Raw genomic sequence first — 143,813 nt, forward strand, 5'->3', positions numbered from 1 at the left:
TTATAAGCTCACCCTAAACTCCTGGACCTTGTGGCATTCATATGCAACAAGCCTCTGGATATTGTGACTGGTAGATCTCAGTTGGTTAGAATTAGCCATAACATTCCTCACAATCTGATGTTCGACCATGGTGCCCCTCAGGTTTGTGTGCTCATTCACTTGCTGTACCCCCTGCATATCTATGATTATGTGTCGAAGTACAAAGCCAACTCGATTTTTAAGATACCACCTGTTGTCGGGCAGATCAACAACAACAATAACACAAAGTACAGATTGAGAACCTCATGTAATGGTGTCAGGACAACAACCTAACCTAATCAGCGAGATGGTAGTCGACCAAAGAAAGCGAGGGGGTGAGCACAATCCTGCCCTCGCCAAGGGAACTGTTGTACAGATGGTCAACAGCTTAAAGCTCCTACATATACATGATCATCCGACCTCGGCTGCCCCGACCACGGATGAACACGGAGGGGAGGCTGGCTGGACTATGGTGCCATCCTCACCAGGGTGCCATTTATGTTATGTTGTATCGTGGACTTTCTCTGTTTGTGCTTTTTTTTAAAAATTCAATTTCAATTTTATTTTTAATATGTCTTATTATTTATTTATTTATTTATTTATTTTGTGTGATTTTTTTAATGATACTGCCTGTAAGGGAAATTCATTTCGTTGTCTCAAATTGAGACAATGACAATAAATTTGAATACAATACAATCCGCAACCTCAGCTGATCCCTTCACACTGATGATGCAGTGATATTTTTAAAAAAGCACATCAGAGTATTTACTTTCTTAGCAGTTTGAGAAGATTTTGTGTGTCCACGAGGATTCTCTCGAACTTCTACCGTCATGCTGTGGAGAGTGTTCTGACGGGATGTACCTCAGCCTCGCGTGGCAACTGCCCTGCTCCTGGCTGCCTGAACCTGCAGAGAGTGTTAAACACAGCCCAGTCCATCACAGGCTCGTCAATCCTTTCCATCCATCCCATCTTCACCATGTGTTGCATCAGGAAGACTAACTATTGCCAAAAACGACCGGCACACTGGCCATTCCAGTTTTTCTCTTCTACCATCTGGAAGAAGATACATTAGCTTCAAAGCCCAGACTTCCAGACTTAAGAACAGCTTTTCCCACAGTGCTATCAGACTCCTGAACATCTTTCACAACTCCTGCCTGAAGGCGAGACCATGTCCTCTTTCCCCTAAGTCTACCTCATTTGCTTATTCCATTATAACAATGTCATCATTTTACACTACTTTCACATTTGCACTATAATCTTGCACTATTCTGCTGTTGTGCACTCATTCTTGTATTTATTGTTCCCTGTATATATACACTGGCTGCTTCATGTGAACATGGAATATTGTTGCACCCTGGTGTTTGTGACAATAAACTGCTCTGAATCTGTTGCAAAGTTGTGCTTCTGCATGTCTGGGTTGAGCCAACCATCGCCAAAACATGTGCTGAAAAAGATTGAAGTTTCAACCAGGCATGCACCCCATGCCATCGAACACCACTGTGTACATCGGAGCACCAGCGGCAAGAATTGAAGACTTCACCATCCATGCAAGAAATCCCCGATTTCCTTTAACATAATTTTTTTATTGGTAGAAATTCAATTGTGTAGCACACAGACACTGTGTCACACAATAGAATTTCTTGCCATTAAGCTCTAAAATAACTCACTGCTGTTCCTTTTCAGATTGATCTTCAGTGCAACATATAATTACTTAAAGTCTCTTGAATCCTCATAGTGTTTTTTGAGCATACGAGCATTATCTCAGATTCGCAGCACAAGACATAACCAAAGAGAGTTCTTCGGTAAGCTCGTCAGGAAGAGAAGATACAATTTTGATGATGCTGCGGGTGAGGCAGAGTATCCTAAAAAGAAAAAAACAAACAAGTTGTAAGCAATGATTAGCTCGGTATTAACAACAGCATGTACGTTCCTTTTTAATCTGAATCTGAATCTTAATATTAGCAATAATTAATCTCTTCAATTACAAGCTCTGCTTTTCCCGCGGATGACATGAACGTCAAAAGATGTCATAAGTACATTCGGAGCAGAATTAGGCCATTCGGCCCATCAAGTCCACTCCACCATTCAATCATGGCTGATCTATCGTTCCCTCTCCAACCCCATTCTCCTGCCTTTGCCCCATCAGCCTTGAGGCCCAGGCCCGTACTAATCAATTTTGAACTTAACTTCAAACTTTATCAGCTGTTTATCAACATTTTAAATTGTTTCATAATTCTCACTGAAGGGCATTTTTAAACAGCATCCTTCCACTATTTACTGAATCCACTGGTTCCCATCAGTACTACTCACCAGTTTACATAATGATACGGTAGCAGAGGCTCCCGCGCAGAACTCTCGTCAACAGCCAATCCAGATTTTAAAGCTTTGAAATTAGCTTCAATGTCTCTTTTAAGTATATCGAATGTAATAAATCCACTGAAATAATTCAGAACTTTCTAGAAGAAGTAAATAAATATACTTTAATACGGAAGGAATAATAAAATCCTATATTATTGCCTAGTGGGCAATGTAATCGCGGAGTGTATTATTAAGGCATAAAGAAAAGATTATAATAACAGTTAAACATAGTCAGAAAAATGATCCTTGATTGTAGTTAGCTATTAAAATCCACAGATTATGTTTAAACCTTCAATCAAAATCACATGTTGTTTTGCATAAATAATGTCCTCTTTAGTGGAATCCATATGGTTACAATAATCTCATTTAGGAAGGATGCGGGGAAAAAGGGAGGAAATAGGAGTAAAATTATTCTAATACATGATAATACATGACATGATATATAGTAAGCACTTGGTCAATTGTTACAGTATGCCCCGAGGCAAATCAAGATGATACTTACATACAAGACTGAAAGCTGATGTGCTATGTACTTATGGCTTCCCAGATGCTGAACATCATCTTCCAGCTGTTGACTTAAAACCAAAAGTTGATTTAGTTTCCCAATGTGGGAAAAATAATCTGCAATGAAAACAAACGGAGAAACTTCAATCACTGGGCTCAACATCCTTAACTGCTGCAACAGCAAAGCAGGGGAAATTACCACATTAAGTAGAACAAGTGGAAACATATGCTGATCATGAACTTAACAATACATATTAATTAGCACATTGTAAAGATAGTGTCGTTTTAACATTGTTAAAACATTGTCGTAAATAATGATTAAGGATCTTCAAGATTATCTTGGGAAGTCAATGACCAAGTCTGGCCAAGTCACTAGATATTTTTAAGGTGGAGATTGACATATTTTTGAGTAGCAAGGGCGTCGGAGTTATGGGGCGAAGGCAGGAGAATGGGGCTAAGAGAGAAAGATAGATCAGCCATGATTGAACAGCGGAGTAGACTTGATGGGCCGAATGGCCTTACTCTGCTCCTAGAACCTTTTAATTTGTATGAAAATGTATGCAAAATGGTTGTAGGAGTAAATGTGTTACAAGCTTGCACATGCAAATATCATGAATCAAATTATCAATTCACGGAATAAAGATATCCTTTCAGTGTGTTCTTTATGTAACTATCAAATTCCACTCATGGATTCAATCTCAGTGAAGATCAAATGCTGCTTTGCCCTGTAGCATCTCAGTATATTATATGCCCAATTTAAACAATGAAGGCAGTCATCCAAATACTTTGATGTATCAATTTCACATTGAGAAACAGATTCCCTTTTTTGCGGTGGGGAGAAAGGAGAATCACAAAAAGCAGTCGGGTTTGCATACCCACAGAAAAATTCTCTTTAACCTTTTTTTGTTCAGGGTCTTGCAGGCTACAAACCCATCCCTGAATAAAAATAATACAATTAAATTTTTTCCCAGGCTTCCACTTATGTTATATACTATGTGATTTTTAAAGGCTCAAATAGTATAACATTATCCTGCCAATGCTACTACCTCATGCCAATAATCTTCCCATGCCAGCTCTCCAAATTGTGACTTGGAGATTCCAGAATTCCAGCTCCATAGATTAAAAAGTTTAGCAATTTCATAACACAAATGGCTCCAGTGCCATTGGATCTCAGAAAGTCAGTTACACTTTGTAAACAACTGATGTTAACTGAGTGAGATCTCAAATGCATTGCCTTCACTTACCCTAGAAGTTAATACTTTAAAATCAGTTGTTCAAAAAGTTTAAGTTCATAAGTTATAGGAGCAGTATTAGGCCACTCAGCCCATCAAGTCTACTCCACCATTCAATCATGGCTGATCAATCTTTGCCTCTCAACCCCATTCTCCTGCCTTCTCTCCATAACCCCTGATATCCGTACTGATCAGCTTCGAACTTAACTTTGAACTTTCTCCGCTGTTTGAAGAGTTCAAAGAGCCTACAATGTCTGTGGACTTCTTCAGTTTCTTGTGCGAGAAATGTGGTCCTGGCAATATAGAGATTGAGTATATAGGATGGGCAAGCATGTGTGCAAACAGATGTCCTGCTCCACTATGCTCAAACAAAGATTCTTCATTTTTTAAGAGAGGTTCAGTTATCAGATGACGATTTGTACAAACTAAATGGGAACAGGAAATTTATCTTACTTATTAACTCACCTGAATTGAAAATCCCCATTATTCTTCACGATCACAACAAAAAGAGCCATCTTTGATGCAAAAGCTATAGAAAACCATGGGGCTGAGTCAACACTAAATAAAAATTAATATAAAAAATGAAATGAAATTAAAAAAAAACACCTTAAACTGCTACTGTGGAATTAAAAACAAAAAATAAAATTTGATACTAATCACTGCTGCAACAATGCATCACATATCATGGTATCCAACCCCAAATATCTAGATAGTTCATGCACTGAACTCATGTTAAACCAACAGCATAGGTTTCATATGTTTTTTTTTATACTACCTGAATATCCTTTTTGATGAAGCAGGTTTAACCAAATTTAGAAAACTATGCATTCTATCATTGAAGACTATTACATCTGCATTGAAGATAGACACAAAATGCTGCAGTAACTCAGCGGAACAGGCAGCATGTTTAGAGAGGAAATGGGCGATGTTTCGGGTCGAGACCTTTCTTCAGGGCGACCCAAAATGTCACCCATTCCTTCCCTCCAGAGATGCTGCCTGCCCCGCTGAATTTTACTCCAGCATTTTGTGTCTATCTTCGGTGTGAACTAGCATCTACAATTCATTTTAAATTTTGTTGTACACATTACATCTGCATTATCTACCTAAGGCAAAAGCTACCTTACATTTGGATCAAGTGCACAATAACCAAAGCTAGGAAAATTAGCTTGTGTGTAAAAGGCAGGCAGTAAATATTACTTGACTTCATTGCTGCAAGTAACACAAACAAGTTTGGCACTTTTCTTAATGCTGCATTCCATGCTGTGGATTATCCATTTCATTCAACATGGAGTAATAATAAAACCTTTATGATAAAGCTTTATAAGAATATAAAAGCCTGCTCTGCTACAATGAAACAAACATCACTGGGTTAGTAAGCCAGTCACTTATGAAGTACCAGTAATAAAATATTTTATAGATTTTGGTATCCAGAACATTATTAATTTGTTAGTTTGATATGGAAAAACTTCAGGTTAACTTGTGGGCTCACTTTACTGAGCCTTCATCCGTTCAAAACCCCTATAATTCCTTGAGCGTAGAGATTGGAAAATTGACTCCGTAAACCCTTCCTTTACAAAAACTGTATTGGTCCTTTCGATCTTTGCGATGCTTTCATGATAAATCTTTAGACTTCACTCTAGATACAAGGAAGAAGAAAGGAAGAGGTGGAGACAGTAGGCTGTGGGAGAGCTGGGAAGGGGAGGGGAAGGAGGGAAAAAGCAAGGACTACCTGAAATTGGAGAAGACAATGTTCATACCGCTGGGGTGTAATCTGCCCAAGCGAAATATGAGGTGCTGCTCCTCCAATTTGCGGTGAGACTCACTCTGGCCATGGAGGGGGCACAGGACAGAAAGGTCGGATTTGGAATGGGAGGGGGAGTTGAAGTGCTGATCAGGTTGACCGGGAGATCAGGTTGGTTAATGCGAACTGAGCGGAGGTGTTGGGCGAAGCGATCGCCAAGCCTGCGCTTGGTCTCACCGATGTAGAGCAATTGACACCTAGAACAGTGGATGCAACAGATGAGGTTGGAGGAGGTGCAAGTGAACCTCTGCCGCACCTGGAAAGACTGCTTGGGTCCTTGGAGGGGGAAGGTAAAGCGACAAGTGTAGCACTTCCTTTGGTTGCCAAGGAAAGTACCAGGGGAAGGGGTGGTTTGGGTGGGAAGGGTCGAATTGACCAGGGAGTTACGGAGGGAGTGGTCTCTGCGGAAAGCCGAAAGAGGAGGAGATAGGAAAATGTGGCCAGTGGTGCGATCGTCACCTATTCCAATGGTGGGAAACGTCACCTATTCCTTCGCACCATAGATGCTGCCTCACCCACCGAGTTTCTCCAGCATTTTTGTCTACCTTCGATTTTTCCAGCATCTGCAGTTCTTTCTTAAACATCTATATGTGTACAGATATCAGTTGTTATTTGACACCATTTGAAAGGATCACTGCATACTGACGCATTCTTACCATCTGTAGTTGGCCGTTCCAGCATATCGACAGGTCTACCATGGATCACATATATTTCAACCCGGGGGAAATAATGTTGACAACCCTTGAGAATCCAGGTAATCCTGTTAAAGGTAGTTTGTAATGTGGAGAGTCAGAGAAAAAGAAGCTGCATGACAATACCACAGCAATTGTGCCATTGAGAAAACATTTTATAATCCATTCATTGTTTTAAAATGGCAAAATTATCATATTCCATTCAATAACAGCATATTTAAAAAGTACCTCTACTGCACAGAAATATCTCAAACCTTACACAATATTTCTGTTATTACAACTAGTGCATCATGAAGTGCTTAATGCAAATACTTCTCAATCAACTTAAATGTCTAGACAGGAACATATTGATTAGTAGGACTGGATGTTATAATTCCTAAGGTTTTTCACTACAATTGACATTTGGTATTCTTGGGGATCACCACTGATTGTGTCTGATTGGTAGCAAAATCACCAAGTGGTCATCCCCAAGAATACCAAATGTCTAGACAGGAACAACATGGCCCACCACTATACAATTATTTAGAGTTTCATTAGATGGGAAAGATGCCATTACCTCCAGCTGCGGAACGGGGTCTGGTAGATGCTCCAGATAATGTTTAATTCTTTCAACATAATCTATGCCTGTAAGAAAATTCAATAACTTGAAAACAAAGTGCTGAAAACTGATTAATACTTTTGGTCATTATTTTTTATTAAAACTTTGTGCGCAGAATTAAATGCTTTCATTTTTGGGACCATGACTGAATTCCAGTCCATGTTAATAAATTGAATGCTTCTTTGGTCACTGTTACGATACAAAATTTATTGGGATGATCGCAATCAATTTCTCAGTGCACATTAGCCACAGTAGAAAACCACTCAGATTAGCACTCTTACAAACGAACTATAAAATAGTAGCATTTGAAGAGACGAAAAAAAATTGCACTGTGCAGTATTACACGGCAACTCAACTGAACCTGGAGCATTATTAGAATACAGGTAAGATGGTATTTTACCTCACTTTCCTTTGTTCTGACGGGCTGTTTTTGAACACAAGTAGACAAAACTAAGGTAGACACAAAATGCTGGAGTAAATCAGCGGTTGAGGCAACATCTCTGGAGAGAAGGAATGGGCGATGTTTCGGGTTGAGACCCTTCTTCAGACTGATGTCAGGGGAATGGGCGGGACAATGATAGAATGTAGGCAGAGACAGTAAGACTAGTAGAACTGGGATGGGGATGGAGAGAGAAAGTAAGGGCTATCTGAAGTTAGAGAAGTCAATGTTCATACCGCTGTGGTGTAAACTACCCAAGCGAAATATGAGGTGCTGTCCCTCCAATTTGCACTGGGCCTCACTCTGACATTGGAGGAGGCCCAGGACAGAAAGGTCAGATTGGGAATGGCAAGAAGAGTTGAAGTGCTGAGCCACCAGGAGATCAGGTAGGTTAAGAATGGGAGATTAAGTAGGTTAAAAACTAAGAATGGTGCAGGGCATGGGCAGAACATTTGTCTTTCAAAGCTTTGTACAGCTTCCCACACTGTACCAATCTACCGGAAAAAAAATAAGGGACTTTTTTGGCATTTGAAAGATTGCACTACCATCCTTTTACAATCAACAATACCCAGATTCCGAAATAATTGAACGTTGAGAAAAAAAAACTAACTCCATAATTTACCAAGGTACTCCTGGCTATAAACCATGCCTGCACTGACATTGCATTTTCTGTAATAATGTTATTCATTTGGAACATTGCCAGGGTAATTAGGTCACAGCATTTGGAGACACCCAGAACACAAAGTTTTTGTTGTATTGACTTATGCAATTTGAAATCTTAGGAATGGGAACTGGACTTGAGTGGTTTCACCTTAGTTATGTTACTTTCCTGCATCCATCCCCACCCAGAGTATTCTATAACTTCTCTAATTTCAGGTAGTCCTTACTTTCTCCTCCCCTTCTCAACTCTCCCTCAGCCCACTGGCTCCTCCTCTTCCTTTCTTCTTCCCGCCACACCTTTCTGAAGAAGGGGTTCGGCCCGAAACCCCCCCCCCCCCCCCCGCTCCATAGATGCTGCCTCACCCGATGAGTTTCTCCAGCATTTTTGTCTACCCTCTATTCTATAACAGAATAACATACCCCGGGTCACAGCCACTGCTGATACAATCCGTGATTCGTAAACATGCACCTATTCCTTAACACCAAACGCCTGTGGTTCATGATGGGGCAGCGGTAGAGTTGTTGCCTTACAGCGCCGAAGACCCGTGTTCGATCCTGACTACGGGTGCTGTCTGTACGGAGTTTGTACATTCCCCCCGTCACCATGACCGTGAATAATGAATGGAATAGATAGAGGGGATGTTTCCACGGGTGGGAAAGTCTAGGACCAGAGGTCATAGCCTCAGAATTAAAGGCCGCTCTTTTAGAAAGGAGGTAAGGAGGAACATCTTTTGTCGGAGGGTAGTTAATCTGTGGAACTCATTGCGACAGAGGGCAGTGGAGGCCAAGTCAGTGGATATTTTTAAGGCAGAAATAGACAAATTCTTGATTAGAACGGTGTCAAGGGTTATGGGAAGATGGCAGAAAAATGGGATTAGGAGGCAGAGATCAGCCATGATTGAATAGACTCGATGGGCCAAATGGCCTAATTCTACTCCTATAACGTGACCTGCATGGATTTTCTCCGGGTGCTCTGGTTTCTTCACGCACTCCAAAGATGTACAGGTTTGTAGGTTAATTGGCTTTCGTAAAATTGTAAATTGGTGTGTGTGTGTGTGTGTGTGTGTGTGTGTGTGTGTGTGTGTGTGTGTGTGTGTGTGTGTGTGTGTGTGTGTGTGTGTGTGTGTGTGTGTGTTCGTGTTAGGATCGCTGGTTGGCAGGGACTCAGTGGGCCAAAGGGCCTGTTTCCGCACAGTATCTCTAAACAATCTATCCAGGCTCCTATTGCATGGAATATTTTCCCTCTGAACCCTGGGCCTAGACCTGATACTTAGCTTGCCTGATCATTTCTATTTTGTGCTCTGCAGCAGTCCAACACACCACAAAAAAAGCACTAAGGGTCTGAACATTTGAGTGTGACTCTATGGTCATATTAGCCGCTGATTCATTGCATATACATAAACACACATATGAATGTTGAAGAATTCAAAGGTCAATTTTTTGCATTTTTACTATTACCCAAGATTATTTCAAATCTACTGTTTCTGTACCCATATCCTAACAATCATACATATTAGCAAATAGCTTTCTTTAGCTTCATATATTTTGATTTAAAAATATAGCTTTTTTAAAAATGAAACGTTCTGACATCTAGCAGAACTTTACCTGTCCTCTATGACAGCTGCCCGTCCACTTAACCTGTAGCTTTTCCAAATTAAGCAAAATGCCTCAATAACAACTTTGCTTCACTTGGGCAATTCAATTCTCCAATATCCAGAAGTGTGTTATCGTTCCAGCAAAGGATTATCTTCTAGTTCTGTCACTTTGCAATCAAATAACTGAACATACTTTGAATACAGAATGAGCCCTATTTTGATAGTTTATCCACTGTTACTTCATATCTCACTCCTTGCCCTGTTTGTCAAATACATCTTTCCCTAGGGTTTCCTGAAATTACCTAGTGATATAGAATCCAATAGAGGCCAAAAATCTGCAGCACATGCAGAGCATTTTTCAACAGCCCCCAAACAGCCCCCATTAACATACTCATCCCCATTTCTGTCTACAACTTATTGCCACAGCAACTCTAGACTGATCCTATCACAGATATTGCTTTGTCTTACCCATCCTTCCACTAATTTATCTGTAACATGAAAAATATCTTGTTTTCTCTCTTTCTTTTGACAACATGTTTGGTCTTACGAAGTGAGCATGCAGTTTACAGGAGGCAGTGAAGAAAGCTGATGGCATCTTGGCCTTCATAACAAGAGTTGAGTATCGGAGCAAAGAGGTCCTTCTACAGTTGTACAGGGCCCTAGTGAGGCCACACCTGGAGTATTGTGTGCAGTTTTGGTCTCCAAATTTGAGGAAGGACATTCCTGCTATTGAGGGAGTGCAGCGTAGGTTCACAAGGTTAATTCACGGGATGGCGGGACTGTCACGTGTTGAAAGAATGGAGCGACTGGGCTTGTATACACTGGAATTTAGGACGAGAGGGAATCTTATTGAAACATATGATTATTAAGGGATTGGACACGCTAGAGACAGGAAACGTGTTCCCAATGTTGGGGGAGTCGAGAACTAGGGTGCCACAGTTTATGAATAAGGGGTAGGCCATTTAGATCAGAGATGAGGAAAATCTTTTTCACCCAAAGAGTTGTGAATCTGTGGAATTCTCTGCTTCAGCAGTGGAGGCCAATTCTCTGGATGCTTTCAAGTGAGAGTTAGATAGAGCTCTTAAAGGTAGCGGAGTCAAGGGATATGGGGAAAAGGCAGGAATGGGGTGCTAATTGTGGATGATCAACCATGATCACAGTGAATGGCGGTGCTGGCTCGAAGGGCTGAATGGCCTACTTCTGCACCTATTGTCTACTGTCTACATTAACTCTGTTGTTCTTGCCAAAGATATTGCAAAAGGTACTACACATTTAGAGCATTTTCTGGTTTATTTCAGATTTCCACCAACTGCAACTTATTTGATTTACTTTCTTTAAGTACAAGTGTACCTACCTCTTGTATGGAAAGATTCTGATTCCATAGGGCTTTTATCTTCTCTAAGCTGTTCCTGTAACTAGATAACAAAAGATTATTTTAGTCAAAGGGAAGTGCAAAACCTCAACAAAAACACAAAATGCTGGAAATACTTTGCAGGTCAGGCCATATCTGTGGGAAGAGAAGCAGAGGAAATGGTTCAAGTCAGAGGGCCTTGGTCAGAAATGGAAAATGGAAAAAAAAAGCCTGGAAAGCTGTGGGAGGAGGAGGTGAATATCTCTGATATGGTGAAACATACAAGGTAAATTTGCAAGTTGATTCAGTAGTAAAGACAGCAAATGTAATGTTATGATTCATTTCAAGAGGACTAGAATATAAAAGCAAGGATGCAATGCTGAGGCTTTATTAAACGCAGGTCAGGCCACACTTGGGTATTGTGAGCAATTATGGGCCCTATATCTGAGGAAGGATGTGCTGGCATTGGGGAGGGCCCAGAGGAGGTTTATTAGAATGATCCCGGGGTGATTGGGATAATGTATGAGGAGTGTTTGAAAGCTCTAGGTTTGTACTCACTGAAGTTTAAAAGGACGAGGGGATGATTCCATTGAAACTTACTAAATAAAGAAAGGCCTAGATGCGGTGGATACTGAAAGGATGTTTCCACAAGTGGGCAAGTCTAGGATCAGAGGACATAGCCTCAGAATAAAAGGACGTATCTTTAGAATGGAGAGAAGGAGGATTTTGTTTAGCCCGAGGATGGTGAATCCATGGAATTCGGCCCCACGGACGGCTGTGGAAGCCAAGTCATTGGGTATTTTTAAAGCAAACATTGATAAATTCTTAATTAGTAAAAGCAGCGAAGGTTACGAGGAGAAAGCAGGAGTATGGAGTTGAAAGGGAAGATGATCAAATGGCAGAGCAGACTCAACGGGCCGAATGGCCTAATTATGCTCATATGTCGTGATCTTATGAAACAGATTATCTCGTCAATGCGTAAATGGGGGCTGTTAGAGATGGAGAACATAAAATGAACATAGACAAAAATACAGGAGATTCCTATTCATGAATTTCCAGCTGAATTTAGTTCTACATTCAGAACTATATTATGGTGATGGCAATGTTCACAGTTTAAGCTGCTGATATATTTCTTGCTAACTTTTGATGAGCAGCAAGATAATATGATTGTAAAGAATAACACGTATTATTATATAGTTCCAATAAACGAACATATCCTACAGATGGCCAAAAAACCAAAAATAGTAAATTTACATTTTTGCTTTCATGTGTTGAATCACACTTCAAACAATGTATTTACTTTGTAGCTTATATATTTATGGTCTGTCATTAATTATCAATCATTTTTCTCACTAAAGTTAACCCATACATTACCTACCTGATGGACTTCTGCCCGGATAAGAAGATCAAGCTGAAAACAGAGTGACCAGATCTCCACAGCTACTTGCTCACTGCTAAGATGGGTAGGTTGAAGGGGCTTCTTAACATTAATATCCACTGCATATGGGACAAACAAAATATACATGTTAATTTACAGTCATGGAGTTGCACAGCAGAAAAACGGGCCCTTCCCCCCACCATATCCGTATTAATATTTTTGCCAAAGATAGACACAAAATGCTGGAGTAACCCAGCGGAACAGGCAGCCTCTCTGGATAGAAGGAATGGGTGAAGTTTCAGGTCGAGACCCTTCTTCAGTCTGAAGAAGTGTCTCGACCCGAAATATCACCCGTTACCTGCTGCGTTACGCCAGCAAGATGTGTCCTTTTCAGACCAATCTATCCAACTGAGATGGCCTCATTTTAAACACTCAGCCTGCATTCATAGATAGTTCCTTCAACAACTCCAGGAGCTTGACAGCATCTTTACTCCTAATAATTGGCACAGAAGGAGAAACTAAGGTAAATTATTAGAAACAGGAGGAATTTTGAGCCGACCTGAATCGTCACCTACTTTTTTCACCAGAGATGCTGCCTGAACCGCCGAGTTACTCCATCTTTTTATTTTTTAGTTCATTTCAGTTTAGTTTATTGTCGCATGTAAAGCTTTCGTTGCATACTAACTAGTCAGCGGACTAATCAAGCCATTCATAGTGTAGATACATGATAAGGGAATAATGTCAAGGGTCAAGAATATTTTATTGTCATATGACCTAGATAGAACAATGAAATTCTTACTTGCAGCAGCACAACAGAATATGTAAACATAGTACTCTGTAAACAATATAATAAACAAGGAAAAATTTCAGTGTCTGTGTGTATGTATACATACACACTGAACCTTTTTTTCTCGTTTATTATATGTATAATATTCCGTGCTGTAATTGTTATATGGTTATATAGGCAGGTGGGACCAAGGGAAAAAAGTTGTTCGGCACGGACTTGTAGGGCCGAGATGGCCTGTTTCCGTGCTGTAATTGTTATATGGTTATATTATATGGTATATACACACATATACATACAAATATACATACATACTGCACTCAAATTCACTTAGACTATCGACTGACATCTATTATAAACCTACTGACGAACACAGCTATCTAGATTACACTTCTTCCTACCCTGCCTCCTGTAAAAACTCCATCCCCTACTTCCAATTCCTCCGTCTACACCGCATGAGGCGTTCCATACTGTGACTTCAAGTAACCCTTTATCTCCACCCCTCCCCATCCTCATTCTCTGACCAGTCTGATTAAATTTTATCTTTGTTTGTTTCATAGTCACCTTCCCCAAGCTAACAATTATCTATTCTTTATTTTCCTTGATCTTCGTCCCCTTTGACCTCTCGTTTTCATACCTTACCCATCCATATCTCAGTGGCTCCCTCTCCCCTGACTCAGTCTGAAGAAGGGTCTCAACTCGAAACATCACTAGAGGTTCTATCCAGCTGCTTGTCCCGCTGAGTTACTTCAGCATTTTGTGTCTATCTTCGGTGTAAACCAGCATCTATTGTTCTTTCCTATATGTACACACATATAAATATAAATATGGATATAAATATCCATTATGTTTCGGAAACGTTACCTATCTCCCTCGCTCCATAGATGCTGCTGCACCCGCTGAGTTTCCCCAGCGTTTTTGTGTACCTACTGATTTTAGATGATCAGACATGATCATATTGAATGGCGGTGCTGGCCGAATGGTCCTGCACCTATTTGCTATGTTTCTATCTCTGTCTCTGCCTTAAAAAATATCCACTGAATTGGCCTCCACATCGTTCTGTGGCAAGGAATTGCACAGATTCACTACCCTACAGATTTCTACAGTATTTTAGAATGAAGTTGCCTGGGTGGGTTACCTACACCAAACCCAAACCAATTAGGAGCAGACGAGGGCATTCGATCCAATTTGTGATCCCAGCTACCAAGACAGATGTATACAGCAATTCGTTCTTCCCACGCACAATTAAAGCATGAAATAATCTCCACCCAACTATAGTAACCCAATCAGACGCAACTAAATTTAAAGTAGCACTTTCTTCCCAATAACCCTTTCTGGCTTAATCCCTCCCTTCACCACCTCCAGTTTAAATTCCATTTGGAAGTTCAAGTTCAAGAGAGTTTATTGTCATGTGTCCCTGTATAGGGCAATTAAATTCTTGCTTTGCTTCAGCACACAGAACACAGTAGGCATTTACTACAAAACAGATAAGTGTGTCCATATGCCATAATATAAATATGTACACCCATGAATAAATAAACTGATAAAGTGCAAATAACAGAAAATGGGTTCATAATAATCAGAGTTTTGTCCTGAATATTTTGGAGGACCAAGAAACCAAGAACCGAGAATGGGAGGCAAGGGGAGGGTGCAACAGGCGTGTGTATTGTATTGTATTGTGTGGCGATGGTGATGGTGATGGTGATCTCCCCCCGACCCCCCCCCAACCCCCGACCCCCCTCAACCCTCAAACACCAACCCCGACCCCTCAAACCCTCAAACCCCGACCCCCCCCCCACCAACCACGACCCCACCAACCACGACCCCTCAAACCCGACCCCCCCCAACCCCAACCGACACGACCCCCCAAACACTCAAACCCCGACCCCAACCCCGACCCCCCAAACCCCGACCCCCCAAACCCTCAACAAAACCCCGACCCCCCACCAACCACGACCCCCCCAAACCCCGACCCCCCCCCCAAACCCCGACCCCCCCAAACCCTCAAACCCCGACCCCACCAACCACGACCCCCCCAAACCCTCAAACCCCGACCCCTCAAACCCCGGGCCTACCTCGGAAGCGGCGCAGTGAGCAGCGAGGCTCCCGCAGCGGCTCCGTCCGCCCCACGGCTGCCATCGTTACCAGGACAACGGGGCCTAGCTGCCCGGCTGGCAAACCCGGACCGCAATCCGTGCAGCACCGGCCCAAGGGGAGGGAGGGAGGGTCACACTGCAGCCCATTCACATTTACCACCTGAAATAAATAATGTTACCATCCACAACATGAAACTCTTGCTAATACCCAAACTCTCCGAGGATGCTTTTTTTTCCTTTAAATTGAAAACATGATGCCAAATAGGGGGCGTTTGGGTGTCGCGGTTTAATAGTTCCGGCGGGGGAACCGAAACACAAAGGCGCCAAAGCAACTTGGTTTCCTGGTCCTCCAGAATATTCCACATGGGATTTAAACTGTGGAGGTGGTGAAGGGAGGGATTAAGCCAGGAAAGAAGTGTTGTTGGGAAGACAGAGCTACTTTAAATGCCCTTGAACTAAAGATTATAGAGCTCCTCTAGAATCTTTGACGTGAACGGCTGAGGCTTTTCTCGTGTCAAGAGACACAAGAGTCTCTTTTATTGTCACACGGCCCAGAGAGAACGATTAAAGACTGCAGCATTTTTGTGTACCTTCGATCTTCCAGCATCTGCAGTTCCTTCTTGAACACGATTAAAGTCTTCCTTGCAGCAGCAGCAGCAGCAGCAGCAGCAGCGCAACAGAATATGTAAACATATTCCCTCCACCCAGAGATGCGGCCTGTCCAGCATTTTGTGTCTATATCTTCGATGTAAACATAGGAAGGAGTGAGTCTCTGCAATGTTTGGAGGTAAATTGTGTCCCTGTTAGACGGCTGAAGCTTGTTTTTTTGTGCATGATCAAAGGATGAAGGTTGTAGCACAGAATTCTGAATTGAGATTATTTCTCTGAAGATCCAAGCATCAATGTCTGGGTGTCAAGATTGGAGATTATTTCTATGAAGACTTAAACTTAGGCATCAATTTCAGGTTGTCAAGAACCTGCAACATTTCCTGGCATTTAATCAGTCTGAAGAAGGGTCCCTACCCGAGAAGTCGTGCGTTTATTTCTCTCCCAGATGCTGCCTGGCCCGCTGAGTTCCTCCAGCAAGTTGGGTTTTGCTCAATATTCCACCTTCTGCAGATCCTTGTGTGGCTTCTCAGCATTTAAATTTGGTTCCAGTGTTTTCCTTTTAATACTATACTCAACATGGCCGGAGCTGGTTATATGGAATTGAGGATCAGTTAGCTAACATGAAGATGCCGTCAGCATGTGGGCTTAAAAACTTAAGTATTTTAACTTTGGTGTCAAATGCTGTTTGCAGCAATGGGATTGCTAAGGAATGTCTCTAAAATTCCTTTACTGTATCCTTTGAACAGACTACACTCTTGGAAAATATGTTTAATTCCATTACGTAGAAGGATACCCGACTTATTGTTTCTCCGGTCAAAACTGTCTCTGATGAATGGAAATGCCTCTCATATTCTAAGAGAAAATCAATGTCCCCAAAATTTATCACGCCACTTTGTCCGGTGTTTTGCCACAAGCGAATGTTTTTTTAAAAGCAACAAAGGTACCTGCAGTACAAAATCAAAAAGTGGAAAGCAAAGTGATGAGGATGATGAGGTGACAACAGAACATAACAGTGAAATCGAAGGCAGTGAATATGAAGAGCTGCTTCAGGAACAATTATCTGCTTTTTCTGAAGATGGACATAGAGTATTTATTGTCCATCCAAATGTCAAGTGGGGAGAGAAGAAACAATATCTCACCACAGGTAAAATTGTAATTAACTAATATAAAATGCATTTCAATGTTATATACAAAAATGAGCTGCTTCAAAGATGTTTGTGGAAAATATGGTGTAGGAGGTAACATATTAACATATATTGAAGGTTGCTGGCTAATGGGGGATAGAGAATAGAAACATAGAAAATAGGTGCAGGAGTAGGGCATTTGGCCCTTCGAGCCTGCACTGCCATTTAATATGATCATGGCTGATCATCCAACCCAGTATCCTGTACCTGCCTTCTCTCCATACCCCCTGATACCTTTAGCCACAAGGGCCACATCTAACTCCCTCTTAAATATAGCCAAATGAACTGGCCTCCAGCAAGAATAGGGATAAATGGGGCAAGATGTAATGAGTAGTGTACCACCAACTCTGAAGAAGGGTCTTGACCCGAAAAGTCACCCATTCCTTCTCTCCAGAGATGCTGTCTGTCCTGCTGAGTTACTCTATCATTTTGTGTATATTTCGGTGTATAACTAGAACTGCAGTTCCTTCCTACACATTTCATCTGCATTACCAGAGGACATAGGTTTAAGGTGAGGGGGGAAAAATTTAATAGGAACCTGAGAGACAACTTTTTCACAGAGTGGTGAGTGTGCCAGAGGAGATAGTTGAGGTAGGTACAATCATAGCATTTAAGAAACAGTTAGAAAAGGTACATGGATCAAACAGGATTAGAGGGATATGGGCCAAATACAGTCATTTAGGACTAGTAAGATGGACCATCTTGGCCAGAGTGGGCAAGATGGGCCAAAAGGGCCTGTTCCATGCTGGAAAAATGAGCCTATCAGTGCTAGGACCAAAACATTTTACAATTTATATCAATGACAGGGATGAATGGACTGACGGCATGATGGCAAACTTTGATGGAGACGGGTATAATATGATTTGATCTGATTTGATTTGATTCAACTTTATTGTCATTGCACAAATACGAGTACAGGTACAACTAAATGCAGTTTAGCATCTAATCAGAGTACAAGGTAGTAAAAATACTGGTTAAAACAATATGTGCAATGTGGATGAATTAAAGTAGTACATAGGCAATAAATATATACAGATAAAAGAGTATAAAGATAGCTAGCGTCGGGCCTGTGAGTTCAGCAGGGTGATGGGCCTGGGATTTGTCTTTTGGGATGTGAGTGGGAACTACAGCACCAGAGACCCGGGTTCAGTCTTGGCCCCAGGGAGAACGTGTAAACGCCACAAAGACAGCACCAGGGGCCAAGACTGAACCCAGGTCTCTGGTGCTGTAAGGCAGCAGCTGCACCACTGTGCCATCCTGTGCAGGTGGAAGGAGATAGAATCACAGTCATACAGAATGGAGCAGGCCTTTAGGCCACCAACTCCACATAATTTATGTGGAGAATTAAATGTCCTTTCAAACACTGACCATTGTTGGAGACAAATGTAGAAACGTTATTTTAAAAGGAAATGTGATAGGCCCTTTGATAAACGAAATAACAAAGCAAGGATTGGGCAGAAGAATAAGCATGTGAGGAAAACCATGGCAGACTCTTACACCAAATAATCTGGAACTTGAGGGGAATGCACAGTCTATAAGAGCAACCTGAGCAGCAACTTTTTCACACACAGGGTGGTGGGTATATGGAAGCTGCCAGAGGAAGTTGTTAAGGCAGGTACTAGAAAAACATTTAAAAGACATTTGGACAGGTACATGGATAGAAAAGGTGTAGACGAATATGGGCCAAACATGGGCAGGTAGGATTGTAAAATTGCTGATGTTAACCGCTGTACAGGAAGGGAGCAAAGCAGTATAGTGGGAACTATAAACCGGTTAGTCTAACCGGTTAGTCAATGGTAGGTAAGAGTCCATTATAAAGGATGAGGTTACGGAGTACAGAAGTTCATGATAAAATAGGCCAAAGCCATCATGGTTTTGTGGTTATGGGGAGAAGGCAGGAGGGGGAGATAGATAAGTCATGATTGAATGGCGAAGTAAACTTGATGGGCCGAATGGCCTAATTCTGCTCCTGTTACTTATAACCAGCATAGATGGGGCATCTTGCTCTGCATGGGCAGGTAGACACAAAGGGCCTGTTCCCATGTCTGTGTGCCTCTATGACTATTCAATAATTGTGCTCTTGTCATTTGTGTCTGAATGTGACTGTAGACTGCATTAACATTGAAATTTAGTCTTGTCACGCAATCTCCTGCTGCAATTCATTTCGTCTGTATTTTAAAACTTAAAATATTCTTAATTTGCACTTTTCTCTTGTTAATTGTTTGCATATGTATTGGTTTTATAATTGTTTTCTCTTGTACATTAGCAGGGTATTTATTTGCCCTCACCAGAGTTGGAGCTGGATTACTCTGACCTGATGCTGTTGCACGTTGTACAGTTCAATTCATATTATTCTTTCTTTCTTCCTTCACAAGGTGAACTTCAGATGGCTGAAGCAGTTGCACTTGTGAATACCCTGCCCAACTGGCAAGTTGTTGATAAACTTATCCTTTCCACAAAAAGTCCAGATAACAAACTAATTTTTGGCAAAGGCAATTTTGAGACTCTTACAGGTAACAATTTCGTACAGGTCTTACAGACTCTTACTGGTAACAAAGAGTCTGGATTATATATTTTGAAAATGGTACTGATATCTAGATATATCTGTAGACTGCATTTTCCATTCACCAAACAAATAATTTGTAAATGTCTTACTGAACTTTATGAAAGTGCATTAAAAGTAACTTAATGTTATGAAGTTGCTGTAGCCTGCCATACAAGCTCACTTCAGTGAAACACTGGCTTCTTAGTACAGTAATGCACAATAGTATTGTTATTGGACCAAACTACTTTGGCAAAGCTTTGTTGCAGCAAAAGTCTTCTATTGTTATAAGATTTTCTTATACTCAAGACTACTAAGAAAAATTTGAAAACAATGAAGTGATTTTGAATAGTAGCTGCTCTTGTAATGTAATTATGGTTTAAACAATTAAATTCAAATACAACTGTTTTACAGAAATAATAAAAGGGATGCCACAGATTACTGCCGTGTTTATGAACGTTGAGAGACTGTCTGCATTATCGGAGGTAAAGATGCATTTATCGTTAAGCAGAGCGCACTAAGTAAAAATAGTTCATGATGTATTACATTATATGTTGAATGATTAATGAAGAATTAGGAAAATTAAGCAGAGGAATAAAATTCAAGGTTTTTAGATTTTATTTTTGAGGATATTCCTTCCTCTGGCTTCACAATTCGCAACTCTTCAATCCTTTTGTCTCACACCTTCCGTTTTAATTTCTGTCCTTTATCCCTTTGTCCAATCCTCTGCCTAACAAATCCCCTCTCGCCTGTGTTCAACTATTACCTGCCACACTTTGTCCTGACATTCTCCCCCCAGAATCGGACTGAAGAAGGCTTCCTATCCGAAACGTTGCCTATCCATGTTCTCCAGAGATGCTGCCTGAACTGCTGAGTTACTCCAACATGTTGTGTCTTTAAAAGTATAGATAATTATGTTTTAACTGAAAGTTTATAAAAACTTTACACAATACTTATTTGCCATTTTATTCCATGGCTCATTTTGTGCAGAATAGTTCTTAAAATATTTGTTTCTGTGTATTTCAGAAAGAGTTAAAATCTGCCTGGGGCGTTAAAGTTTTTGATAGGTATTCCGTTGTCCTTCATATCTTCCGTTGCAATGCTCGTACCAAAGAGGCCAAAATGCAGATAGCACTCGCCGAGATCCCATACCTGAGGTAAGGCTGTACGTCCTTTTCATCATCAACACTGTTGCATAAATTGCTCACATTGTTAGACAGTACAATTTGTCACAAAACGCTGTACTTTGATCTTTAATACTTGACACTGAATTCAGATTGAAAGAAAGTGTCAGCTTTCATAAGTCATAGGAGCAGAATTAGACCATTGGGCCCATCGCCATTCATTCATGACCGGTCTATATTTCCTTCACAATCTCCTACCTCCTCCCCATAACCCTTGACACCCTAACAAATCAAGAATATTAAACTCTGCCTTTTTATTTTTCAATAAGAAATGAAGATTAAATTCAGCTTTCTTTGGTTCTCAACATTGTTTGTATAATTGGAATCTAATTTAATTTAGAGATTATAGCATGGAAACATGTCCTTCAGCCCACTGAAATCACGCTGACCATTGATCACCCATTCACACTAAGGCAGGCAAGGCCATTGTAGTGGGAGACTCCATCGTGAGAGGTACGGACAGGGGTTTCTGCGGCAACAGACGGGATGCGAGGATGGTGTGCTGCCTTCCCGGTGCCAGGATCCAGGATGTCACGGACAGAGTGCAGAAAATCCTCAAGGGCGAAGGTGAACATCCGGAAGTGGTAGTGCATGTCGGCACAAACGATGTCGGAAAGAAGGGGATGAATATTCTGCAGCGTGACTTTAGAGAGCTCGGAAAAATGTTGAAAAGCAGGACCTCCAGGGTTGTTATCTCCGGTTTGCTTCCAGTTCCCCGTGCTGGCGAGAGCAGGAACAGGGAGATACGGGACCTGAACGTGTGGCTGAGGAACTGGTGCACGGGGCAGGGATTTAGATTCTTAGATCACTGGGATCTGTTTTGGGGTAAGGGGGAACTGTACAAAAGGGACGGATTGCATCTTAACAGGTGTGGGACCAGCATTCTGGCAGGCAGGTTTGCCACTGCTACACGGGTAGCTTTAAACTGAATAAGGGGGGTGGGGTGTTGAATGGGACAGTGGAGGATGGAGTTAAAGGGAAAGGGTTTCTTAAATGTGTGAGCGTAGAGACCGAAGGGTGTAAAATGAGGGTAGAAGAAATAGGTAGCAAGGTGAAAAGTAAAAGTGGCAGGCAGACAAAACCAGGGCAAAAATCAAAAAGGGCCACTTTTCAACATAATTGTATAAGGGGTAAGAGTGTTGTAAAAACAAGCCTGAAGGCTTTGTGTCTCAATGCAAGGAGCATTCGGAATAAGGTGGATGAGTTGAATGTGCAGATAGCTATTAATGACTATGATATAGTTGGGATCACGGAGACATGGCTCCAGGGTGACCAAGGCTGGGAGCTGAACATCCAGGGATATTCAATATTCAGGAGGGATAGACAGAAAGGAAAAGGAGGTGGGGTAGTGTTACTGATTAGAGAGGGGATTAATGCAATGGAAAGGAAGGACATTAGTTTGGAGGATGTGGAATCGGTATGGGTAGAGCTGCGAAACACTAAGGGGCAGAAAACGCTGGTGGGTGTTGTGTACAGGCCACCTAACAGTAGTAGTGAAGTTGGAGATGGTATCAAACAGGAAATTAGAAATGCGTGCGACAAAGGCAAAACGGTTATAATGGGTGACTTCAATCTACATATAGATTGGGTGAATCAAATTGGCAGGGGTGCTGAGGAAGAGGATTTCTTGGAATGTATGCGGGATAGTTATCTAAATCAACATGTAGAGGAACCAACGAGAGAGCAGGCTATTTTAGACTGGGTATTGAGTAATGAGGAAGGGTTAGTTAGCAATCTTCTTGTACGTGCCCCCTTGGGCAAGAGTGACCATAATATGGTTGAGTTCTTCATTAGGATGGAGAGTGACATTGTTAATTCAGAAACAATGGTTCTGAACTTAAAGAAAGGTAACTTTGAGGGTATGAGACATGAATTGGCCAAGATTGACTGGCAATTAATTCTAAAAGGGTTGACGGTGGATATGCAATGGAAGACATTTAAAGACTGCATGGATGAACTACAAAAATTGTTCATCCCAGTTTGGCAAAAGAATAAATCAGGGAAGGTAGTACATCCGTGGATAACAAGGGAAATCAGGGATAGTATCAAAGCGAAGGATGATGCGTACAAATTAGCCAGAAAAAGCAGCATACCGGAGGACTGGGAGAAATTCAAAGACCAGCAGAGGAGGACAAAGGGCTTAATTAGGAAAGGAAAAATAGATTATGAAAGAAAACTGGCAGGGAACATAAAAACTGACTGCAAAAGTTTTTATAGATACGTGAAAAGAAAGAGATTAGTTAAAACAAATGTAGGTCCCTTGCAGTCAGAAACAGGCGAGTTGATCATGGGGAACAAGGATATGGCGGACCAATTGAATAACTACTTTGGTTCCGTCTTCACTAAGGAAGACATACATAATTTGCCGGAAATAGTAGGGGACCGCGGGTCAAAGGAGTTGGAGGAATTGAGTGAAATCCAGGTTAGCCGGGAAGTGGTGTTGGGTAAACTGAATGGATTAAAGGCCGATAAATCCCCAGGGCCAGATAGGCTGCATCCCAGAGTACTTAAGGAAGTAGCTCCAGAAATAGTGGATGCATTAGTAATAATCTTTCAAAACTCTTTAGATTCCGGAGTAGTTCCTGAAGATTGGCGGGTGGCAAACGTAACCCCACTTTTTAAGAAGGGAGGGTGAGAGAAAATGGGGAATTACAGACCAGTTAGTCTAACATCGGTAGTGGGGAAACTGCTAGAGTCAGTTATTAAAGATGGGATAGCAGCACATTTGGAAAGTGGTGAAATCATTGGACAAAGTCAGCATGGATTTACGAAAGGTAAATCATGTCTGACGAATCTTATAGAATTTTTTGAGGATGTAACTAGTAGCGTTGATAGGGGAGAACCAGTGGATGTGGTGTATCTGGACTTCCAGAAGGCTTTCGACAAGGTCCCACATAAGAGATTAGTATACAAACTTAAAGCACAAGGCATTGGGGGTTCAGTATTGATGTGGATAGAGAACTGGCTGGCAAACAGGAAGCAAAGAGTAGGAGTAAACGGGTCCTTTTCACAATGGCAGGCAGTGACTAGTGGGGTACCCCAAGGCTCAGTACTGGGACCCCAGCTATTTACAATATATATTAATGATCTGGATGAGGGAATTGAAGGCAATATCTCCAAGTTTGCGGATGACACTAAGCTGGGGGGCAGTGTTAGCTGTGAGGAGGATGCTAGGAGACTGCAGGGTGACTTGGATAGGCTGGGTGAGTGGGCAAATGTTTGGCAGATGCAGTATAATGTGGATAAATGTGAGGTTATCCATTTTGGTGGCAAGAACAGGAAAGCAGACTATTATCTAAATGGTGGCCGATTGGGAAAGGGGGAGATGCAGCGAGACCTGGGTGTCATGGTACACCAGTCATTGAAGGTAGGCATGCAGGTGCAGCAGGCAGTAAAGAAAGCGAATGGTATGTTAGCTTTCATTGCAAAAGGATTTGAGTATAGGAGCAGAGAGGTTCTACTGCAGTTGTACAGGGTCTTGGTGAGACCACACCTGGAGTATTGCGTACAGTTTTGGTCTCCAAATCTGAGGAAGGACATTATTGCCATAGAGGGAGTGCAGAGACGGTTCACCAGACTGATTCCTGGGATGTCAGGACTGTTTTATGAAGAAAGACTGGATAGACTTGGTTTATACTCTCTAGAATTTAGAAGATTGAGAGGGGATCTTATAGAAACTTACAAAATTCTTAAGGGGTTGGACAGGCTGGATGCAGGAAGATTGTTCCCGATGTTAGGGAAGTCCAGGACAAGGGGTCACAGCTTAAGGATAAAGGGGAAATCCTTTAAAACCGAGATGAGAAGAACTTTTTTCACACAGAGAGTGGTGAATCTCTGGAACTCTCTGCCACAGAGGGTAGTTGAGGCCAGTTCATTGGCTATATTTAAGAGAGATGTGGCCCTTGTGGCTAAGGGGATCAGGGGGTATGGAGAGAAGGCAGGTACGGGATACTGAGTTGGATGATCAGCCATGATCATATTGAATGGCGGTGCAGGCTCGAAGGGCCGAATGGCCTACTCCTGCACCTAATTTCTATGTTTCTATGTTATCCCACTTTTGCATGCACTCCCTATAGGTTGGAGGCCATCTTATAGAGGTCAATTAACATACAACCCCGCACATCTTCGGGACACGGTCTGCAGAGCTCCAGCTAGCGCGGGGTCTGCAGCCTGGGATCCCTCGTGGGGGACCCGGGGGAAGAAGAAGCTCCAAATGCCGGACCGCGGCAACTTCTACCGCGGATGCGGCGTGGACTTGCCATCAGGAGCGCGGTCCCTCGCTGGGGACCTCTGGAAGGGAGCTTCGACTGCTGGCCCTGCCGTCTGCGGTGCTTCTGGCTGCGGCGTGAACTTTAAATCTCCGACTGCTGGCCTGCGGCCTACACCAAATTGAAGCAGCGGTCTCCGGTGGGGAGGCACCGTTTCAGGACTTACCTGGACTTTTTACCTTGTCTGCACATTTGGACGCCTGCAGCGACGGCTGCGGAGGGTTAAGGTCCCGACAGCATAACCGGGTGGGGCCAGCAATGGCTGCCTCGCCAACAGTTCCTTTCTTCTTCGTTGTATTTTTAGTATGTGTTAAATGTATGTTTTTAGTGTCCTTCAGTTTGTTTTATGTGGGGGGTTGGGGGAAACCTTTTCTAATCTCTTACCTTTAATGCGATTTTTTTTTCCGTACCGTATCTCCGTCCGCCCTGCGGCCTAACATCGAGGAGTTGGCGGCCTTTGTTGCAGACTGAATTTGAGAGCTCCACCGTGGAAACCTGTGGGACTTCAACATCGCGGAGCTCGCGATCCCTGTGCCAGCGATCGACCTCTGAGCTCTACCGCGCATGCCTGCAGACTTTAACATCGTGGAGCTCGCGGTCTCTGGTCAGAGACTGACATCGGGATCTCCAAGCTGCAGGAGCTTCGACTGCCCCAACACGGGTGCTTCCATTGCCCCGACGTGGGGGCTTCGACCGCCGACTTCGGGTGCTTTGATCGTACCAACGGATGGTTCGACTGCTCCGACCACGGAGGAAGAAGATTAGATTTTATTGTCTTCCATCACAGTGAGGAATGTGGGGAATCGGCTGTGGTGGATGTTTATGTTGACTTTTATGTAGCTGCGTGTCTTGTTGCTTTTTTTCAGTATAGCTGTATGGTAATTCACATATCACTGTACCTTAATTGGTACACGTGACAATAGAAGACCTTTGAAACGTAGTAAGGATCAAACCCAGATCCCTGGAACTGTAAGGCAGCAACTCTACTGCTGCACCACTGGGCAGCCTTATTATAATAACATTTAAAATACATTATCCAAGTACATCGATAGGAAACTTTCACAGGAATAAGAGCCAAGCACGCAGGCCAGTGAGACTAATGCAGATGGGGCATCTTGGCTGGCATCGGCTAATGGGACTGAAGTGCCTGTTTCTGTGCTGTATGACTCTATGACACAACCAAAGTGGAAGCAAGCCATCCTCCATCCTAATACAAAGAAGCACTTGCTCACATCGAAAAGATGTTAAACATTCAAATTCTGGGGTTACATGAGCTTTAATTTATTTTTTACTTTTAAAATATAATTTGTATTTTGTAAAATTATACTACAGTAGGCACTGGTTCTAAACAGGATTTACTGAAATGCAGCCTCTTCTTATGGGAGTCTTCTGCCGATTTGAATTAAATATTGTTTTGCCTTTATTTGGCAGGTCCCAGCTGAAAAATGAATTGGCCCACTTAGACCAACAAGGCGGTGGATCCAGATATATTATGGGGTCAGGTAATATTTCAACTCTTTCATGCCTTTCATCAGCTAAGTTTCTTACCAATATCATTGGTTCATATGTTGGCCTTCCTTGCAAGAGAATTTGAATACGTGGGGAGATCATGTTCCAACTGAATGGTATCCTAGAGAGACCACGTCTTTAATGCATACAGCTCTAGTTTCCTACCTAAGAAAGAATATGCCTATAAAATACGAAGTGCAGCAAAGGTTAACTCGATTGATTCCTGGGATGGCAGATTTGCCATTATAGGGTGTTTAAGCAAACTGATTTCTGTACATTTTGGAGTTTAGAAGATGAGAAAAAATGTCTTCAATGAGATGGTAATGAATCAATGGAACTTTGACCCCAGAGACCTGGAGATCTGAAATTCTGCATATAATTGAGGCAGAAATCAATTGTTTTGGGATTTTAAGATATTAGATATGGGGCCCTTGTATTTTTATCTTTTTATAATGTAAGAGGCAGATCTAGTCTATACATTCCCATCTGTCCCATTCACCCGTTTATTTCACATGCCTATCAATTCCGCTGATTCTCCTATCACTCACGTTATACTAGGACTAATTTGAAGTGACCATTTAGTCTGCCAGTCAGCACTTATCTGGAATGTGGGAGGAAACTGGAGCACCCAGGGAAACCATTTCTTTGGGAGATGTTACACACAAATGGGATCAAACTCAGGTTGATGGAACTGAGAGGCAATAGCATTACTCACAGGGGACACAAGAGACGGCAGATGCTGGAACCTGGAGCAACAAACTATCTGCTGAAGAAACTCAGCGTGCCAGGCAGCACTTGTGGAGGGAAATGGACACTCAATGTTTCCGATTGGGACACTTCATCTGGACTGAAAAAAATAGAGGGGAGCTAGCAAGTATAAAGAGGTGAGGGGGAGGGATGAGGCAAGAGCTGGCAAGCGGTAGGTGGATCCAGGTGATGGAGGAGTTGTGTGCTACTCACTGTGCCGCCCACCAGTATTTGTAGACGGGTGCAGCTGATGTAAGATTTCTTCTGGAATGAATGGTAGAAATGGCCTGTGGGGCTGAGTGGCCTACTCCTGCTCATACTTGGCGCAGTGGCAGAGCGGTAGAGCTTCTGACTTACAGCGCCGGAGACCCGGGTTCTATCCTGACTACGGGTGCTTGTCTGTACGGAGTTTGCACGTTCTACCTCTGACCTGCTTGGGTTTTTTCCAAGATCTTTGATTTCCTCCCATGCTCCAAAGACGTACAGGTTTGTAGGTTAATCCGATTGGTATGAATGTAAAATTGTCCCTAGTGTATGTAGGGTAGTGCTAATATGCGGGGATCGCTGGTCGGTATGGACTCGGTGGGCCGAGCTGTATCTCTAAACTAAACTACTTTGTGCATTCTTATGGTTCAGTCAATTTCATACAATCACCATTTTCCAGGTGAGACCTTCATGGAGGTTCAGCAACGCCTCCTCAAGGAGAGGGAACTAAAGATTAGAGGAGCCTTGGAGAAGTTAAGAAGAAAACGACAGTTGCTGAGAACTCAACGCAAACGCAGAGAGTTCCCAATTATTTCTGTCATGGGCTACACTAACTGCGGTGAGTTCAACATTCGGTAAAAATCTGATACAATTAAAATTCAGTATAATGCTCAAGTGATATATTTTCCCCTGTTCTTTCCCCATTCAAAAATAGCTATAATTTAAGTAAACATCCCCTATGTTAATTAAGTAGTTCATTTACTTTATTATTATCATGTGTACCAAAGTACAGTGAAAATCTTTTTGTTGTGTGCTATCCAGTCAGCGAAAAGACCATACATTATTATGATCAAGCAGTTCACAGTGTACAGATACAGGTGCACAACCTTTTATCCGAAGATCCAAATAACGAAAACCTCCGAATAGTGGACATTTTTTCAGTCCTTGAAGAAAGGTCCTTGAAAACGTTCACCGAGGGCGGCCCGCAGAGGTGACAGCGGAACCTCCGGTCGGTCCTCGAAGAAAGGGGAACTAAATCCCCATTCATAAAAGAGAAGGTGAGGGTATATTGCGTGGGAGGGTTAATAATTGACAATCTGCTGCTGCCTGCCCGCTGAGTTAAAAAGTTCCCACGGTAGACTCACGATACACAGTGTATCGTGAGTCTTGCGTGGGAACTTTTTAACTCAGCGGGCAGGCAGCAGCAAATTGTCGCTCCCTTCAGTTTCACTCCACCTACACCCCTCTGCTTCCCGGCCATGTGTGTGACCCCTTCCCTCCCCTCTCCAGCTCCCCGCGCATTGCACCGGCGCGGGGGCTTTGCACTGTCTTCACGTTGGAGCCAGTGCCAGTCACCGGAGACGTCAGGACCAACGGGACACCGACCCCCAGGCCCACTGCAAGCACGGAGAACCCAGAGACCCACAGCCAGCAGCAGCCCAGCCCCGTTCCAATTTCAGAGGAACACGCTCTCCGCTGTCCCCGTAGGGACAGAAGCTGATGGCTCGGGCTGTGACGTCTCCGGCCACCCCCCTGTACAGGAGCTGAGACTGGGAACTGTGGGGTTGTTTGCAGTTGCAGAGGGAGGGGGCAAGGGCGGTACAGTTCCCAGTCTCAGCTCCATTCCAGGGGGTGACCGGAGACGTCAGGACCAACGGGACACCGACTGCAAGCACGGAGATCCCAGAGACTCACAGCCAGCAGCAACTCTAGCCCAGCCCCGCTCCAACTCCAGAGGAACCCGGGTTGCGGATGAGGGGGCGCAGCTCGGGCTGTGGGCGAACTGCCACTTGTCGCTGTAGCGGCCCATCAGGGAGCGGGTTCCTGTTGGTCCTGACGTCTCCGGCCGTCCCCCTGGACAGGAGCTGAGAGACGTCAGGACCACCAGAAGTCGCTCCCCGATGCGCCGCTACAGCGACAAGTGGCAGTTCGCCCACAGCCCGAGCTGAGCCCCCACATCGGGACACCGACCCCCAGGCCCACTGCAAGCACGGAGATCCCAGAGACTCACAGCCAGCAACAACTCTAGCCCAGCCCCACTCCAACTCCAGAGGAACCCGGGTTGCGGATGAGGGGGCTCAGCTCGGGCTGTGGGCGAACTGCCACTTGTTGCCGTAGCGGCGCATCGGGGAGCGGATTCCTCTGGAGTTGGAGGGACAGGGAGACACAGCGGCTTTTGAGAATGGTGGGCAATCACTTCCAAAGTTCTGCCCACACAGTCAGTACACCTCTCCTACACTTGTCTCCCGCACTAAGATCATCTCGCAGAGAATGATCCCAGCCTAACCCTCCCTATTCTCTCCTATTCTGCAAGAAAAATCTACATTGAAGACTCAAACTCGCGATCGAGTAACTGCCGGGATCAAGTCGCAAACTCGCGACCTTACGGATACGAGCCGAGCACTCTACCACTGAGCCAGCCGTTAAAATCTACGCTAAAAATCTTCCATTCCGAAAGCCGAAAAATTCTGAATTACGAAAAGTGTCTGGTCCCAAGGCTTTCGGATAAAAGGTTGTGCACCTGTATGTGATAAAGGGATTGATGTTGAGATAAGAGTCCAGTAAAGTTTGATTAAAGATAGTTCGAGCATCTCCAATGAGATAGATGATAGCTCAGGAGCACACCCTAGTTGGTGATAGGATGGTTCAGTTGTCTGAGAACAGCTGGGAAGAAACTGTCCCTGAATCTGGAGATATGCGTTTTCATACTTTTGTACCTCTTGCCTGATGGAAGAGATCCGAAGAGGGAGAGACCAGGGTGAGATCCATCCTTGCTTATGTTGGTAGCCTTGCTGAGGCAGCGTGAAGTGTTTGTCAATAGAAGGGAGGTTGGTTTGCGTGATGGTCTGGGCTATGTCCACAACTCTCTACAATTCCTTGCAGTCTTGGATGGAGCTGTTCCCAAACCATACTAGGATGCATTTCGATAAAATGCTTTCTACAGTGCATCTGTAGATGTCGGTGGGAGTTGTTGGGGACATGTCGAACTTCCTAAGCCTTCTAAGAAAATAGAGGCATTGGTGCACTCTTTCCTGGCCATTGCTTCGATGTGGCTAGTCCAGGACAAATTGCTGGTGATATTTACTCCTAAGAACTTCAACCATCTCTACTTTGGCGTCATGAATGGAGGAAAGTACATCCTTATAGCCTGGGAAATCGCATGATTCAGTGACCTAATTAGTCATCTTCTATGTTCTTACTGTAAATAATAAATAACTAAAGTAATAGTAAAGAATATTTCCATCTATGCTTACATTAATGAAATTCGGTGTACGTGATTCTTGGTTTCTTGGTCCTCCAAAATATTCCAAATGGAATTTAAACTGGAGGTGGTGAAGGGAGGGCTTAAGCCAGAAAGGGTTATTGGGAACATGCAAGGTACATGCAAAGGAATATTTTGGTTCTACTCCAGAAAACAGAAAATGAAGAACAATTGGGTGATTTTTATATGCTACAAATGCTGCATCACAGTCCATTATTGTTAATGCCTTTGGGGAATTTTTAACACAGCGCCAAAGGTTGTTGCTGGGTCATCAGCACCTGGATCTTTTTATGGGTTATTTTCTAAAGCATTAGAAGGTTTTCTAAAACACGTCAAACTTTTCTTCCCAATGGAATATGTTTTAATCCCGGTGCCTTTCATATTTTCAACTCAGGCAAAACCACTCTGATCAAAAGCCTGACTGGAGACTCGGGTCTTCACCCTAGAGATCAGCTGTTCGCTACACTCGATGTTACCACTCATGCTGGCTTGACTCCGAGTCGCATGACAGTCCTTTATGTTGACACCATTGGATTTCTCTCTCAACTTCCCCACAAATTAGTTGAATCCTTCTCGGCCACACTGGAGGATGTGGCGTATTCAGTAAGTTTTGTTTTCTAAATGTAATATTTATTATCAAGTGCATAGGCTTGTTATTTTTAAAAGCCATGGAATGTATCTTGTTTCAGCTACAGGGTTCTGCCGGGGTTACTTGAAGTTAGAGAAATCAATATTCATACCACTGGGTTGTAAGTTGCCCAAGCAAAATATGAGGTGCTGTTCCTCCAGTCACACCAGCTTCTCGTTTTACCCAATAAACATCTAACAATGGCCTGTTTCCTTTATCATTGTGAATTTTTTGCATATCTTTTGTTTATTGCTCCATATCTCTTTATATCGCTCCATATCTCTCTGTCGTCATCTATATCTCTCGCTCCCCTTTCCCGTGACTTTCAGTCTGAAGAAGGGTCTCGACCCGAAACGTCACCCATTCCTTCTCTCCAGAGATGCTGCCTGTCCCGCTGAGTTACTCCATCTTATTGTGTTTATGAAAGGTTAATTCATAGTTGTTTGCATTTATAATATTCGGGTGACATGGCTGGTAGAGTTGCTGCCTCACAGCGCCAGAGACCCGGATTTGATCCTGATCTCAAGCGCTGTCTGTGTGGAGTTTGCACGTTCTCCCTGTGACCGCTTGGGTTTCATCCACACGCTCCTGTTTCCTACCACATACCAAAGACCCGTGAGTTTGTAGGTTAATCGGCCTCTGTAAATTGCCCCTAGCGTGTAGGAAGTGGGATAAGATAGAACTAGTGTGAATGGGTGATCAGTGGTTGGCGTGGACTCAGTGGCCCGAAGTGCTTGTTTCCATGCTGTATCTTTTACATAGAACAGTACAGCACAGGGACAGGCCCTTCTGCCCACATGAGACCGAATTATGCCATGACCAACTCCTATCTGCCTGCACATTATCCATATCCTTCCTTTCCCTCTATATCCATCTGCTCATCCAAATGTCCCTTAAATGCGAAATCATAATTGCCACAATCACCATCCGCAGTAGTGCATTCCAGGCACTCACCACCCTCTGTATGTAAAGAAAATGTCCCTCGCATCTCCTTTAAACGTTGCTCCTTCACTTTAAAGCTATGCCCAAGACATAAATATATTTTTATTGCATTATATTAGACGGGGTGTTATTCATGTTAATTTGTATGAACTGGTCATTTGCTGTGAGTGTCATTTATCCTTTTTTCGGAGCAATGCTCAATCTGGCCCAGAGCACTCTCAGTACTCTCAGCATTGAGAAGTAAAGGGCATTCATAGTAACCAGAACTATCATTAGATGATCTGCCACATCAAAATATAATGTCTAATTTTGGGTACCTACATCAGGAGGAATATCAAAGACAGAGGATGCCACAGAAGAGGCTTCATGATGATAGAAAACGTACACAAGAGAGGATAGAGAAACTGGAGCTCTTCAAAAGAACAAAGAAGGATTAGTGTGAATCTAATAAACTCATTCAGAACCATGAAAAGAAAATTAGAAACTGCAAAAATGTATTCCCATTCTTCCAGTGTTGCATGAGCTCGGCTCCGGGAGCCCGCGGGTCCCTGGAGGGAGACCGCTTTTCAGGGCTCCCGCAACGGCGACTTCTCCCGCCCGAGTAGCGGGGTTGAAGAGCTCCTGGAGCGGGGCCTTACAGCACCGCCCCGCGCGGCTTGCAATGGCCGCGGGACTCTGCGAGCGCACGCCGGGGCTCTAATACCAAGACCCGGTGTGCGACCTCGCACCACCCGGCGTGGCTTTAATGGCTGCGGGACAATCGCCATCGCCAGCCGGGGGCTTTGACTTTGACTCTGACATCGGGGGGGGGGGGGGGGGGGGGGGGGGGGGGGGGGGGGGAGTGCAGTGGAGAGATAAGTTTTTAAGTTTTTTTGGCCTTCCATCACAGCGATGTGATGGATGTTTATGTAAATTATGTTGTGTCTTAGGTCTATTTGTTTGTAATGTATGGCTGCAGAAACGTCATTTCGTTTGGACCTCAAGGGGTCCAAATGACAAATAAATTGAATCTTGAATCTCCCATAAACATTTAGTTTCTTAATTATTTTCCCTTCTTTCTTTATATATTTCCAGGATGTTATAGTTCACGTCAGAGACATAAGTCACCCTGAAACTGTCAACCAGAAAGTAAATGTGTTAAATATTCTCAAGAATCTCCAACTGCCAAATGAACTATTAAATTCTATTATTGAAGTCCATAATAAAATTGATCTGGTGAACAGGTAAGAACATTGTCATTGTTGGGCATACTACAAAACATATATAATGGCCAAAGGCATATTTCACATTAATATTATATTTCCTCGCTTTTTTTATGACATGGATTGATGTAATTTGGTGTATCGAATCATAGACCCAAATGAACTCCTGCATCCTAATCAATATTTATTCATCCTGAGTTTGGCCTGCATGCAGGTAGAGCATAGAACAGTATAGAACAGAACATGGGTTAGGGGGAATATGGGCAAACAGGACTAGCTTACATGGGGCATACAAGGAACTGCAGATGCTAGTTAACAAAAAAAAGACACAAAGTGCTGGAGTAACTCAGTGGCCAGGTAGCATCTCCAGAGATGCCGCCTGACTCGTTAAGTTACTCCAGCACTTTGTATCTTTTTTAGATGGGACATATTGGCCAGCAGGGCCCGTTTCAGGTCTGTTTGACTTTGATTCATCCCAGACACTGGAGGGTAATTTTTCCACCTTACAGTTATCAACCCGCAGATCCGAACACCATTGCAGTTTCAGCCCTTCATGGACTTGGAATGGATGACCTAAAAAAGAAAATTGAGGAGGCAGTTTTGCAAGCAACAGGAAAACTAATCCTCACCATCAAAGTAAAATTGGCTGGGCCTCAATTAAGGTAAGAATTAAAATTGCATATCTTCTGAACAAAGTTCTTTTGTTTACATAGTGAAAATGAGCACAGTGCAGATTCAATCTCGATCACTTGTGTTAAATGCAGAATATCGTGTCAGAATTCAAAGGAACAAACTGTTCAGATTAGTAAACATAGTCACTATTGTAGTGTGTACTTAATACAAGCAACAGAGGATGAAGTTCTACATCAGTTAGTGTTCAAGATCATTTTTAAAGGATTAACTTGTATTGCTCAAAGAAAGCGCGTTTGTTCAGTACAAGTTTCTCGTGGATCACTGAACAGAAATGGTCACTTAACGACGCAGACCTGTAACACTGTGCCTTTCATCTCTCCAGCTGGTTGTACAAGGAAGCCACTGTGCAGGAAGTGGACGTCTTGCCAGAAGACGGTCTGGCCAACGTGCACGTGATCATCAGTCGCTCTGCATACGGGAAATACAGGAAGCTGTTGCAGCCTTGACGTAAAGCGTTTTTCTATATTCCTGAAGATTCCTTATCGTTTTTCTGCTGCCCTGCTATAGGCGAAGGCTTGTACAAAAAAACACCAACATCTGGAGAATTATAATGAAGTGCAACAATCATCGTTCCGTGGGGAAACATGGCCAGTTTGCACACTGCAAGATCCCACAAAAAACAGTGAGGCGAGTCGGCACAGTCAACTAGATTACTGGGAGTGTTCCTGGCTCTTTCTATGCAGTCTTTCATTGCTTCAAGAGGCAGACAGAACTGTACTTTATCTCATACAAAGAATGAATGCTTAAACAAATAGAATTCCATTCAATAAATAAGTTATAAAAAGCACGTGTCCCGAATACGGGTGCTGTCTGTAGTTATTTACATTCTCCACGTGACCGCGTGGGGTTTCTTCAAGATCGTCAGTTTCCTCCCACGCTCCAAAGACGTACAGGTTTGTAGGTTAATTGGCTTGGTGTAAAAATATTTTAAAATGTCCGTAGTGTGTGTAGGATAGTGTTAATGGGCAGAGATCACTGGTCGTTGCAGATTCAGTGGGCCCAAGGGCCTGTTTCCGCATTGTATCTCTGAACTAAAAATAATAAGCGAGTTCGGTATTCCGAAAAACGCAAGGAATCATGGGATTTGACAAAGGTCGAAACCTTTAAATAAAAATTGAACAAAGCGCTGTTGATTCAGTGAGTATAGTTTGGGTCCCATATTTTCCCTTTTTTCGGTGGGAGACAGAGGGGGGGGGGGGGGGGAGACCCGCAAAGCGCTGCTGAACCCCCACTGGACCGTCCCCCGTCCCCATCCCCCAATTGAGATATCCGGACCAACAGGACACCGAACCCCAGGCAGCGTGGATAAGCGCCAACCCCAGCTCGCCTCCGCCTCTCCAGCCGGGCCAACTGACAGCCCGGATCGCTAACACCAGCGGCCCCAGACCCACAGACAGCTCCAACTTCAGCCAAACCCTGCTCCAACTCCAGAGGAACCCGTTCCCCGATGTGCCGCTACAGCGACGTGCCAATTCGCCCACGGCATCAGCCGCTACCCCAAGTACAAGCCTTACCTTGCACACCACCAGTTTCTGCCCCTACGGTACCTGCTGCCACTTCATCCACAACCCCGAGGAGGAGCGATGGCCCCAGCCTCGCCTGCGTCAGAGCATCAGCCTGGGCTCAGCCTCCTGGCCACGTCTGGCACTAGACTGGAGGTGTGAGAATGAGAAGTGCTTTCAACTAACGATGGTGTGTACCACGGGGCAAGAAATAATATCATGCTCTGACAGTAAAGTTCCCACAGCTAATTAATCTTCCAGCAATATTTATCTATACTTTAATGAAGTAGTAAGAGCTAGCCAGTAAAACCCCTTGGTACACACCATCTTTAGTTAAAAGCACTTCTCATTCTCTCACCTCATCGGAGCCCATTTGGCCCATCAATGCCAGCTCTTGGGTCAATTCGGATAATCTCATACCGCCATTCCTTGTAACCTATTCTTCATCACATGTCCTTAAACTTTCCCAATTCATAAGTTCATAAGAGCAGAATTAGGCCATTCGGCCCATCAAGTCTACTCTGCCATTCAATCGTGGCTGATCGACCTCTCCCTCTTAACCCCATTCTGCATTCACCACCTTCAAAATAATCATAGAGAGGACAGGAATTTAGGCAACAGATAAAATTCTGGACTAACATAAGTAAATATGCTCTCAATTTTATTTTTTAATATATATATATATATATATTGTTTGCATCAATGCAATTTGTAACAGTTACAAGTACAATATCAGCTTGCATTGCAAACCTTCAAAAAGTGCTAAATATGTATTCCTGAGGCTACAAAGTTAAGAGTAGACTGGCTGTTGAATACTCTAAATAATCCTTGCATTCTTCATGATCATCATATTATTTGTTACTAATAATGGAGAGATTGTGGTTCTAGTTGGCATTATGAAAAGTTAATCGGCCAAATACCTGGAAGGAAATCACATCTATTGGGAGTGCAGCTTGGGATTGGATCCATCATATAGTTTAGTTTAAAGATATATAGCACGCATTCAGGCCTTTCAGCCCATCAAGTTCACCCTAACCATCGATCAACCGCTCATACTAGTTCTATGTTATTCCACTTTCTCGGCCACTCTCTACATATTGGGGGAAAGTTTACAGGCCCATTAACCTACAAACCCACACGTCTTTGGGACGTGGAGGAAACTGGAGAGTTTGGAGGAAACCCATGCAGTCACAGAGAAAACATGCAAACTCCACACAAACAGCACCTGAGGTCAGGATCAAACCTGGGTCCCTGGTGCTGTGAGGCAGCTGTGCTGCCAGCTGTGGCAATATCCCACCCGTATAATATAGTGGAACTGTGCCATTGTTTCATTAAATTAGGACAACTATTGGTGAAAATAATACAACCAATTTCAGCAATACCCACCTTGTTACATTTTCACCAGTGGGACATGAGGGGGAGTTTTAGTTTTAAACCTCGTCCAAAAATCTCCCTCCAACGTTTGCACAGTGAGGTGAAAGGGCAGCAAGCAAATCAATGCTCGCTTAATCTGCATGAGGAGATGGTAATTTATTGCAATCCAGGAAAAGAACAAGGGAGCATGTTTCTTTCAAATGGTCCATTATCCTGGTGGTAACGTACACATGAAAGCATGCTACACTCTGTTAAGTTCAATGGAAGTAAAACAATATGGAACGAACTACCACAGGAACATGTGGAGGTGGGTACGATTATGTTTAAAATACATTTAGATGTGCATGGATAGACTATTTGACCTAATGGAGACAAGTTGGGCCAAATAATCTCTTTCTATGCCGTCTGATTTTGAACATCTGAAACATAGAAATTAGGTGCACGAGTAGGCCATTCGGCCCTTCGAGCCTGCACCGCCATTTAATATGATCATGGCTGATCATCCAACTCAGTATCCCGTACCTGCCTTCTCTCCATACCCTCTGATCCCCTTGGCCACAAGGGCCACACCTAACTCCCTCTTAAATATAGCCAATGAACTGGCCTCAACTACCCTCTGTGGCAGAGGAGTTCCAGAGATTCACCACTCTCTGTGTGAAAAAAGTTCTCCTCATCTCGGTTTTAAAGGATTCCCCCTTATCCTTAAGCTGTGACCCCTTGTCCTGGACTTCCCCAACATCGGGAACAATCTTCCTGCATCTAGCCTGTCCAACCCCTTAAGAATTTTGTAAGCTTCTATAAGATCCCCTCTCAATCTCCTAAATTCTAGAGAGTATAAACCAAGTCTATCCAGTCTTTCTTCATAAGACAGTCCTGACATCCCAGGAATCAGTCTGGTGAACCTTCTCTGCACTCCCTCTATGGCAAATATGAAGATGTTTCCCGACCCGAAACATTACCCATCTTTTACTGAGCTGCTCCAGCACTTTGTGTCTAACACTCATTCGGTACCGGATTATCAACAGGTCTCAAAATGGGAGTTTAAACCCATGAACTGTAGACTTGAGGGTGACAACGCTACATTTAAACCAAGCCAAAGATGAATCTTGGATAAGACACGAAAAGCTGGAGTAACCCAGCGAGTCAGACAGCATCTCTGGAGAAAAGTAATAGGTAATGTTTCAGGTCGAGACCCTTCTTCAGACTGAGAGTCGAGGGAAAGGGAAACGAGAGATTTTGATTTTGATATGGAACAAATGAATGAAAGGTGTGCAAAAAGGTTAGCAAGTCTGTGTTAAAACGCGGTGGTAGTCGGAGAGCAGGAGGAATCACAGAGGTGGAGCAACGAGAGAGGATGTTGTAGAACACTTGTCGGAGAGAGGAGGAGAACTTCTTCTAAGTAGGCATACCTTGAGGAGATTCCACAGTGGAGCAGACAAAATGGGACAGCAACCTCGAATTGCGATTTTTAAAAAAATATATAAATACATCATTTCATTTTAAATCAGTTTTCTATTGAGATCAAGTACAACAGGAACCAGGTAGCCAGCTCCGATAAAATCCCCTGCAATGATATTAAAACAGGGCTTTCCTGGCCCCACACATTGCTTCTTAATCCAGTCACACAAATATGGATAATTAGGAAAGGTTAGTTTCTTCAAAGAACTGTTAAGGTGAGTTGCAATGTACCACCAATCTTCGGTAAGGTTCATGCCAGCAACAAAGAAGCCATCTAAATGGGGAAAAATAAAAAAATAACAGGTTAAAAAAAGATAATTATGTGAGATTACTGCCTAAAAAAATCATCCTCTGCTGGTAAAGCTAAACACGTCATGTACTCCTGAAAGTGTCATGAAACTCCATGGAATGGGTTAAAGGCAATGGAATGAACATAAGCAACAAAGTACCACAATGTGGGCATATGGAATGATCTGCCACAGGAACCTGTGGAGGCAGGTATGATTGTTTCAAAGACATTTAGGCTGGTACATGGATAGGAAAGGTTTAGTGGGATACAAGCCAAATACAGGCAAACAGGACCAGCACAGATAGAAATCTTAGTCAGTTAGAAACATAGAAATTAGGTGCAGGAGTAGGCCATTCGGCCCTTCGAGCCTGCACTGCCATTCAATATGATCATGGCTGATCATCCAACTCAGTATCCTGTACCTGCCTTCTCTCCATACCCTCTGATCCCCTTAGCCACAAGGGCCACATCTAACTCCCTCTTAAAAATAGCCAATGAACTGGCCTCAACTACCCTCTGTGGCAGAGAGTTCCAGAGATTCACCACTCTCTGTGTGAAAAAAGTTCTCCTCATCTCGGTTTTAAAGGATTTCCCCCTTATCCTTAAGCTGTGACCACTTGACCTGGACTTCCCCAACATCGGAAACAATCTTCCTGCATCTAACCTGTCCAACCCCTTATGAATTTTGTAAGTTTCTATAAGATCCCCTCTCAATCTCCTAAATTCTAGAGAGTATAAACAAGTCTATCCAGTCTTTCTTCATAAGACAGTCCTGACATCCCAGGAATCAGTCTGGTGAACCTTCTCTGCACTCCCTCTATGGCAATAATGTCCTTCCTCAGATTTGGAGACCAAAACTGTACGCAATACTCCAGGTGTGGTCTCACCAAGACCCTGTACAAACTGCAGTAGAACCTCCCTGCTCCTATACTCAAACCCTCTTGCTATGAAAGCCAACATACCATTTGCTTTCTTTACTGCCTGCTGCACCTGCATGCCTACCTTCAATGACTGGTGTACCATGACAACCAGGTCTCGCTGCATCTCCCCCTTTCCCAATCGGCCACCATTTAGATAATGTTGGGCCAAAGGGCCCGTTTCCACATTGAATTAAGTGCCGCCTGTCCCACTATACGAGTTTACCCAAGAGCTCTCCCGAGTTTTAAAAAATAAATCAAACTTGTGGTAAGTACGTGGAATGTACGTAGAGGGTACGTCGGAGCTCGGGACGTTTCTTAGCGGCTCGTAACGCTAACGGCAGGTACTCGGGAAACGCGGTAAGCTCGTGTTTTTTTTTCAGCACCGTGGAAAATGTCCACGAGAGCCCCGAGTACCTACGAACGGCTATGACCGTAATTCTCTGAGTTCGAATCAGGGGAAACTCGGGAGAACTCTTGAATTACCTCGTACAGTGGGACCCTTGGTGCTGCCCCCCTGTGGTGGGTTTGTTTTATGGAAGAGTTGTCTATGCTCAGTAATATTTGGCCTGACCACATTAGTCCAGGGCAAAGTTGAGTTTAGAGATACAGCTCGGAAACAGGCCCTTCGGCCCACCGGGTCCGCGCCGACCAACGATCGCACTAACATTAACACTATCCTACACACACACACACAACACACTGGGGACAATTTTTACATTTACCAAGCCAATTAACCTACAAACCTGCACGTCTTTGGAGTGTGGGAGGAAACCGAAGATCTCAGAGAAAACCCACGCAGGTCACGGGGAGAATGTACAAACTCCGTACAGACAGCACCCGTAGACCGGATCGAACCCAGGTCTCCAGTGAGGCATTCTCTGTAAGGCAGCAACTCTACCGCTGAGCCACCGTGCCACCAATGTGTTGCACATGGAGGAGATCAAACCAAGTTGGTGCTGTTCTGTATAGCTCAGTATTGGATAGAGTGGATGTGGAGAGGATGTTTCCACTAGTGGGAGATTCTAGGACTAGAGCTCAGAGCCGCAGAATTAAAGGACGTTCTTTTAGGAACAAGATGATGAGGGATTTCTTTAGTCAGGGGGTGGTAAATAGACAATAGACAATAGGTGCAGGAGTAGGCCATTCGCCCCTTCGAGCCAGCACTGCCATTCAATGTGATCATGGCTGATCATCCCCAATCAGTACCCCGTTCCTGCCTTCTCCCCATATCCCCCGACTCCGCTACCTTTAAGCGCCCTATCTGGCTCATCTGTGGAATCTAGCTGAATCTGTGGAATTCTTTGCCACAGAAGGCTGTGGAGGTAAATCAGTGGATATATTTAATGCAGAGATAGATAGATTCTTGATTAGTACAGGTTTCAGAGGTTATGGGTAGAAGGCAGGAGAATGGGGTTAGGAGGGAGAGATAGATCAGCCATGATTGAATGGTGGTGTAGACTTGATGGGCCGAATATCCAAATTCTACTCGTATCACTTAGTATAACCATTTACCAAAATAAACATAAAAGTATATATAATATAGATTACTTGTCATAGGAGCAGAGGAGCCATATGGCCCATCATGTCTATCCTCCATTCCATCGTGGCTGATCTATCATTCACCCCCCACCCCACACCCCAACCCCATTCTTCTGGGTTTTGTCAAAATAGCAGAATTATACACTTCACACCAACACATTACAAACTCTTTGAGATTGTCATTCACTCCAAGCATTGCCTCATTACCAGGTTCTGACCAAACGACGGACTTGAAACTCTAAAACCTTTGTTGCACTTTACACAAATGCTGCCTGACCTACTGAGTTAATCTCTTTGGTTTTCAGAGAAATGGCAGACTTTTGGTCAATAGACAATAGGTGCAGGAGCCCCTTCGAGCCAGCACCGCCATTCAATGTGATCATGGCTGATCATCCCCAATCAATACCCCGTTCCTGCCTTCTCCCCATATCCCCCTGCTATTTTTAAGAGCCCTATCTAGCTCTGTCTTGAAAGTATCCAGAGAACCGGCCTCCACCGCCCTCTGAGGCAGAGAATTCCACAGACTCAAAACTCTGTGAGGAAAAAGTGTTTCCTCGTCTCCTTTCTAAATGGCTTATCCCTTAGTCTTAAACTGTGGCTTAAACTAGTTGGGATGTGAGGCTGGAAAAGCAGTCTCTCCTGCTCTTTCCTAGTCCATTAAATGTAGTAGCAGCATTAGGCCATTTGGGCCATTGAATCTGCTCCCCCATTCCATCTTAACCAACCTATCTGTCCCACCTCAACCCCAGTCTCCTGCATTCTCCCCGTAACCTTTGGCAAGAATTGGTTTTTGGGGTTTAGTGGGCATGGTGCATTGTACTTCTCTCACCCCCTGCAACTAATCACCCACTATGGAGTTGCCTCAAGAGTAAAATATCTCAGCCAGCACATCTGCCATTTCCAGTTACGTGCAGATGAGAATCTAGACAGTGCCTTTTGGAATGTTGCAGCAATCAATGCTGGTCGCTGCCTTCCAGTTTCTCCATACCCATCCATAAGGGAGATAGTGCCGCACCAAACCTCCTGCATGTGTTCCCCACTCAGTTCGTCTAGAACTATCCGATCCCCCAGTTGCGAAATAATTTAACTCCCCCTCCCATTCCAACCCCGACCTTTCTGTCCTGGGCCTCCTCCACTGTCAGAGTGAGGCCCAAAGCAAATTGGAGGAACAGCAACTCATATTTCGCTTGGGCAGCTTACAAACCAGCGGTGTGAATAATAATGTTTATGTGATGTGAATAATAATGTAATAATAACTTTAAGTAAACCTTGCTTTCCCTCTCTTTTTATTCCCGTCCCTCCCCCATCCTAGTTCTCCATCTGTCCTGATTAAATATTAGAAACATAGAAAATAGGTGCAGGAGGATGCTGTCCCTCTGTGTTTTCACACCTTACCCTTCCATATCTCTATTTCTCCCTCTCTCTTGACTCAGTCTGAAGAAGGGTCTCGACCCAAAACGTCACCCATTCCTTCTCCCCAGAGATGCTGCCTGTCCTGCTGAGTTACTCCAGTATTTTGTGTCTATCTTCCGAAACCTATTCCTTGGCCATAGCCCATCGTGGCCCACCAGACTGCCATGCTTTTCAATAGTAAAAGGCTCATGCTCTCAGTACCTGGTCGTCCAACCTGTTTCTGGGTTTCCAGATAGTGAACGAGCGACTTAGCATGGTATGTATCTGCCCACCAATACGGGATTCCAGGCCAAAGTTCGGGATAATCTTTTGCAATAAAGCAATCGTAGGATATGATGACTTGACAACCCAACTTCCACAGTTTCCTTAATGTTACTTGTTCCTGCAAAGCAAAGGAGGATGGCAGAAAGTTATCCATGAATTCAACATTGAATTAAACATAGAAACATAGAAAATAGGTGCAGGAGTAGGCCATTCGGCCCTTCGAGCCTGCACCGTCATTCGATGTGATCATGGCTGATCATCCAACTCAGTACCCCATCCCTGCCTTCTCTCCATATCCCCTGATCCCTTTAGCCACAAGGGCCACATCTAACTCCCTCTTAAACATAGCCAATGAACTGGCCTCAACTCCCTTCTGTGGCAGAGAATTCCACAGATTCACCACTCTCTGTATAAAAAATGATTTTCTCATCTCTTATCCTTATACTGTGACCCCCTAGTTCTGGACTTCCCCAACATCGGGAACAATCTTCCCTGCATCTAGCCTGTCCAACCCCTTAAGAATTTTGTAAGTTTCTATAAGATCCCCCCTCAATCTTCTAAATTCTAGCTTGTACAAGCCGAGTCTATCCAGTCTTTCTTCATATGAAAGTCCTGCCATCCCAGGAATCAGTCTGGTGAACCATCTCTGTACTCCCTCTATGGCAAGAATGTCTTTCCTCAGATTAGGAGATCAAAACTGTACACAATACTCCAGGTGTGGTCTCACCAAGACCCTGTACAACTGCAGTAGAACCTCCCTGCTCTGGGTGGAACGGTGGCGCAGCAGTAAAGTTATTGCCTTACAGCGCCAGAGACCCGGGTTCGATCCTGGCTACGGATGCTGTGGGGTCTGTACGGAGTTTGTACGTTCTCCCCGTGTCCTGCGTGGGTTTCCACCGAGAACTTTGGTTTCCTCCCACACTCCAAAGACGTGCAGGTTTGTAGGTTAATTGGCTTGGTGTAAATGTAAATTGTCCCATGTGTAGGATAGTGTTAGTGTGCAGGGATCGTTGTGGCCCTGTCCCACGGTACGAGTTCATTCCAAGAGCTCTCCCGAGTTTGCCCTGATTCGAACTCTGAGATTTACGGTAATGGCCGCTCGTCGGTACTCGGGGCTCTCATGGACATTTATCAACATGTTGAAAAATCTTCACGAGTCTACCCGTGCTTACCTGCCGTTAGCGAGCCTTCCCGACTACCTGCCGTTAGTGTTACGAGCCGCTAAGAGACGTCCCCGTGCTCCGACGTACCCGCTACGTCATTCTCCGTGCTTACCACGAATTTGACTTTTTTTTTAAAACTCGGGAGAGCTCTTGGAATGAACTCGTACCGTGGGACAGGGCTATTAGTCGATGCACACGGCGGGCCTGTTTCCACGCTGTATCTCTAAACTAAACATCACGACATGATGCAAGGAATGAAGCGATATGGATCACGAGCAGGCAGAGGACATTAGTTTAATTGGGCATCGTGTGTTCAGCGCAGACATGATGGGCCGAAGGACCTGTTCCTCTTCTACATTTGATGATCCACAATGTGTAGAGATGTGAAGTAGAGTTTACCCGTCTCAAGTGACAGAACACCTTTCCCTTTCCCCTACACAGAGACATACAGCACGTAAACGTTGGGTCCAACTTGCCCATGCTGACCAAGATGCCCATCTACGCTTGTCCCATCAGCCCACGTTTGACCCATATAGCTCTAAACCTTTCCTAGCCCCATGTACCTGTCAGGTAATGTTGCCATTGTACCTGCCTCAACTAGCTCCTCTTACAACTCGCTCCATAAACCCCGGGATGGCGGGACTGTCATCTGAGGAAAGATTGGAGAGGGTGAGCTTGTAATCGACTGGAATTTAGAAGGATGAGAGGGTATCTTATAGCAACTTATAAAATTATAAAAGGACTGGACAAGCTAGATGCAGGAAAAATATTCCCAATGATGGGAGAGTCCAGAACCAGTCTAAGAATAAAGGGGAGGCCATTTCAGACTGAGGTGCGAAAAAACCTTTTGCACACAGAGAGTAGTGAAATTCTCTGCCACAAAAAGCAGTGGAGGCCAATTCACTGGATGGATTTAAAAGAGAGTTAGATAGAGCTCTAGGGGCTAGTGGAGTCAAGGGATACGGGGGCAAAGGCAGGCACGGGTTACTGGTTGTGGATGATCAGCCATGATCACAATGAATGGCGGTGCAGGCTCGAAGGGCCAAATGGCCTCCTCCTGCACCTATTTTCTATGTTTCTATACCCACCACCCTGTGTATGAAAAAAGTTGCCCCCCAGGTTCCTACTAAATCTTTCCCCTCTCTTGCCGTTTCTTGGTTCCCCTCCTTGGAATTCATGGCTTTTATAATTAATTAATTAATTGATTCTAACTCGCTCAAATACTCCAATCACTCATCACTCCAAGAGCATTACTTACAATGGAGGTTTTCGGGCAAAGCTTGGCCCCAAATGTGGTTGTTATTTTCTGAATTAACTGGCGATGCAGATGTTCAGCCATCCCTTCCACAAATCTGCAGGCCAATATGACCACTTCCTTGGGATGGGATCCCAACCACTCGCCAAACTCCTTAAAAGCATCCTTTAAAATATAATGAAGATACAGACACAAAACGCTGGGGCAACTCAACGGGCCAGGCAGCATTCAGGCAGAACATGAATCGGCAACATGTCGGGTCAGGGCCATCTTCAGATCAATGGTTCTGGGTGCAGGAAAGAAACCGAGAGAGGAGGGGGCAGAACAAGGCACGACCTGTAATAGGCGAACACAGGCCAGGGGGTTGTCTGATCAGCAGATTGTTGGGAAATAGGCCAGAGATGAAGAGAGGTGGCAACCCAAAGGGATAAACAGAGTTACAAATTGTTAATCTTGGGGATAGAAAAGTTGTGAATTATATATCCATTGTAAATGGTATACGTGGAAGTGTGGGGGGACGGGGGGTGGGGTGGGGGGGGGGGGGGGGGGGAGGAGAAACCGGTGGCAGGGTCGGACAGATTTAAGGGGATGGAGGGTTCTTGGGGGAGAAAGGAGAGGAGGTTTTAAAGAACCTAACTTATTGCAGACCATTTAAGGGGTCATAGTTTAAGCATAAGGGGGAAATCTTTTAGGACCGAGATGAGGAAAACCTTTTTCACACAGAGAGTGGTGAAACTCTGGAATTCTCTGCCGCAGAAGGTAGTTGAGGCCAGTTCATTGGCTATATTTAAGAGGGAGTTAGATGTGGCCCTTGTGGCTAAAGGGGTCAGGGGGTATGGAGAGAAGGCAGGAACAGGATACTGAGTTGGATGATCAGCCATGATCATATTGAATGGCGGTGCAGGCTCGAAGTGCCGAATGGCCTACTCCTGCAACTATTTTCTATGTTTCTATGTTTCTAAGAAGGAACTGCAGATGCTGGAAAATCGAAGGTACACAAAAATGCTGGAGAAACTCAGCGGGTGCAGCAGCATCTATGGAGCGAAGGAAATAGGCAACGTTTCGGGCTGAAACCCTTATTGCAGTGCATGCTACTTTCTACAAAATAACTTCACATGGCAGAGCATAAAATGAGTGGTATTGGATTGCATGCCCATTACACTCATAATGTCTCGTATACAAGACAGACACAAAATGCTGGAGTAACTCAGCAGGACAGGCTATATAGCCTTGTATACAATTCCATTGCAACCAATCCGATACTAACCATTTCACATTACAGCCTTAAACAAACCTCCAGCCCTTCTCAAAATAATTTAATTTTAATAGTTAAGTTTTCCACTGCAAATATTGATATTATTATTCCAGAATGCTTTATCATAAATATGGAGCATTTATACAGTAATATAACCATATAACAATTACAGCACGGAAACAGGCCATCTCGACCCTTCTAGTCCGTGCCGAACACGTATTCTCCCCTAGTCCCATACACCTGCCCTCAGACCATAACCCTCCATTCCCTTCCCATCCATATAACTATCCAATTTATTTTTAAATTATAAAAACGAACCTGCCTCCACCACCTTCACTGGAAGCTCATTCCACACAGCCACCACTCTCTGAGTAAAGTAATATACATTATGAATTTATATTTGTTGATGATAGTTCAGGCTTACCTGAACAGTTACGGTTGTGTAGACCCCATGAATAAAGTACAAATGTTCCGTTGCATCATTTGGTTTATGAGCAATCCTTAGATCAAAGAAGCGAACTCCCTCCTCCAGCTGCTGAGTTACGCCAGATTCCTACAGTATTAGAAATGATTCTAGTTTTAATCTTCCCCCTACTGTGCAACTTAAAAGTAAAGTCCTCACTTTGCCACAGTGACTCCACTTTATTGGCCCAGAAAGTGCACTCACACATTGTAAAGGAAAATGTTATGAAAATATTGTTTTTAATTCTATATACGAACGGTTCGCACACATCTTGCAGGCAGGATACATAAAACATTCTACATCTCACTCAGAGTGCTGAAGACTCGTTGGTCGGTGGTTGCCATAGAGGGAGTGCAGAGAAGGTTCACCAGACTGATTCCTGGGATGTCAGGACTGTCTTATGAAGAAAGACTGGATAGACTTGGTTTATACTCTCTAGAATTTAGAAGATTGAGAGGGGATCTTATAGAAACTTACAAAATTCTTAAGGGGGTTGGACAGGCTAGATGCAGGAAGATTGTTCCCGATGTTGGGGAAGTCCAGGACAAGGGGTCACAGCTTAAGGATAAGGGGGAAATCTTTTAAAACCGAGATGAGGAGAACTTTTTTCACACAGAGAGTGGTGAATCTCTGGAACTCTCTGCCACAGTGGGTAGTTGAGGCCAGTTCATTGGCTATATTTAAGAGGGAGTTAGATGTGGCCCTTGTGGCTAAGGGGATCAGGGGGTATGGAGAGAAGGCAGGTACGGGATACTGAGTTGGATGATCAGCCATGATCATATTGAATGGCGGTGCAGGCTTGAAGGGCCGAATGGCCTACTCCTGCACCTAATTTCTATGTTTCTATGTTTCGGTGGGACCGGGAACCCGCCCGAAGACTCGTCCGATGGTGCAACGGGGAGTGAGCTGGAGACGTGGGTGTAAAAGAGTGATCCGGGGTAACACCTCCGGTTCCTTCAAGGCCAGGAGGCATTACCACAGGAGTCGCCCCCAGGACACAAAGCCGGGCAAGGAGAGGAGTCATAGAGTGACACAGTGTGGAAACAGGCCCTCTGCCCAACTTGCCCACACCGGCCGACATGTCCCAGCTACAGTGGTCCCACCTGCCTGCGTTTGGTCCATATCCCTCCAAACCAGTCCTATCCATGTACATGTCTAACTGTTTCCTAAACGTTGGGATAGTTCCAGCCTCAACTACCTCCTCTGGCAGATTGTTCCATACACCCACCACCCTTTGTGTAAAATAGTTACCCCACAGATTAGAAATTAAATCTTTTCCCCTTCACCTTGAACCTATATCCTCTAGTCCTCGATTCCTCTACTCCAGGCAAGAGACTCTGTGCATCCACCCGATCTATTCCTCTCATGATTTTATACACCTCTATAAGATCATCCCTCATCCTGCAGCGCTCCAAGGAATAGAGACCCATCCAACTCAACCTCTCCTATAGCTCAGACCCTCTAGTCCTGGCAACATCCTTGTAAAGGGAGAGGGACATCTAGTGTGCGGGCCGACCAGACTTTGATTAATGGCGCCAAAGACGGCTGCATCTGCATGTGTAATATATGCAAAAATATTTTTGCTGAGTTGTTGCATAGGTGACAAATAAAGCACTGTTGAACTATTGAATACAAGATTTTGTAGGACCATGCCCATCCTCTGCCTAACCATGGCACAGCCGAGATTGGAGTTCTTAATACTCCAAATGCCATGCAAGGTGGGCTTCAAAAGGCAGAGCTTACCTGGGTCTTACACCATTTGTGTATCTCCGGACGCGTGATGCAGGGCAGGATATGATCCAGATACTTTAAAATCTTCTCTGAAGGTTTGACAGGAGAACTCAAGTCTAAGCAGTAACTCATCGAGTCATGGCTTCCTACAAAGAAACAAGAACAGTTCTACTGACCATACTTTGAAGGACAAATTCACGCCGATCTATCGGGGGGGTGGCACAGCGGCACAGGTGGTAGAGTTGCTGCCTCACAGCGCCAGAGACGCAGGTTCGATCCTGACCTCGGGCACTGTCCGTGTCAAATTTGCCCGTTGTCCCGATGACCGTGTGGGGTTTACTCCCGATGTTCCGGTTTCCTCCCACATCCTTGGGTTTGTAGATTAATTGGACTGCAAATTTCCCCTAGTGCATAGGGAGTGGATGGAAAAGTGGGAATGATACAGAACTAATGTGGACAGGTGATCGAGGGTTGGTGTGAACTCGGCGAGCCAAAGGGCTGAGTTACTCCATCCTTTTGTGTCAATCTTCGCTCCCTTCCTATACAGGCAGGTTTCCATGCTGTATATTATAACGAATTACAACTAATCACAATTCTACCAATGTTTGGCACACATCAACACAAAGAATAGCTTCTTAGAAACTGGATTCCCCACATATTGGTGCACTAAATGCAACACAAAATGCCAAATCATAAACCATTTTGGTGAGAGCAACTTGGGCCAAATAGTCTGGTTCCATGCTGTATGATTCTACATGACTAAAGGGCCTGTCCCACTTGGCAATTGTTTAGGCAACTGCCGGCGACTGTCATAGTCGCAGCAGGTCGGCGAAAAACCGGCCACAACCAACGACAGCACCTACATCAGGAGAAGACAAGCTACGCTCAGGGGCATCAAACCCACTGTTGCCGAAACTTTTTCAACATGTTAAAAATTTAGTGGCGACCAGAAAGATGCTACGACTTTTCGCGTGAGTGAGGAGACTGAGGCGATCACCGGCGAACATGTGGTGACAAACTAGCCGCCTGTACAGGTAAAAAAAAAAAAAAAAAAAAAAAAAAAAAAAAAAAAAAAAAAAAAAAAAAAAAAAAAAAAAAAAAAAAAAAAATCGCCTAACTAGGACAGGCCCATAATTCTCTGCCTCAAAGGGCGGTGGAGGCCGGTTCTCTGGATGCTTTCAAGAGAGAGCTAGATAGGGCTCTTAAAAATAGCAGAGTCAGGGGATATGGGAAGAAGGCAGGAACGGGGTACTGATTGGGGATGATCAGCCATGGTCACATTGAATGGCGGTGCTGGCTCGAAGGGCCGAATGGCCTACTCCTGCACCTATTGTCTAAGCCCAACATCATGTATAATGCTGGTGGAACTCAGCGGGACAGTCAGCATCCCTGGAGAGAAGGAATGGGTGACATTTCGGGTCGAGCTCCTTCTTCAGATGCTGAAGAGGGGTCTCGACCCGAAACGTCACCCATTCCTTCTCTCCAGGGATGCTGACTGTCCCGCTGAGTTATTCCTGCATTTTGTGTCTAGCTTCGGTGTAAACCTGCAGTTCCTTCATACACCTCATGTTTAATGCACTATCTATCTATATTACTAAAACTCTGTTCTTGACCGGTTTTGGCGATCTGTGCTGCGATTTCCGAGAGAACGCCGCCACCTACGGACGTCATTTTTGGCCACCTCGCTCAGAGCCCCCCTCCGGCGTATGTGTGCCGAGGATTTTTCCCGTCAATGAATTATGACAAAGATATTAATGTTTTTACAAAATTCCCCATTCTCTCTGCTGCCCCCGCTGGAGGCAGGGGAGAGGGACTATAAAACCAGGAAGTGGTGTGCCTCAATCAGTCTCTGCAAGCTGGAGCTCTGTCAATTACTCTCTGTCACTCTGAGCTCTGAATGACACTGAACAAATGTTTACAGCACTGTGAGTACCCTTAATTTGGTTTGAAAATGAAATTATAGTTAGTTTGAAGTAAAAAAAAGCACTGCCTGCAAATGGTTGTTTGGGTTGAATTAAAAAGGCACCCTCCCCTCTCTCTCTCTCCCTATCCCGCTCTCTTTCTCTCCCCCCCCCCTCCTCTCCCCCTTCTCTCCTCTCCCCCCCTCTCCTCTCCCCCCTCTTTTTCCTCCTATCCATCCCCTCCCCCACCGTCCCTCCCCTAAACCCCCCTCCCCTCCACACACCCCCTACCCCCTTCCCTCCCCCTCCCCTCATCTCACCCCCCCTCTCAGCACACACCCTCTCTCCCTTTCTCTCTCCGTCTCCCACCCATCCTCCCTCCCCTAAACCCCCTCCCCTCCACACCCCCTACACTCTTCCTCCACCCTCCCTCACCCCCCCCCTCTCAGCACCCCCTCTCTCTCTCCCTCACTCTCACCCTCTCTCTCTCCTCCCCCCCTCCCCCACCTTTCCCCCCTCACCCACCCTCCCTCTTACCCTCCTCTCCACCCCCCTATCCCTCTTGCCCCTCTCTCTGTGTCTCTGTCTCTCTCTCTGTCTCTGCCCCTTCTCTCTCTGCCCTCACTCTCTACCACCCCCCCCCCCCCCCCCTCTAGATGTGACTCCAAGTTGGGGGCTATGCGTCAGTAGATAGGGTGGTTATGGGGTAAAAGGAGCAAATTAATAATATTAATATAATATCAAGGGGGTAATTAGCGTGAGTGCGGGGGGGGGGGGCGGATGGGGGGGATAGTTTGTGTGTGACGCTGCATCCCATCGCCCCCCCCCCCCCCCCCCACACAACCGCATGTTGGGGGAACAGACCCAACGGGTCTGCACTTGGTCTAGTTTACATATAAAAATGGGTATGTGTTTTTTTAAATCCAATTACTAGGGTAAATTCCTCCAAGTTCACATCTAAAGTGGTCTGAATGACTTCCACAAACCACATGCGTTTACTTTCTCCTCAGTATCTATATACGACACAAACTGAAAATTATGTCACATCTCCCCACTTCCTCCTTAAAAGCAGATATTGTACAACTTGATCCATTATCGCAACTGTAAAACCTGCTGTCTTTTCTTGCAATGTGATCAGTTATATCTATTTTGGCAGGCAGGACTGGTGTTCATCTAAAATATATGTTCGCACTTGCAGTTTTGACACCTCCAAGAACGAGAGACTTCAGCTGCAAGATTAATATGCAGAAGCTGGGTTGTCCTCCATGAAGCAAAGAATATGGATTTGAAACCAGAGCGAAGTGTACAAGATCATGATAGGTTCTATGTACCATATCTAAACCTGTGTCGCCCTTCATCAAAGGCAAATTATCTGTTTCTCATCTGTTTCTGAACCAGATAACTTGAGGTTCAAGGGGTTTCCCATATTCCCATATTACAAAATGGCGGTGGCGCGGGCACACCGCGACGCCCTGTGTCTCCCTAGAATGGGAAAAGTAGCGACGATCCCCTTACCTGCTTCAAGGCTGCTCACTCGGAGCAGTCTTGTATCCATCTCGTACAGCTGACAGGAACTTCTGGACTTCAGTTCCTGTGGCTGCAACAACTTTCTGGACGATCTCCGTCTTCCGTCTGAGCTCATCAGAGCAACAGAGCACCCGACTGGAGACCGCCAGGTGAGTCGCGGGGTTGGAGACCGCCATCCGACCCGCGGAGCCCAACCGACCCTCGGTCCTCACCGGATCCCCGGTCCTCGCCCGACTCCCGGTCCTCACCGGATCCCCGACCCTCACCGGATCCCCGACCCTCACCGGATCCCCGGTCCTGACCCGACTCCCGGTCCTCACCCGACCCCCGGAGCCCAACCGTCCCGCGGAGCTGGAGACCGCCAGGCGAGTCCCGGAGCTGGAGAACACCCCGGAGCTGGAGAACGCCACCTGACCCGTGGAGCTGGAGAACACCACCCGACCCGCTGGGCTGGAGAACGCCAGGTAAGCTCCGGGGCTGGAGACCATCAGCAGAGCCGCGGGGCTGAAGACCGCCTGCGGAGTAACGCAGATGCGGAGCAACGGAGCGGCAGAACACCAGCGCGCACCAAGCCAGCTCGGCCCACCAGAAGCACCAACAGACGGCGACGCGTACGAAAACACCGCCGGGGACGCAGAGGTGGGTTAAAGGCCAGGTTAGAGCTAGCCCCACACAGGGCAGCGATTCCTAGCCTTTTCCTCGCCAACGTGCGCTCACTGGCAAACAAAATGGATGAACTCCGGCTAAGAATCACCTCCCACAACCGGATCAAGGACTGCAACATCCTGATCTTCACTGAAACTTGGCTCAACACTGATGTTCCTGACAGCGCCATCCAGCTATCGGGGCGTCATTTACTCCGAGCGGACAGGACATCAGACTCTGGTAAGACCAGAGGGGGGGGTCTGTGCATTTATGTAAACAAAGCATGGTGCACGGACTCCACCATCATCGAGAGTCACTGCTCAGCTAACCTTGAGTTCCTCTTGGTTAGATGCAGACCGTTCTATCTGCCCAGAGAGTTCACCTCCACTGTTGTGACTGCAGCCTATATCCCTCCTGATGCTAATGCCAAGCTTGCAATGAACGAGCTGCATACTGCCATTAGCAAACAACAGACGCACAACCCCGAGGCAGCCTTCATTGTTGCGGGTGACTTCAATCACTCCAACCTGAAGATTGTACTCCCCAAATTCCACCAACATGTATCCTTCCCCACTAGAGTAGACAAGACACTGGACAAAGTCTACACCAACATGGCTGAAGCTTACAAAGCCATCCCCCTCCCCCACCTTGGTCAGTCTGATCACGTCTCATTGTTCCTGCTCCCTAAGTACTCCCCACTCATCAGACGGGTTTAAACCAACTGTAAGGACAGTTAAAGTCTGGTCAGAGGAAGCGGACTTCACACTTCAGCAGTGTTTTGGAAACACTGACTGGAAGGCGTTTGCAGCCCAGGCCACCCTTGACTCTCACACGGACATTGATTCCTATACATCCTCTGTTCTGGACTTTATAAACTCCACCATCAATAGTGTCACCTCCCTCAAACAGGTGACCATATACCCGAATCAGAAGCCATGGATGAACAGCGAGGTCAGGCTACTGCTGAAAGCACGGGACACCGCTTTCAGGTCAGGCGATGCTCGAGCCTACAGTTCATCCAGGGCTAACCTGAAGAGGGGCATCAGGAAGGCCATGCACTGCCATAAGCTCAGGATTGAGGAGCACTTCAACAACAACTCCGACCCCCGACGCATGTGGCAAGGCATCCAGGCCATCACGGACTATAGACCCTCTAACATCACCCCCACATCCAGCGACGCCTCCTTGCTTGAGGAGCTTAATCACTTCTATGGCCGCTTCGACAGGGACAATCTAGAGACAGCCATCAAGGCTGTGCTACCTGCCGATCACCAACCCCTCACAGTCACCCCCTACGACGTGTACGTGGCACTGAGTAGGACTAATGCACGTAAAGCTGCTGGCCCTGACGGCATCCCCGGGCGCGTGCTCAGTGCCTGTGCTGCGCAGCTGACAGACGTCTGGACGTCAAGATGGGAGGGAATACATCGAAGTCCCTCACCCTGAGCACAGGATCGCCCCAGGGTTGCGTCCTCAGCCCCCTATTGTACTCCCTGTACACACATGACTGTGTGGCTAGGTTCAGCTCCAATTCAATAATTAAGTTTGCTGATGACACTGTGGTGGTGGGCCTGATCTCAGACAACGATGAGAAGGCCTACCGGGAGGAGGTGGCTGATCTAGCACTCTGGTGCCAGGAGAACAGCCTCCTCTTGAACATCAAAAAAACGAAGGAGCTGATCATGGACTTTAGGAGGGCACATCATCCGAGGACGTACACTCCATTGAGTATAAATGGGGATCCTGTGGATAGGGTGAACTGTTTTAAATATCTGGGAGTCCACATCTCTGAGGATATGACATGGTCATCACACGCCTCAGCACTGGTGAGTAAGGCAAGGCAGCGCCTTTACCACCTCAGGCAATTGAGGAAATTCAGAGTGTCTCCGAGGATCCTCCAGTGCTTCTACGCAGCGGCGGTGGAAAGCATCTTGTCCGGGAACATTACCATCTGGTTCGGGAATTGCTCTGCCAAGGACAAGAAGGCTCTGCAGAGAGTAGTGCGTTCGGCCGAACGCACTATGGGAACTTCACTCACCCCCCTGCAGGAACTATACAACAGGAGGTGCAACTCCAGAGCAAACAAAATCATGAGAGACCTCTTCCACCCCTGCAACGGACTGTTCCAGCCGCTACGGTCAGGCAAACGCCTCCGTTGCCATGCGGTGAGAACGGAGAGGTTGAGAAGGAGTTTCTTCCCAGAGGCAATTCGGACTGTAAACGCCTTTCTCACCAGGGACTAACTGTACAGAACGTTTTTCCTTCTATTATTTATTATGTAAAATAATATGTGTGTTATGATTGTGTTTATAATTTGTTTGGATGTTTTGTTGTTCCGCGAGCATTGCCACTTTCATTTCACTGCACATCTCGTATGTGTATGTGACAAATAAACTTGACTTGACTTGACTTGACATCTTCAACCTGTCACTTGCCCAAGCAGTTGTCCCCACGTGCCTTAAAACCACCTCCATTGTGCCAGTGCCAAAACACTCCACTGCGGCAAGCCTCAACGACTTCCGCCCATTGCACTTACCCCCATCATCACCAAGTGCTTCGAGAGGCTGGTCTTGGCACACCTCAAAAGCTGCCTACCCCCCACACTGGATCCCTATCAGTTTGCCTACCGCAAGAACAGGAGTACGGAGGATGCCATCTCAACGGCACTTCATTCCGCCCTCTCCCACCTCGACAACAGAGACACTTACGTAAGAATGCTGTTCATCGATTACAGCTCAGCATTCAACACCATTATACCATCAAAACTGATCACCAAACTCGGTAACCTGGGCATCGACCCCTCCCTCTGCAACTGGATACTGGACTTTCTAACCAACAGACCCCAGTCTGTGAGGTTAGACAAGCACACCTCTTCAACCCTCACCCTAAACACCGGCGTTCCACAGGGCTGTGTGCTGAGCCCCCTCCTCTACTCCCTCTTCACCTATGACTGCACACCTGTACATGGTACTAACACCATCATCAAGTATGCAGATGATACAACGGTGATTGGCCTCATCAGCAACAACGATGAGCTGGCCTACAGGGAGGAGGTCCAGCACTTAGCAGCATGGTGCGCTGACAACAACCTGGCCCTTAACTCCAAGAAGACCAAGGAGCTCATTGTAGACTTAAGGAAGTCCAGAGGCGGCACACACACCCCCATCCACATTAACGGGACGGAGGTGGAACATGTTTCTAGCTTCAGGTTCCTGGGAGTCAACATCTCCGATGACCTCTCTTGGACCCACAATACCTCTACTCTGATCAAGAAGGCTCATCAGCGTCTCTTCTTCCTGAGGAGACTGAAGAAGGTCCATCTGTCTCCTCAGATCCTGGTGAACTTCTACCGCTGCACCATCGAGAGCATCCTTACCAACTGCATCACAGTATGGTATGGCAACTGCTCTGTCTCCGACCGGAAGGCATTGCAGAGGGTGGTGAAAATTGCCCAACGCATCACCGGTTCCACGCTCCCCTCCATTGAGTCTGTCCAAAGCAAGCGCTGTCTGCGGAGGGCGCTCAGCATCGCCAAGGACTGCTCTCACCCCAACCATGGACTGTTTACCCTCCTACCATCCGGGAGGCGCTACAGGTCTCTCCGTTGCCGAACCAGCAGGTTGAGGAACAGCTTCTTTCCGGCGGCTGTCACTCTACTCAACAACGTACCTCGGTGACTGCCAATCACCCCCCCCCCCCCCCCCCCCCCCTGGACACTTATTATTATTTATTCAAATCGTTTGCTATGTCGCTTTTCCAGGGAGATGCTAAATGCATTTCGTTGTCTCTGTACTGTACACTAACAATGACAATTAAAATTGAATCTGAATCTGAATCGGGTTTCAAAGTGATGGGCAAAAGACGCAAGGAGGCTGTGAAGATTTTTTTTAATGCAGAGACTGTGGACAACTCTCATTCCGGAGGAGTCTTGGAAGCAGAATCAATTAGTGCTCTCAACTGGGAATTAGAAAGAATCACGAGGGAGAATAATTTGTTGAGCTAGGGAGAACAAGCAGGGGAATGGAACTGATGGAAGTGCTTTACAAAGAACTGCATGGGCTCAGTGTTTTGAAAGGCTTCCTTTAATGCTGCGAAGGTCCAATGATCTAGATCTCTTGGAAGATAGACTCAAAATGCTGGAGTAACTCAGCGGATCATTTTGTGCAGGGAATATTCTTGACTTGCTACTGGTGACAAACCCCGGCTGTTTTCCTCCTGTAGTAACTGAAGCTGGCATATCTGATCATCTCAGAATGACTGTCGATGCTTCCCTACGACCAAATGTTCAGAAGACCGAACGGCGTAGGATCTATCTTTGGCACAAAGCTAATGTTCCTGTCCTCCAGAAGGAGATGGATAACTTCTGCAAATCCTTCCTCGCTGCGCATAGTAACAGATCTGCTGAAGAAAACTGGTGCTGTTTCAAAGAGGTCATCAACTCAGCCCAGGAGTCTAATGTTCCATCAAAATACAAACACTCTCCCTACAATCTACCCTGGATGAACAAGACCTTAACGCGGCTCATCAGGAAGAAGAACAGAACTTTCGATACTGCCAAACCTGAGAGTTCTTCTCATCAGTGGCCTCGCTATAAACAACTTCGTAAACAGGTTCAGAAAGAACCTCGCAAAGCTGAACAACTCCACTTGTCGACCACCGTCTTTGACTCCATTAAAACCAATGCTAAGAAGTTTTGGTCTTTCATCAAGCAAACAAGATGTGATTCGAGTGGAATTGCTGCCCTAGAGGCAAATTAGAGGCAAATTAGTCAGCATCCACAAGAAAAAAGCAGAGGCACTTAGTAAACTCCAAAGAATACATCACTAACATCACCTCATCAGGACCTAGACAGGCACCAAGGATTTCTGATCTGCCCACCACTACAGAGGGTATAATGAAACTTCTTAAGAATCTTGATGCAAACAACGCCCCGTGTCCAGATGGCCTCTCTCCAAGAATACTTCAATTGTGTGCTGAACAAGTGGCACTCATTTTGCAAATCATCTTCTCCCAGAGCGTTCAGACAGGTGAACGACCTCGTGATTGGAGGCAAGACAACATCACTGCTTTGTTTAAGAAAGGGAGGTGAACTGACTCTGCAAATTACTGTTCTTTTTACAATCCATGTTCTCGGGATATCTAAATCCAAATTTTATTAGTTATTTATGTTATGACATCGGTTGGAAGCTGCATACCAAATCTTGTTGCGCTTATGTGCAATGACAATAAAATATATTTTTATTATATTATTATTATTATTATTATTATTATAATAATTATAAGATCAACTTGCCCCATTGTGCTCCCGTTTTTCCCCAACATCTCTCCACCTGCCATCAACCTTCACCCCCCACCCGTTCAGTAATTCAGAAGAAAGGAGACTTAGATGCCTTGAGCAAATTAAATTGTTATGGTCTTTATTTTTATTCTCTATTTTTACGGAGAGGAGAACAATCTGCGCATGCGCGGTTTAAGATTTTTTTAAAAGCTGCCTACCCTGAGTAATTAGTCACGGCACATGCCTGCTCCGGACATCAGTTGGAGGCAGTTTCTAGTCATAATTACTTTGAGTTGCTTTGTCTGAAAACATGAAATGGAACAAGCATGTGGAGTGGGCAACAGCCAAAGCCAGCAGTGTCATCGGCTTTCTAGGTCGCAATCTGCAAAATGCACCCAAAGACGTTAAGATCCAAACATATAAAAGCCTTGTATGTCCACATGTTGCATATTGCTGCTCCATGTGGGATCCTTTCACTCAAGGGAACATCAATAAGATCCAGGCGGTGCAAAACAGAGCAGCAAGGTTCATATCTAACAACTACACGTGGCAGAGCTTCATCAGACTGACAACAGTCCACAAGATCAAGAATACCACTATTGATATAAAGATGGAGGACCACATCCAGTGAACTCAAACACCCATTGGCATGTCAACCAGAAGCGACCAACCTGGAAATTATTTCATTACGCACGGCGCTTCATTAGCACTCACTAATTCATTTTTCTTCGAGACAGCAAGGGATTGGAATACCCAACCAGCCAGCATCAGAGATCTCCAAAACATCAACACATACAAAGATGCAACTCCAAAATCATCTCCATCTCGACTAGCAGGTCCACCATCATCATAGCGCTGAGAGATGCTCTACCGAGAGCTTTTCAGCGTACTACATCCAGATCCAGAGGCAGCATCTTTGGAGAAAAGGAATAGGTGATATTTCGGGTTGGAACCCTTCTTCAGACACGTGTCAGTCTGAAGAAGGGTCTTGAGCTGAAACGTCATCTATTACTTTTCTCCAAAGATGCCGCCTGACCCGTTGAGTTACTCCAGGATACAGTATAAGCCAGTAGTTCCTCCCTACACATTTATATTATGAGCTCAAGCAATTAATTAACACACGAAAACAGGAATCAATTCAGAATTGGTTTCTTATAATTCTCAGTTATTGCAAGAAACAAAAAATAATTCATATTACTTTGACCTGAGCTGCGAGAGAAAATATTGAACCAATGTTTACCAGAATCCTGCCTGGATTAGAACATAGAAGAGTAGAGCACAGGAACAGGCCCTTCAGCCCACTGTGTCCGTGCCAACCATGATACCAAACTAATCTAAGGATTTGGAAGGTATTAGCTCCAAGGAGAGATTGGACATACGTGGATTGTTTTCTCGGGAACAAGTTGAGGGGAGACCTGATAGAAGTATACAACATTATGAGGGGTGTAGTTAGGGCAGATAGTCCGAACCTTTCTCCCAGAATAGAAATGTTAAATACTAGAGGGCAGAGTTTGAAGTTGAGAGAGGCAAAGTTAAACAAGATGAGCAGGGCAAGTTTTTTTTTCCATTTAGAGGGTGGTTGGTGCCTGGAATGTGCGGCCAGGGGTGGTGGTGCAGGCAGAAATGATAGTGGCATTTAAGAAGCTTTTGGATGGGCAGATGGATGTGCAGGGAAGGGAGGAATATGGATCCGTGAAGACAAGCCCCTGTAATCAGGATCGAACCTGGATCTCTGGTGCTGTAATGCAGCAACTTTGCCGCTGAGCCACCGTGACGCCCTTCATCGGCTTAAACGGCCGCGGGATTTACCATCGCCCGCCGGGGGCTTTAACATCGTGAGCCCCAGTCACCTCAACGCTGCAGTTGGACTGCTGGACCGCGGGAGAAGAACAAAGAGAAGAGAGAAGACTTTTGCCTTCCATCACAGTGAGGAGGTGTTGGAGACTCACTATGATGGGTGTTTGTGTAAATTGTGTTAAGTGTGTGTCTTGTTTTTTTTTTAAATTTGGAATGTCATGACTGTAGGAATGAAATTTCGTTCAAACCTTGTCTGTTTGAATGACAATAAAAGGCATTCTATTCTTCGATCAATCACTCACTTTTTCTTTCTACAAATTTACAAAAGGCCTAAATGTATAACTTTGTATAAGGACAAGAGGAATTAGGGGCAGGAGAAGGCCACTCAGCCCCTCAAACCTGCCCCACCATTCCACATGATGGTGGTCAACCTGGTCCAGGTCACATCTCCTGCACCACAGCTTTGATTCCCTGATCTTTCCATATATTTTGCTAATTCGTATTTAAATGCGTACAACATTCTAGCCTCCACAGCCCTGTAGTGTGTAGAAGTCTAGAGATAATGTATTTAATACCTCGGTTGAGAAACCATATAACCATATAACCATATAACAATTACAGCACGGAAACAGGCCATCTCGACCCTTCTAGTCCGTGCTGAACACATAATCTCCCCTAGTCCCATATACCTGCGCTCAGACCATAACCCTCCATTCCCTTCCCATCCATATAACTATCCAATTTATTTTTAAATGATAAAAACGAACCTGCCTCCACCACCTTCACTGGAAGCTCATTCCACACAGCTACCACTCCAAAGAACCTCCAAAGACGTACAGATTTGTAGGTTAATCAGCTTTGGTATCATTGTAAATTGTCTCTAATGTGTAAGATAGGGTTAGTGTGCGGGGATCGCTGGGCAGCGCAGACTCGGTGGGCCGAAGGGCCTGTTTCCGCGCTGTATTTCTAAACTAACCCAAACCTCTTCCCACACGCTTCCCACAAACTACAAAACACAAGGAGCGGCAGTATCCACAGTTACCTGGGATAGCCAGGTTGCACAGAGACGCGTCCCAGAGCTTCTCCGGCAGGTCCGACATCCAGTTGGCAAACCGATTCTGGAGAAGACTCGGAAATGCTATCTGCTCCTTCCTCCTTGAATCTGCCATTTTCTGCAACAAACAAAAAAAAAAAATCTTTGTGAACAAAGAGTTTTATTTGGAGACACAAGGAACTGCAGGTGCTAGAATCTTGAGTTGAAAACCAAAGTGTTTGAGGAATTCAGCAGGTCAATTTCCCACCGTGGAGGCGGCACAGGGGCGCAGTGGTAGAGTCGTGGCTAAAATATTCACAGCATGTCAGCATCCATCACTCCCATGGCAGCACATCCCAGGCATTCCCCTAGTTTAAAAATATGCCTCGTAAATCTCCTTTAAACTTTCCCCCGTCCCAATTTAATGTTCTGCCCTCCAGAATTTGACATTTTCCATTCTGGGAAAATGTTTCTGACTCTCTACCCTCTCTATGCCTCTCATAATGTTATATATTTCTATAGGACGACATGGTGGCGCAGTGGTAAAGTTGCTGTTTTACAGCGCCAGAGAACCGGCTTCGATTCGGACTGCGGGCGCTGTCTGTACGTTCATAAGTTCGTTCTCCCTGTGACCGCGTGGGTTTACTCCGGGTGCTCCGGTTTCCTCCCACACTCCATAGATGTTCAGGTGTGCAGGTTAATTCTGGGGATGCGACTTTTTCTTCAGTCGTATTCCCCATCCCCGTCTCCGTCTGCGCCGAGGCCTAATGGCGGACCTGGCGGCAATGGAGCTGTGGCGGCGGAGACCTGACTCGGTCCTGGAGCTGTAGCGGAGACCTGACTCGGCCCTGGAGCTGTGGCGGCAGCAGCAGCAGCGGAGACCCGACTCGGTCCTGGAGCTGTGGCGGAGGCAGCGACCACCCGCGGAGTTTGAACCGTCGCCTCGGCGCAGAGGGAGAACAAAGAGGGAAGAGCCAGAGACTTTAAGACTTTGCCTTCCACCACAGTGAGGAGGTGTTTGGTGAACTCACTGTGGTGGATGTTAAATTTGTGTTGACTATGTGTTTTGTCATTTTTTTTAAATTGTATGTATGACTGCAGGGAAACAGAATTTCGTTCAGACCGAAAGGTCTGAATGACAATAAACGAATCTAATCTAATCTAATTGGCTTCTGTAAACTGGACCTAGTGTGTAGGATAGTACTAGTCTACGGGGTGTTTGTTGGTCAGTGCAGACTCGGTGGGCCGAAGGGCCTGATTCTATGCTGTATCTCTAAACTAAATGATGCAGTGTCCTCCTGCACAGTGTTTTTTAGCTGGTTGGTTCCCCCCAACCCCCCCCCCCCCCCCCCCCCCCCCCCCCCCCCCCCCCCCCAGCTTTAAAAGGACCATTCTCAAGTAAACAGGGGTCTGTCGAACTAGGGTTGGTTTCTCAAAACTCCTCAGATAGAAACTGATACTTAGATGCCAGCTGCCAATTCCTCCCCAATGAAACCACTTGAGCCCATCATGAACATTGCTGGCAAATGGTGCAGCTAATGACAGTGGGTTCAGTTTACACTCTACGTTTCCCAATAACATGTTTTCACATCCAGCAAGCCCATTATGTTTGAAACAGTGCTAACCTTCTCTGATCTCTCGTGTGGAAATGAGAGATGTCAGCCTAAAGGGTGGTGCCGACTAGGTCGAAGGTGGACCCAGCTGGGGAGGAGGGTGGTGCCAAAAACTAAGGGGGCCCCGGCTTGGTGTGACGGCAGGCAGTAGATAGGACTGTTCGGTCAGCTTTTGTAACGTTGTCGACGCCAAAACTGTGACGAGGGCACATCATCCGAGGACGTACACTCCATTGAGGATAAATGGGGATCCTGTGGATAGGGTGAACTGTTTTAAATATCTGGGAGTCCACATCTCCGAGGATATGACATGGACATCACACGCCGCAGCACTCGTGAGTAAGGCAAGGCAGCGCCTTTACCACCTCAGGCAATTGAGGAAATTCAGAGTGTCTCCGAGGTTCCTCCAGTGCTTCTACGCAGTGGCGGTGGAAAGCATCTTGGCCAGGAACATTACCATCTGGTTTGCGAATTGCTCTGTCAAGGACAAGAAGGCTCTGCAGAGAGTAGTGCGTTCGGCCGAACGCACTATGGGAACTTCACTCGCCCCCTTGCAGGAACTATACATCAGGAGGTGCAACTCCAGAGCAAACAAAATCATGAGAGACCCCTTCCACCCCTGCAACGGACTGTTCCAGCTGCTACGGTCAGGCAAACGCCTCCGTTGCCATGCGGTGAGAACGGAGAGGTTGAGAAGGAGTTTCTTCCCAGAGGCCATTTAGACTGTAAACGCCCATCTCACCAGGGACTAACTCTACTGAACGTTTTTCCTTCCATTATTTATTATGTAAAAGAATATGTGTGTTATGATTTTGTTTATAGTTTGGTTGTTTGTCTTTTTGCACAAAAGTCCGCGAGCATTGCCACTTTCATTTCACTGCACATCTCGTATGTGTATGTGACAAATAAACTCGACTTGACTTGAACTCAGCGACACTGGTCTACTGCCTTAGTGAATGAAGCCCGCTGTATGATTTTACCAGCATGAATACAAAACAACGCACTACACTTGTACCTTGCTGTATGTGGCAATAAAGTGTCGTTGAATCATTGAAGTAGCAATCACTTTGTGTCCACTGGCCGGCCACAAACTCCAAAGAGCATCAAGCTCCCCCTACCCGCTAAAGAATGTGCCTCAATCAATCAGATACGCAATAAAGTGCAGTGAAATTAATTTTGCCAGCAGCGGTGCAATCAAAAAAAAGAACACACAACACACAAAAAAAAATTGAACACAAACATCCACCACAGCATTCTTCACTGTGGTGGAAGGCACAAAGTACAGCGAGTCCTCCTCCATTGTGCACCCGTGGTTGAGGCCATAAACACACACAACATACAGTGTACAAGGTCAGTGGCCGGAGATACAGCATGGAAAAATAGAAACATAGAAAATAGGTGCAGGAGTAGGCCATTCGGCCCTTCGAGCCTGCATCGCCATTCAATATGATCATGGCTGATCATCCAACTCAGTATCCTGTACCTGCCTTCTCTCCATACCCCCTGATCCCTTTAGCCACAAGTCCCACATCTAACTGCCTCTTAATTATAGCCAATGAACTGGCCTCATCTACCTTCTGTGGCAGAGAATTCCACAGATTCACAACTCTATGTGTAAAAAATGTTTTTCTCATCTCAGTCCTAAAAGATTTCCCCTTCATCCTTAAACTGTGACCCCCTTGTTCTGGACTTCCCCAACATCGGGAACAATCTTCCTGCATCTAGCCTGTCCAATCCCTTAAGAATTTTGTAAGTTTCCATTAGATCCCCCCTCAATCTTCACAAGCCATCACCCATTCACACTTGTTCTCTGTTATCCCACTTCCTCATCAACACCCGACACGGCAGGGAATCCCGCACAAACCCGCACGCCTTTGGAATGTGGGAGGAATGCAGAGCACCAGGAGGAAAATGAGGATAGGGAGAATGTGCAAACTCCACACAGACAGCATCCAAGGTCAGGATAGAACCTGGGTCTCTGGCGCTGTGAGGCAGCAGCTCTACCAGCTAACCCACTGTATATGTTCTCTGTGGCGTCTCGGTATGAAATCAACATCAAAGCGGGATGTATAGGAAGGAACTGCAGATGCTGGTTTACACCGAAGAAAGACACAAAATACTGGGAGTAACTCAGCGGGACAGGCAGCATCTCTGGATAAAAGGAATGGGTGAGGATTTGGGTCAAGACCAGTTTTCAGACTGAACGTTCATCGGATAGAGTCGGGGAACTTCTTCAAAGTAGGCATACCTTGAGGAGATTTCGCATTGCAGCAGTCCAAATGTGCAGCAAAGATCTACAAGGTCTACAAGAACTACAAGAACTATCAGCTCCACAGATGCTGCTGCATCCGCTGAGTTTCTCCAGCATTTTTGTGTACCTTCGATTTTCCAGCATCTGCAGTTCCTTCTTGAACAAAGAACTACAGCTGCTGGTTTGCACTGAAGACAGACATCACTGATTTGTCAAGCTCACATCCACAGAATGATTTGTGGTCAAATTTAGCATTAACAGGAACGTACATTCAGGAAGTTGGACTGAAGTTGGATGAGGAAACACTTTTGACTTGAACAAACAGTTGATGAGTCTCACCCCTGTCAAGGTTAGATACACTTTGCAAGAGTTTCTATATCTAATATATAAGATATCGTCAAGGACTGCTCTCACTCCAGCCACAGACTGTTTATCCTCCTCCCATCCGGGAGGCGCTACAGGTCTCTCCGTTGCCGGACCAGCAGGTCCAGGAACAGTTTCTTCCCTGCAGCTGTTACACAACTTAACTCTGCACCTTGGTGATTTGACAGTAACCTCCCCCCTTCCCCTAGAAAAATTGCACCACGGCTACTGTATGTACATATATATCTTTTACTGTTCCATTATTCTATGTTCGCTCTTCTGGGTGAGATGCTAACTGCATTTCAATGTCTCTGTACTGTACACTGCACAATGACTAAAAAGATTGAATCTGAATCTGAGAATATTTACGAATAAGGGGTCGGCCATTTAGGACTGAGATGAGGAGAAACTTTTTCATCCAAAGAGTTGTGAATCTGTGGAATTCTCTGCCACAGAAGACAGTGGAGGCCAATTCACTGGATGTATTCAAAAGAGAGTTAGACCTGTTTCCACACAGAGAGTTGTGTGAGTCTGTGGAATCCTCTGCCACAGAGGGCGGTGGAGGCCGGTTCTCTGGATACTTTCAAGAGAGAGCTAGATAGGGCTCTCAAAGATAGCGGAGTCAGGGGATATGGGGAGAAGGCAGGAACGGGGTATGATCAGCCATGATCACGTTGAATGGCGGTGCTGGCTTGAAGGGACGAATGGCCGACTCTTGCACCTATTGCCTATTGGACAAACTGTATTTGAAGAAGAGTCTCTACCTGAAAAGTCACCCATTCCTTCTCTCCAGAGTTTCCGCCTGTCCCGCTGAGTTACTCCAGCTTTGTGTGTCTATGAACTGTATTTGAACCCAGATGCCAGAATCATACACTCTGCGTGACATATCTATGCATATTTCTGCATTCAGCCCCCCTCAAACGCGCAATGTCACCAAATGCTAAAAAGCAAAAACTACTGATGATGGTTAATGGTGTCAAATACCTGGGAACAACATATCCATTTGTTCACCATGATGCATTATATGTCAGGTTTTCTGTACGATTCATCCCACTGCATTTAGTTGCACATTAACTGCAGGCATAAGATGTAATGTAACGAGGTCATAATGATTTTTAAAACTTAAAACAAGAATTATGCAAATTAATTAATTTGCTGAGAGGAGAGATAATTTTTACCCCAAGAAACGGGAAGTTTAGATCTTAAACCCAAATCCGACCAAGTTCAAACCCATCCATGTATGATTTGTGACAGGCATTTTACAGAGGTTCGTCCAAGAAATAAATAAATAAGTTGTACAATTTAGTTTAAAGATACAGCACGGAAACAGACCCTGCGGCTCACCAAGTCCACGCCGACCAACGATCCCCGCACACTAACACTATTCCACATACACTAGGGACATAGAAACTTAGAAAATAAGTGCAGGAGTAGGCCATTCGGCCCTTCGAGCCTGCACCGCCATTCCATATGATCATGGCTAATCATCCAACTCAGTATCCTGTACCTGCCTTCTCTCCATACCCCCTGATCCCTTTAGCCACAAGGGCCACATCTAACTCCCTCTTAAATATAGCCAATGAACTGGCCTCAACTACCTTCTGTGGCAGAGAATTCCACAGATTCACCACTCTCTGTGTGAAAAATGTTTTCCTCATCTCGGTCCTAAAAGATTTCCCCCTTATCCTTAAACTGTGACCCCTTGTTCTGGACTTCCCCAACATCGGGAATAATCTTCCTGTCCAACCCCTTAAGAATTTTGTAAGTTTCTATAAGATCCCCTCTCAATCTTCTAAATTCCAGCGAGTACAAACCGAGTCTATCCAGTCTTTCTTCATATGAAAGTCCTGACATCCCAGGAATCAGTCTGGTGAACCTTCTCTGTACTCCCTCTATGGCAAGAATGTCTTTCCTCAGATCAGGAGACCAAAACTGTACGCAATACTCCAGGTGTGGTCTCACCAAGACCCTGTACAACTGCAGTAGAACCTCCCTGCTCCTATACGCAAATCCTTTTGCTATGAAACTCAATTTACAATTGTACCAAGACAATTAGCTTGCAAACCTGTACGTCTTTGGAGCGTGGGAGGAAACCGGAGCACTCGGAGAAAACTCACGCTAGTCACGGGAAGAACGTACAAACTCCGTACAGACAGCAGTCATAGTCAGGAATCAAACCCGGGTCTCTGGCGCTGTCAGGCAGCAACTCTACCGCTGCGCCACCATGCCACCCCTACAGCACCCGTAGTCAGGATCGAACTCGGGTCTAAGGTGTTGTAAGGCAGCAACTCTACCATTGAGCCACTGCACCGCCCCACTTACACATAAAGTTGTTTCTTCACATTAAAGCACAAAAGACAAGTATAAAGTAACTAGCGAATGCTGAAATACAATACTTAACAAGTTCTGTACAGTCTTGGAATGAGTCTTCCACTGAACCAAATTATGTTTAATTCAGCTCATCAATCAAACTTACCCAACTGAATCATCCTACCACAACTAGAGAGCAGTCCTGAACTACTTTCTAGCTCATTGGTGACCCTCGGACTATCTTTGATCTGACTTTACCTTGCACTAAATGTTATTTATTCCCTTATCATGTATCTATACACTGCGAACAGCTCGATTGTAATCATGGATTGTCTTTCCGCTGACTGGTTAGCACGCAACAAAAGCTTTTCACTGTACCTCTTACCCCTGCCTCCACACGGTCTCTCGGCGCTGATACTAACCTGGTATGGTTGCAATGATTCCATTGCCCTACGCTGCCCAATGTCAGAGACAGGCAACAAGGTAACAAGGCAGGGGAGTTGTTGCAGCTGATATACTGTGGTGACCCCACCCTCAGTGACACCCCAGCTGCCTCTGATAGGAGGCAAGGAAGGAGGTGGAGCATCGCCCCGTCACCCCCTGTCAAGGTTAGATAAACTTTGCAAGAGTTTCTATATCTGATATATAAGAATATTTAAGAATAAGGGGTAGGCCATTTGGGACTGAGATGAGGAAAAACTTTTTCACCCAAAGAGTTGTGAATTTGTGGAATTCTCTACCACAGAGGACAGTGGAGGCCAATTCACTGGATGTATTCAAGAGAGAGTTAGATTTAGCTCTTATGGCTAACGGAATGAAGGGATATGGGGAGAAAGCAGGAACGGGGTACTGATTCTGGATGATCAGCCATGATCATATTGAATGGCAGTGCAGGCTGGAAGGGCCGAATCTATTTTCTTAGTCGGGATGGGAGGTCGGAAAAGTGGCCTCTCCCACTCTTCCTTAGTCCATGAGATATAGGCGCAGAATTAGGCCATTCGGCCCATCGAGCCTCTTCCACCTATTCCACCATTCGATCATGGCTGATCTATTTCCCCCCTTCAATCCCATTCTCCTGCCTGCTCCCCATAACCCTTGACGCCCAAGCTAATCAAGATCTACTTGCAACCTTATTACCAATCGCCTTTGTAAGTCGCCCCCGAAACTATCCTTCATTTCGCCTTACAGCGCTCATACAAATATATTTCATGTTGATTTCACTGGCAGTAATTAATCAGCAAAATCAGACCACGGGGCCGCATTAAGAAACCCCTCTACAGTGTCCGTATTCATGCACGCAGAGAATACTCAGGGGTACATCAGGCTGGTCGACTCTAAAAGGAGTAAAACTGGGCAGCATAGCAACTAGCTGCAAACAGGATTCCTGGCATCAGCGGCCCACAGACACAACATGACAACCGGAACCATTTTCTATGCGATGGATTTGTAAATAAACAAAGGTTGACGACGTGGAGAGGAAGCGCTACCGTGTCTCCGGCACCCGTGGTTGCGGCATCTCACAGCTCCCCGGCACCAAGTCTATTTGTATCTCTCTCCCTCTCGCTGTCCACACTCGGCTTTCTCTGTCTGTGCGCAAGTCCAGATGGGCGGGTGCTTCGTGTTAGTACTTTCCGGACCCGCCTGGCTGGCCGGCTGGCAGTTTAGCAGCAAAGATTATAAAGTGGCAGTTCATTTAGTTCAGCCCAACACAGCAAAGTTGCTGATCTCATCTCGCCCTCGGCGGTAGAGGCGTTGTGTGTCGTATCATTGACTCGGTCTCTGCAGAAATAACATGATTTCTGCGCGGGTTGGCAACCCACACAGTCTTATTGGTGAAAATTAGGAATTATTTGCCACAGAAGGCTGTGGAGGCCAAGTCAGTGGATATATTTAAGGCAGAGATTGATAGATTACATAGAAATATTGAAACATAGCAAATAGGTGCAAGAGGAGGCCATTCGGCCCTTTGAGCCAGCACTGCCATTCATTGTGATCATCCCCAATCAATGACCCGTGTCTCCCTTCTCCCCATATCTCTTGACTCCAATAGCCCCTAGAGCTCTATCTAACTCTCTCTTAAATCCATCCAGTGACTTGGCCTCCACTGCCCTCTGTGGCAGGGAATTCCACAAATTCACAACTCTCTGGGTGAAAAAGTTTTTTCTCACCTCAGTCTTAAATGACCTCCCCTTTATTCTAAGACTGTGGCCCCTGGTTCTGGACTCACCCAACATTGGGACCATTTTTCCTGCATCTAGCTTGTCCAGTCCTTTTATAATTTTATATGTTTCTATAAGATCTCCCCTCATCCTTCTAAACTCCAGTGAATACAAGCCTGGATTCTTGGTTAGTACTGGTGTCAGAGGTTATGGGGAGAAGGCAGGAGAATGGGGTTAGGGGGAAGAGATAGATCATCCATGATTGAATGGTGGAGTAGACTTGATGGGCCAAATGGACTAATTCTACTCCTATCTCTCATGAAAAGTCGGGGATGTTTTGCAAACCGATATGATCATGTTCCCGTTCATGAGTCAAGATCAGATTTTGTTAAAATAACAAATAGAACATCTTTACAACAGCACATTATAATCATAGTCACAGTGCAGTGAACCAGGCCTTTAGGCCACAGTCCATGCCACCTGGAAGAAGGTATAGGAGTCTAAAAATAGTAACATCAAGGTTCAGGAAAAGCTTCTTGCTAACAACATCAGGCTATTAAATACAACAAACTCCAGCTAAACTACTAACTGCAGAAACAAGGGTGGCACGGATGCGCAGCGGTTGAGTTGCTGCCTTGCAGCGCCAGAGACCCGGGTTCGATCCTGACTACGGGTGCTTGTCTGTACGTTCTCCCGTGACCTGCGTGGGTTTTCTCCGAGATCTATGGTTTCCTCCCACACTCCAAAGACATGCATGTTTGGAGGCTAACTGGCTTGGTATAAATGTAAAATTGTCCCTTGTGTGTGTGTGTGTTTGTGTAGGACGTTGTTAATGTGCGGGGATCGCTGGTCGGTGCGGACCCGGTGGGCCTGTTTCCACACTGTATCTCTAAACTAAGCTAATATGCTGGTTTACAAACAAGGAGAGGAAGTGCTGGAGTAACTCAGCAGGTGGAGAATAGAATAGAATGCCTTTTATTGTCATTCAAACAGCTTGGTTTGAACGAAATTGCATTTCTACAGTCTTAACACTACAAAAAAAAACCAAGACGCACACTTAACACAATTTACACAAACATCCATCACAGTGAATCTCCAACACCTCCTCACTGTGATGGAAGGCAAAAGTCTTATCTCTTCCCTTTGTTCTTCTCCTGCGGTCCAGCAGTCCAACTGCTGTGTCAAGGCGACTGGGGCTCCCGATGTTAAAGCCCCCGGCGGGTGATGGTAAGTCCTGTGGCCGTTTAAGCCGTGCCGGGCGATGTTAGGCCCCGGCTCCGAGTCATTTAAACCCCGCTATTCCAGCGGGAGAAGTTGTTGTTGCGGGAAATCCGAAAAGCGGTCTCCCACCAGGGACATGCTAGCTCCCGATGTTCCTGTCCACCGAAGCTCCGAAGTCGGGTCGCAGGCACGTGCCACCACAGCTCTCCCCGCTCCGAAGTCGGCCAGTCCGCAGGCTCCGCGACTGGAGCCCTCAGGTTGGATCCGGTTGGAGGCCGCTGCCAGCTCCACGATATTAGGCTCAACGGTATCGGAGACCCGACAGGGAAAAAGTCGGGTCCCAGTTTCCCCCCCCCCCCCCCCCCCCCCACCCCCCACGTATACACAGCTAAAAAATAATTAAAACTAGAATCAAAAACATACATTTAACGAGATACAAATTAAAACAAAACAGACGGACTGCAGTTAGGCCCTGCCGTTAGGCCCCGTCACACTCCAGGTGTGGGGGGGGGAAGCAGAGCACCTGGAGCAAACCCACCCACATAGGGAGAACGTACAAACTTCATACTGAGAGCACCTGTAGTCAGGGTCTAATCCCGGGTCTCTGGCTGGCACTGTAAGGCAGCAGCTCTACCGCTGCACCACTGTGCCATCGCAAAAAGCCGGAAATAAAACAGGAACAAGAACACAGCACCTAGTGGGAGTGGCAGCACCTCACTTCTTGATTAGTACGGGTGTCAGAAGTTATGGGGTTAGGAGGGAGAGATAGATCTGCCATGATTGAATGGTGTAGACTTGATGGGCCGAATGGCCGAATTCTACTCCTATTCCTTATGACCTTATCCTTGGTACTTTAAGTAGCAGCTCTACCGCTGTGCCACACTAACTCACTCACTGGCTGAAATTGTAATTTGGGAATAATGCTGAGAATCAAACACAGTTCCCTCGGGGGTAGACCTCTCCACAGGAGATATGGAGATCTACAGCATCAGTTTCAGTCTGGATCCCATAAAGGCTCACAAGCTCGTATCAGTGACAGACAAACTAAAAAGCTACAAGTCCGACATAAAACAGCAAGGGGTGGGAGTGGCAGCGCCTTCAGACGAGATGCATTTGCTTTTCACACCCCCCTGAATGGAGCTGTTTCAGGTCACCAGCCATTTGAACTTTGTATCTCATATTCCCGGAATTCACTATCTCTGGTGATGTCAGTTTTCATTTGACATCTCCTATTTACACCTCCCCAGGCTAAGCTTTTTGTTGTTGCCCCAGTCTTCACCAGCCTCAATCAGCCACCCACACCACCACAGGTCCCATTCAATCCCTCCTGCCCTTCACTGCATAACACATCCTCCCCAACGTTACCTCTCAACCGCCCCGCGTTTACTGTTTCACTTTTACGTAACTGAAAACATTCGCTGTGGAACTGCTTATCGTTTATTATCACCACCCCAGGGTTACACTGGCACAGAATACGAGTCAGCTGAGGATGGCGTCGGCTGTGTCAATGTCCTTGACTGGCCTCACTGATCATGACACGTCTCCTCTCCTTCATGTAATTGCAGGGGCATAAAGTCGTTCACCACGGAACCAGGCTCTTCTGGCCAACACGTCCAAGTTTTATAAGTGAACTGATTACAGTAGCGGACTGGGCCTAAAAATATTGGTTTCCAGGAGACAAAGGGGGCCCACTTGATATAGGGGGCCCACTTCATCAGGGGCCCATTTGCCATCGGGCAAGCTGACCGCCACTGACTGATCCCATTTGGCCCATGTATCGTCTTTCTGCTGACTGGATAGGATGAAACAAAAGCTCTTCACTGTACCTCGGTACACGTGACAATAAACTAAGCTGAACTGGTCCATATCCCTCCAAACATTTCCTAACATAGCAAAGAAGGTTCACCAGACTGATTCCTGGGATGTCAGGACTGTCTTGTGAAGAAAGACTGGATAGACTTGGTTTATACTCTCTAGAATTTAGGAGATTGAGAGGGGATCTTATAGAAACTTACAAAATTCTTAAGGGGTTGGACAGGCCAGATGCAGGAAGATTGCTCCCGATGTTGGGGAAGTCCAGGACAAGGGGTCACAGCTTAAGGATAAGGGGGAAATCCTTTAAAAAACCGAGATGAGAAGAACTTTTTTTCACACAGAGAGTGGTGAATCTCTGGAACTCTCTGCCGCAGAGGGTAGTCGAGGCCAGTTCATTGGCTATATGTAAGATGGAGTTAGATGTGGCCCTTGTGGCTAAGGGGATCAGAGGGTATGGAGAGAAGGCAGGTACGGGATACTGAGTTGGATGATCAGCCATGATCATTTTGAATGGCGGTGCAGGCTCGAAGGGCCGAATGGCCTACTCCTGCACCTAATTTCTATGTTTCTATGTTTCTATCATTTAGATCAACTCAGCAACTTTAGATGCAGACCGTATTGTCATAATTTTCTATTTTTATTTTAGATTTCTAATAACATTGTACTAAACATGATATAAGAGTTGTAAATATAACTTGAAACTATTTTCTCTGAATTCTGAGTTCTTTTAACAATGCTTATCTAAAGCAAAATAATGAAAGCAAGTTATTTTAAGATCAATCAAAAAATCTATCATTTCCATAATTTCTTTTTTTTTTTTAATTTTTTTTTCAGCAGATCAAAGTTGAATTGAAAGGAAAAGTAAATGTGACTCAGACAGGAAATGCCAGAGCAAAGCATGTGAACATACAGGTCTGGGAAGAAGAAAAATATTAGATTAAAACATTTACTGTGATACAAACATAGAAAATAGGTGCAGGAGTAGGCCATTCGGCCCTTCGAGCCTGCACCGCCATTCAATATGATCATGGCTGATCATCCAACTCCTGTACCTGCCTTATCTCCATACCCCCTGATCCCCTTAGCCACACCTAACCCCCTCTTAAATATAGCCAATGAACTGGCCTCAACTACCTTCTGTGGCAGAGAATTCCACAGATTCAACACTCTCTGTGTGAAAAATGTTTTTCTCATCTCGGTCCTAAAAGATTTCCCCCTTATCGTTAAACTGTGACCCCTTGTTCTGGACTTCCCCAACATCGGGAACAATCTTCCTGCATCTAGCCTGTCCAACCCCTTAAGAATTTTGTAAGTTTCTATAAGATCCCCCCTCAATCTTCTAAATTCTAGCGAGCACAAGCCGAGTCTATATCCAGTCTTTCTTCATATGAAAGTCCTGACATCCCAGGAATCAGTCTGGTGAACCTTCTCTGTACTCCCTCTATGGCAAGAATGTCCTTCCTCAGATTAGGAGACCAAAACTGTACGCAATACTCCAGGTGTGGTCTTTTAAAAAAAGATGATCACGTGTAAAGACAAGGACGGAAGGGTCTAAAGAGGGTCGGTTTGAAGAAGGGTCACATCCCAAAATGTCAACAATCCATGCTTTAAATTTTAGGGTACTGTGTAAAATGGAGGATTATGTATGATCTTTCACATGTTCAATACCTATTGAATTTAACCAGAATAAATCTTAGAAGAGCTCTATAATAGAAGGCCAACAGCTCCATCCAAGACCACAAGAGATTGCAGAGATTTGTGGACACAGCCCAGACCATCACACAAACCAATCTCCCTTCCAATCTACACACCACGCTGCCTCGGCAAGGCCACCAGCATTATCCAGAACGAGTCTCACCTCGGTTGCTCCCTCTACTCCTCTCCCATCAGGCAAGAGTTATGCCCCTGTCCCACTTAGGAAGCCTGAACGGAAACCTCTGGAGACTTTGCGCCCCACCCAAGGTTTCCGTGCGGTTCCCGGAGGTTGCAGGTGGTTGCCGGAGGTTGCAGGTAGTGGAAGCAGGTAGGGAGACTGACAAAAACCTCCGGGAACCTCCGGAAACCGCATGGAAACCTTGGGTGGGGCGCAACGTCTCCAGAGGTTTCCGTTCAGGTTTCCTAAGTGGGACAGGGGCATTACAGAATTGTAAAAATGCACAAACGTGAAAATGGACGGCTTGATAGTAATCATGTATAGTCTTTCCGCTGACTGGATAGCACGCAACAAAAAAGCTTTTGACTGTACCTCGGTACACGTGACAATAAACTAAACTAAAGTAAGTTTATGAGATTCAAAGCTGCATATGCACTTCTAAATATGGTTGTCCTCTAAGTACAATCTCAATATTGTATCAACACATCACAAGAGACGAGGAGGAAACTGCTGGCAATGACGGAGGTGAAGAGCGGGCCAGTAAGAGAGGGACCGGGTTACTGCTTCCAGCCTCCAAGATGGGCTGCAGGAGGTGCCCCCAGGCCATAAAGGCAGTCGGGCAAGGAGAGGGACTTTGGTGTAGGAGGGAACTACAGATGCTGGTTTAAACCAAAGACAGACGCGAAATGTTGCAGTAACTCAGAGGGACAGGCAGCATCTCTGGGGAGAAGGAACGGGTGACGTATCTGGTTGTGCCTGAAGAACGAACTCTTCTTCAGACTGAGAGCCAGGGGAGGGGGAGGGGGATACACAGAGATAAGGAAGTGTGGGGTGTGAGAACAAAACATCAAAGTGGATGGAGATCAAGGAAAATGTAGAATAGATTACTGTTAGCGGGGAGACGGCAATAACAAAGCAAAGCAGGAATAAAATGTAATTTGGAGCAGTCAGAATGGTCGGAGAACTGGGAAGGGGGAGGGATGGAGAGAGATGGAAAGCAAGGGCTACTTAAAGTTAGAGAAGTCAATGTCCATACCGCCCGGGTGTAAGCTGCCCAAGCGAAATATGAGGTGCTGTTCCTCCAATTTGCGCTGGGCTTCACTCTGACAATGGAGGAGGCCCAGGACAGAAAGATCAGTGTGAGAATGGGAGGGAGAGTTAAGGTGTTTAGCAACCGGGAGATCAGGTAGATTTAGGCGGTCTGAGCGGAGGCGAGCGACGAAACGATCGCCGAGCCTGCGCTTGGTCTCGCTGATATAAAGGAGTCCACATCTGGAACAGGGGATACAGTAGATGAAGTTGGAGGAGGTGCAAGTGACAGAGACAGCCTGCCGTTGCCTGCCAAGCCAAGCCAAGTCAAGTCACATTTATTTATATAGCACATTTAAAAAACAACTCTCGTTGGCCAAAGTGCTTTACATTTGTTATAAGAATAGTATAAACAAACAAACTACATACATATATACATATAGCCCTCGCTCAGTGGACATCAGGAAAGGCTTGGGAGTGTAGATAATATTTTAGTCTTGACTTAAAGGAGTCGATGGAGGGGGAAGTTCTGATGGGAAGGGGGATGCTGCTGTTCCACAGTCTAGGAGCTGCAACCGCAATATTCAGCAGCCCCAAGTCGGCCGATCTGAGGGACCTGGAGGTCATTGAGGGCTTTGTAGACATAGAGGAGGGTCTTGAAATGTATACGGAACCGCACAGGGAGCCAGTGGCGAGAGGCCAGGATCGGGGTGATGTGGTCCCTTTTTCGGGTGCCCGTCAGGAGTCTCGTTGTGGCGTTTTGGACCAGTTGCAGGCGGGACAGGGAAGACTGGCAGTTGCCAGTGTAAAGAGAGTTGCAGTAATCTAGGCGGGAGGAGCCTGGGAATTACCTGGATTGGGAGCCCTCCAGCACTTCCAACATGTGGACTTTGCACTTTGTACTTTTTCTTTGCAAACAGCGCCAAAATATGGCGACTGTGCGTTTGTGGATTGTGCGAAATAATTTCATTGTTCTGTGCGTACGTGACAATAAAGAGTAGGCCCCTCTCGGTCATGACTGACCATGGGTGATGTATCCTGGTCGGATGCAAGCCTGGGCGATCGATGTCATATGGAGGACAGGCTGTTGCCCATGCAGCACGTCCCCCCCCTCCACGTCGCTGATCGATCCAAAGGAACAGCAGGGCCGTTACAGTTTGGCACCAGCACCATCGCAGGAGCTGCCAGAGCGAGGTTGTAGACAACGACGAACTGCCTTAGGGGCCCCGACTCCGGATTTTCTTGAGGTTTACTCCAGGAGCCTTTTCCATGACTGGATATGGCCACAAGGCAGTGGAGGTTTTAAATCAGAGTTTTCTCCCTCCTAGATGGACTGCCTTCCCAGGCTGACAAGCCCCATCTGCCCGAGACTCGTGGGAGGCGGGAACGTCTACCTTCCCGTGCAGGTCTATAGCACCCACCCACTGAACTATTGAATAAACCTGAATTATTCTATAAAATAATGAATCAGGTCCCCTTTAAGACGAAACCAAAAGCTGCAGATAGTGGAAATCTAAAACCAAAACAGGGGAAAGACTCAGATGATCAGGCAGATGATCAGGTGTTGGGGAAAGACTCAGATGATCAGGTGTTGGGGAAAGACTCAGATGATCAGGCAGCAACTGTGATGGGAAAACAGATGATATTTACCCACGGGACCAGCAGGAAACTTAGGGAGTTTTTACCCTAGTCAGCTGCATAACACTACATCAGTAGTGAAACTGAATCATCATTTTCACATACTACACAATCACAATCAAGAGTCAGAGCACTTAAGTTTAAGGAGATGGGGGAAGGAATGATTTAATAGGAACCTGAGGAGTAACGTTTTAACACAAAGGGTGGAATGCTCTGCCACAGAGGAGGTAGTTGAGGCAGGTAATGTCACAATGATTAAGACGCATTTGGACAGGTACATGGATAGGAAAGGTTTGGAGGGCCATATCAAGGAAGGTGGGACTAGTATAGGTCAGGGTGGGCAAGTTGGGCCGAAGGGCCAGTTTCCGTGCTGTATGACCATGTTCATTTAGATGGCGGCTTTATCACGTCCTCGATCAAAATGATGCATAAAACTCCCAGAAGATGGAAACTAGGCTAAAGAGAGTTTGTATCTCATTTGTTTCCACTAGTGAGAGCGCCTGGGACTAAAAACCTGAGAATTAAAGAACGTTCATTTAGGAAGGAGATGAGGACAAATGTCTTTAGTCAGAGGGTGGTGAATCTGTAGAATTCTCTGCCACAGAAGGCTGTGGAGGCAGTCAGTGGATATATTTAACGCAGAGATAGGTAGATTCTTGATTAGTACGGGTGTCAGAGGTTATGGGGAGAAGGCAGGAGAATGGGGTTAGGAGGGAGAGATAGATCAGCCATGATTGAATGGCGGAGTAGACTTGATGGGCCGAATGGCCTAATTCTGCTCCTCTCACTTATGACCTTATGATATGATATCAACAGGAAATGTTAGCTCAAATGTTTTCTCTTCTGAAGTTGTCTGAACACAGACACCCCCCTCCTCCCTACCCCCATTCCCGACATCGATCCTCCCAAAGTCCAATGGAGAAGACCTCTCATGCGTTAGGAGTAACACACCCAAGCAAAGAGTCTCCGGGTGGGAAAGCTATATCTTAAGGTACAAAAGCAGCGAATGTTGAGTTTCATCTTTTGGGAGGTTTAACTTTTTTTCTTCAAGCCGGCAGAGTGAACATTTCTGCTTAACACAGCTCTTGCACAGATCAACCAAGATAGCAACTGCAAAAGGTCAAAACAGGGACACCGGCCCTCCAAAACACTGTTACCCCTGCTGGCTTGGAAAAGTATAACATCCAACTAGCTTCATAGCAAAAGGATTTGAGTATAGGTTCATAGCAAAAGGATTTGAGTATAGGAGCAGGGAGGTTCTACTGCAGTTGTACAGGGTCTTGGTGAGACCACACCTGGAGTATTGCGTACAGTTTTGGTCTCCAAATCTGAGGAAGGACATTATTGCCATAGAGGGAGTACAGAGAAGGTTCACCAGACTGATTCCTGGGATGTCAGGACTTTCTTATGAAGAAAGACTGGATAGATTTGGTTTATACTCTCTAGAATTTAGGAGATTGAGAGGGGATCTTATAGAAACTTACAACATTCTTAAGGGGTTGGACAGGCTAGATGCAGGAAGATTGTTCCCGATGTTGGGGAAGTCCAGGACAAAGGGTCACAGCTTAAGGATAAGGGGGAAATCCTTTAAAACCGAGATGAGAAGAACATTTTTCACACAGAGAGTGGTGAATCTCTGGAACTCTCTGCCGCAGAGGGTAGTCGAGGCCCGTTCATTGGCTATATTTAAGAGGGAGTTAGATGTGGGCCCTTGTGGCTAAGGGGATCAGAGGGTATGGAGAGAAGGCAGGTACGGGATACTGAGTTGGATGATCAGCCATGATCATATTGAATGGCGGTGCAGGCTCAAAGGGCCTAATGGCCTACTCCTGCACCTAATTTCTATGTTTCTATGTAACTAAACATATAAAATGTTAGATATTTTAACATATCAAATCTATATGTTACCGCATTCACATCCCTCCTAAGATGACTCAGAGGGTGGTGAGTATATGGAACAAGCTGCCGAAGGAGGTAATGGGCAGGAAAGAACTGAAGAAGGGTCTCGACCCGAAACGTCACCCATTCCTTCTCTCCAGAGATGCTGCCTGTCCCGCTGAGTTACTCCAGCATTTTGTGTCTACCTGCCAAAGGAGGTAGTTTGGACCTCACATGAGGTTCAAACAAAATTTGGTTTCTGCAGCCATACAAGAAAAGAACCAAGACACACACCAACATAATTCACACAAACATCCATCACAGTGAGTCTCCTCCTCACTGTGATGGAAGGCAAAGTCTGGTCTCTCCCCTGCTCTCCATTCCTCTCCCGAAGTCGAGGTCAAAGGCCCCGGCAGGCGCTAGCAAGTCCACGGCCACTCAAAGCCACGCCGGGCGATGTAAGGCCCTGCCCCAGGTCTTGATGTATGACTCTACACTCTCAGGAACAGTATCTGCCTTTGGAAGAGGCTTGAGAGAAAAAAAAATATATATATTTTTTTTTTTCTTTTTTAAAGAATAGAGAAGAGAAAAATAAGAAAAATTAAAAATGATATACCTGCTTCATATCTTTACACACCCCTCACCCGGCTCTGAAATTTCTAAGGTTGTGTTGCTCCATATGCTTGTAATAAGTCGATAAAGGGAGACCAAATCTTTAAGAATTGGTATGATTTGCCTGATAGGACGAATCTCATATCTTCGAGATGTGACATTTCAGACATGAGAGAAAATAATTGTACGTACATATATTCTAAGAGCAGAATTAGGGCATTTGGCCCATCAAGTCTGTACAATTATGGCCGATCTATATTTCCCCCTCACAACCACATTCTCCTGCCTTCTCCCCTTATCCCCAGACACCCTTACTAATCAAGAATTAGTAGTTGTACAGGGTCTTGGTGAGACCACACCTGGAGTATTGCGTACAGTTTTGGTCTCCTAATCTGAGGAAGGACATTCTTGCCATAGAGGGAGTACAGAGAAGGTTCACCAGACTGATTCCTGGGATGTCAGGACTTTCATATGAAGAAAGACTGGATAGACTCGGCTTGTACGCACTAGAATTTAGAAGATTGAGGGGGGATCTTATAGAAACTTACAAAATTCTTAAGGGGTTGGACAGGCTAGATGCAGGAAGATTGTTCCCGATGTTGGGGAAGTCCAGAACAAGGGGTCACAGTTTAAGGATAAGGGGGAAATTTTTTAGGACCGAGATGAGGAAAACATTTTTCACACAGAGAGTGATGAATCTGTGGAATTCTCTGCCACAGAAGGTAGTTGAGGCCAGTTCATTGGCTATATTTAAGAGGGTGTCAGATGTGGCCCTTGTGGCTAAAGGGATCGGGGGTATGGAGAGAAGGCAGGTACGGGATACTGAGTTGGATGATCAGCCATGATCATATTGAATGGCGGTGCAGGCTCGAAGGGCCGAATGGCCTACTCCTGCGCCTATTTTCTATGTTTCTATGAATGAAAGCTCACATGGACTCTCCTTAGGCAGAAATAACTTTGTTAGGAGCATTTTCACACAGTGAATCGGCACGACTGTTACAGTTTACATTTGCACACATTGCAGAGAAAATGGTTAGATGTGTCTCCAGGCAGTGGGTCTGATTGTTGTTCTGTTTATTCATACAGCGACGTTATTGTGTCTCTTCTCCATTGGCAGCGAAGTGGTTAGAAAAGATTCTATCCCATGAATGAATGTGGCGGCAGACCCTTCACACCCAGTCCTGCAACCTAGGAGACGAAAATAAAATGCTGCTCATTCACTTTGTAACTTCTTGTTTACATCCACAAAATATCTGCCAGTAAACAGTTAACCTGCTGCTCGTAAATCTTCGAAATCCACGCAGACTTTAGTTAGATTGATCTCACATCACAATGGTGGAAATAGAACATAGAAACATAGAAAACAGGTGCAGGAGTAGGCCATTCGGCCCTTCGATCCTGCACCGCCATTCAATATGATCATGGCTGATCATCCAACTCAGTATCCTGTACCTGCCTTCTCTCCATACCCCCTGATCCCTTTAGCCACAAGGGCCACATCTAACTCCCTCTTAAATATAGCCAATGAACTGTGGCCTCAACTACCTTCTGCGGCAGAGAATTCCAGAGATTCTCCACTCTCTGTGTGAAAAAGGTTTTCCTCAGCTCGGTCCTAAAAGATTTCCCCCTTATCCTTAAACTATGACCCCTTGTTCTGGACTTCCCCAACATCGGGAACAATCTTCCTGCATCTAGACTGTCCAACCCCTTAAGAATTTTGTAAGTTTCTATAAGATCCCCCCCTCAATCTTCTAAACATGGGGCGGCACGGTGGAACAGCGGTACAGTTATGCCCCTGTCCCACTTAGGAAACCTGAACAGAAACCTCTGGAGACTTTGTGCCCCACCCAAGGTTTCCGTGCGGTTCCCGGAGGTTTTTGTCAGTCTCCCTACCTGCTTCCACTACCCGCAACCTCCGGCAACCACCTGCAACCTCCGGGAACCGCACGGAAACCTTGGGTGGGGCGCAAAGTCTCCAGAGGTTTCCGTTCAAGTGGGACAGGGGCATTACTGCCATACAGTGCCGGAGACTTGCGTTCAAACCTGACCATGGGCCCGGTCTGCACGGAGTTTGTGCGTTCTCCTCGTGACATGCATGGGTCACCCCCCCCCCCCCCCGTGCTCCGGTTTCCTCCCAGACTCCGAAGGTTTGTATGTTAATTGGCTTGGTATAATTGTAAATTGGGCCTAGTGTGTGTAGGATAGTGCAGGGATCGCTGGTTGATGTGGACTCGGTGGGCTGAAGGGCCTATTTCTGCACTGTATCTCTAAACTAAACTAAAAAAAACTAAACCTAGATGAGTAGAGCACTGGAATATTGCGTTGGACCCACATTGTCCGTGCAGAATATGATGCCAAGTTCAACTTCTCTCCTCTGCCCACACACGATCCGTTTCCCACCATTCCCTTTCCATCCATGTGCCCATCTGAAAACCTCTTAAATGCCCCTTTCATATGTGTTGCCAATACATACAAACATAGCAAATAGGTGCAGGAGTAGGTCATTCGGCCCTTCGAGCCTGCACCGCCATTCAATATGATCATGGCTGATCCTAATACCACCCCTGCCAGCGCGTACCGGGCACCCACCGGTCTCTTCACCTGATAGAGATGTTTTTCCAGTGGTAACAAGAGGGCATAGGTTTAAGATGAAGACGTTTTAAAGGGGATCTGAAAGGAAAGGGTTTTTTTTTAAACTCTTGGAGGTTAGATGGTCAGATGATTTAAAGATACATTTTTTGAAAGATCGCGGACACTCCGCAGAGAAAACAAGGAGGTACCTGGCGTCGGGGAGAGGGGGGTGGGGGGGGGGGGCACAAAGAGAACAAAGAGGGACTATTGGGGCCCACTCTGGAACTTAGTTGGCACCTTATACGTGGCGACTCTTTGCATACTTTGTGTATAGTGAGCAAAACAAAGAATGTCACTGCGGCATGTCACATGTGATAATGAAGTATCAATTCATCAATCAATTGAATTGAGGGCCCTGGGGAACTGGCACAGGGGAGGAGTTGATCAGCCATGATCACACTGAAAGATGATGCAGGATTCAGGGGGGCATGCAGCTTAGTCCTGCCCCTATCCCCTTGTGTTCTTGAGCTATTGACTGTGCCATTTGTGCAGCCAAATGGACTATTGAATGTTCTGCCCAGCCCAGGTTTGTGGTTACAAACCAGTTATTGCTGCTGTAAGTAAGAATTTCATTGTTCCCATTTCCTTGCATGACATGTCTCTCTCTCGACTACATATGTAACAGGCACCCTCTGCAATTATCCCAGGATACGTTAGAGATTTGTAGAAGGAGGGAGAACGTGGAGAGACACCTCATTAAAACACACCCCCATTGCTAACGGCAGACAGAAAGACAATTCAACGCACCTTAAAAATCCCACCCGCCAGTGGCTCCCTCTGCAGCGACTCTTGATCCATCCGTTTGCTGGCCGACGTCACATAAAGGTCAGAGTAATCCTTTCCTCCGAAACAGCAAGAAGTTGTTTTACTGACAGGCAGCTTCACTGTCTGGAGTCTTTTTCCTGAAATAAACACCTTCCTCGGTTACAGGTACGAGTTATGCAGTGGACGAAACTTCGAAATTGATTCATGATGTGGTCCGAACAAAATGAAAGGCTGGCGGGAGCAGTGAAAAATAAACCTCGACAATGTAAGGGAGAAATGATCAACGGTGAAAGGAAAATAATATCTTGCAGTGTAAGTTAGCGATACAAATATCAGTGGTGAAGAGAAGGGGAAAGCAATGGCAACGGAGAGTTTAGTTTAGAGATACATCGTGGGCAGAGGCTCTTTAGCCCACTGAGTCCACACCGACCAGCAATGACCCAGTGACTGGTTCTACCTTACACACTAGGGATAATTTCCAGAACCCAATTGACCTACAAACCTGTTTAGCATCTTCATAGCCCTGTCCCACGGTACGAGTTCATTCCAAGAGCTCTCCCGAGTTTAAAAAAAATCAAACTCATGGTAAGCACGGAGAATTAATGTAGCGGGTACGTCGGAGCTCGGGGACGTCTCTTAGCGGCTCGTAACGCTAACGGCAGGTACTCGGGAAGACTCGCTAACGGCAGGTAAGCACGGGAAGACTCGTGAAGATTTTTCAACGTGTTGGAAAATGTCCACGAGAGCCCCGAGTACCGACGAGCGGCCATTACCGTAAATCTCCGAGTTCGAATCAGGGCAAACTCGGGAGAACTCTTGGAATGAACTCGTACCGTGGGACAGGGGTTTTAGAATGTGGGAGGAAACCGGAGTACCCGGAGGAAACCCACGTGGTCACAGGGAGAAGGTACAAACTCTGCACCAACAGCACCCTTCGTCAGGTTCGAACCGGGTCCCTGGCGCCGTAAGGCGGCAACACTATCGCTGCGCCACTGTGCCGCAGTCGAGGATGAACAGGTCATTGTGGGAATGGGAAGGGGAATTGAAATGACATGCAATTGGGAACTTGCTGATAGAGTGGCTATTGCTGATAAGAGTGTAGGTGATCTGCAAATCAGTCGGCAGGTTGGTGTTTGGTGTCACCAACATAGAGAAGGCCACATCGGGAGCACGAAATTGATCAAGAGAGAACTGATGCCCGCAACAAGGAAGTTAGGTTTAATTAATCATCTATATTATATTAGCAGTGTTGGATATACCTGGTAAAAGGAACTAGATTCAAATGAAGGATAAATTGGACAGGTTCTTCCAGTGCGTTAGGTACTTAGCAATCTCTGTTGAAAACCCATCCTGTGAATCATGACTGACTGGCGAATGTCTGGAGTTGACTGGAGAGGCAGAGTATCGGGATGAGCCAGGTTGTGGGAGTAATAACGGGATTGAATGGGCTGAGCAGTGGCAGGAAGAACTGAAGGAACAAGGGAAGCAGACTCAAAATGCTGGAATAACTCTTCAGGTCAGGCAGCATCTCTGGAGATTAGGAAAAGGTTTGTAGGTTAATTAGCTTCTGTAAATTGTACCTAATGTGCAGGCAGTGGATACGGAAGTGGAATAACATAGAACGTGTGTGAATGGGTGATCGATGGTCGGCATGGACTCGGTGGGCCGAAGGGCCAGTTTCCATGCTGTATCCCGAAACTAGACTCTGAACTAATCTGTCAACATCTGGACCACACCTGGAGTATTGCGTACAGTTTTGGTCTCCTAATCTGAGGAAAGACATTCTTGCCGTAGAGGGAGTACAGAGAAGGTTCACCAGACTGATTCCTGGGATGTCAGGACTTTCATACGAAGAAAGACTGGATAGACTCGGCTTGTACTCGCTAGAATTTAGAAGATTGAGGGGGGATCTTATAGAAACGTACAAAATTCTTAAGGGGTTGGACAGGCTAGATGCAGGAAGATTGTTCCCGATGTTGGGGAAGTCCAGAACAAGGGGTCACAGTTTAAGGATAAGGGGGAAATCTTTTAGGACAGAGATGTGAAAAACATTTTTCACACAGAGAGTGGTGAATCTGTGGAATTCTCTGCCACAGAAGGTAGTTGAGGCCAGTTCATTGGCTATATTTAAGAGGGAGTTAGATGTGGCCCTTGTGGCTAAAGGGATCAGGGGGTATGGAGAGAAGGCAGGTCCAGGATACTGAGTTGGATGATCAGTCATGATCATATTGAATGGCGGTGCAGGCTCGAAGGCGGTACAGTTTCTATGTAACATCAGTTGGTGCGCAAATCAGAAGATGCTCAAAATCCAAATTTCTAGTTTGAGCTTACTTGCCCCTGATTCTTTCTCCCATCAATAGACAATAGCCAATAGGTGCAGGAGTAGGCCATTTGACCCATCGAGCCAGCACCGCAACTCACTGTGATCATGGCTGATCATCCACATTCAGTACCCCGTTCCTGCCTTCTCACCTTATCACCTGACTATGCTATCTTTAAGAGCTCTATCCAACTCTCTCTTGAAAGCATCCAGAGGATTCCAGAGAATTGGCCTCCTGAGACAATGAATTCCACAGATTCACAACTCACTGGGTATAAAAGCCCTTCCTCATCTCTGTTCTAAATGCCCCCCCCCCTTATTCTTAAACTGTGGCCCCCGGTTCTGGACTCCCCAACGTCGGGAACATGTTTCCTGACTCTAGCGTGTCCGATCCCTTAATAATCCCATATGCTTCAATAAGATATCCCCTCATCCTTCCAAATTCCAGAGTATACAGACCCAGCCGCTCCACTCTATCAACATATGACAGTCCCGCCATTCCGGGAATTAACCTGGTGAACCCACGCTGTAATCCCTCCCAGGCACTTGTTCAGGATGAACTAAATGCAAATACACCATCATATATAACAATTACAGCACGGAAACAGGCCATCTCGGCCCTACAAGTCCGTGCCGAACAAATTTTTTTTTCCCCTTAGTCCCACCTGCCTGCACTCATACCATAACCCTCCATTCCCTTCTCATCCATATGCCTATCCAATTTATTTTTAAATGATACCAATGAACCTGCCTCCACCACTTCCACTGGAAGCTCATTCCACACCGGTACCACTATCCGAGTAAAGAGGTTCCCCCTCATATTACCCCTAAACCTCTGTCCCTTAATTCTGAAGTCATGTCCTCTTGTTTGAATCTTCCCTATTCTCAAAGGGAAAAGCTTGTCCACATCAACTCTGTCTATCCCTCTCATCATTTTAAAGACCTCTATCAGGTCCCCCCTTAACCTTCTGCGCTCCAGAGAATAAAGACCTAACTTATTCAACCTATCTCTCTAACTTAGTTGTTGAAACCCAGGCAACATTCTAGTAAATCTCCTCTGTACTCTCTCTATTTTGTTGACATCCTTCCTATAATTGGGCGACCAAAATTGTACACCATACTCCAGATTTGGTCTCACCAATGCCTTTTACAATTTTAACATTACATCCCAGCTTCTATACTCAATCATGACTTCCTCACCTGTCTCCGGGTCAATACGAAGGACTCTGCCACCGTTGTAACAGGCAACCCAGAGCTTCCCCTCACTGTCGATGCACTGCCCATCCGGTATAGACTCATCTTGTTCGAGCCGGTAGACGACCCTTCGATTTGCTGTTCAAAATACACCGATACTTTACAAATGATTACATCACCTGCCACTTGGAAGAGCGAGCTTAGATTCTGTGCAAGCTCTGTCGCAGGAACGTTCGTGCTATTTCATTACCAATTGATTTGCTGATGATGAAGGAATGAAATTATCGACAAACCAACCCGCCCTGATCTCATGGTGGAGGGGTGATCATTGAAGCTCTTGAAGCTGATTGGGCTCCAGATGTAATCCTGGTGAACTCCTGGAACCTCCGACTTCAGACAAAACTTAATTCATCCACTTTGTGTAGGAAGGAACTGCAGATTACACCAAGGATAGACACAAAATGCTGGAGTAACACAGCGGGACAGGCAGCATCTCTGGATGGAATGAATGGGTGACATTTCGGGTTGAGACTCTACCATTTTCAAGAAAGAATTAGATTTTACTCTTAGGGCTAAAGGAATCAAGGGATATGGGGGAAAAAATCAGGAATGGGGTACTGATTTTGGATGATCAGCCATGTCATATTGAATATGATCATGGCTAATCGAAGGACTGAATGGCCTACTCCTGCACCTATTTTCTATGTTTCTATGTTTCGGTCTGAGAATCGGGGGAGAGGAAAACGAGAGAAATAGGGTGTGATAACGAGAGATCAAATCCGACTAGTTTGAGTGTCCTGCTTATTCAATTTTATTTTGTATGCCTCTATGTCACCTTCCCCTTGCTAACAATGATCTATTCTCCATTTTCCTTGGGCTTCATCCCCTTTGATCTCTCATTTTCACACCTAACCCTTCCATATCTCTCGTTTCCCTCACCCCTGACTTTCAGTCTGAAGAAGGGTCTCGACCTGAAACATCACCCATTCCTTCTCTCCAGAGATGCTGCCTGGCCCGCTGAGTTACAATAGACAATAGATACAGGAGTAGGCCATTCGGCCCTTCGAGCCAGCACCGCCATTCAACGTGATCATAGAAACATAGAAACATAGAAATTAGGTGCAGGAGTAGGCCATTCGGCCCTTCGAGCCAGCACCGCCATTCAATGTGATCATGGCTGATGATCCACAATCAGTATCCCGTTCTTGCCTTCTCTCCATATCCCTTAACTCCGCTATCCCTAAGAGCACTATCCAACTCTCTCTTGAAAGCATCCAGAGAACCAGCCTCCACCGCTCTCTGAGGCAGAGAATTCCACAGATTCACAACTCTCTATGCAGATTGGATGCACTACTAAATGCATCTGCATTACTCCAGCATTTTGCGTCTATCCACTGGAAAATGCTTATTTTTCTCCCAACCATCCTCAGTTTTTTGTGTGGACACAAGGAACTGCAGACGCTGGGTTACAAAAAGAGACACAGAGTGTTGGAGGAATAGTGCGTCAGGCAGCATCTCTGGAGATCATGGATGTGACATTTCCAGAGAGAGCTAGATGGGGCTCTTAAAAATAGCGGAGTCAGGGGATATGGGGAGAAGGCAAGAACGGGATACTGATTGGGGATGATCAGCCATGATCACATTGAATGGCGGTGCTGGCTCGAAGGGCCGAATGGCCTACTCCTGCACCTATTGTCTATTGAATTTCGGGTGGGACCCCGTCCAAGAGCTACCGCCGGACCCGTTGAGTTACTCCAACACTTTGTGTCTTTCTCAGTTTTTCTGGATCCTCTTGGTGATAAATTGGTTGCCTTCAAGCCATCGCCCAATGCTTTCTGGAACTCTTCAAAGCCACTAAGCATGGTGAAAATCTATCTATGGCTGCTCACCTCCTGTTCTATACGTTTGCTATCCGTCTGCAAGATGGAATTTAAAAAAAAATTAAGATCGATTTTTGCACTTGTCACACCAGTTCATAGCCTAATTCTAAAGCAGGGGAATCCCAGCTCCACCCTGATCTCAGGGCAACTAATGGCAGCCAACATTTGTGACTCTGATGCATCCTAAACAAATTAAATTGATTAAGCACGGGAATGAATAAACTTGCGATACTTACAGATCTCTCCTGACTGCAGGTTGTAGTCAAATGCATCAACGGTAAACGATAAGCTGTCTATATAATAGAAGATGCTATAATCCAACGACCATGCTAAACCATTGGAAACATCCACCTGGTCAAAGTGTTTCACCACAGAATGATCTGTCCATAGGGAATAAAGTGATCCCTGGTGCCTTTCAAATTGTCCCGGGAGAACCTCCGTTGCCATTGTGCCTGAAATAAGAAGGTTGTGTTAAAATAGTTTCAACAACCTAATGTCAGCACAGAGGCGCAACGGTAAGAGTTGCTGCCTTACAGCACCAGAAACCCGCATTCAATTCCGATTATTTAAGAAGGAACTGCAGATGCTGGAAAATCGAAGGTACACAAAAAAGCTGGAGAAACTCAGCGGGTGCAGCAGCATCTATGGAGCGAAGGAAATAGGCAACGTTTCGGGACGAAACGTTGCCTATTTCCTTCGCTCCATAGATGCTGCTGCACCCGCTGAGTTTCTCCAGCTTTTTTGTGTACCTTCAATTCTGATTATGTTCTGTCTGTACGGAGTTTGCACGCTCGCCCTGTGAAGGCGTGGGTTGGCCCCGGGTGCTAACGCTTCCTCCCACATTCCAAAGATGTGCCGGTTTGCAGATTAATTGGCTTCTGTAAACATAGAAAAATAGCAAATAGGTGCAGGAGTGGGCCATTCGGATCCTTCGAGCCAGCACCACTATTCAACATGAGACGGCAGATTCAAACGCCACTATTCAACATGGGACGGCAGATGGCGCAATGGGCTAAGTGTTCGGCTGGCGACCGGAAGGTAGCCAGTTCGAATCCCGCTTGGAGTGCATACTGTCGTTGTGTCCTTGGGGCAAGACACTTCACCCACCTTTGCCTGTGTGTAAATGTAATGTAATTATGTGAAGCACTTTGGGGTCAATGCAAGTTGACTAAAAATGTGCTATATAAATAAGATTATTATAGAAACATAGAAACATAGAAATTAGGTGCGGGAGTAGGCCATTCGGCCCTTCGAGCCTGCACCGCCATTTAATATGATCATGGCTGATCATCCAACTCAGTATCCCGTACCTGCCTTCTCTCCATACCCTCTGATCCCCTTGGCCACAAGGGCCACATCTAACTCCCTCTTAAATATAGCCAATGAACTGGCCTCAACTACCCTCTGTGGCAGAGAGTTCCAGAGATTCACCACTCTCTGTGTGAAAAAAGTTCTCCTCATCTCGGTTTTAAAGGATTTCCCCCTTATCCTTAAGCTGTGACCCCTTGTCCTGGACTTCACCAACATCGGGAACAATCTTCCTGCATCTAGCCTGTCCAACCCCTTAAGAATTTTGTAAGTTTCTATAAGATCCCCTCTCAATCTCCTAAATTCTAGAGAGTATAAACCAAGTCTATCCAGTCTTTCTTCATAAGACAGTCCTGACATCCCAGGAATCATTATTATATATGATCATCCAAAATCACTACTTTTTCCCCATTTCCTTTGATTTTGTTAGCCCTAAGAGCTAAATCTAATTATTTCTTGAAAACATCCAGTGAATTGGCCTCCACTGCCTTCTGTGGCAGGGAATTCCACAGATTCACAACTCTCAGGGTGAAAAGGGTTTTCCTCATCTCAATCCAAAATGGCCTACCCCTTATTCTTAAACTGTGACCCCTGGTTCCGGACTCCTCCAACAATGGGAACATTTTTCCTGCATTGAGCCTGTCCAATCCCTTAAGAATTTTACATGTAAATTGTCTCAGGTGTGCAGGTACGAAAGTGGGATAACATAGAACTGGTATTCGGGTGATCGATGGTCGGCATGGACTCGGTCGGCTAAAGAACCTGTTTCCATGTTGTATCTCTAAACTAAACTAAATTTTAAGACGGTCACAGGTGAGAACCCACTTATGAGAGAATTGGAATAATCTAGTCCAGAGGTAACGGAGGCATGGATGAAAGTTACAGGAGCTGATCAGCTGAGCATAGCAGAGTAAGTCGGAGTTGCCGTGACATTTCTGAAACTCAAACCTGCAAAGAACCGCCCAGCTGGGTCCACCTTGCCATCATTGAATCTGATGTTGGATTTTTCGCAGTCGATCTTGGAGATGTCAGTAACCACCTCATCTTCCCAGTCCAAAAAGGCAAACCTTTTTCCAAGGGCAAGGACATAGCCCCCGGAACTTCGAGGGACCACCGAACCAACAGGTGCATCTGGAGTAATCCACCGTGAACAAGGAACAAACAGGTTTCAGGCAAACAAGGTTTGAGGTTCACAGGCTACAGTTTTCACTCAAGTCCAGTGGGAGGGAAAGCAACACCAATCTCATCACAAGCCCGCAGTGGTTAGATAAACAAGGAGGAGTAATATATGTGAAAAGTATGGTCATTTGGGGTGACTGTAGAAGTTGGGAGATCATGTTGCAGTTGCACAAGACGATGGTGAGGCCGCAATTAGAGTATTGTGTTCCATTCTGAGCACCATGTTATAGGACAGGTGTTGTCAAGCTGGAAAGGGTACAGAGATGATTTCCGAGGATGTTGCCAGGACTAGAGGGTCTGAGCTATAGGGAGAGGTTGAGTAGGCTGGGACTCTATTCCCTGGAGCACAGGAGGATGAGGGATGATCTAATAGAGGTGTATAAAATCATGAGAGGAAAGGATCGGGTAGATGCACAGTCTCTTGCCCAGAGTAGGTGAATCAAGGACCAGAGGACATAGGTTTAAGATGGAGGGGAAAATATTTAATAGGATCTGAGATAAACAAAAATGCTGGAGGTAAAAAACATTTACACACTGAAGGTGGCGGGTGTATGGAACAAGCTGCCACGGGAGGTAATTGGGGCAGGGACTATCCCAACGTTTAAGAGACAGTTAGACAGGTACATGGATAGGACAGGTTTGGAGGGATATGGGCCAAACGCAGGCGGGTGGGACTAGTGCAGCTAGGACATGTTGGCCGCTGTGGGCAAGTTGGGCCGAAGGTCCTGTTTCCATGATGTATCACTCTATGACTCGATGAAAAGTATGGCCTTTGGTGTGTCCACACAGAATGGGGGTCAAGATAAGGTCCTTTCTTAGGTTAGGTAGCACAGGCAGTGTGATGGCTGGCAACTCTTCAATTCAGAAGTAGACTGACATATAGTTGTCTTACCAAGATGGACCTTTTTCACTTGGTTAGTATCAGGATTCCACCTGTACACATTCTGTTCACTGACATCGGCGTAGAGAAGCGTGCCTTCTTTCTCTTCCCAAACAGGGCTTTCCGAAACCGAATATTTCTCTTTCACAACACATTCAATTTTGACAGATGCCATGATCTGAAAAATAAAGTTTGCCATGTGACAGAACATGCATTGGCTTGATCTTTGTGCCACACTAAATAGGTATGTTACAAAACCTACCTGAATCGTGGCTGAGCATCTGCCCCACCCCTTGTACGCGATTTTGGCGCTGTTTAGAGGGGGCGGGTTTAAAACGTGATTTTTACTAGGCTGTTCCAATCAAAAATGTTCAGCCTAGTAAATCATTAACGGAAAATCGCTGAAAGACCCCGTCGCAAAAGGTATTATTAGTTTTTATGGCCTTGTATAATATTTATAGTAGTTTAAAAATCACTCTCTCACTTCGCAACCTCTCGCAGCCCCAGGGTTTTATAAAGCAAACCATTAAAGGTATGTACCTTATTTTTACATTAAATGGGGCTTGTGTATAACCCTGTAATATAAAGTTTTCTATAGCGAGTAGTTCATTTTGGGCTCTTTATATCCCGCAGTATTTTTCTGGGCACTTGAGGGCACAAATCCAGCGCAATGTGAACGTTCTAAACCAGCGCGTTCACAGGAACCCACTAGAAAGCCGATTTAAATTGACTTTAATTTACAGCAAATGAACACTAAATTCCTTCCATTTGGCCTATAAATTGATGTAAATGAGATTTAAAAATCATGTTTTATTGTGAATTATTTGTGAATATTATTTGGACACTTGGGCTATTTAAAAATGTTAATCATTTATTAAGAAATGGATAGATGTTTACATCTAGTAATTGAAGTTTGAAATTAGCTACAATTGGGTAACTAACTAATTATATGCTTTAATTTCAGGTCATCCAAGTAAGATTATTTTATATTTGTTTCAGAATGCTTCAATCTATGATAACTGAAAATTTCATTCAGTTCTCTTCATTTTTAAGAAGGTTATGGGCTTTTGACTGTCCACGATCACAGCTTTTTTGTTATGTCCATAGAAAATCAATAGGGAACAAGATGCTAATTTCCGAGTATGAAAATGGCCATAACCTTTTTATTACTTGAGATATGAAAGTGAATTAGGTGTCAAATTAAACTTATTGTTATGCTTTATCTGATGGGATAAATTGCAGACTTGATTTTTTAAATCTCAAAATTTTGTAACATTGCTACACTAAAACTAACTGCGAGGGGCAAATGAACTTGGCATCATGTTTGGCACAGACATCGTGGGCCAAAGGGCAGGTTCCTGTCCTGCCATGTTCCAAGTTTCATACAGTTTAGAATCTTTATTATCTTTGCTCCTTTCAGCAAAAATCTTTACAAAAAATGTAAATGCTTTAATCAATGTTTTTCTTGGTCTCAGACCTGAATGTTCACACTCTTTGCTTTGACATTTCCCATACTTTTCCTTTTCTCTCATCTTTGTTCTGCTTTTTTCTTAATATTTCTTAAAATATTCAAATAGTGAAATGGTGGAAATGATCGACTTTGGAAATGATCTTAAAATATTCTAATGGCTTGGTTTCATTCGTTGGCTTGAGAAAAGCATCCCTAATACAAAGAAAAATATTTCAAATGTAACTATAATGGTATTTCTATAACTCTTAAATTAGGTCATAAGGAATAGGAATAGAATTAGGCCATTTGGCCCATCAAGTCTATCTGTCATTCAATCATGGCTGGTCTATCTCTCCCTCCTAATCCCATTCTCCTGCTTTCTTCCCATAATGTCTGATGCCTGTACTAATCAAGAATCTATGTCTGAAGAAGAAATGGCTGAAGAAGGGTTTCGGCCCGAAACGTTGCTTATTTCCTTCGCTCCATAGATGCTGCTGCACCCGCTGAGTTTCTCCAGCATTTTTGTGTATCAAGAATCTATCTTGCTGTTTTATGTCAGACTTGTAGCTTTTTAGTTTCTCCGTCACTGATACATCAGCATTATTCCCAAATTACAATTTCAGCCTATTTTTTTCCAGTGAGTTAGTGTGGCACAGCGGTCGAGCTGCTGCTTAAAGTGCCAAAGACCCGGGTTCCAGAACCAGGGGTCACAGTTTAAGAATAAGGAGTAAGCCATTTAGAACGGAGACGAGGAAACACTTTTTCTCACAGAGAGTGGTGAGTGAGGAATTCTCTGCCTCAGAGGGGCAGTGGAGGCAGGTTATCTGGATGCTTTCAAGAGAGAGCTGGATAGGGCTCTTAAAAATAGCGGAGTCAGGGGATATGGGAAGCAGGCAGGAACGGGGTACTGATTGGGGATGATCAGCCATGAGCATATTGAATGGCGGTGCTGGCTCGATGGGACGAAAGGCCTACTCCTGCACCTATTGTCTATTGTCAATGCTGATTACAAGTGCTGCCTGTATGTAGTTTGCATGTTCTCCCTGTGACTGTGTGGGTTTCCTCCAGGTCTTCCGGTTTTCTAAAGGTTTCTAAAGGATGAGAAGAACATTTTTCACACAGAGAGTGGTGTCTCTCTGGAACTCTCTGCCACAGAGGGTAGTCGAGGCCAGTTCATTGGCTATGTTTAAGAGGGAGTTAGATGTGGCCCTTGTGGCTAAGGGGATCAGAGGTTATGGAGAGAAGGCAGGTACGGGATACTGAGTTGGATGATCAGCCATGATCATATTGAATGGCGGTGCAGGCTCGAAGGGCCGAATGCCTACTCTTGCACCTAATTTCTATGTTTCTATGTTTCTATGTAGGTCATTTGGCTTCTGTAAATGGCCCCTAGTGTGTACAATAGAATTAGTGTACGCATGGACTCGATGGGCTGGTATATATGGAAACTATATCTAGGTTGCTTCACTGAATTGTGCTGCGGTGATCTTTTCTGGTGGGCTCACCTGTGGGGAAGCAGTGGTCAGTGAACCCACACTGGAAATCTGTGGGCGTTGCGGGAAATGTAACCCACAATGGGAACTTTCAGCATTGAAATAGTGAAGGCAAACCAGACCATTTCCAAAAGATTTGGTCTCCATTTATCGACTTATTACAAGTATAGGGTGCAACATAACTTTGAAAATAAATGGTTTCAGGACCTGGTGAGGGGTGAGTAAAAATACCAAGTAGGTATATCCCTTTTATCTTTTTTTACTTTTATATATCTTCTGTTCTGGTTTTCTCTCTTTCTTTTTCATTGGCTTTCTTCTTAACTCTGTTCCGAGTTTTATGTTTCTAAGGGCCACTCTTTCACGCACGTACTATCCTATCTAACTCTCTTTACTTTTCTTCTTTTTAAAGTTTAAAATATGAAGTGGTGCAGGAAATGAATTATGTTATTTTTGGCTTATAGCACTGTAATGTACACGACTTCTAATAAATCGCAAGACCTGGGTGTCATGGTACACCAGTCATTGAAGGTAGGCATGCAGGTGCAGCAGGCAGTAAAGAAAGCGAATGGTATGTTAGCTTTCATTGCAAAAGGATTTGAGTATAGGAGCAGGGAGGTTCTACTGCAGTTGTACAGGGTCTTGGTGAGACCACACCTGGAGTATTGCGTACAGTTTTGGTCTCCAAATCTGAGGAAGGACATTATTGCCATAGAGGGAGTGCAGAGAAGGTTCACCAGACTGATTCCTGGGATGTCGGGACTGTCTTATGAAGAAAGACTGGATAGACTTGGTTTATACTCTCTAGAATTTAGGAGATTGAGAGGGGATCTTATAGAAACTTACAAAACATTCTTAAGGGGTTGGACAGGCTAGATGCAGGAAGATTGTTGGGGAAGTCCAGGACAAGGGGTCACAACTTAAGGATAAGGGGGAAATCCTTTAAAACCGAGATGAGAAGAACTTTTTTCACACAGAGAGTGGTGAATCTGTGGAGTTCACTGCCACAGAGGGTAGTTGAGGCCAGTTCATTGGCTATATTTAAGAGGGAGTTAGATGTGGCCCTTGTGGCTAAAGGGGATCAGGGGGTATGGAGAGAAGGCAGGTACGGGATACTGAGTTGGATGATCAGCCATGATCATATTGAATGGCGGTGCAGGCTCGAAGGGCCGAATGGCCTACTCCTGCACCTAATTTCTATGTTTCTAAATAAAAAAAATAAAAAATAAAAAATAAAAAAAGCATTGAAAGAGTGAGTGGATATCGTGCCATAGAACAGGGAGATGTGAACATTGCGGCCTCATTGGGAATTACATGGAGTTCATAGCGTTAGATTCAGTCCAACTGGTCTCTGCGGCTCTTCCTGCTCCGAGTGAGGTTCCAACCGTCTGATTTCATCCCCCCCCCCCCCCCCCCCATCTGCGTGTCCTTCTTTCTCATCGACTTCTCCCACTCGCTTGTCAACCTGTATCGGCGTTTGTCATTGTGCAAGACCTTGAAGAAACCTGAACAACAATGGGAAGTGAAACATTCCCCATGAAACATTGTGAAACTGGAAGTATTGACTTCACTCGAAATGATCTATGTTTGGTCTTGAACCTTGAACCTTGGCCCTTCTTTTGATGTTGTGGAAATTCTTTGCTGATTGTGCAGCATTACTTTTAATTGAGACTGCGCTGAAAGTAATGACTCACAATTGCCCCCTTCACAAGGGCGGGAATACCAAAGTCACAGGAACACACTTTCCTAAGGAGATACTAGACCATAAATGTCTGGATTGTGCCTGGAACATCCACATCTTGCAATTAATAAATACAATTTCCCACGCCCTAGAGATCAAAATGTCGGCAGATATCTCCTGATATTTGGGGGCAAGATAGAGTTTTCATAGAATATAGTACATCGGCAGGCACGGTGGCGCAGCGGTAGAGTTACTGCCGTACAGCGCCAGAGATCCTAACCACTGGTGCTGTCTGTACGGAGTTTGTACGTTCTCCCTGTGATCTGCGTGGGTTTTCTCCGGGATCTCCACACTCCAAAGACGTACAGGTTTGTAGGTTAATTGGCTTGGTATAATTGTAATTTGTCCCAGGTGTGTGTAGTATAGAGTTAGTGCGCGGGGATCGCTGGTCGATGTGGACTCTGTGTGCCGAAGGGCCTGTTTCCGCACTGCATCTCGAAACTAAACTAAAAAGTGCCGTGCAAGAACAGGCTCTTCAGCCCCCAATGCCTGTGCTTGATATGATACCAAGATCATCTCTTATTTACCAATATATAATCCTTATCCCTCGATTCCCAGCATGTGCATATGCTTATCCAAAAATCTCTTATAATAATAATAATAATAATAATGCATTTTATTTGCTGGCGCCTTTCTGGACACCCAAGGACACCTTACAGGACATAAAATCACAATACATTTATCAATATTAAAATCGTTGATTAAAAACAAAAAACAAAAAAAAAGTTACAGAGTTGACGTGGAAAAGCTTTTCCCACTGAGAGTAGGGAAGATTCAAACAAGGGGACATGACTTGAGAATTAAGGGACTGAAGTTTAGGGGTAACATGAGGGGAAACTTCTTTACTCAGAGAGTGGTGGCTGTGTGGAATGAGCTTCCAGTGAAGGTGGTGGAGGCAGGTTCGTTTTTATCATTTAAAAATAAATTGGATAGTTATATGGACGGGAAGGGAATAGAGGGTTATGGTCTGAGCGCAGGTATATGGGACATGGGGAGATTATGTGTGCGGCACGGACTAGAAGGGTCGAGATGGCCTGTTTCCGTGCTGTAATTGTTATATGGTTATTATATGGTTGTCATTAAAATCAGGGTGAACATGGTGGATATGCTAATCTAAACAGATGTGTTTTGAGTTGTGATTTGAATTGATCGATAGTGTCCAGGTGACGGATGGGAGGTGGGAGAGTGTTCCAGAGGCGTGGGGCAGAGCAGCTGAAGGCTCTGACACCCATGGTGCTGAGTCTAAATGTGGGGACAGTTAAAATTGCAGCTGAGGAGGAACGAAGTGACCGAGAAGGAGTGTATGGTAGCAGCAGGTCAGAGAGGTATTGGGGAGCAAGGTGGTGTAGGGCTTTGAAGGTCAAGATTGTAAAATCTTGTAGTTAATCCGGTGGTGCACAGGGAGCCAGTGGAGCTGAGTGAGGATGGGTGTGATGTGGTCCGATGATCTGGTGCGGGTGATGATCCGGGCTGCAGAGTTCTGAATGCATTGGAGGCGATGAAGACGTTTATTGGAGGTGCAAGTGAGGAGGGCATTGCAGCAATCGATGCGGGATGTGCCCAGAGCGTGGATGAGGACTTTTGTATTGTCTTTGGAGAGGGAGGGGCAGAGTCTGGAGATGTTGCGGAGATGAAAGTATGCAGAGCGTGTGATATTGCTGATGTGGGGGCCAAAGGAAAGTGTACTGTCCAGAATGACGCCGAGACTTTTGACATGGGACGAGGTGGGTATGGGTGAGCCATCAACTGAAATGAGATACCACTGTTGTATCTGCCACAACCACTCCTCCCCAGCGATGCCTTCACGACCCTCAACAAACTCTGTGTAAATAAAAAAGTTGCCCCGCACATCTTCCTTAAACTTTGTCCCTCTCTCCTCAAAGCTCTGCCCTCCTAGTATTTGATATCTCCCACATGGGAAAGAAGGTTCTGACTGTCTACCCTATCTAGGCCTCTCATAATTGCATATGCCTCTATCAGGTCTCCCCCTCAACCTCCGGCGTTCCGGAGAAAATAATTCAATTCTGAACAACCTCGCCCTGTAATATCTACTTAAGAAAAAATTGACACAATCACATCTATTTAACAAATAATCACCATGCAACCTTTACCCAGAAGGTTTCACAGTATTGCCACAGAGGTCAATCACCACAAACACAAGAGATATTCTTGTTAGTCATTAACGTCATCGTTTCGCTGAACACCCCCACTCAGTCTGCCTGGGCCAACGTGATTTCCCGGTTGCAAAACACTTTACCTCCTCCTCCCCCTCCCATTCCCACACTGACCTTCTTGTCCTGGGCCTCCTCCACTGCCAGAGTGAGGCCAAACGCATATTGGAGTAACAGCGCCTCGTATTTCGATTGGGAAACTTCCAACCTAGTGGCATGATTTCTCCAACTTCAAGCAAGCCTTGCTTTCCCTCTCTCTCCCCGTCCCGCCCCAACCTTAGTTCTCCAACTAGTTACACTGTCTTCCAGATTAATTTTACTGTTTGTGTGCCTTGTGGTCACCTTCCCCTCAGCTGACAAAGAACCATTCCTTGACCATTGTCTGCTTTGATCTGGTGTTTTCACACCTTATACTTCTATGTGTCTAGTCGACCTCTCCCCCGACTCTCAGTCTGAAGAAGGGTCTCGACCCGAAACGTCACACATTCCTTCTCTCCAGAGATGCTGCCTGTCCCGCTGAGTTACTCCAGCATTTTGTGTCTATCTTCCATGAACATTTGACCTTCTCTCGAATGTCTGAACTTTTGGTTGTTGCAGAATACGGAGTGGTTGTATCCAGTGTCCCATTTTCATCATAGATTCAGTCCCAGATCCGTCGTTGGATTTTACACTTGCAGTTGGTTAAAATATTTTTTCTTGATCTCATATTTCAAATTACAGGATGACGACTGGGAGATGTGACAAGGTGATGGTTTTAGAGGGCTGCCGAGTGGCAGAAATAGGCAGCAAATTAGATGATATAACCATATAAACCAGCTGCTCTGCCCCACGTCTCTGGAACACTCTCCCACCTCCCATCCGTCACCTGGACACTATCGATCAATTCAAATTACAACTCAAAACACCCTGTTTAGATTAGCATACCCGACATAACTTCCACCATCTTCACCCTGATTTTAATTACTATACCTTATAATAACCATATAACAATTACAGCACGGAAACAGGCCATCTCGACCCTTCTAGTCCGTGCTGAACACATATTCTCCCCTAGTCCCATATACCTGCGCTCAGACCATAACCTTCCATTCCCTTCCCTTCCATATAACTATCCAATTTATTTTTAAATGATAAAAACGAACCTGCCTCCACCACCTTCACTGGAAGCTCATTCCACACAGCCACCACTCTCTGAGTAAAGAGGTTCCCCCTCATGTTACCCCTAAACTTCAGTCCCTTAATTCTCAAGTCATGTCCCCTTGTTTGAATCTTCCCTACTCTCAGTGGGAAAAGCTTTTCCACGTCAACTCTGTCTATCCCTCTCATCATTTTAAAAACCTCTATCAAGTCCCCCCTTAACCTTCTGCGCTCCAAAGAATAAAGCCCTAACTTGTTCAACCTTTCTCTGTAACTTAGTTGCTGAAACCCAGGCAACATTCTAGTAAATCTCCTCTGTACTCTCTCTATTTTGTTGACATCCTTCCTATAATTAGGCGACCAAAATTGTACACCACACTCCAGAATTGGCCTCACCAATGCCTTGTACAATTTTAACATTACATCCCAACTTCTATACTCAATGCTCTGATTTATAAAGACCAGCACACCAAAAGCTTTCTTTATCGTGGTGTACAGCTGAAATGTGTGATGTTCGCACAGAAGCCTGTGTTTCTCGATTGATGGTGACTTCTAGTGTAGCAGCCACTTGATTTTCAAGGGAGACCATAAGACACAGGAGTAGAATTAGGCCATTCAGCCCATCGAGTCTACTCTGCCATTCAACCATGGCTGAACTTTCTCTCTCAACCCCATTCTCCTGCCTTCTCCCCGTAACTTTTAACACCCTAAATAGTGCCCCTGTCCCACTGCGGTTCCCGAAGGTTCCCAGAGGTTTTGGTCAGTCTCCCTACCTGCTTCCACTACCTGCAACCTCCGGCAACCACCTGCAACCTCCGGGAACCGTACGGAAACCTTGGGTGTGGCACAAAGTCTCCAGAGGTTTCCGTTCAGGTTTCCTAAGTGGGACAGGGGCATTACTATTCAAGAATGTATCCATCTCTGCTTTGAAAAAATACCCTTTGAAAAAGACTTGGCCTCCACCAGCGTCTGAGGCAATGAACTCCATAGGTTTATCACAGTCTGGCTAAAGAGATTCCTCCTCACCTCCATTCTTGAAATCTTCTCAGATATATTTAAGGTGGCGATAGATAAATATTTGAAAGATCAAGGAATTGAGGGTTATGTTGGGAACTGGCATCGAGGTGGAGTCAGCAGCTTAGATCAGCCATGGCCAGGTTGTTTTCAAGAGAGAGTTAGATTAAGCTCTTAGGGTTAAAGGAATCAAGGGATCTGGGAAAAAGGCAGGAACGGGGTACTGATTGGGGATGATCAGCCATGATCATATTGAATGGCGGTGCTGGCTCAAAGGGCCAAAAGGCCTACTCCTGCACCTATTTTTTATGTTTCTATGTTTGCAGGACAGGCTTGAGAGTTGTGCTGGTTAGTCTTGTTCTTATTTTTTTGTGGTCTTGAGGTGTTGGGCCTTGAGAATGGAAAACATAGAAACATAGAAAATAGGTGCAGGAGAAGGCCATTCGGCCCTTTGAGCCAGCACCGCCATTCATGGCTGATCGTCCCCTATCAATAACCCATGCCTGCCTTCTCCCCATATCCCTTGACTCCACTTGCCCCTAGAGCTCTATCTAACTCTCTCTTAAATCCATCCAGTGACTTGGCCTCCACTGCCCTCTGTGGCAGGGAATTCCATAAATTCACAACTCTCTGGGTGAAAAAGGTTTTTTCTCACCTCAGTCTTAAATGACCTCCCCTTTATTCTAAGACTGTGGCCCCTGGTTCTGGAAACTGCTTCTGCACAAATTGTTCCGAGACGAGGCGGACAATGCTCACCAGATTGCACATGGAATTGGCGGAGCTAGATCTTGGTGCGATGGCAAGAAGGTCCAAAACGAACGGAGACCAGGCTGCGCTGCACAGAGACAGAGCATACACATCAATGAACACGGACACACGCATGTCCATTCACACACTAACTACACCCAGACCACACATGCTCAGACACATACTCTCACCCACATCCTCTTCCAATATCTCCCTCATCCAACCCATCATTCTAATGCCCACCTTCTTCTGGGTCATGCTTACCTTCCCTAGGTGTGTAGAAAGGAACTACAGATGCTGGTTTAAACTGAAGATAAACACAAAAAGCTGGAGTTACTCAGCGGGCCAGGCAGCATCTCTGGAGACAAGGAATAGGTGATGTTTCGGGGGTAGAGAACCCAAAACATCACCTATTCCTGTCTCCAGAGAGTTATGTGCTGAGTTACTCCAGCTTTTAGCGTCTATCTTCCCTTCCCTGGGTGATCCCAGACCCCAGCAGACTGCTTCAGAGACAGAATACAGGCATGTTAGGGTTGTTGATGCATTGCCATCTCCTACATAGGTTAAACAGCACCAAGGTCACTCAGCAGCTTCATGGTCGGGTTCCAATATCTTCATCAAAAAGGGAGCAAAGATAAATGCAATGACACACACACGCACACACACGCACTCACTCACGACAACCCTGCCTGCCTTGCACACACAAACACCCTCACTTACAGAGATGCACCTGACTTGCACACACATACACACTCACTCATGGTAACCCCAAATGCCTTACACACATATTCATGATAAACCCGCCTGCCTTGCACACTCGCTCAGTGATCCTGCATACATAGCACACAAATACACACTCGCTCATGATAACCAAACTGACTTGCACACACACACTTACTGATTAACAGCAGCACACCTGCCTTACACACTCACACCACCTGAATTGCACATGCACACTCACTCATTCACAGCAATCCTGTCTGACTTGCACGCACATACACACTCGCTCACCATAACCCCACCTGCCGAGCCCACACAAACACCCTCACTCACAGGGACACACCTGACTTGCGCACACACACACAGACACACTCACTCACAGGGACACACCTGACTTGCACACACACACAGACACACTCACACACATACCACACCTGACTTGCACGCACACTCACAGCGGCCCTGTATGACTTACACACACTCAGTATAACCCTATTTAACTTGCACACACACACTCACGATAACCCCACCTGATTTACACCCATCGAACTTGTGCACACATACACACAATAAACCCTGCCTGACTTGCACACGCACTCACGGGATCATTGACTTAGTTTAGAGATACAGCACGGGAGCAGGCCTACATTAGCACTATCCTACACCCCCACTAGGGACATTTATTTTTTTACATTTACCGAGACAATTAACCTGCAAACCTTTAGAAGGGAGAAAAATGACGGGGATCCGGATCTCCGACTAAGGCAGCAACTCTACCGCTGCGCCAACTTGACTTACACGCACAGACACACTCACAACAGCCCCACAATACACCAACAAATATCCACAACAAATATCTGTCGGGCAAACTCATTCATGAATGCACGCACACCGATATACACACACACACACGCACACCCATACACGGACAAAGACACATAACCCCATAGCTCAAAGACTCGAGCACAGACACATTCGCGTTCAGATATCTTCACACACACTCACGAACACACAGCCACGTTAACCGGCGCTCACAAACTCCCTCCTCTCCAGCTCTCCTCCCATTCACTCAGCAAGGAGCATTCACCATCGGCGTTCTGCACACAGAGAGACAGAGAGATCTCCCGTCCCCTCCCCACCCCACCCCACTCCCCCAGCGCCGCAGGAGAGAGAAGCTCGTACACTTATCCCGACCGCTACTCCCCTCCCCTGATATGTTAACCTTACCTCGCCCACGGGGAGAATGAAGGGATGGATGGATGGATGGATGGATGCGCCTTCTCTCCGCTGGCCCAGGTGGATGACAACTCATGTCATTTCAAGAGGTGAACCCAAGCAACAAGCAAGGGTCGTTCAATCATTAACGGGATTACCTCGGTGTCTGTGACCCGGGGGACGTGATTCTGTTGAAAGGAATACTCGCCTCTACGTGTAGGAAGGAACGGCAGATGCTGGTTTAAACTGAAGCTGGGGTAACTCAGCGGGACAGGCAGCATCTCTGGATAGAAGGAACGATATGCTGCCTGTCCCGCTGAGTTACTACAACGTTTTGAGTCTACACGAGTTTATGTAGACAAAAGTGCTGGAGAAACTCAGTGGGTGCAGCAGCATCTATGGAGCGAATGGCCCGAAACGTTGCCTATTTCCTTAGCTCCATAGATTCAGATTCAGATTCAATTTTAATTGTCATTGTCATTGTTAGTGTACAGTACAGAGACAACGAAATGCATTGTCTGCTGCACCTGCTGAGTTTCTCCAGCACTTTTGTCTACCTTCGATTTTCCAGCATCTGCCGTTCCTTCTTAAACTCGAGTTTATGTGTTGTCTAACTTGGCCTATTGTGCCGGTACTTTAGTGCAGGCAATGAACAGCAATCTCTCACAAGACAACACCACCTTGATTGAGGAATGTTCATGTCAAAGGATCAGAATTAGGCCATTCGGTCCATCGAGTCTACTCCGCCATTCAATCATGGCTGATCTATCTTTCCCTCTCCATATAACCATATAACAATTACAGCACGGAAAATTGCCATCTCGGCCCTTCTAGTCCGTGCCGAACACTTATTTTCCCCTAGTCCCATCTACCTGCACTCAGACCATAACCCTCCATTCCTTTCCCATCCATATACCTATCCAATTCATTTTTAAATGATAAAATCGAACCTGCCTCCACCACTTCCACTGGAAGCTCATTCCACACCGCTACCACTCTCTGAGTAAAGAAGTTCCCCTTCATGTTACCCCTAAACTTCTGTCCCTTAATTCTGAAGTCATGTCCTCTTGTTTGAATCTTCCCTATTCTCAAAGGGAAAAGCTTGTCCACATTAACTCTGTCTATCCCTCTCATCATTTTAAAGACCTCTATCAAGTCCCCCCCCCCCCCCCCCTTAGTTGCTGAAACCCAGGCAACATTCTAGTAAATCTCCTCTGTACTCTCTCTATTTTGTTGACATCCTTTCTGGCGACCAAAATTGTACACCATACTCCAGAATTGGTCTCACAAATGCCTTGTACAATTTTAACATTACATCCCAACTTCTATACTCAATGCTCTGATTTATAAAGGCCAGCACACCAAAAGGTTTCTTTACCACCCTATCTATATGAGATTCCACCTCTCAACCCCATTCTCCTGCCTTCTCCCCATGACCCCCTGCAACCTTACTAATCACAAATCTGTCCATTTTCAACTTCAAAAAAGTCTTGGCCTCCACAGCCGTCTGTGGCAATGAATTCCACAGATTCACTGCATCTCCCATTAGAAAGATCTCCGCTCAACTTCCGGTATTCCAGAGAAAACAATCCAAATTTGAAATCCCCTCCCTGCATGAGAGTTCCCTTTGAATCCAGTACTGACGTAAAAAAAGACAAATTTGACCAGATGGGTTATAAGTGCAGAAAATCAACCATGCATTTTATAAGCATAGAAACATAGAAAATAGGTGCAGAAGTAGCATTCAATATGATCATAGGTGATCATCCAACTCAGTATCCTGTACCTGCCTTCTCGCCATACCCCCTGATCCCTTTAGCCACAAGGGCCACATCTAACTCCCTCTTAAATATAGCCAATGAACTGGCCTCAACTACCTTCTGTGGCAGAGAATTCCAGAGAGTCACCACTCTCTGTGTGAAAAATGTTCTTCTCATCTCGGTCCTAAAAGATTTCCCCTTTATCCTTAAACTGTGAGCCCTTGTCCTGGACTTCCCCAACATCGGGAACAATCTTCCTGCATCTAGCCTGTCCAACCCCTGTTGTTTCCAAATACTTCCCAGCAGTTTTCTGGTGTTTTTCCAATATTTACTTTGGAGTTATATTTCATCATTTGGATCACAGCGTGACAAGGGTCAATAATCTGGTAAGGATTCAGGATCTTCAGCTGAGGGGAAAAGTAAGAAGCAGCTATAAGAAGCAGCTATTGTTATATGGTTATATGGTTAATCCTTGAGCTGCAAGGAGAGGAAAACTTGGCTTAGTTTAGTTTAGTTTTGTTTAGAGATACAGTGCAGAAACAGGCCCTTTGGCCCACAAAGTCCGCTCCAACCAGCGATCCCCACACACTAACATTATCCTACACACATCCTAGGGACGATTTAGAATTACACCAAGCCTACAAACCTTTGTACGTTTTTGGAGTGTGGGAGGAAGCTGGAGCACCAGGAGAAAACCCACACAGGTCACGGGGAGAGTGCACAAACTCCGTACAGATAACGCCCATGGTCAGGATCGAACCCAGGTCTCTGGCGCTGTAAGGCAGCATCTACTGCTATGCCACCTTGCCAGCTGAACACCTTATCTGGTGTTTTATAATGGTGTTTTATCATTAATGTTTTATTAGGGGTTGGACAGGCTAGATGCAGGAAGATTGTTCCCGATGTTGGGGGAGTCCAGGACAAGGGGTCACAGTTTAAGGATAAGGAGGAAATCTTTTAGGAACGAGATTAGAAAAATATTTTTCACACAGAGAGTGGTGAATCTGTGGAATTCTCTGCCACAGAAGGTAGTTGAGGCCAGTTCAATGGCTATATTTAAGAGGGAGTTAGATGTGGCCCTTGTGGCTAAAGGGATCAGGGGGTATGGAGAGAAGGCAGGTACAGGATACTGAGTTGGATGATCAGCCATGATCATATTGAATGGCGGTGCAGGCTCGAAGGGCCGAATGGCCTACTCCTGCACCTATTTTCTATGTTTCTATTATTATTAATGTTTAATGTTTTCTAAGTCATTCGTAACTGTCACTGTATGTCATGTTATTACGTGGGCGGAGCACCAAGGCAAATTCCTTGTATGTGAATACTTGGCCAATAAACTCACTTACTCCACAATATAACACCTGGTTACCATCCTCTATCTTGAGGGTGCAAGCTCTCGGAGAGATTCCCATTCCAAACTAAATTCCAACATCCCAGCCACATACTCAACCGTTTAAAAAAAAATGAAACACCGCATAGAATTGAAGAAATCATTTTATTGCTTGACAGTAACATATATTGATCCGACGATCATCAACATTTAAGGACAATTAAAATTAGTATTAAACATTGATTGCAATTTGAGTAAAATGAAAAATACGGTAATTCAAAAATCTAACAATATATCCGCCCATCCACTGTATAAAACACCATTTTCCAATTTTGATAGAGCTTACTGATATTATTTCTAAAATAGCGTATGGAGTGGACATCTTAACCATCTCCAGCAGGGTTGTAATGGGTGATATGGTGTCTTATCCTGCATATGGATTTGATGGAATACCCTTCACTCCAAGCCCAGTAACCTGGAAAAGAAAAGAACACAGACTCAGTTTAGATTCCTCTCCAGCTCCATTACGGTGACACAGCTGGTAGAGCTCCTGCTCACAGTACCAGAGACACGGGTTCGATCCTGGCCACGGGTGTTGGCAGTGGGGAGATTGCATGTTCTTCCTGTGACCACGCCGGGTGCTCCCATATTCCAAAGACGTGCGTGTTTGTAGGTTAATTGGCCTCTGTGAATGGCCGCAAGCATGTAGGGAGTGGATGCAAAGCAGCAGAATATAGATGGTCTGCATGGAGTCTGTGGGCTGACAAGCCTATTCCGTCAGCCCAGCTGTGGGGTAACTTTTTTATACAAAGGATGGTGGGTGTATGGAATGAGCTGCCGGAGCAGGCAGTTGAGGCAGGTTTTATCTCAAAGTTTAAGATGTTACTTTCAATCAAAACTGGGTCCAACTTTTGAGCGATGCAGTTGTTGGCCATCACTGCCCTCCATTACACGACTGTCATTTATGTCCCTTAGGCAATGACCTTCCCACCACTGCTGCTGCTCCAGGCCGACACATGCAAGTAAAACATCAGCTGCTGAGCAGTTGGAATGAAGAAGGATCTAGACCCGAAACGTCACCCATTCCTTCTCTCCAGAGATGCTGCCTGCCCTGCTGAGCTACTCCAGCTTTTTGCGTCTATCTTCTGTTTTAACCAGCATCTGCAGTTCCTTCCTACACATTACTTTCATTGAGCAGTGCTGAACACAGCAATAGTTTTATGGCCAGGATATTAACTATGCTTGCATTTACAAGGAGCTCATTGTAGACTTCAGGAAGTCCAGAAGCGGCACGCACACCCCCATCCACATTAACGGGACGGAGGTGGAACGTGTTTCTAGCTTCAGGTTCCTGGGAGTCAACATCTCTGATGACCTGTCTTGGACACACAATACCTCTACTCTGATCAAGAAGGCTCATCAGCGTCTCTTCTTCCTGAGGAGACTGAAGAAGGTCCATCTGTCTCCTCAGATTCTGGTGAACTTCTACCGCTGCACCATCGAGAGCATCCTTACCAACTGCATCATAGTATGGTATGGCAACTGCTCTGTCTCCGACCGGAAGGCATTGCAGAGGGTGGTGAAAATTGCCCAACGCATCACCGGTTCCTCGCTCCCCTCCATTGAGTCTGTCCAAAGCAAGCGCTGTCTGCGGAGGGCGCTCAGCATCGCCAAGGACTGCTCTCACCCCAACCATGGACTGCTTACCCTCCTACCATCTGGGAGGCGCTACAGGTCTCTCCGTTGCCGAACCAGCAGGTCGAGGAACAGCTTCTTTCCGGCGGCTGTCACTCTACTCAACAACGTACCTCGGTGACTGCCAATCACCACCCCCCCCCCCCCCCCCCCCCCCCGGACACTTATTATTATTTATTCAAATCGTTTGCTATGTCGCTCTTCCAGGGAGATGCTAAATGCATTTCGTTGTCTCTGTACTGTACACTGACAATGACAATTAAAATTGAATCTGAATCTGAATCTGAATCTGACGCGTTAGGATCATATCCTTCTGTGTCTTTCCTATCCAAGAATCTGCCCAGGCACCCTTAAAGCATTGTAATTTCATCACCACCACCACCACCTCCTTTGGCAGCTCATTCAAGATAGTCATCATCTTTAATAGGATTAAATATTTGTAATTAATTAATTTTTAATAATTTTGAATGTTTATATCAAAATTTGGTAGAGCTTTGAATCCCACTGTGGTAACTGGAGAAATGATAAAAGTAAGTTAAATCTGGGGGGGGGGGAAATAAATCCAGTGCCAATATTGGTGACGGCTAATGTGAGATGGTCATAAAACGCATCTGGTTCACTGATGCCCTCAGTCAGTTTGGCCTATCTAGGGCACCATACCCATCAATATGGTTGTCCCTCAATGGTCCTCTGGAATGGTCTGGCAAGCCTCTCCATTCAGGGAGTTGTTGAAAATGATCAGAAACAGTTTTGATTTTTTGACAGCCAACTAAAGCTGGGAACAGACAAGCCAGCCAGGTGTGAAAACGGGTTCCTCAGTCTTTGAGTGGCCGGGAATTATTCTGGTACTTCCAAAATGGTGGGATTTATATATGTAAAACCAGGCCGTCAAGGTAGAGGAACTCGTTGAACGTTGGGTTGGCACGAATGACTTCTCCAGATGGATTGGGCCTAATGGACAAGTCATTAGTTTGTTCACCAAGTAGTTATAGGGTCTAAGAGTCATACAACGCAGAAACAGGCCCTTCAGCCCAACCTGCACGTGATGACCGAGATGCCCCATCTAGGCCAGTCCCACCAGCCCACGTTTGATCCATAACTCTCTAAACCTTTCCTATCCATGTACCAGTCCAATTGTGGGTTGGCAGATTCAGATTCAGATTCAGATTCAGATTCAATTTTAATTGTCATTGTCAGTGTACAGTACAGAGACAACGAAATGCATTAAAGAAAGTTTCAATTCCCACACCGGGAGTCGAACCCGGGCCACCTGGGTGAAAACCAGGAATCCTAACCGCTAGACCATATGGGATATACCATTGAGGTGGGGAAGAGATGGCGTGTTGTCAGGGAGGTCTACAGGCAAGGAATTCTGCTGTTCATGTCTCGAGGAGAATTCATTCCTTTAAAAAAAAGATTAAATAATTTGACTTTGGAGAGTCAAATAACCATTAGTCTGGAGGGTGTCTCCCACATTATTCAGGGAATTCTACCCAGTAGATCCTCAATGAGGCTTCTGCAGAATTAATATCAGAGTGACTTGGTTGTAACCCTGCCACAGAGAGAGCGTGGAGATATTCCGGTCCGGACTGCTATCCTACCCTCCTACCTTGAAAATTCTGCCTCCATCTGGTTGTCTCTGATGCCATGCCTCATCCATCCCCTCCGCAGCAGAAGTCACATAGAGTTCGGAGTAATCCTTCCCTCCAAAGCAGCACGAGGTTGTCTTGTCCACAGGCATTTTGACCGTCTGGATCCTTTTACCTGAAAGAGAGATGATCTGTGATTTGTTCTACTTGTTCTCGTGTAAAATATAAAGTGTTTCTTTAGTAAAGTTGCCCTTTGTTGGGTTTTCAAAATAATGCTTAGAGTTCATTTGTTCATATCTTCTATATTACTAAATCTCTGTTCTTGACCGCTTTTGGCCTTCTGTGCTGCGATTTCCGAGAGAACGCCGCCACCTACGGCCGTTATTTTTGGCCACCTCGCTCAGAGCACCCCTCCGCCACATGTGTGCCGAGGATTTTTCCCGTCGATGAAAAATGACGGAGATATTAATGTTTTTACTAAATTCCCCATTCTCTCTGCTGCCCCTGCTGGAGGGAGGGGGAGGGACTATAAAACCAGGCAGTGGGTGTGCCTCAATCAGTCTCTGCAAGTGGTGTGCCTCAATCAGTCTCTGCAATTGGTGCGCCTCAATCAGAGCTTTGAATAACACTGAACAAATGTCTCCACAGCTGTGAGTACCCATAATGTGGTTTGAAAATGAAAATATGGTTAGTTTGAGGAAAAAAGCACTGCCTGCAAATGATTGTTTGGGTTGAAGTAAAAAGGCACCTCTCTCTTCCCCCCCCCCCCTCCTCCTCCTCCTCCTCCCTCCTCTCCTCTAGCCCTCCCCCCCACTCCTCTAACCCCCCCTCTCTCCCCCCCCCTCCCTCTCCTCTCCCCCCCTCCCTCCTCTCTCTCCTCTCCCCCTCTACTCTCTCCCCCTCTCCTCTTCCCCCCCTCTCTCTCTCCTCTTTTTCTCTCCCCTCCCCCCACCGTCCCTCCCCTAAATCCCCCCTCCCCTCCACACAACCCCCTACTTCTCTCCACCCTCCCTCCCCCTCCCTGCTGTCCCCACCTCTCCCCCCCCCCTTCCTGCTCCCCACCTCTCCCCCCCCCCTGCTCCTCCCCCCTCCCCCCCTCCCCCTCCCCTCCCTCCTCCCTCCCCTAAACCCCCTCCCCTCCACACCCCCCTACCCTCTTCCCTCCACCTCCCTCCCCCTCCCTGCTCCCCCCCTCACCCCCCTCTCAGCACCCCCTCTCTCTCTCCCCCCCTCAGTCTCACCCTCTCTCTCTCCTCCCCTCCTCCCCCACCTTTCCCCCTCACCCCCCGTCACCCACCCTCCCTCTTCTCCTCCTCTCATCCTCCTCTCCCTCTTGCCCCTCTCTCTGTGTTTCTGTCTCTCTCTCTCTGTCTCTGCCCCTTCTCTCTCTGCCCTCACTCTCTACCCCCGCCCCCTCCCCCCCTCTCTAGGTGTGACTGCAAGTTGGGGGCTATGCGTCAGTAGATAAGGTGTTTATGGGGTAAAAGGAGCAAATTAATAATATTAACATAATATCAAGGGGGGTAATTAGCGCGAGTGCGGGGGGGGGGGGGGGTGGGGGGGGTGGGGGTGTTAGTGCGTGTGACGCTGCATGCCCCCTCCCCCCCCACAACCGCAAGTTGGGGGAACAGACCCAACGGGTCTGCACTTGGTCTAGTATTTCACTAAATTTAAAGTGATGAAATTTTTAAACATTCAAAAATAAGTCACCAAGTGCTGGGCTAACTCAGTGGGCCAGGCAGCATCGCATCCCATCTACCTCACTGGACACTGAACTATCTTCAATCGGACTTTATCAGGCACTAAATATTACACCTTTTATCCTTTATCTGTCATAAGGACATAGGAGTAGAATTCGGCCATTCGGCCCATCAAGTCTACTCCACCATTCAATCATGGCTGATCTATCTCTCCCACCTAACCCCATTCTCCTGCCTTGTCCCCATAAACTCTGACACCCGAACTAATCAAGAATCTATCTATCTCTGCCTTAAAAATATCCACTGACTTGGCCTCCACAGCCTTCTGTGGCAAAGAATTCCACAGATTCACCACCCTCTGACTAAAGAATTTTCTCCTCATCTCCTTCCTAAAAGAACGCCCTTTAATTCTGAGGCTATGACCTCTAGTGGAAACATCCTCTCCACATCCACTCTATCCAAGCCTTTCGCTTTTCTGTATGTGCAACTGTGGATGGCTTGATTGTAATCATGTCATGGAGATAGAGGCAAACAACAGGGAAACAGGCCCTTCAACCCAACATGCCTATGCTGACTAACATGCCCCATCTAAACTAGTCCCACCTGCCTGCTTTTGGCCCAGGTCCCTCTAAACCTACCCTATCCATGTACCTATCTAAATGTTTCTTAAACGTTGAGATAAGACCTGCCCCAACTACCTGTTCTGGCAACTCATTCTCCAGCACTTTTGTCTACATCCAGTAGGGATGGGTTGTAGACGTTTCATAGCGCGATCGACCATGTCGCTGTTTGGAGAGCTAGGAATCTGCGGACAGTGTTTGCGTCAGGCCGTCAAGAGATGCCAGAGGCAGCAGAGCAAGGCAGTAGATAGATTTGGTGGAGAAGAAATGGTGTCAGTTGGGGGCAGAAAGCAAACATATAACATGCAGTATGTGTATTTCTTTGTAAGTGCAGTCTGCGTAACTTTCCTTTAATTAGTAGATACTGGTAGCATAGGTGGTGAGGGCAGGTATTGAGGGGGGTGGATCTGGGGCGGCAGAACTGACTGTCGAGCCTTCCCGAGGTGTCATGGGCCTAACTCAATGAAACACCAGTGAAGGGAGGTGCCCACTTGATAACCCTAATGATATACTTGCTTCTACACCATCAGTTGTTATGTGCTTAACATGTAGATGGCTTATTATTGCACATGGGGTTAGTTCTTGTCATTAGCATTAGTGTGTATAAGCAGTTTAGATACTACTTTGACATTTGGGCTTGGTTGTCTTGCGTTTATCCAGTGGCACAAGTGCTTTGTATTTTAATTGTAATCTTAAAAGGTATTCTAACATAACATTTCATACATTATCCCAGGTGTTAGACATCAAATTGGAACCAAAGCCTCTAATCGCTCTTTTTGGGGTCGCTGGTGAGGAGGTTAGATTAACTGCAGATAAACGCCGCACTATATCATTTGATTCTCTTCTGGCTCAGCAAACAATCCTACTCAGGTGGACGGAAGCTACCCAGCCCACTCATACTCAATGGCTGACAGATATTATATCCTGCCTAAAGCTCGAGAAAATCAGGTACTCACTTCAACACTCAAATGGAAGGTTTCAGAAAGCCTGGGGACCTTTTTTAAATGCATTCCAGATTTTGTAAATGCTTGCTCATCAAGCACAGTTTAACAGCTTAACAGTCTACCCATTCATTTATCGTGGATTATTGCTGTGACAGACTGATATTTGCATATGCTCACAAGCAGTGACTGGGGAGGGATTATTTTTGGTATCTCATTTTTCTTTTATTGTAGTTGTTTTGTTATATGTTAGCATAAGTTGTTTTTTTATTTATTCTTTTCCTACACTCTTGTCTGTAACAAATAGACAACTTTGCACTTTGTTATGTCCTGAAAAGTCAATAAAAAAATATTTTGATTTAACGTATAGCCAGCGATTATGGATGAATGGAATACAGTAAATTTACCTGTTTCAGGATCGATGCGTAAGACTCTACCACCATTGTAGCAGGCAACCCAAAGTTTCCCCTCCGTATCAATGCACATTCCATCCGGAATAACCTCTTCTTGTTCAAGTTTGTACACAAGTCGGCGATTTGCTGAACAAGTATTTAAAACGGGCATATTGGTAAGAAATGGAATCGGAAACATATCATCCGTGAACAATGAAGTTGTCATTGTTTAATTTACTTTAGAGATACAGCGCGGAAATATTCCCTTCAGCCCACTGAGTCCATAGCGGGCAGCAATCCCCGTGCACTAGCCCTATCCAACACACTAGAATGTTGCCTGGGTTTCAGCAACTAAGTTACAGAGATAGGTTGAATAAGTTAGGTCTTTATTCTCTGGAGCGCAGAAGGTTAAGGGGGGACGATAGAGGTCTTTAAAATGATGAGAGGGATAGACAGAGTTGATGTGGACAAGCTTTTCCATTTGAGAATAGGGAAGATTCAAACAAGAGGACATGACTTCAGAATTAAGGGACAGAAGTTTAGGGGTAACATGAGGGGGAACTTCTTTACTCAGAGAGTGGTAGCGGTGTGGAATGAGCTTCCAGTGGAAGTGGTGTCGGCAGGTTCATTGGTATCATTTAAAAATAAATTGGATAGGCATATGGATGAGAAGGTAATGGAGGGTTATGGTATGAGTGCAGGCAGGTGGGACTATGGGAAAAAAGTTGTTCAACACGGACTTGTAGGGCCGTGATGGCCTGTTTCCGTGCTGTAATTGTTATATGGTTATATGGTTATACTAGGGACAATTTACCATTTTTACCAAAGCCAATTAACCGACAAACCTGTAAGCTTTTGGAGTGTGGGAGGAAACCGGAGCAATCGGAGAAAACGCACGCGGTCACGGGGAGAACGTACAAACTCCGAACAGATAGCACCCGTAGTCAGGATCGAACCTGGGCCTCTGGTGCTGTAAGGTGGCAACTCTATTGCTGCGCCACTGTGCCGCCCATTTTGATCCTGACCACAGGTGCTGTCTGTGTGGAGTTTTCACGTTCTCCCTTTGACTGCGTGGGTTTGCTCCGGGCGCTCCGGTTTCCTTCCACTTCCTAAAAATGTGTGGGTTAATAAGTTAATCGGTCACTGTAAATTGCCCTTTAAGGAGTGGACAGAAAAGTGAGATAACATACAACTACTGTGAATGGGTGATTGAGTGGACTCAGTGGACCAAAGGGCCTGTGTTTTCAAGAGAGAGTTAACACCCTGTCCCACTATGCGAGTTTCCCCAAGAGCTCTCCCGAGTTTAAAAAAAATCAAACTCGTGATAAGTACGTAGAATGTACGTAGCGGGTACGTCGGAGTTCGTGGATGTCTCGTAATGGTAACAGCGGCTACTCGGGAAACGCAGAAACTCATGAAGTTTTTTCAACAGTGTGAAAAATTTCCAAGACTAAAAAGTACTCGTGATGAAATACCACAAGTTTGATTTTTTTTAAACTCGGGAGAGCTCTTGGGTGAACTCACATCGTGCGACAGGGGCTTTAAATTTAGCTCTTGGGGCTAACGGAATCAAGGGAAAAGGGAAAAAAGCAGGTATGGAGTACTATGATCATATTGAATGGCACACAGAGAGTGGTGAATCTCTGGAATTCTCTGCCACAGAAGGTAGTTGAGGCCAGTTCATTGGCTATATTTAAGAGGGAGTTAGATGTGGCCCTTGTGGCTAAAGGGATCAGGGGGTATGGAGAGAAGGCAGGTACAGGATACTGAGTTGGATGATCAGCCATGATCATATTGAATGGTGGTGCAGGCTCGAAGGGCCGAATGGCCTACTCCTGCACCTATTTTCTATGTTTCTATGTTTCTATGAAGTGCTTGATGGCTACTGCACCTAATTTTCTATGTTTCTATCCTTAAATCAGTTCAACAAAAAGGTTATTGGGGGTCATTACCCAAAGATTGATCAATATTTATTTCTCAGCATCACAAAACAATATTTCTGCTGATTATCATATCCCCATTATTGTGAGCTTACTGTGGTCAGTGTGAAGACATTTCACAGGCATTGGAAGCGAAAGGAACCGCCTGAGTTTATGAAAGGCAGGAGAGTGATGATTCAACACAGAATACTTCATCGTGTAAAGAATGCACGGCATACTCACAGGTCTTTCCTGACTGCAGGTCATAGTCAAGTGCATCCACTTTATAAGATAGGCTGTCTATGTAATACATGACCTTGTGATCCAGCGACCAGTCCAAACCATTGGAAATGTCCACCCGGTCAAAGTGCTTGACCACAGAATGATCCGCCAACAGGGAGTACAATGATCCCTGGCCTTTTTCCACCACGGCTGGACGAATCTGCCTTGCCATGGTCCCTGTAGCAAAACACACTGTTAGTTCCTGAAGTACTAACCCCTTCAATCTGCCACACACAATGATAGCTTCTATTAAGGTGCATCTCGTCATGTTCTGCAATATTGATCATCTGTTTCCAAAAAGGAACTTACATTTATAGTATCATAGAGTAATGCAGCATGAAAACAGGCCCTTTGGCCCTACTTGTCCATGTTGACCAAGATGCTTTTCTGGGCTAGTCCCATTTTGTCCAGAGCCATCTATCCCCTTCCTATCCATATATCCTTTCACACAGAGAGTGGTGAATCTCTGGAACTCTCTGCCACATAAGGTAGTTGAGGCCAGTTCATTGGCTATATTTAAGAGGGAGTTAGATGTGGCCCTTGTGGCTAAAGGGATCTGGGGGTATGGAGAGAAGGCAGGTACAGGATACTGAGTTGGATGATCAGCCATGATCATATTGAATGGCGGTGCAGGCTCGAAGGGCTGAATAGCCTACTCCTGCACCTATTTTCTATGTTTCTATGTTTGTCCAAATGTCTTTTGAAAGTCATAATTGCTTCCGCTTTTATAGCTTCCACTGGCAGCTCATTCCAGGTACATATCATACCCAGTGAAAACGTTTGCCCCCGAGATCTCTCTTAAATCTCTTCCCTCTCACCTCACCTACTACTTTTAGAATCTTCAACCCTGGGAGAAAGACTGAGTTTAGTTGGTCCAAGCTCCTTGTGACTTTGTAGACTGCAATAAGGTCACGTCTCAGCATTCTACGTTCCAAAGAAGAAATATATCACTCAAACCCGCAAGTCCAGTTAACATTCTGGTGAATCTCTTCTGCACCCTTTCTAACTTAATGACATTCTCCCAAAAGCTGGGCAACCAGAACTGCAAGTGTGGTCTCACCCAACGACTAGTACAGCTGTATCATGATGTCCCAACTTATGTACTCAATACTATTCCTAATGAGGGCAAGTATTCCAAAAGCCTTATTATTTTAGAGAAGGTGGGATAAGAAATTCTTCTGTAATCACTACCGTTAAATGCATGCAGGAGGCCAGTCGGCTTTCATTGTCACCATTGACTTCACTAGCACATCCTGAGATCATAAATGTAGAACATGGCTTAAAGAAATAAATCCTTCTAAAATTCCTTCAAACTTGGCTCAAATTTCTCTTGATCTTCCACAGCAGCATTAACTTTCACTCCTGATCTGCAGAGGTCCATGAATGAAGCCTATCTTCGGCTTTCTAACGCTAAACTCCATTCGACGATCTTTGCCAGCCATGCCTAATTCCACACTCACATTGAACCAATGCAGGACAAGGATAGATTGGTAGCCAGGTTTCAGCTACGTTCTAGGGGAATGAAAGTAGCTGAAGGTTTATTATACCTGGAGTACCACACCTGGAGTACTGCGTACAGTTTTGGTCTCCTAATCTGAGGAAATACATTCTTGCCATAGAGGGAGTACAGAGAAGGTTCACCAGACTGATTCCTGGGGTGTCAGGACTTTCATATGAAGAAAGACTGGATAGACTCGGCTTGTACTCGCTAGAATTTAGAAGATTGAGGGGGGATCTTATAGAAACTTACAAAATTCTTAAGGGGTTGGACAGGCTAGATGCAGGAAGATTGTTCCCGATGTTGGGGAAGTCCAGAACAAGGGGTCACAGTTTAAGGATAAGGGGGGAAATCTTTTAGGACCGAGATGCGGAAAACATTTTTCACACAGAGAGTGGTGAATCTCTGGAATTCTCTGCCACAGAAGGTAGTTGAGGCCAGTTCATTGGCTATATTTAAGAGGGAGTTAGATGTGGCCCTTGTGACTAAAGGGATCAGGGGGTATGGAGAGAAGGCAGGTACAGGATACTGAGTTGGATGATCAGCCATGATCATATTGAATGGCGGTGCAGGCTCGAAGGGCCGAATGGCCCACTCCTGCACCTATTTTCTATGTTTCTATGTTTCTATAGTCACATGTACCGAGGTGCAGCGAAGGGCTTTGTTTTGTATGCTATCCAAACAAAACAGATATACCATACATAGACACAATCAGTTCAAGCTCAAATACAATAAGACCATAAGACATAAGAGTAAATTTAGGCCATTCAGCCCATCGAGTTTGCTCCACCATTCCATCATGGATGACCTAGTTTTTCCTCTCAATCTCATTCTCCTGCCTTCTGCCTGTAACCTTTGACATTCTTACTAATCAAGAACTTATGGATCTCCACTCTAGCTTGATTATTGATTAGTAGGAATGGATGTTACAATCCCTAAGGTTTTTCACTACAATTGACATTTGGTATCCTTGGGGACGACCACTAGGTGATTTTGCTACCAATCAGACACAACTTCAGTTGTGTACCTCAACGTCACTGGGTATTTCGGCCTTTTATCACAAGGTACCCTCAGTCGAGGCAGGCCCACCGCAGGGTGATCAGCCCTGGGTGTGTGTCTTATGGTTAGCCTCTAGATGGTCACGTGGCAGCCCAGACAGCATCTTTGATCTTCAGCCACAGCCAGTGACTGCTCCATTTGGCTTTTTTCCTTCCATCTTCCTCTCTACCGCTGACTGTGGCCGGTTGGGCTCTGGGCTCGTGTCCGCTGGTGGGACAGTACTTGGTTGAGCTTCATGATACCCAATTGCCTCCACAGCTCTCTGTGGCAAAGAATTCCACAGTTGCAACCCTTAGGCTAAAGAATTTCTCCTCTTCGCCATTCTAAACGTCAATAGATAGAGTGAAGGTGAAGCTGTGGAGTGCAGAACATATTTATAGAGTCCTAGAGCTTGGAAACAAGCCCTTCAACCCACATCAGCCAACATGTCACAGCTACACTAGTCCATCCTGCCTCCGTTGGGTCCATATCCCTCCAAGCCTGTCCTATCCATGTAATTGCTATAGATTCACTTCTAGGCTAAGATGGCATTGGTCCTTACCTTATATATATTTTAGGCTAATATGCAATTTCTTAATGTATCTTTGTAATTCTTTGTACTGTTTGATGTGTATATGGACCTGTGTTTGAAATAAAGCTTTAATAATAAATTGTCTAACTGTTTCTTAAACGTTGGGATAATCCCAGCCTCAACTACCTCCTCTGGCAGCTTGTTCCATACACCCGCCCCCCTATGTGTGAAAATGTTACCCCTCAGATTCCTATTTTTTCCTCTTCACCTCAAACCTATGTCCTCTGGTCCTCGATTCACCTACTCTGGGCAAGAGGCTCCGTGCATCTTTCCGATCTATTCCTCTCATGATTTTATACACCTCTATAAGATCACCCCTCATCCTCCTGCGCTCCAAGGAATCGAGCCCCAGCCTACTCAACCTCTCGCTACAGCTCGGACCCTCGAGTCCCGGCAACATCCTCGTAGATTTCCGCATTGTAGCGCAGAACACAAAGGGGAAGCCGTTGTAACAAACCTGCAAAGAATCGTCCAGCTGGATCCACTTTTCCATCGTTAAATCTGTTGTTAGTTTTATCTTGGTCAACGGTGACGATGTCCGTGACTGCTTCCTTTTCCCAGTCCAGAAAGGCAAATCTTGTGCCTATCGCCAGAACGTATCCCCCCGATTTCCGCGGGACCACCGATCCAATCGGAGCACCTGTGGGAGGACGAACGCGGACAATTTCAATAACGCGGCCGACCTCCGAAAACCTTCGGCCACCTCGGGCCGGGCAAGAAAGATAATGACGGAGCAGCCCAGTTTCAGTTCAGTTTATTCTCACATGTAACGGGGAACAGTGAAAAGCTTCTGTTGCGTGCTAACCAGTCAGCGGATAGACAACGCTCGACCCACGACCACAACCCACAGAAGTTGGATTGATAGGGGTTGAAGGTGGTGCAGCGTTAAAGCACCGGAGACCCAGGTTCGATCCTGGCTACAGGTGCTGTCTCTGCATTCTCCTTGCAACCGTGTGGGTTTTCTCCGGGTGCTCCGGTTTCCTCCCACACTCCGAAGACAATAGACAATACGTGCAGGAGTAGGCCATTCGGCCCATCGTGCCAGCACCGCCATTCAATGTGATCATGGCTGATCATCACCAATTAGTACCCCGTTCCTGCCTTCTCCCAATATCCCCTGACTCCACTATTTTTAACAGCCCTATCTAGCTCTCTCTTGAAAGCATCCAGAGAACCTGCCTCCACCGCTCTCTGAGGCAGAGAATTCCACAGACTCACCACTCTCTGTGAGAAAAAGTGTTTCCTCGTCTCCGTTCTAAATGGCTTACTCCTTATTCTTAAACTGTGGCCACTGGTTCTGGGAGACATGCGGCTTTGTAGGTTAATTGGCTTCTGTAAATTGTCCCGAGTGTGTAGGATAGAACTAATGTGCTGGTGATCGCTGGCCAGCACAGACTCGGTGGGCTGAAGGGCCTGTTTCCACTGATGCATCTCTAAACTAAAAGACTAAATTAAACTACTGTAAAGCCAAATTTGTTAACAATAAGATAGCGAGAGTCAATTCAATATCACAGACAATAGGCAACAGGTGCATGAGTAGGCCATTCGGCCCTTCGAGCCAGCACTGCCATTCAATGTGATCATGGCTGATCATCCCCAATCAGTACCCCGTTCCTGCCTTCTCCCCATATCCCCTGACTCCGCTATCCATAAGAGCTCTATCTAACTCTCTCTTGAAAGCATCCAGAGAACCAGCCTCCACCGCCCTCTGAGGCAGAGAATTCCACACACTCACAACTCTGTGTGAAAAAGTTTTTGCTCATCTCCGTTCAAAAATCTTATTCTAAAAAAGAGTAGGAGTAAACGGGTCCTTTTCACAATGGCAGGCAGTGACTAGTGGGGTACCGCAAGGCTCAGTGCTGGGACCCCAGCTATTTACAATATATATTAATGACTTGGACATGGGAATTGAATGCTACATCTCCAAGTTTGCGGATGACACGAAGCTGGGGGGCAGTGTTAGCTGTGAGGAGGATGCTAGGAGGCTGCAAGATGACTTGGATAGGCTGGGTAAGTGGGCAAATGCATGGCAGAAGCAGTATAATGTGGATAAATGTGAGGTTATCCACTTTGGTGGCAAAAACAGGAAAGTAGACTATTATCTGAATGGTGGTCGATTAGGAAAAGGGGAGATGCAACGCGACCTGGGTGTCATGGTACAGTTTTGGTCTCCTAATCTGAGGAAAGGCATTCTGCCATAGAGGGAGTACAGAGAAAGTTCACCCTGATTCCTGGGATGTTAGGACTTTCATATGAAGAAAGACTGGATAGACTCGGCTTGTACTCGCTAGAATTTAGAAGATGGAGAGGGGATCTTATAGAAACTTACACAATTCTTAAGGGGTTGGACAGGCTAGATGCAGGAAAATTGTTCCCGATGTTGGGGAAGTCCAGAACAAGGGGTCACAGTTTAAGGATAAGGGGGAAGTCTTTTAGGTCCGAGATGAGAAAAACATTTTTCACACAGAGAGTGGTGAACCTGTGGAATTCTCTGCCACAGAAGATAGTTGAGGCCAGTTCAGTGGCTATATTTAAGAGGGAGTTAGACGTGGCCCTTGTGTCTAAAGGGATCAGCGGGTATGGAGAGAAGGCAGGTACAGGATACTGAGTTGGATGATCGGCCATGATCATATTGAATGGCGGTGCAGGTTCGAAGGGCCTACTCCTGCACCTATTTTCTATGTTTCTATCTGCTGAGTTACTCCAGCACTTTGTGTCTTATTTTGTAAACCCACATCTGCAGTTCCTTGTTCCTTCATTTTGGATTATGTGGATCAATCACCATTGCACGATGATTTCACACGGATATCAAGAGGGTACATGAGGTATAGATATTTTATTAAAGAGTGAAATGTAAAATGACTTACTGCACACACACAAGTCTTTTACTGTAACTGTTTATTAAACTAAGTCTTTTGCACTATGCTGTAGCTGTCCGTGGTCATCACTGGAGCTAGAGAGCGAGCTAGAGGTGGGGACACTACAATTATACTGGAGACAATGGGGAGTGGTTAGTAATGGGGAGGTCACTAGGGTTAAAGGAACATGCACTGATCTACATGAAAGAAAACTGGCATTGCAAGGGAGGGTTTGGAAGGGACTCGGTTGAGGAGAGGTCAATGCTTACCAACATACACCGTTTTCAACTGTTTCGTGGCTGCATTCCACCTGCACACCTTCTCTCCTGTTATGTCCACATAGAGAAGGGAACCATGTTTTTCTTCCCAAACCGGGCTCTCTCCAATGTGGTACTTTTCCTTCACGACGCACTCGATTTTAATGGAACCCATTGCCTACGAACAACATTAACAAAGTGACAAGGAACTGCAGATGCTGGCTTACAAAAAAAAACATAAAGTGCTGGAGTAACTCAGCGGGTCAGGCAGCACCCCAGGTGAACACATAGAAACATAGAAAAATAGATGCAATAGTAGGCCATTCGGCCCTTCGAGCCTGCACCGCCATTCAATATGATCATGGCTGATCATCCAACTCAGTATCCTGTACCTGCCTTCTCTCCATACCCCCTGATCCCTTTAGCCACAAGGGCCCCATCTAACTCCCTCTTAAATATAGCCAATGAACTGGCCTCAACTACCTTCTGTGGTAGAGAGTTCCACAGATTCACCACTCTCTGTGTGAAAAATGTTTTTCTCATCACGGTCCTAAAGGATTTCCCCTCTATCCTCAAACTGTGACCCGTTGTCCTGGACTTCCCCAACATCGGGAACAATCTTCCTGCATCTAGCCTGTCCAACCCCTTAAGAATTTTGTAAGTTTCCATAAGATCCCCCCTCAATCTCCTAAATTCTAGTGAGTACAAGCCGAGTCTATCCAGTCTTTCTTCATGTGAAAGTCCTGACATCCCAGGAATCAGTCTGGTGAACCTTCTCTGCACTCCCTCTATGGCAAGAATGTCTTTCCTCAGATTTGGAGACCAAAACTGTACGCAATACTCCAGGTGTGGTCTCACCAAGACCCTGTACAACTGCAGTAGAGCCTCCCTGCTCCTATACTCAAATCCTTTTGCTATGAATGCTAACATAGAGGTGACATTTCGGGTTAATAGACCATAGACTATAGGTGCAGGCAGGAGTAGGCCATTCGACCCTTACATAACACTAAATCCGCAATTGCCTTCTCCCTGGTAGGCTCCAGTACAAGCTGCTCTATGAATCCATCTCGGAGACATTCCACAAACTCCCTTTCTTGGGGCCCAGTAACAACCTGATTTTCCCAGTCTACCTGCATGTTGAAATCTCCCATAACCACCGTAGCATTACCTTTGCGACATGCCAATTTTAACTTCTGATTCAACTTGCACCCTAAATCTAGGCTACTGTTTGGGGGCCTGTAGATAACTCCCATTAGGGTCTTTTTACTCAATTCCTCAGTTCTATCCATACTGACTCCACATCTCCTGATTCTATGTCACCTCTCGCAAGGGACTGAATTTTATTCCTCACCAACAGAACTACCCCACCCCCTCTGCCCACCTGTCTGTCTTTTTGATAGGACGTATACCCTTGAATATTCAGTTCCCATCCCTGGCCCTCTTGCAGCCATGTCTCTGTAATTCCCACAACATCATACTTGTCCATTTCTAACTGAGCCTCAAGCTCGTCCACTTTATTTCTTACACTTCGTGCATTCATATACAACACTTTAACTTTGGTAATTCACCTCCCCTCTCGCACCGCCCCCAATTGGCTGTGACCTTACTCTCGTATCCCTTCTCGAAATTCCCTTTCCATTAATTCAGGATTCTTTAGTAACTTTTCCTGTACTCACTTCCCCTTTAACTCCATCTTTATAGTCCCAGTTTGTCAACCCCTCCCCCCCCCCCCCAGCCCCCCCATTCAGCACTAGCAAACCTGCCCGCTATTTTGTTATTTCTTCAGTAGGCAAAAATCACAAACCACAAATTTCGATCAAGTGTAACCTCATTGCCTCAGCCTCCTCGCCAAAGACTCTCGAGCCAAAGACTCACACTTTACTCACCAAACCACTTCAGACTCTCGAGCCAAAGACTCCCACTTTACTCACCAAAGGCACTTCACATCAACAAGGCCGCTCCACGACAGCTGCACTTCTTTATCTGGTACCTAATCAACTGCTTCAGGGCTACTTTGTAAATTACTCAACCCTTTGGCGCTCTTTTTAAATCTTCTTTCTCTCCGAGGGCAGTCACGGTGCCACAGTGAACACAGCACCGGAGTCCCGGGTTCGATCGCGATTACGGGTGCGGTCTACACGGAGTTTGTACGTTCTCCCTGTGATCTGCATGGGGTTTTTTCCGGGACCTTCGCTTTCCTCCCACATTCCAAAGACGTACAAGTCTGAAGGTTGCTTGGCTTAACCCAGTTGAAGGAATGCAGGAGTTCAGGAAAGCTGCAGCACCCACAGCCTGTAAAGCAACTTACAAACACTCCGATGTAGAAGATATCATAAACAATTGTGGAGAAAAAAGCTGGGGAGATTCTGTCAGCAACTAATATTTATCCCCCAGCCAGCAGTTTACAAAGATTATCTGCTTGGCGCTTGCAAGACCTTGATATGCACAAAAGCACTTCATGTTTCACACATTAAAACAAATATACTTCATTGTAAATTAAAATGCTTTGGCGCCGTAAATTGCAGCCTCGCCCTAAGCCTGTCTCATCCCTTTCTTCTTTTGTTGTTTTAGGTTGTTTTCACTTGTATGTTGTAGTGAACTTTTAGTTTTGTATTGAGGGAAACTTTTTTAAAATCTCTTCCCTCGACGGAGATGCGACATTTTCCATATCGTATCTCCATCCGCGCTGTGACCTTAACATCGTAGTGCTGGTGTGGCGGTCCCTTTGTCGAGTCAAGTCAAGTTTATTCGTCACATACACATACGAGATGTGCAGTGAAATGAAAAGTGGCAATGCTCGCGGACTTTGTGCAAAAGGACAAACAAACAAACTATAAACACAATCACATATTGTTTTACATATTAAATATTGTGGGCGGAAGGAAAAACGTTCAGTAAAGTTAGTCCCTGGTGAGATAGGAGTTTACAGTCCAAATGGCCTCTGGGAAGAAACTCCTTCTCAACCTCTCCGTTCTCACAGCATGGCAACGGAGGCGTTTGCCTGACCGTAGCAGCTGGAACAGTCCGTTGCAGGGGTGGAAGGGGTCTCCCATGATTTTATTAGCTCTGGAGTTGCACTTCCTGATGTATAGTTCCTGCAGAGGGGCGAGTGAAGTTCCCATAGTGCGTTCGGCCGAATGCACTACTCTCTGCAGAGCCGTTTGGGGTCGACTTCGGGAGCCCCAACCCCAGGAGCTTTGACCGGCCCGATCGTGGGAGCCTAGATCAACCCGATGCGGAGGCTTCGATCGGCAACTGCGGGAGCTTCGATGTTTCGGTTGCCCCGACCGCAGGAAAAAAGGAGGAAAGATGGTTATTTGCCTTCCATCACAATGGGGAATGAGAGGTTGCCAAAAAACAAGATGGACGTGCTGCCTGCACTGGTGAGGACTCGGAGGGAGTGCCGTAGGTGCAGTGGTCTTGGGTGTTTGCGGGAACATGGCTCCATGGGGGACATCACGAGTGTGGACCGTGTGCGGACGTGGCGCCAAAGGACGAGAAGCTGAAGCAAACAAGTCGAAGCAAAACAGCCGAATGGAAACTAATCTGAATCGCCATCAAACCAAAAGGGCGGGTCGGCGAAAAGCCAACTAACCGAAATGGTGCATCGCCTAAAAGCAAACTCACCGAATGGCCACTCTGCCGAAACACCACTTAACCAAAAGGCTGCGTTGCCTACAAGCCAATTAAACGAATGCCGCTCTACTGAAACGTCAAATAATGGCTTGTGTGGGAAAATGGCCCCCACCCTCCCGTCTCCACCGACCAGTGATGTGATGGACACGGGCGTCCGGCACAATCGCTGACAAGTCCCGCCCCCCCGGCGACGTCATGTCCGTTATTTGACTTTTCGGCACACAGCAGCCTTTCGGTTCGTTGGCCATTCGGCTTGGTATGCTTTCAGTTATTGGGCGTTTCGGATGTGTTTCCATTCGGCTATTTGGCTTCGACTTCTTTGCTTCGGTTTCTCGTCCTTCGACGCCACGTCCGTGTGGACGGCTTTCTGACGGTTCGGTCGGACGGGGACTGTAGAGAGAGCGACAGCGGTCGGTACAACTCTGGTCACATCACGGTGAAGGAGCGTGTGTGTGTGTGTGTGTGTGGCCCGGACATTGAACCAACGGCTGTGGGTCTCCGCTTATGCTGTGTGCCCTGGGGATTTCCACACACCTCTGTGGTGGCTATTTATGTAGTTATGTATCTTGTTGCTTTTTTTTTTGTATGACTGTGGGGCAAATTATATTTCACTGTACCTTGATACATGTGACAATAAAGGACCATTGAACCATTAATGTTCTCCAAATCTGGTCAACCTATTTCATCTGCAGTATTTACAGCAATTATTAAGCTGGACCCAGGAACCAACTGTTAGGCAATGGGTATGTAGCCAAGTCAAATTGGACACTATTCAGCATAGCTTGTTGACAGAGAAAAATAGGTGTAGGAGTAAGCCATTCGGCCCTTCGAGCCAGCACCGCCATTCAATATGATCATGACCGATCATCTAAAATCAGTACCCCGTTCCTGCTTTTCTCCCATATCCCTTGATTCATTTAGCCCTAACAGCTAAATCTAACTCCCACTGAAAACATCCAGTGACTTGGCCTCCACTGTCTTCTGTGGCAGAGAATTCCACAGATTCACAACTCTCTGGGTGAAGATATTTTTCCTCATCTCAGTCCTAAATGGACTACCCCAACATCAGGAACATTTTTCCTGCATCTAGCCTGTGGACAAGGTCAGTATATAAAACGCAATCAAGTTCCCCACGAATTGAGTGGCTTGTTAGACCAACACAGTTTGAGTTTAGTTTATTGTCACGTGTACTGAGGTACAGTGAAAAGCTTTTGTTGCGTGCTACCCAGTCAGCGAAAGGCAATACATGATTACAATCGAGCCGTCCACAGTGTACAGACACATGATAAAGGGAATAATGTGAATAATGTTTAAACGCAGTAAAGTCCGATAAAAGATAGTTTTGTTTTTTTGCTTAGAGATACAGAGCAGAAACAGGCCCTTCGGCCCATCTAGTCCGCGCCAACCTGCGACCCCCACACACTATCTTACACACACTGGGGACAATTTACATTTATGCCAAGCCAATTAACCTACAAACCTGTATGTCTTTGGAGTGTGGGACGAAACCGAAGATCTCAAAGAAAACTCACACAGGTCACGGGGAGAACATAGAAACATAGAAACATAGAAAATACGTGCAGGAGTAGGCCATTCGGCCCTTCGAGCCTGCACCGCCATTCAATATGATCATGGCTGATCATCCAACTCAGTATCCTGTACCTGCCTTCTCTCCATACCCCCTGATCCCTTTAGCCACAAGGGCCACATCTAACTCCCTCTTAAATATAGCCAATGAACTGGCCTCAACTACCTTCTGTGGCAGAGAGTTCCAGAGATTCACCACTCTCTGTGTGAATTTTTTTTTTCTCATCTCGGTCCTAGAAGATTTCCCCCTTATCCGTAAACTGTGACCCCTCGTTCTGGACATCCCCAACATCGGGAACAATCTTCCTGCATCTAGCCTGTCCAACCCCTTAAGAATTTTGTACGTTTCTATAAGATCCCCCCTCAATCTTCTAAAATCTAGCGAGTACAAGCAGAGTCTATCCAGTCTTTCTTCATATGAAAGTCCTGACATCCCTGGAATCAGTCTGGTGAACCTTCTCTGTACTCCCTCTATGGCAAATACATCGCTGTATAAATCTTGAGTCGCCCATAGGAATACGAGCGGCAAATTTCCTCACTAACAGGAAAATGTCGCACCAAACGTAAGAGAAATTAAAGTTCCTTGCTTACCAATACTGTTGCAAATTTTTGATTCAACGTCTGTGATTCCGTCAACTGCTCTGTAACAATGTCCCTTGTAGGAAAATATCCTCAATCACTAGTTTCCACCCTCAGCAATGAAAGCAGAAGTTTACTCAAGGCTGTTTAATATGTCGAAAAGGTTCAACATTCAGATTAGTTTGACATTCTTAAGAAATTGGCTTTTTGCCTTGAAATGTAGTTAATAGTTTCAAGGATGACAGATTGGGTAAACTTGAACAAGAAGGACCTTTGCTCCAGTAGAAATGCCCTCACATTGTTCTTTCTCCTGCACACAAACAAGCATCTCCCCATCGACTCCATCTGCACTTCATGCCTTGGGAAAGCAGCCAACATAATCAAGGACAATAGGGTCAAGGTGAAGGGGAAAAGATTCAGGAGGAATCCGAGGGGTAATTGTTTTCACACAGAGAGTGGTGGGCGGATGGAACGAGTTACCAGAGGAGGTAGCTGAGGCTGGGACTATCCCATCGTTTAAGCACTTGGACAGGTACATGGATAGGACAGGTTGGGAGAGATACCTATTTCTATGTTTTTTTTGTTTTCTATGTTTTCTATATGGACCAGGTGCAGGTAGGTGAGACTAGTGTAACTGGGACATGTTGGCCCGTGTGAGCAAGTTGGGACGAAGGACCTGTTTCCACACTATATCACTATGACTATTTTCACCCCGTCATTCCTTCTTTTCCTTTCTTCCCCTTTTGTACAGAAGGTATAAAAGTTAGAAAACACATACCACCAGATTCAGGAACTGCTTCTTCCCCACTTGGTCCATACCCCTCCAAACATTTCCTATCCATGTACCTGTCTAACTGTTTCTTAAACGTTGGGATAGTCCCAGCCTCAACTATCTCATCAGGCAGCTTGTTCCATACACCCACCGCCCTTTGCTTGAAAAAGTTACCTCTTAGATTTCTATTAAATCTTAAGTCAAATTGGACACTATTCAGCATAGCTTGTTGACAGAGAAAAATAGGTGTAGGAGTAGGCCATTCGGCCCTTCGACCCAGCACCGCCATTCAATATGATAATGGCTGATCATCTAAAATCAGTACCCTGTTCCTGCTTTTCCCCCATATCCCTCGATTCCTTTCGCCCTAACAGCTAAATCGAACTCCCGCATGAAAACATCCATTGACTTGCCCTCCACTGTCTTCTGTGGCAGAGAATTCCACAGATTCACAACTCTCTGGGTGAAGATATTTTTCCTCATCTCAGTCCTAAAAGGACTCCCCCAACATAAGGAACATTTTTCCTGCATCTAGCCTGTGGACAAGGTCAGTATATAAAACGCATGCAAGTTCCCCATGAATTGAGTGGCTTGTTAGACCAACACAGTTTGAGTTTAGTTTATTGTCACGTGTACTAGAAACATAGAAACATAGAAATGAGGTGCAGGAGTAGGCCATTCGGCCCTTCGAGCCTGCACCGCCATTCAATATGATCATGGCTGATCATCCAACTCAGTATCCCGTACCTGCCTTCTCTCCATACCCCCTGATCCCCTTAGCCACAAGGGCCGCATCTAACTCCCTCTTAAATATAGCCAATGAAGTGGCCTCAACTACCCTCTGTGGCAGAGAGTTCCAGAGATTCACCACTCTCTGCGTGAAAAAAGTTCTTCTCATCTCGGTTTTAAAGGATTTCCCCTTTATCCTTAAGCTGTGACCCCTTGTCCTGGACTTCCCTAACATCGGGAACAATCTTCCTGCATCTAGCCTGTCCAACCCCTTAAGAATTTTGTAAGTTTCTATAAGATCCCCTCTCAATCTTCTAAATTCTAGAGAGTATAAACCAAGTCTATCCAGTCTTTCTTCATAAGACAGTCCTGACATCCCAGGAATCAGTCTGGTGAACCGTCTCTGCACTCCCTCTATGGCAATAATGTCCTTCCTCAGATTTGGAGACCAAAACGGTACGCTATACTCCAGGTGTGGTCTCACCAAGACCCTGTGCAACTGCAGTAGAACCTCTCTGCTCCTATACTCAAATCCTTTTGCAATGAAAGCTAACATACCATTCGCTTTCTTTACTGCCTGCTGCACCTGCATGCCTATCTTCAATGACTGGTGTACCATGACACCCAGGTCTCGCTGCATCTCCCCCTTTCCCAATCGGCCACCATTTAGATAATAGTCTGCTTTCCTGTTTTTGCCACCAAAATGGATAACCTCACATTTATCCACATTATACTGCATCTGCCAAACATTTGCCCACTCACCCAGCCTATCCAAGTCACCCTGCAGTCTCCTAGCATCCTCCTCACAGCTAACACTGCCCCCCAGCTTAGTGTCATCCGCAAACTTGGAGATATTGCCTTCAATTCCCTCATCCAGATCATTAATATATATTGTAAATAGCTGAGGTCCCAGTACTGAGCCTTGGGGTACCCCACTAGTCACTGCCTGCCATTGTGAAAAGGACCCGTTTACTCCTACTCTTTGCTTCCTGTTTGCCAGCCAGTTCTCTATCCACATCAATACTGAACCCCCAATGCCTTGTGCTTTAAGTTTGTATACTAATTTCTTATGTGGGACCTTGTCAAAAGCCTTCTGGAAGTCCAGATACACCACATCCACTGGTTCTCCCCTATCCACGCTACTAGTTACATCCTCGAAAAATTCTATAAGATTCGTCAGACATGATTTACCTTTCGTAAATCCATGCTGACTTTGTCCAATGATTGCACCACTTTCCAAATGTGCTGCTATCCCATCTTTAATAACTGACTCTAGCAGTTTCCCCACTACCGATGTTAGACTAACTGGTCTGTAATTCCCCATTTTCTCTCTCCCTCCCTTCTTAAAAAGTGGGGTTATGTTTGCTACCCGCCAATCTTCAGGAACTACTCCAGAATCTAAAGAGTTTTGAAAGATTATTACTAATGCATCCACTATTTCTGGAGCTACTTCCTTAAGTACTCTGGGATGCAGCCTATCTGGCCCTGGGGATTTATCGGCCTTTAATCCATTCAATTTACCCAACACCACTTCCCGGCTAACCTGGATTTCACTCAATTCCTCCAACTCCTTTGACCCGCGGTCCCCTGCTATTTCCGGCAAATTATTTATGTCTTCCTTAGTGAAGACGGAACCAAAGTAGTTATTCAATTGGTCCGCCATATCCTTGTTCCCCATGATCAATTCCCCCGTTTCTGACTGCAAGGGACCTACATTTGTTTTAACTAATCTCTTTCTTTTCACATATCTATAAAAACTTTTGCAGTCAGTTTTTATGTTCCCTGCCAGTTTTCTTTCATCATCTATTTTTCCTTTCCTAATTAAGCCCTTTGTCCTCCTCTGCTGGTCTTTGAATTTCTCCCAGTCCTCCGGTATGCTGCTTTTTCTGGCTAATTTGTACGCATCATCCTTCGCTTTGATACTATCCCTGATTTCCCTTGTTATCCATGGATGTACTACCTTCCCTGATTTATTCTTTTGCCAAACTGGGATGAACAATTTTTGTAGTTCATCCATGCAGTCTTTAAATGTCTTCCATTGCATATCCACCGTCAACCCTTTTAGAATTAATTGCCAGTCAATCTTGGCCAATTCACGTCTCATACCCTCAAAGTTACCTTTCTTTAAGTTCAGAACCATTGTTTCTGAATTAACAATGTCACTCTCCATCCTAATGAAGAACTCAACCATATTATGGTCACTCTTGCCCAAGGGGGCACGTACAACAAGATTGCTAACTAACCCTTCCTCATTACTCAATACCCAGTCTAAAATAGCCTGCTCTCTCGTTGGTTCCTCTACATGTTGATTTAGATAACTATCCCGCATACATTCCAAGAAATCCTCTTCCTCAGCACCCCTGCCAATTTGATTCACCCAATCTATATGTAGATTGAAGTCACCCATTATAACCGTTTTGCCTTTGTCGCACGCATTTCTAATTTCCTGTTTGATACCATCTCCAACTTCACTACTACTGTTAGGTGGCCTGTACACAACACCCATCAGCGTTTTCTGCACCTTAGTGTTTCGCAGCTCTACCCATACCGATTCCACATCCTCCAAACTAATGTCCTTCCTTTCCATTGCATTAATCCCCTCTCTAATCAGTAATGCTACCCCACCTCCTTTTCCTTTCTGTCTATCCCTCCTGAATATTGAATGTCCCTGGATGTTCAGCTCCCAGCCTTGGTCACCCTGGAGCCATGTCTCCGTGATCCCAACTATATCATAGTCATTAATAGCTATCTGCACATTCAACTCATCCACCTTATTACGAATGCTCCTTGCATTGAGACACAAAGCCTTCAGGCTTGTTTTTACAACACTCTTACCCCTTACACAATTATGTTGAAAAGTGGCCCTTTTTGATTTTTGCCCTGGTTTTGTCTGCCTGCCACTTTTACTTTTCACCTTGCTACCTATTTCTTCTACACTTTTACACCCCTCGGTCTCTACGCTCACACATTTAAGAAACCCTTTCCCTTTAACTCCATCCTCCACTGTCCCATTCAACACCCCACCCCCCTTATTCAGTTTAAAGCCACCCGTGTAGCAGTGGCAAACCTGCCTGCCAGAATGCTGGTCCCACACCTGTTAAGATGCAATCCGTCCCTTTTGTACAGTTCCCCCTTACCCCAAAACAGATCCCAGTGATCTAAGAATCTAAATCCCTGCCCCGTGCACCAGATCCTCAGCCACACGTTCAGGTCCCGTATCTCCCTGTTCCTGCTCTCGCCAGCACGGGGAACTGGAAGCAAACCGGAGATAACAACCCTGGAGGTCCTGCTTTTCAACATTTTTCCGAGCTCTCTAAAGTCACGTTGCAGAATATTCATCCCCTTATTCAGTGTACCGAGGTACAGTGAAAAGCTTTTGTTGCGTGCTAACCAGTCAGCGAAAGGCAATACATGATTACAATCGAGCCGTCCACAGTGTACAGACACATGATAAAGGGAATAACGTGAATAATGTTTAAACGCAGTAAAGTCCGATCAAAGATAGTTTTGTTTTTTTGCTTAGAGATACAGAGCAGAAACAGGCCCTTCGGCCCATCTAGTCCGCGCCAACCTGCGACCCCCACACACTATCTTACACACACTGGGGACAATTTACATTTATGCCAAGCCAATTAACCTACAAACCTGTATGTCTTTGGAGTGTGGGACGAAACCGAAGATCTCAAAGAAAACTCACACAGGTCACGGGGAGAACATAGAAACATAGAAAATAGGTGCAGGAGTAGGCCATTGAGCCCTTCGAGCCTGCACCGCCATTCAATATGATCATGGCTGATCATCCAACTCAGTATCCTGTACCTGCCTTCTCTCCATACCCCCTGATCCCTTTAGCCACAAGGGCCACATCTAACTCCCTCTTAAATATAGCCAATGAACTGGCCTCAACTACCTTCTGTGGCAGAGAATTCCACAGATTCAGCACTCTCTCTGTGTGAAAAATGTTTTTCTCATCTCGGTCCTAGAAGATTTCCCCCTTATCCTTAAACTGTGACCCCTCGTTCTGGACATCCCCAACATCGGGAACAATCTTCCTGCATCTAGCCTGTCCAACCCCTTAAGAATTTTGTACGTTTCTATAAGATCCCCCCTCAATCTTCTAAAATCTAGCGAGTACAAGCAGAGTCTATCCAGTCTTTCTTCATATGAAAGTCCTGACATCCCTGGAATCAGTCTGGTGAACCTTCTCTGTACTCCCTCTATGGCAAATACATCGCTGTATAAATCTTGAGTCGCCCATAGGAATACGAACAGCAAATTTCCTCACTAACAGGAAAATGTCGCACCAAACGTAAGAGAAATTAAAGTTCCTTGCTTACCAATACTGTTGCAAATTTTTGATTCAACGTCTGTGATTCCGTCAACTGCTCTGTAACAATGTCCCTTGTAGGAAAATATCCTCAATCACTAGTTTCCACCCTCAGCAATGAAAGCAGAAGTTTACTCAAGGCTGTTTAATATGTCGAAAGGTTCAACATTCAGATTAGTTTGACATTCTTAAGAAATTGGCTTTTTGCCTTGAAATGTAGTTAATAGTTTCAAGGATGACAGATTGGGTAAACTTGAACAAGAAGGACCTTTGCTCCAGTAGAAATGCCCTCACACTGTTCTTTCTCCTGCACACAAACAAGCATCTCCACATCGACTCCATCTGCACTTCATGCCTTGGGAAAGCAGCCAACATAATCAAGGACAATAGGGTCAAGGTGAAGGGGAAAAGATTCAGGAGGAATCCGAGGGGTAATTGTTTTCACACAGAGAGTGGTGGGCGGATGGAACGAGTTACCAGAGGAGGTAGCTAAGGCTGGGACTATCCCATCGTTTAAGCACTTGGACAGGTACATGGATAGGACAGGTTTGGAGAGATACCTATTTCTATGTTTTTTTTTTCTTTCTATGTTTTCTATATGGACCAGGTGCAGGTAGGTGAGACTAGTGTAACTGGGACATGTTGGCCGGTGTGAGCAAGTTGGGACAAAGGACCTGTTTCCACACTATATCACTATGACTATTTTCACCCCATCATTCCTTCTTTTCCTTTCTTCCCCTTTTGTACAGAAGGTATAAAAGTTAGAAAACACATACCACCAGATTCAGGAACTGCTTCTTCCCCACTTGGTCCATACCCCTCCAAACATTTCCTATCCATGTACCTGTCTAACTGTTTCTTACACGTTGGGATAGTCCCAGCCTCAACTACCTCATCAGGCAGCTTGTTCCATACACCCACCGCCCTTTGCTTGAAAAAGTTACCTCTTAGATTTCTATTAAATCTTAAATCAAATTGGACACTATTCAGCATAGCTTGTTGACAGAGAAAAATAGGTGTAGGAGTAGGCCATTCGGCCCTTCGAGCCAGCACCGCCATTCAATATGATAATGGCTGATCATCTAAAATCAGTACCCTGTTCCTGCTTTTCCCCCATATCCCTCGATTCCTTTCGCCCTAACAGCTAAATCGAACTCCCGCATGAAAACATCCATTGACTTGGCCTCCACTGTCTTCTGTGGCAGAGAATTCCACAGATTCACAACTCTCTGGGTGAAGATATTTTTCCTCATCTCAGTCCTAAATGGACTCCCCCTACATCAGGAACATTTTTCCTGCATCTAGCCTGTGGACAAGGTCAGTATATAAAACGCATGCAAGTTCCCCACGAATTGAGTGGCTTGTTAGACCAACACAGTTTGAGTTTAGTTTATTGTCACATGTACTAGAAACATAGAAACATAGAAATTAGGTGCAGGAGTAGGCCATTCGGCCCTTCGAGCCTGCACCGCCATTCAATATGATCATGGCTGATCATCCAACTCAGTATCCCGTACCTGCCTTCTCTCCATACCCCCTGATCCCCTTAGCCACAAGGGCCGCATCTAACTCCCTCTTAAATATAGCCAATGAAGTGGCCTCAACTACCCTCTGTGGCAGAGAGTTCCAGAGATTCACCACTCTCTGCGTGAAAAAAGTTCTTCTCATCTCGGTTTTAAAGGATTTCCCCTTTATCCTTAAGCTGTGACCCCTTGTCCTGGACTTCCCTAACATCGGGAACAATCTTCCTGCATCTAGCCTGTCCAACCCCTTAAGAATTTTGTAAGTTTCTATAAGATCCCCTCTCAATCTTCTAAATTCTAGAGAGTATAAACCAAGTCTATCCAGTCTTTCTTCATAAGACAGTCCTGACATCCCAGGAATCAGTCTGGTGAACCGTCTCTGCACTCCCTCTATGGCAATAATGTCCTTCCTCAGATTTGGAGACCAAAACTGTATGCAATACTCCAGGTGTGGTCTCACCAAGACCCTGTACAACTGCAGTAGAACCTCTCTGCTCCTATACTCAAATCCTTTTGCAATGAAAGCTAACATACCATTCGCTTTCTTTACTGCCTGCTGCACCTGCATGCCTACCTTCAATGACTGGTGTACCATGACACCCAGGTCTCGCTGCATCTCCCCCTTTCCCAATCGGCCACCATTTAGATAATAGTCTGCTTTCCTGTTTTTGCCACCAAAATGGATAACCTCACATTTATCCACATTATACTGCATCTGCCAAACATTTGCCCACTCACCCAGCCTATCCAAGTCACCCTGCAGTCTCCTAGCATCCTCCTCACAGCTAACACTGCCCCCCAGCTTAGTGTCATCCGCAAACTTGGAGATATTGCCTTCAATTCCCTCATCGAGATCATTAATATATATTGTAAATAGCTGGGGTCCCAGTACTGAGCCTTGGGGTACCCCACTAGTCACTGCCTGCCATTGTGAAAAGGACCCGTTTACTCCTACTCTTTGCTTCCTGTTTGCCAGCCAGTTCTCTATCCACAACAATACTGAACCCCCAATGCCTTGTGCTTTAAGTTTGTATACTAATTTTTTATGTGGGACCTTGTCGAAAGCCTTCTGGAAGTCCAGATACACCACATCCACTGGTTCTCCCCTATCCACGCTACTAGTTACATCCTCGAAAAATTCTATAAGATTCGTCAGACATGATTTACCTTTCGTAAATCCATGCTGACTTTGTCCAATGATTTCACCACTTTCCAAATGTGCTGCTATCCCATCTTTAATAACTAGCAGTTTCCCCACTACCGATGTTAGACTAACTGGTCTGTAATTCCCCATTTTCTCTCTCCCTCCCTTCTTAAAAAGTGGGGTTACGTTTGCTACCCGCCAATCTTCAGGAACTACTCCAGAATCTAAAGAGTTTTGAAAGATTATTACTAATGCATCCACTATTTCTGGAGCTACTTCCTTAAGTACTCTGGGATGCAGCCTATCTGGCCCTGGGGATTTATCGGCCTTTAATCCATTCAATTTACCCAACACCACTTCCCGGCTAACCTGGATTTCACTCAATTCCTCCAACTCCTTTGACCCGCGGTCCCCTGCTATTTCCGGCAAATTATTTATGTCTTCCTTAGTGAAGACGGAACCAAAGTAGTTATTCAATTGGTCCGCCATATCCTTGTTCCCCATGATCAACTCCCCTGTTTCTGACTGCAAGGGACCTACATTTGTTTTAACTAATCTCTTTCTTTTCACATATCTATAAAAACTTTTGCAGTCAGTTTTTATGTTCCCTGCCAGTTTTCTTTCATAATCTATTTTTCCTTTCCTAATTAAGCCCTTTGTCCTCCTCTGCTGGTCTTTGAATTTCTCCCAGTCCTCCGGTATGCTGCTTTTTCTGGCTAATTTGTACGCATCATCCTTCGCTTTGATACTATCCCTGATTTCCCTTGTTATCCACGGATGTACTACCTTCCCTGATTTATTCTTTTGCCAAACTGGGATGAACAATTTTTGTAGTTCACCCATGCAGTCTTTAAATGTCTTCCATTGCATATCCACCGTCAACCCTTTTAGAATTAATTGCCAGTCAATCTTGGCCAATTCACGTCTCATACCCTCAAAGTTACCTTTCTTTAAGTTCAGAACCATTGTTTCTGAATTAACAATGTCACTCTCCATCCTAATGAAGAACTCAACCATATTATGGTCACTCTTGCCCAAGGGGGCACGTACAACAAGATTGCTAACTAACCCTTCCTCATTACTCAATACCCAGTCTAAAATAGCCTGCTCTCTCGTTGGTTCCTCTACATGTTGATTTAGATAACTATCCCGCATACATTCCAAGAAATCCTCTTCCTCAGCACCCCTGCCAATTTGATTCACCCAATCTATATGTAGATTGAAGTCACCCATTATAACCGTTTTGCCTTTGTCGCACGCATTTCTAATTTCCTGTTTGATACCATCTCCAACTTCACTACTACTGTTAGGTGGCCTGTACACAACACCCACCAGCGTTTTCTGCCCCTTAGTGTTGTGCAGCTCTACCCATACCGATTCCACATCCTCCAAACTAATGTCCTTCCTTTCCATTGTATTAATCCCCTCTCTAATCAGCAACGCTACCCCACCTCCTTTTCCTTTCTGTCTATCGCTCCTGAATATTGAATATCCCTGGATGTTCAGCTCCCAGCCTTGGTCACCCTGGAGCCATGTCTCCGTGATCCCAACTATATCATAGTCATTAATAGCTATCTGCACATTCAACTCATCCACCTTATTACGAATGCTCCTTGCATTGAGACACAAAGCCTTCAGGCTTGTTTTTACAACACTCTTACCCCTTACACAATGATGTTGAAAAGTGGCCCTTTTTGATTTTTGCCCTGGTTTTGTCTGCCTGCCACTTTTACTTTTCACCTTGCTACCTATTTCTTCTACCCTCATTTTACACCCTTCGGTCTCTACGCTCACACATTTAAGAAACCCTTTCCCTTTAACTCCATCCTCCACTGTCCCATTCAACACCCCACCCCCCCTTATTCAGTTTAAAGCCACCCGTGTAGCAGTGGCAAACCTGCCTGCCAGAATGCTGGTCCCACACCTGTTAAGATGCAATCCGTCCCTTTTGTACAGTTCCCCCTTACCCCAAAACAGATCCCAGTGATCTAAGAATCTAAATCCCTGCCCCGTGCACCAGATCCTCAGCCACACGTTCAGGTCCCGTATCTCCCTGTTCCTGCTCTCGCCAGCACGGGGAACTGGAAGCAAACCGGAGATAACAACCCTGGAGGTCCTGCTTTTCAACATTTTTCCGAGCTCTCTAAAGTCACGTTGCAGAATATTCATCCCCTTATTCACTGTACTGAGGTACAGTGAAAAGCATTTGTTGCGTGCTAACCAGTCAGCGAAAGGCAATACATGATTACAATCGAGCCGTCCACAGTGTACAGATAAATGATAAAGGGAATAATGTGAATAATGTTTAAACGCAGTAAAGTCCGATCAAAGATAATTTTGTTTTTTTGCTTAGAGATACAGAGCAGAAGCAGGCCCTTCGGTCCACCGAGTCCGTGCCAACCTGTGACCCCCACACACTATCTTACACACACTGGGGACAATTTACATTTATGCCAAGCCCATTAACCTACAAACCTGTATGTCTTTGGAGTGTGGGACGAAACCGAAGATCTCAAAGAAAACTCACACAGGTCACGGGGAGAACATAGAAACATAGAAAATAGGTGCAGGAGTAGACCATTCGGCCCTTCGAGCCTGCACCGCCATTCAATATGATCATGGTTGATCATCCAACTCAGTATCCTGTACCTGCCTTCTCTCCATACCCCCTGATCCCTTTAGCCACAAGGGCCACATCTAAATATAGCCAATGAACTGGCCTCAACTACCTTCTGTGGCAGAGAATTCCACAGATTCACCGCTCTGTGTGAAAAATGTTTTTCTCATCTCGGTCCTAGAAGACTTCCCCCTTATCCTTAAACTGTGACCCCTCGTTCTGGACATCCCCAACATCGGGAACAATCTTCCTGCATCTAGCCTGTCCAACCCCTTAAGAATTTTGTACGTTTCTATAAGATCCCCCCTCAATCTTCTAAAATCTAGCGAGTACAAGCAGAGTCTATCCAGTCTTTCTTCATATGAAAGTCCTGACATCCCTGGAATCAGTCTGGTGAACCTTCTCTGTACTCCCTCTATGGCAAATACATCGCTGTATAAATCTTGAGTCGCCCATAGGAATACGAACAGCAAATTTCCTCACTAACAGGAAAATGTCGCACCAAACGTAAGAGAAATTAAAGTTCTTTGCTTACCAATACTGTTGCAAATTTTTGATTCAACGTCTGTGATTCCGTCAACTGCTCTGTAACAATGTCCCATGTAGGAAAATATCCTCAATCACTAGTTTCCACCCTCAGCAATGAAAGCAGAAGTTTACTCAAGGCTGTTTAATATGTCGAAAGGTTCAACATTCAGATTAGTTTGACATTCTTAAGAAATTGGCTTTTTGCCTTGAAATGTAGTTAATAGTTTCAAGGATGACAGATTGGGTAAACTTGAACAAGAAGGACCTTTGCTCCAGTAGAAATGCCCTCACACTGTTCTTTCTCCTGCACACAAACAAGCATCTCCACATCGACTCCATCTGCACTTCATGCCTTGGGAAAGCAGCCAACATAATCAAGGACAATAGGGTCAAGGTGAAGGGGAAAAGATTCAGTAGGAATCCGAGGGGTCATTGTTTTCACACAGAGAGTGGTGGGCGGATGGAACGAGTTGCCAGAGGAGGTAGCTGAGGCTGGGACTATCCCATCGTTTAAGCACTTGGACAGGTACATGGATAGGACAGGTTTGGAGAGATACCTATTTCTATGTTTTTTTTTGTTTTCTATGTTTTCTACATGGACCAGGTGCAGGTAGGTGAGACTAGTGTAACTGGGACATGTTGGCCGGTGTGAGCAAGTTGGGACGAAGGACCTGTTTCCACACTATATCACTATGACTATTTTCACCCCGTCATTCCTTCTTTTCCTTTCTTCCCCTTTGGACAGAAGGTATAAAAGTTAGAAAACACATACCACCAGATTCAGGAACAGCTTCTTCCCCACTTGGTCCATATCCCTCCAAACATTTCCTATCCATGTACCTGTCTAACTGTTTCTTAAACGTTGGGATAGTCCCAGCCTCAACTACCTCATCAGGCAGCTAGTTCCATACACCCACCGCCCTTTGCTTGAAAAAGTCACCTCTTAGATTTCTATTAAATCTTTTCCCTTCACCTTAAATCTATGTCCTCTGGGTTCACCAACTCTGGGCAAGAGACTCTGTGCATCGTCCCCATCTATTCCTCTCATGATTTTATACACCTCTATAAGATCACCGCTCATCCTCCTGCGCTCCAATGATTAGAGTCCCAGCCTACTCAACCACTCCCTATAGCTCACACCCTCTAGTCCTGGCAACATCCTCGTAAATCTTCTCTGAACCCTTTCCAGCTTGACAACATCTTTCCAATAGCACGGTGCCCAGAAGTGAACACAATACTCTAAATGCGGCCTCACCAACACCTTATACAACTGCAACATGACCTCCCAACTTCTATACTCAATACTCTGACTGATGAAGGCCAATGTGCCAAACACCTTTTTGACCTCCCGTTTACCTGCAACTCGACTTTCGAGGAACCATGCACCTGTACTCCTCGATCCCTCTGCTCTACAAAATGCAACACCTGACATTTCACATTCCATCAACCCACCAATTCGATCAAGATCCTGCTGCACACGATGAAGCCGTTATCAGATGATAGCTCAGTACTCCCATAAACTAGGATGTGGACCCAATCTAGACCTCAACTGTTTACCATATATATTAATGATTTGGAAGAGGGAATTAGGAGCAACACTAACAGGTTTGCGGATGATACAGAGCTGTGAAGAGGGTGTTAGGAGGTTGCAGGGTGACCTGGACAGGTTGAGTGAGTGGGCAGATGCGTGGCAGATGCAGTATAATATAGATAAATGTGAGACTATCCACTTTGGCGGCAAAAACAAGGGGGCAGATTATTATCTCAATGGGGTTAGGTTAGGTAAGGGGGAGGTACAGCGAGACCTGGGTGTCCTTGCACACCGGCCACTGAAAGTTGGCGTGCAGGTACAGCAGGCAGTGAAGAAAGCTAATGGAATGTTTGCCTTCATAACAAGAGGATTTCAGTACAGGAGTAAAGAGGTTCTTCTGCAGTTGTATAGGGCTCTGGTGAGACCACATCTGGAGTATTGTGTACAGTTTTGGTCTCCTAATTTGAGGAAGGACATCCTTGTGATTGAGGCAGTGCAGCGTAGGTTCACGAGATTGATCCCTGGAATGGCGGGACTGTCATATGAGGAAAGATTGATAAGACTAGGCTTGTATTCACTGGAGTTTAGAAGGATGAGGAGGGATCTTGTAGAAACATATAGAAACATAGAAACATAGAAATTAGGTGCAGGAGTAGGCCATTCGGCCCTTCGAGCCTGCACCGCCATTCAATATGATCATGGCTGATCATCCAACTCAGTATCCCATACCTGCCTTCTCTCCATACCCTCTGATCCCCTTAGCCACAAGGGCCACATCTAAATCCCTCTTAAATGCATTTCGTTGTCTCTGTACTGTACACTGACAACGACAATTAAAATTGAATCTGAATCTAAATATAGCCAATGAACTGGCCTCGACTACCCTCTGTGGCAGAGAGTTCCAGAGATTCACCACTCTCTGTGTAAAAAAAGTTCTTCTCATCTCGGTTTTAAAGGATTTCCCCCTTATCCTTAAGCTGTGACCCCTTGTCCTGGACTTCCCCAACCTCGGGAGCAATCTTCCTGCATCTAGCCTGTCCAACCCCTTAAGAATTTTGTAAGTTTCTATAAGATCCCCTCTCAATCTCCTAAATTCTAGAGAGTATAAACCAAGTCTATCCAGTCTTTCTTCATAAGACAGTCCTGACATCCCAGGAATCAGTCTGGTGAACCTTCTCTGCACTCCCTCTATGGTAATAATGTCCTTCCTCAGATTTGGAGACCAAAACTGTACACAATACTCCAGGTGTGGTCTCACCAAGACCCTGTACAACTGCAGTAGAGCCTCCCTGCTCCTATACTCAAATCCTTTTGCTATGAAAGCTAACATACCATTCGCTTTCTTCACTACCTGCTGCACCTGCATGCCTACTTTCAATGACTGGTGTACCATGACACCCAGGTCTCGCTGCATCTCCCTTTTTCCTAGTCGGCCACCATTTAGATAATAGTCTGCTTTCCTGTTTTTGCCACCAAAATGGATAACCTCACATTTATCCACATTATACTGCATCTGCCAAACATTTGCCCACTCACCCAGGCTATCCAAGTCACCTTGCAGTCTCCTAGCATCCTCCTCACAGCTAACATTGCCCCCCAGCTTAGTGTCATCCGCAAACTTGGAGATATTGCCTTCAATTCCCTCATCCAGATCATTAATATATATTGTAAATAGCTGGGGTCCCAGCACTGAGCCTTGCGGTACCCCACTAGTCACTGTCTGCCATTGTGAAAAGGACCCGTTTACTCCTACTCTTTGCTTCCTGTTTGCCAGCCAGTTCTCCATCCACATTAATACTGAACCCCCAATGCCGTGTACTTTAAGTTTGTATACTAATCTCTTATGTGGGACCTTGTCGAAAGCCTTCTGGAAGTCCAGATACACCACATCCACTGGTTCTCCCCTATCCACACTACTAGTTACATCCTCGAAAAATTCTATAAGATTCGTCAGACATGATTTACCTTTCGTAAATCCATGCTGACTTTGTCCAATAATTTCACCACTTTCCAAATGTGCTGCTATCCCATCTTTAATAACTGACTCTAGCAGTTTCCCCACTACCGATGTTAGACTAACTGGTCTGTAATTCCCCGTTTTCTCTCTCCCTCCCTTCTTAAAAAGTGGGGTTACGTTTTGCTACCCGCCAATCTTCAGGAACTACTCCAGAATCTAAAGAGTTTTGAAAGATTATTACTAATGCATCCACTATTTCTGGAGCTACTTCCTTAAGTACTCTGGGATGCAGCCTATCTGGCCCTGGGGATATATCGGCCTTTAATCCATTCAATTTACCCAACACCACTTCCCGGCTAACCTGGATTTCACTCAATTCCTCCAACTCCTTTGACCCGCGGTCCCCTGCTATTTCCGGCAAATTATTTATGTCTTCCTTAGTGAAGACGAAACCAAAGTAGTTATTCAATTGGTCCTTGATATACAATTATAAAAGGACTGGACAAGCTAGATGCAGGAAA

At 45.4% G+C, this 143,813-nt stretch overlaps 5 protein-coding genes and 1 non-coding gene across 19 annotated transcripts in view; 1 reads left to right on the top strand and 5 right to left on the bottom strand.

Annotated features, from left to right (window-relative positions):
* Positions 1 to 602: 602 nt before the first annotated feature.
* si:ch211-218d20.15 (uncharacterized) lies at positions 603 to 15,682 on the bottom strand. Of its 5 annotated transcripts, none has more exons than XR_008723582.1 (9): positions 15,486 to 15,682; positions 12,627 to 12,745; positions 11,252 to 11,312; positions 7,162 to 7,229; positions 6,570 to 6,673; positions 4,578 to 4,641; positions 2,879 to 2,997; positions 2,329 to 2,474; positions 603 to 1,880 (listed from the first exon to the last, which is right to left on the bottom strand). XR_008723582.1 is itself a non-coding variant. In XM_055636471.1 (9 exons), the coding sequence occupies exons 4-9, from the start codon at positions 7,218 to 7,220 to the stop codon at positions 1,775 to 1,777; spliced, it is 552 nt and encodes a 183-aa protein (XP_055492446.1). In that variant the 5' UTR covers positions 7,221 to 7,229; positions 11,252 to 11,312; positions 12,627 to 12,745; positions 15,486 to 15,682; the 3' UTR covers positions 603 to 1,774. The 5 variants fall into 5 exon arrangements, 2 of the variants coding, with proteins under 2 accessions (XP_055492446.1, XP_055492447.1); XR_008723583.1 differs by having other exon boundaries at positions 2,879 to 2,951; positions 4,578 to 4,670; XR_008723581.1 differs by having other exon boundaries at positions 4,578 to 4,670.
* A 184-nt stretch (positions 15,683 to 15,866) lies between these two features.
* On the top strand, positions 15,867 to 35,267 carry gtpbp6 (GTP binding protein 6 (putative)). The gene is made up of 10 exons (XM_055636469.1): positions 15,867 to 17,259; positions 19,675 to 19,812; positions 20,256 to 20,326; positions 20,868 to 20,998; positions 26,725 to 26,795; positions 28,214 to 28,372; positions 31,410 to 31,618; positions 33,660 to 33,808; positions 34,297 to 34,449; positions 34,803 to 35,267. The coding sequence occupies exons 1-10, from the start codon at positions 16,794 to 16,796 to the stop codon at positions 34,924 to 34,926; spliced, it is 1,671 nt and encodes a 556-aa protein (XP_055492444.1). The 5' UTR covers positions 15,867 to 16,793; the 3' UTR covers positions 34,927 to 35,267.
* Positions 35,268 to 38,816: 3,549 nt separating this feature from the next.
* LOC129697828 (PI-PLC X domain-containing protein 1-like) lies at positions 38,817 to 69,450 on the bottom strand. 3 transcript variants are annotated; one of them, XM_055636473.1, is made up of 7 exons: positions 69,312 to 69,449; positions 61,297 to 61,429; positions 49,119 to 49,252; positions 47,337 to 47,465; positions 45,661 to 45,822; positions 43,177 to 43,357; positions 38,817 to 39,088 (listed from the first exon to the last, which is right to left on the bottom strand). In XM_055636473.1, the coding sequence occupies exons 2-7, from the start codon at positions 61,421 to 61,423 to the stop codon at positions 38,856 to 38,858; spliced, it is 966 nt and encodes a 321-aa protein (XP_055492448.1). In that variant the 5' UTR covers positions 61,424 to 61,429; positions 69,312 to 69,449; the 3' UTR covers positions 38,817 to 38,855. The 3 variants fall into 3 exon arrangements, with proteins under 3 accessions (XP_055492448.1, XP_055492449.1, XP_055492450.1); XM_055636474.1 differs by having other exon boundaries at positions 61,297 to 61,426; positions 69,312 to 69,447; XM_055636475.1 differs by lacking the exon at positions 61,297 to 61,429 and having other exon boundaries at positions 69,312 to 69,450.
* A 9,816-nt stretch (positions 69,451 to 79,266) lies between these two features.
* LOC129697829 (regucalcin-like) lies at positions 79,267 to 104,044 on the bottom strand. Of its 6 annotated transcripts, none has more exons than XM_055636479.1 (8): positions 103,396 to 103,594; positions 101,966 to 102,044; positions 92,219 to 92,384; positions 91,096 to 91,278; positions 89,076 to 89,291; positions 86,966 to 87,097; positions 83,428 to 83,582; positions 79,267 to 81,237 (listed from the first exon to the last, which is right to left on the bottom strand). In XM_055636479.1, exons 2-8 carry the CDS (start codon positions 101,975 to 101,977, stop codon positions 81,187 to 81,189), a joined length of 915 nt encoding a protein of 304 aa, XP_055492454.1. In that variant the 5' UTR covers positions 101,978 to 102,044; positions 103,396 to 103,594; the 3' UTR covers positions 79,267 to 81,186. The 6 variants fall into 6 exon arrangements, with proteins under 6 accessions (XP_055492454.1, XP_055492455.1, XP_055492456.1 ...); XM_055636476.1 differs by lacking the exon at positions 103,396 to 103,594 and adding an exon at positions 103,904 to 104,044 and having other exon boundaries at positions 79,268 to 81,237; XM_055636477.1 differs by lacking the exon at positions 103,396 to 103,594 and adding an exon at positions 103,712 to 103,780 and having other exon boundaries at positions 79,268 to 81,237.
* A 3,088-nt stretch (positions 104,045 to 107,132) lies between these two features.
* Positions 107,133 to 143,813, bottom strand: part of rgn (regucalcin) — a 37,959-nt gene continuing 1,278 nt past the window's right edge. Inside the window, exons 1-7 of one of the 3 annotated variants that reach the window (XM_055636486.1) lie at positions 128,177 to 128,272; positions 122,375 to 122,540; positions 119,705 to 119,887; positions 116,081 to 116,296; positions 113,934 to 114,065; positions 110,286 to 110,440; positions 107,133 to 107,456 (exon numbers count right to left, since the gene is read on the bottom strand). In XM_055636486.1, the coding sequence (XP_055492461.1) occupies positions 107,406 to 107,456; positions 110,286 to 110,440; positions 113,934 to 114,065; positions 116,081 to 116,296; positions 119,705 to 119,887; positions 122,375 to 122,537 (900 nt within the window). In that variant the 5' untranslated portion in view covers positions 122,538 to 122,540; positions 128,177 to 128,272 and the 3' untranslated portion in view covers positions 107,133 to 107,405. Of the gene's footprint in view, positions 107,457 to 110,285; positions 110,441 to 113,933; positions 114,066 to 116,080; positions 116,297 to 119,704; positions 119,888 to 122,374; positions 122,541 to 124,293; positions 124,650 to 128,176; positions 128,273 to 143,813 lie in introns of those variants that run through there. The other 2 variants (XM_055636485.1, XM_055636487.1) reach the window with 2 other exon arrangements.
* trnae-uuc (transfer RNA glutamic acid (anticodon UUC)) lies at positions 109,917 to 109,988 on the bottom strand. The gene has a single exon. It is a non-coding gene; the product is annotated as a tRNA-Glu (tRNA).

Source organism: Leucoraja erinacea, chromosome 6 (assembly GCF_028641065.1).
Source record: "Leucoraja erinacea ecotype New England chromosome 6, Leri_hhj_1, whole genome shotgun sequence".
Classification (NCBI taxonomy): domain Eukaryota; kingdom Metazoa; phylum Chordata; class Chondrichthyes; order Rajiformes; family Rajidae; genus Leucoraja; species Leucoraja erinaceus.

Coding starts and splice junctions, on each gene's coding strand:
- si:ch211-218d20.15 (XM_055636471.1), bottom strand. CDS start 7,220: ATGTTGAAAGAATTAAACATTATCTGGAGCATCTACCAGACCCCGTTC. Junction 6,674..7,161: donor ACCCCGTTCCGCAGCTGGAG/GTAATGGCATCT, acceptor TACCTTTAACAG/GATTACCTGGATTCTCAAGG. Junction 4,642..6,569: donor GGAACGGCCAACTACAGATG/GTAAGAATGCGT, acceptor GGTTTTCTATAG/CTTTTGCATCAAAGATGGCT.
- gtpbp6 (XM_055636469.1), top strand. CDS start 16,794: ATGCTGTTTGCAGCAATGGGATTGCTAAGGAATGTCTCTAAAATTCCT. Junction 20,327..20,867: donor GACTGTCTGCATTATCGGAG/GTAAAGATGCAT, acceptor TGTGTATTTCAG/AAAGAGTTAAAATCTGCCTG. Junction 34,450..34,802: donor TTGGCTGGGCCTCAATTAAG/GTAAGAATTAAA, acceptor TCATCTCTCCAG/CTGGTTGTACAAGGAAGCCA.
- LOC129697828 (XM_055636473.1), bottom strand. CDS start 61,423: ATGGCAGATTCAAGGAGGAAGGAGCAGATAGCATTTCCGAGTCTTCTC. Junction 49,253..61,296: donor GTGCAACCTGGCTATCCCAG/GTAACTGTGGAT, acceptor GTTTCTTTGTAG/GAAGCCATGACTCGATGAGT. Junction 43,358..45,660: donor TTTGCCCGAAAACCTCCATT/GTAAGTAATGCT, acceptor TTTGCTTTGCAG/GAACAAGTAACATTAAGGAA.
- LOC129697829 (XM_055636479.1), bottom strand. Junction 87,098..89,075: donor CCTGCAGTCAGGAGAGATCT/GTAAGTATCGCA, acceptor TATTTTGAACAG/CAAATCGAAGGGTCGTCTAC. Junction 83,583..86,965: donor TCGTATTGACCCGGAGACAG/GTGAGGAAGTCA, acceptor TGTTTATTTCAG/GAAAAAGACTCCAGACAGTG.